The sequence below is a fragment of the Lissotriton helveticus genome, chromosome 1_1, assembly GCF_964261635.1.
Source record: "Lissotriton helveticus chromosome 1_1, aLisHel1.1, whole genome shotgun sequence".
In the NCBI taxonomy this organism is placed as follows: domain Eukaryota; kingdom Metazoa; phylum Chordata; class Amphibia; order Caudata; family Salamandridae; genus Lissotriton; species Lissotriton helveticus.
The window spans coordinates 89,311,170-89,455,348 of record NC_136057.1 but is presented as its reverse complement, the minus strand read 5'-3'; the positions used below and the strand labels follow the sequence as shown (position 1 = coordinate 89,455,348).

Below are 144,179 nucleotides of genomic sequence, written 5' to 3'. Positions count from 1 at the left end.
TCAGACCATCTGCTTCTGATCAATCAGCGCCGGGACACCCCATTGGGGTAGCTGCGCGCTTTATAAAATACACAAATAAATAATCAATTATTGTCATCCAAAAAACATTTTTAAAACATGAAGTTTAGAAATGGTTAAAGAACCCCACACAAGAAAAAAACCTTACAACACAAATGGAATCACAATAGTATTTTCACACAGACTATCTCCCAATCAGACTTCTCAAACATACTGACTAACATACCATACATAACAATTTCAGAAAAGGAAAAAATACACGAAAAAAGCACATCTGGACTTCTCAAAAATTAACTTATTGGGAACATAGTCATGATACGAAGCATCAGTCCATCCTTTTATTGTCCACAACTGTTTCTCCTTTAGATGATTTTCCTGGTGTTAGGCTCGTCAGATGTGCATGACTGGCGTTGTACATTTCGGTGAATATGTTGGTATTATCACCTTCATCAGGGCCGAAAGGAAAGAACAGAGTCCAGAAAAACAAGTGGGGGGGTCTACAGATATCTTTAAATAACGAGATGTGTTGCTAGAGTCAAGAAGATACAGTTCTGAGATGGGCAGCCGTTATATTTTTTTTCAAGTGAGACAACTGGCGGTTGATGGAGCATGTGTCCTATAATCAACTTCAGGCATACAGCAGGGCTTTATAGTTTGCCATCCCCACAGGGGATATATGAAATAACTTCCAGTTACTGTCTAGATTCAAAGGCAGATAAATCTCGCACAGGAATTCTTATAGTTTTGAGGTCAGCTTTTCGCTTAGGAATCTGTGTTGTCTTGGTCAGCGCAATGCATCTGTCTGTTGTCAGCACCAGCAATCCACCATGGCGTCCACGTCTCTCTCTGGGGTGAAAAAAATATAACGGCTGCCCATCCTCTGCGAACGGCCACAAGTCGTCGAGGAGAATAGAGCTCACTCAAGACTCAGGCACACCATCCACCAGAGGCTCTGCCCCCCCCAGAGGCGTTTCAGCCCTTCCTTCAAGAGGTGTAACGGCCCACACTTGGTCCAACAGTCCTTCACTTAAAAATGACAATGGCTACCACAAGCTTATCAGGTCTATCAAGAAGTCGACAACCCCTTCAAAAGCATTAAAGTCGCCTTAGGATACTCACAAGCCAACATAAGCGGTTCAGAAGCTCCCCTTAAAGGGGCTACAGGACCCCCTCAAGAGCCTTCCTTTGAGAGGTCAACAGCCTGTATAAGAAGCTCACTTGCCCTTAGTGTAGTGTAGTTCCTATTTCCCTTAAAGGTTCTGCGCATTGGAATAACATACATGATAGGCTTGGCATAGGACTGAGGTCAGTATGCCCCTATTATGTATATTAAACTTAATTACTGTGTACCAGCTAGCTCTGAGGCCACTAGAAACTTCTTGAAGACAAGAAGGGAATAGCTTCTGGCAACCACATAACATAAAAACCCTGATCCCTCAGGATCTTGGAAACAATATACTACTTTTCATTCAGTCACTCATCTCAGAGAAATACATAGAAGAAACAGTTGGTGTGTTTACAATAACATTTATTGCAGTTGTTATTCTAGTACTGGTTACAGGTGCTGCGACAACTGTTGGACAGTAGCAGAGAATGATGGCCAGCAGTGCAGTTAAATAAAAAGGCATTGTATAGTTCTACCATTTTTCAATAGTAATGAACACATACATGAAATACAGAATAAGATAAAGCCTATACCCCTATGATGCCTAACTAGATGTACCTAAGTGTACCCAGCAAGTGTGTAGGTCTTAGAGAGCCAAGAATCCCCCTAGGATTTAGTCTAACCCCATTACCTTAGTGGGACTTCATCCTGATCTCGATCTGGACACCCACAGATGGGTGATGGACCTCTGCCAGCTGGAGCTGTGGCATGACGCAGGTTGCAGCGCCTCCGGCATGGAAGTCTCGGTCTCCTCTTTTGCTTGGGCAAAGGGAAGTATATTTATACCGGGTAGGTGCCTTGGAATGTTGGTATTGACGTCATGCATATTTAATGACTTCTTGGAGGCTAGGGAAAATCCCAAGAGGTAAGTGTCTGTTTCTAAGAATTCATTGTGACTTTAGGTTAGTCACTGTTGGACATGGAGATGATGTATTTAGGATGGACCGTCTTCTGCACCCAGCGCACACGTCAGATAAGGGACAGCCTCTGTTTGCTCGTTATTGTAGAGGCCTAATCTAGCTGAAAGGGCCTTAAATGGGTGAAAGGGCCTGCCTGTCTCTGTGGCACGAAGGATTTGTGCCTCTGAGACAGAGCACCTATGTTAGGGCCGCAGTTTCGTATATAACATTAGGAGATGCAACAATCTCTCTAAAGAGGAAAACAGTTCCTTCTAGAGGCTTATCACCCCATCTCAAAAGGCAAACCGCCCCATGACAATAATTAGCTTTGATAACTTCCTTCCAATCTGGCTCTAGAGCTCTAGAGAAGGATATATCACAGAAACAGTGATGTTAAAAGGGCTAGAGAACACTCATCGCATGCTTGATGAAGGGGGGAGACCTGCGGGTCCTGTTTGACACAGTTCATCATGATATACTTCTGAATACGTTGAAAGCAAGGACGGGCTTCAGTGGAGTAGTAAACTGGTTCAGATTCCTACTTCTGGGACGTTCTCAACCTCTCAATCTGATGACCTTTATGTCACAAGCAGAACAAGTATCTTGTGGCATCCCGCCAGGCTTCACGATCCTGCTTGTACTGTTCAACGAGTACATTGAGACCCAGGCCTAAAGCTCCACGGAAGACACTCCACCTTCCTTAATGCTGCCTTCAGCCCATGACTTACACACATTCCAGGGGTTATGACAAAATTATACAATTGTATGGCAGCCAGCAGCAAAAAATGTAATCCAGAGAAGACAGACCTTTTACTAATCTCCTGTGTACCCATTATTAAAATTGTTCCTTATATGAGGGAATAATTAATAGAATTTAGCGACTGTCAAATCAATAAAGTTCTTGATCGACACTTCTCCATCAATGCGTCAGCGCAGGAATAAATGAGCGTATTCTCAAACTATCATCTTCACAAATTAAAGAAAACTATTTTTTTCCAGCAACCACTGTAGCAACAAGCTGTAGCCCATGCATAATTCATCTTAAGGATCGAGTCAGGCGTTGCCACCTTGGCAAGCCTGCGGTGAACACCATGCCCCCCTCAAAGCTATCTGCTTTCCATAGCCCACTTAATTACAAAAATCAATCAGATACTATTGTCCCACTTCTGAGGGATCTTCATTGGCTGCCCTCAGCAGTGCGGGTAAAGTCGAAAGTCTGCTTCTCACATTCAGATTTCTACACGCGGTCAGGTCGCGCAACCACGGTCATCTCCTGACCTATCCATGCGCATTTAGACATCCCATGAGCAAGAACCTGCTACTTTTGGAAACAGCAATTTTTCTGAACCTCCCATGCCTTATAGTAATCTTGCTCTGATGCTGCCACGATCACCTAGAACTCCCCACGATCACACCTGAAATTAGCCCTGAACATTCAGTCATACTAATTGGGTCTAAAGTCTCGCCTTTCCAAGATGTACCCGTAAAATACACAGTGACCAATTGTCTGAAAATAGCAACTGCAGGTTATAATTCACTCTGGATACTTCCTTGACAAATCGATCTTTCATGTTTCAAATTAAATTTTCCATACCTGTCTCTCCATCCTCCACTACACATCATCCCCTCCCACATCTAAGCAACAGATTGTTCTCTTCCTAACTTTTTCAGAGATAGTACCACCATGTCAGATAGCCATCAACTTGAAAAGGATTTTTTTTTAACAATTTTATTTAGCTTTTATAACAAATACAGTTGCAAAAATAGTCACAAATCTCTACAAAAGTAGGAAATCATGTAAATAACAATATATAGGAGTAAATCAATAATTGTATTATTAGGCAATCAGGTAGATAAACGCGGTATAAAGATACATCACATGTTAAGCTACTAAGAAACATACAAAAGTAATCTGAGTAAAAACTGAAAGAAGGAAAGAAAAAAATATGAAAGAGGTAGGACAAGGGGAGGAGGTGATACTACTTTAAGGAAATAACCTATGTACAACAAAATATTCAATGAAAAGGTCATTGTGTCCATTATAAACTGACCTTTATAAAACGTAAAGATGTTAGATGCTTATACATGAAAAATGCTTTGCAACACATTCTCAGACCCCGCATGGGCAATCACATACATACCAGGGGCAATCAAATACACCCCAACAGCATTCTCATACACCCTAGAGGCACTCACATACACCCCAGGGGCATTCTCATACACCCCAAAAGCAATCACATACACACCGACACTCATATACACCCAAATGGCACTCACATACACCCCAATGGCACTCACATACACCCCAAGGGCACTCATATACACCCCAAGGGCAATCACATACACATACGGAAAAAATGGTCCCCATTCATTACTATCTCTATCTTGTCCAAAGAGTTCAGGGAGCGGACCTGTCTAGCGTACCTGCGTATCCTTAGACTTTTGCCTCTTGAACAGGGGGGAGGCCAAAGCCCCATAATCCTAATGTTTCTGATTCACAGCAGTCCTAGTCAGACAACTTGCCAGCTCAGCGAGGTCTACTCGGAAGGGGAGAGGGTGGGTGAGGGTTTTGTTCAATTTTGAATGTTCCTTTATCTTTTTTTTAATTGGCATGCAAAGCCTTTTAACACACTCAGCGATACTGTGCTACGACCATTGCTATACTCAGCTGTGTATGGCAACTCTTGCATTCTTATTGAGCCTGGAAGGCCTCTATCTCTTGTAACCCATACGTGGCCGGCCCAATTTGGATTTTAGGTGACATGCTGTGTATTAACATGCCCACTTTGCGATTGCTACTTTGCTGTATTTGGCTCTGCTCCTTGGTATACATCTGAACTTCGCGGCTGGCCCGTAATGGGTTGTAGGCGGTATGCTGTGTATGTGATTTGCCCAATTGTCTGCCAATAAAAAGATTTGATCCTAAATAACATGAACAAATGAGTGATGCGAGTTTCACTTGACAGACAAACATCTCTTGCACCACTTTGTGCCCAATTTAACCCCTTCCATGCTGATGACGGCCGGGAGCCGTCATGGCACACAGTGCTCGTGTGCTGATGACGGCTCCCGGCCGTCATGACCGCACCCGCGATCGGAATGTGCCGCACAGGCGCAGAATCGCAGCCGCGCCCAAGGGGTTAAATGTTGGCGGAGAGAGATCTCCGTCGCAATGGTGACGGAGTTCTCTTCTCACCAACATTATGGCCGGCCCACCTGATTTAGATTCAGGCTGATTTGATGACGGGTGGTCAAGCCCCTCCAATGGCCCTTTTCTGGCCGTATCTCCACCCACCTAATTTAGATGGATGAACAAACAGCCGCTTTTCAATACCGGCTACCGCCAGGGAAAACATAGTGGTAAGCCGGATTGAAATGTGCTCAATGCCCCCCAAGGCGTCGGAAAGGGAGAGGGATTTTGCAGTGCAGATGACAAACATGGTTTAAACAAGGGTTGCATTTCGAGGCTGCATTTCAAGGCCGCATTTTGAGGCTGCATTTCAAGGCTGCATTTCGAGGCTGCATTTCGAGGCTGCATTTCAAGGCTGCATTTCATGGCTGCATTTCATGGTTGCATTTCGAGGCTGCATTTCAAGGCTGAATTTCAAAGCTGCATTTCATGGTTGCATTTCAAGGCTGCATTTCATGGGTGCATTTCAAAGCTGCATTTCAAGGCTGCATTTCATGGTTGCATTTCATGGCTGCATTTCATGGTTGCATTTCGAGGCTGCATTTCAAGGCTGAATTTCAAAGCTGCATTTCATGGTTGCATTTCAAGGCTGCATTTCATGGGTGCATTTCAAAGCTGCATTTCAAGGCTGCATTTCATGGCTGCATTTCATGGCTGCATTTCATGGTTGCATTTCGAGGCTGCATTTCAAGGCTGAATTTCAAGGCTGCATTTCATGGTTGCATTTCAAGGTTGCATTTCATGGTTGCATTTCGAGGCTGCATTTCAAGGCTGAATTTCAAGGCTGCATTTCATGGTTGCATTTCAAGGCTGCATTTCAAGGCTGCATTTCATGGTTGCATTTCAAGGCTGCATTTCATGGTTGCATTTCAAGGCTGCATTTCAAGGCTGCATTTCATGGCTGCATTTCATGGTTGCATTTCGAGGCTGAATTCCAAGGCTGAATTCCAAGGCTGAATTCCAAGGCTGCATTTCAAGGCTGCATTTCATGGTTGCATTTCAAGGTTGCATTTTGTGGCTGAAGAGCATCCTGTTCTTACATTACACTTTGCAATGACCACTAGCCCATTCTCAAGTGCTAACTCCCCAGGGCTCATCACCGGCACATACACAGTCGTTACTGCTGGTCATCGGTGCACCCACGCTGTTATAGATTGGAGTACACACCATCACTGCTGGTTGCCACATGCTGACTGCCCACGTTGGATAATTTCCCGGATTAATTTCAGTTTCTACAAGAAAACCCTGTGAGACTTCAAGCTATTCTAGAAATCCATTTCTACCCATCCTAATATGAACTTATTCCCCATGCTGTCCACCTCAGTCTTGTGGACATGGGAGTCAAGTGGAAGCCTCAAGGGAATCCAGCAAAAAATGATTACATGGATTTGAAGTGTACGACTGAAACAGAATCAGATATCTGGGTGTGACATACATACCTGAACAGAATCCTACAAAAACATTAAATTTTAGCCTAAATGACAAGCAAAACTATAAAAGAAATGTGGTTCTCAGCATGAACCTTGCAGGCATCCGATCCGTGTGTTCCGTGTTCTACATTGTCACCTACAGCTCATTCAAACACATATTCCAAAAAATGTAACTGTGTGGTCCAAATACCAGTTCTACAAAAAACCTTAAAAGCATCAAGCCTAAGTTCTATCCCACTGAGATTGGAGCCCACATTTTTCCTCAAGTGCTTCCCTCGAAGTGGAACAAAACGAGGCTGCATCATCCAGCACTAAGCATGCCCAACTGCAAGCACACATCCTGTCTCAACCCATCCACAAAGCAGAGAGAGCCTATTCCAACACAAGCTTTTCACTTTGGCAGAAGTTCTAACACTAAAATAAAAATGAAACTAGCAAATGAGACACCTGTCTACGCTTGAAAGCTTGTGGTATCGTGAAGGTGTCTATGAATGTGTCCCTTCATCCCTTGTGCAAGTCCATAAAGAAGTAATTATACCACAACATTTCTGACTTTCCACTACGAAGGCCACCTACATTGTCCTGTAAAAGGCTCTTTCACATCCCCCGGTCTTGGACCGCCAGGAAAAGGTAGCCCCAATTAACTTTTTTACTCCTTCCACAATTTTTCTATGTTTAGCTACTGTTCCCCCCACTTATTCTTTGTTGCCCTGCTCTAACTGCATAGATTGCAGTTTTGTCACAACTGAACTTTTCTCTGACTGCTAAAGAGAGGCCAAAAATAGGGCCTATAATGGACTGGAAGGCCAGCGTGGTCTTATAATTTAAAAAAGTTGAGTACAGCATCAATACAGAAAATAACTTTCTTATAGCGCTCAACACCACAGTTCTATACTTTAAGCACTGTAAATAGCAGGTATAATACTTTTCAATTTCTGGGCGTCTTTCTCATCACCTATATCTTAAGGAAATGCTGCTTGGGATTAGGTCCAGTTATCTGAGCTCCTAAACTCTCACAGTGCCTTGTTTTCCAAACCAGGGTTGGTTGAGTGGTGCTGGTGACCACGCCGGTGCGAGCTGTCATTTTCAGCAATATTCTTTCATTTGTGCTCTCGTTTTGAGACGGATGTTGTTCTCATGTTCCATGAAGGTTACTGAGTGCAAGATGAACACGTGCACCCTCTGGTGTAGACTCAAACTTAATGACAGATTAAACTCTTCCTACATTTACTATATGAAAATGGCTTCTAGCTGATATGTATTTGTTGGTGAATGAATAACGTTTTGACCCTGAGAAATTTCTCCCCATCCTCAGGTCTTTTATCTGCTTCTTTTTATCCCCCTGGATGTATTCTTTCATGTGCATGCATGGATGAGGAGTCTGTAGATCTCTTTCTACAGTCACTACTTGCGCTGAGTTTCTCAAGGGCGTTATTGTCTCCTGTTTGGTGTATTATTATTTTTTTTAGTTAGATTTAAGTTACTGCTGACATCTGTCCCGTGCCCGGTGCGCAGATGTGGCTTATTTACTGTGTGTACCTTTTGGTGCATCTTTAAATTATAGATTCTGGAATATGTTTTCCCACAATCTGAGCATGTGTATCGTTTCCCTACGTGTTTGTCAAGATGCCTCTTTAGTGTTGATGAGGCAGTGAAGATCTTCTCACACTCTGTACATGGGTATCGTTTCCCGCTGGGTTTTTCAGGTCGTCTCTGGATGGAGGATAAGCCACTGACGCTTTTTTCACTTTCAGCGGGTTCGGTGTTTGTGTCCTGGTGTGGGACGAGGGGTGGAGATCTAGTGACATTTGTGTCATTATTGGTATTTGGGGGTGGCTTCTCTTCTTCAATTGTCTTTTCCTGCTGATGTATTTGCAATGATGGTGGGATATTTAAAATATTTTCTTTTTCAACAGCGGGAGATAATTTCTCTTGTATTTCTGTTTTCTGATCTTTGGCTGGAAATCTTTTAAAATATTTCCCCAATTCATTAAACATTGCTGAATTATCTCCAATATATGTCCGTTGGTATTTGAGTAGCTCTGTTGGTCTGCAAAAACTTTTCCCATATTTAGCACAAATATATTCCATGGACTTCTTTTTATCCCTCGCTTTCTTCAGCTTTGGCCTGGTGTTGGCACACTGTCCACTATCAGTTGATTTATCTTGTGTGTTTGCAGCAGAGATTGGCTCGTTTTGCCTTTTGTCAAATTGTTCTGGGTCAAGAGATTGCACAGTTGTATTTTCATTGGTTTCTGAGAAAGGCACATCTGTTTCAAGTCCTTCAGGGGAGCCGCCGGGCTTCTTTGGTTTCTGTTCAGTATATACCTCCTGTGAGTTGTGAGTTTCATCCTCTAAGCTCATCCACTTACTGTGCCTATCCTTCTGATGTTCTTGTAAACTGACTGGTGGCTCAACATTACCATCGGCTTTAACTGTTCCCTTTTCGTGTTTTGGAAAGTTTGGTGGAAGATAATCTTTCTTAATCTTGATACACTGTGCGGTTGCGTCAGAACACTCTTCAGTGGCAGGTACAGCGCTGATGCTGCTGCAGGCACAGTGGTTCCAAACAACCCCACTCTCACCTCTACGAATACGAGCTGCTAACCAGAGTCGTTTCATCCTTTTCGATCCCTGGGATATGCACACGTGGAGGTCAAGGGTATAAAACCTGCTTTTACAGGAGGACTCTCAGTCGAAGGACGAGGAAGCAGAGAACGGCCAGGTCCTTGCACAAAAGTCCCTCAAGCACTGGGGAGTGGTGCTTTTACCTGCAAAGGCTGACCACCAGGATGCACCGCATGTCACTGATAAAAAGGAGGATACAAATATTTTTAATGCTGGTAACGCTCCAAGGACACATCAAAGCCAAGAGACTCAATTATTTGTCAATTCTCAGTAATCTCAGGACGCATCCTTCTCAATCGTCATAATCGAAGACATGGAAGAGAGTCTGTTATTGATAACCGCATTATACAAGTACCAAGTAACAGGTTGATGTTGGCCACCAGATTGTAACGTTAGCATTCTGGCTGTGAGTTTATTTTGTGTAGGCCAGCGAGTAAAGAGCAGTCTTTAGCTCAAATTTTCACTTACAGTGGATCACACTTGTCGGCTTGTTGTGATCCTTTTTCTCTTACTAGACTCATCAGTTTCTGAAAATGAAATGTCTATCTCTTGCTCTTCTCATGGAAATATGAAGGTTCCAGTTTTTCAAATTCTTCTCTACTTTTTATCCTCTTGTTGTATTTGCATGGGTCTGTTCTCTGTTGGGTATAAAGAGATTTGCAATTCACCATTAGGTAAGGTTTAATGCAGAACACTTTGCTGAAACAACTTATCACATAATTCAATTCACCATTCAACTTTTAAGCCCTTGAAAATGAGCATAAAAATATTTCATGCAAAACGTGTACTCCTTGTAGTCTTGAATAAAAATAAACAAACAGTTCAAAGTAATAAAAACATGTATTATTCCATGACACGCGAAGCATCACAAACAAGTCAAACTTGCATTACGGACATCTCAAATTTGTGGCAAACTGATCTTTCCGCCCACCAAAGCACAGCCCTGTATCTTATAACATGGAGACCCCCAGGCCTAGCCCTGTGTGAATGATATAATGTACTTAGACTACTCCCTTATAACCCACCCTGTATCTTAGAATGGGGAATAACTCACTATGCGGCGGCACGGCTCCTTTGTCCTGTCCTTGCCGGACGCTGCCGAGACCGGAAGCACTGCAGACGTCACGCGCGGAGCCAGGAACCGGAAGTGATGAATGCGCCCTGCATTTATCAGGAACCGGAAGCAGTTCCCGGTGTCCCGGTGTTCTAACTATATTCCCATTAAAAAATACATGCAGCCAAGACATGGGGTTTCCATGCATGCGTATAATTATGCGCATGCGTGGAAACGCGGGGGTGTAAAGACAGATGGGGTGGGTCTATTGAGTAGTAAGTAAATCTTTATTCGGTTTCAATTTACATAAAAAACCATAAAAGCATTTACACAATAGATTTAATCATTTAAGATACATTTTAACGAAGGTAAGACAGTTTTAATATATTTTCATTTAAAAGAGATACCCTTATTCTTTGATCCAAGTAATCAAACAATATCATATTAAAAATTTACTCTGTGTTTAAAAATACATTTTAAAAAGGTGCTCACAGTTTTACATATTAGTTCAGAGCTTAAAATTGCAGCCACAACATGGCAGGATGACATTTTCTGAGACCTAAAATTCTCAACAGGGGAATTAACCATAGCTTACGGTGTGCGGAGTAATATTTGCAAAACAATACGGTGTGAATCGTTGACTGTTCAGATATTTCATCACACGGGCATACCGTTAAGCTTTCTTCCCAACTGTTTCTATTAGGGAAGGCTACAACCCTGTGGAAAATATTCAGCCTGAATCTTACCAACAAAAAGCGCTCAAAATGAGACTCGACATAAGTTAAGTAAGGTTCCATTTCTAGTGTGGTCATGACTGCCAAGGAGTGTTGCACTGATGGTTTCTTAATCTCTAGGCTGGTACGCAACTCTTCCATGTGACTCAACGCCCTTATTTTTAGCTCTTTCTTCGGGATTTCAATGATCGTTTCAGAGTTGGAGTAATATTCAACCATCCCTAAATCAGTGAGAACATTTTTTACGTATCTTAGCCATTCTATTTTTTCCACATGGTCCAATTTCATACAATCTGCCATAATCTCTTTAGTAAGTGTATTTTTTGTTGACGTCCAAATACGGCGCCAAAGGAGTATGGGTTCGATCTTTGCCAGGTCCTCGATGTGAGGCATTCCCAGCTCAGCATGGCAAGCAAAAGTAGATACTCTTTTTGGGACCGCCAAAAGAAATCTCATAAAGGTATTCTCCGCTACCTGTAAGGATTTTGTGTTTTTATGTCCCCACAGGCCCGCCCCGTAAAGTGCGATGGAGTGGCATTTTGCTTTATAAATGCGGAGTAGTTCAACTGGAGGCCTTTTTCCTAATTTCTTTGTGAATGTTATAAGTGCCGCAATAGATAGCAAGAGTTGGTGTTTTCGGGCTTCTATGGCCGCTTTCCAGTTAAGCTTCTCGTCCATCATAATCCCCAAGTAAGGGTATTGGGTGGTTGATTCTAGTTTTTCGTTGTCAAGGAAAATACTCTTCCCGTGTTTCTTTGTTTGACCTGCCACCATGACATAAGTCTTTTTTATATTGATTTGGAGATCTAGATTGCCCATGAATTTTGCATACCTATTCAGTGCTTTTTGTAGCTCTCGTGGGGTGCGTGCTAAAATCACCGCATCATCTGCGTATAGGAGCGCAGGCACCAGGCGGTCTTTCACTCGGGGCAAGTCCAGGCCCCCCCTCAACATCTCTACCTCAAGACCATTAGTGTAGAGGGAGAAGAGAAAGGGGGCCAGCACACATCCCTGCCTGACACCGCGCTCCACTGTAAAGGACTCTGACAATTCACCCCGCACTCCAAAACGTACCCTAGAGGAGGCATTGGAATATAGTTCTCTGAGAAAGGTTACAAGAACTGGATCTATTCCCATATCGGACAGGACTAACCACAGTTTTGCATGAGAGACGCAGTCAAAAGCTGCAGAGAGGTCGACATAGACCATGTACAGCTTTTCCCGCTTGGCCGACACGTACTTTCCCATCATCAGGGCCAGGTTCAGGGCTTGTTCCGTTGTCCCGAAACCCTCTCGGAAGCCAAACTGGATATCCGAGAGTGTCCCGGTATCGTACGCCCAATCCTGTAGACGCTGGAGGACCACTCTGCCCAGAACTTTCCCCAGCGAATCCAGGAGTGAGATTGGGCGATAGCAGGACACCTCCTCTCTGTTTCCCTTCTTAAAAATGGGTACCAAAATTGATTGGGTCCAGGAAGTGAGCAGTCCACACTTCATTGTGGCGTCGAACACCCTTTTTATAATTGGGGCCCACAGATCTAATTTAAATTTTAAAAAGTCAACTGGCACCCCGTCCGGACCAGGGGCTTTTCCACCTTTACTCGCTTTAACTGCGTTTATCACCTCATAGAGTTCTGCTTCCAATGCAATTGGATATGGATTACCCTGAATTGCCCTGTTATTTCCCTCTGTTAAAACTGCTTCTGGAGGTTTACCAAAAAATTTTGAAAAATGGTTTACCCAGGTTGGTCCCTCGATCACAACTTCTACTTTTGGGTGGTCCTTTGTATCTGCCAAAAAGGGTGCTTTTACCACCTTCCAGAATAGTTCGCTATTTCTGCTTAGTGAGCTCTCATGGAGTTGATTCCATAAGGCTTTCTTTAATTCCTCTTTTCTCACTTTTCACGCCAACCTATATGCTTTTCTCAGGGTCCTAACCTCCTCTTGATCTCTGGTGGTTTTTGTTAAAGCTCTTTTTAAAGTTTTATGGGCTACTGAGCAGCCGTGGCTAAACCATCCTTTTTTTCGTGCCATATTCCCTTTTTGCTTTATTGTCAGGCATTCATTTACCTTTTCCAGAATCGTCTTAAAATGGACTAGAAGTTCCTCTTCTTTTACGTCAGTGTCTAAACACTTCAGTATAGCCGGGTATGCCGCAGTTACTACCTTTTTTGTTAATTCATCAGGATCTATCTTCCCCCAACCTAAAGTGTAGCCGTTATTTTTCTTTAGGTATATGTTATTCTGGGCAAGGGTGACCATTAAGGTTTGTACTAATAGTTGGCTCTGATCTATAATTAGGTCAAAGGCTAAAGCGGCATGATCACTTAATGTATTTGTTATTACTCTAAAACTCCGTCTTATTTACAAGGGTCGCTGTGGTCAGAATGTAATCAATTGTTGATTCACTACCCCTTCCAAGGTAGGTGGGGTCTAGTTTTCCACAGAGAGGTTTTATTTCATTGCGTATTACCAAGTCCAGACTGGATAAAGTTTCATTTAAAAAATCACCCACCACTGAATGGCTAAAGTGCGTTATTTGCTCGTCTGTTTCGTACCCCATACCACAGATATTACTATTATTCCTTTCACAGAGATGGTGATTAAAATCACCACCCCACACAATACTTGGGGGTTCTAGACCTTGTGTTTGTCTTATCCCTATAAGGAGTTTCTTGCGGAGGACCCCGAGTGTTTTTACTCTCTCGCTTTCTACTAAGTTGTCATACATATTTACGAGGAGAAAGACCCGCTTTCTCTGGAAAGACAGTTTCAAGATCTGATAATTGGATTCTAGGCTGAGTACGGTAGTTTCTAACCCTGGTACCGTATTCGCTATAATAGTTGTCAATCCGCCCTTTGCCCTACCGTGGGTGCTTGCAATGCCTGGGGAAAAATACGTTTTATACCCCGTCAGATGCATTTCTGTAGTAAGCCAGGTCTCCTGGAGGGCTAACACTTGATAGTCTTTAGCAAACTCTGAGAGACTGCCATCCATAATTTTTACACGGAGTCCCGCAATATTCCAGAACATAATTTGCATTTTTAGTCCTTTCCTACCAGGGTCAGATCTTTCATTCATACAACTATCATTGTTTAAGGCAGGTGTCCCCAAAACCAAGTGTCGTCCCTCATTTGTTAGAGCAGATGTGGTACTAGTTTTATTCGCCAGGATAGGATTTTCCTCCCCCCCCTCGGGTATCATGTTCGATCGAGCCAGCTGATTTTCACCTTCTAACTTAAATCTTTCTGGGGGATCTTTAAGAATGGTGTCACCCTGCAGACTGACGGATTCCGCCAGAGTGAAGTTTACTAGGGAAGGTCATCTACTGTCGAGTCAATCTACTTCCTCCAGCCCAAACAGCGTTGAGAAAGGATTAAAAGTGGGTATGTTGAATTCTGGAAATGATTGGTAGTTATTATTTTGATTCCCCCACTGTGGCTGTGAATATACTGGTTGATGAGATTGAGAAGAAAAAATTTTCTGGAAAGGTTGATAGCCTGTAGTGTAGTTCCTATCATCCCAATAGGCTCTGCGCATTGGAATAATACCTTCAATAGTATAGGCCTAGACCAGACGTTAACTAGGTCTACTACTGTCGATATTAGACTTAAAGTTTTGGGTTTGCCAGCTTAGCTCAGAGTTCACTAGAAACTTTCTCGAATAGGCAAGGAGGAGTTGAACCTCCCTGGATAGACAAGAAGGGATTTAGTTTCTGACATCCATAGAACATGACAACTTTGCTCTCCCCTAATCAAGAGTGTATCTCTAGAGTCGTGTGAACAAAAGGCAATTTATTTTACTCAGTCAGTACGTGCATTCTTAGTCTCACCAGATTGTAGAGAAAAGGAAGAGACGGGCGTGTTCAATAAAAGATGGTATTTATTGATCAGTCTCTTTTCTCATACAAGAGAAATGGATCGATATCATTGCAATACTTATGGTTAAGTAAAGTGCATACATTAAAAGCAGAAGTATAAAATAATACTGTAAAAACATTGATATGGTTTCTAAGCCATATGAAGGTTTAAAATGAATAAAATAGATACATACACATATACATTTGACTAATAGTACTCAACTGGTGTTTCTAGCTACGCCTACCCCGTGTACCTGACCTAAGCCTAATACGTGGGCGGGGATAGAAAGTTACAGTTTAAGTTAAGTTTGTTTTTGCCAAGTGACTGACTAAAGAATTCTCTGCGAGGGGTTATTCAGTTCTGTACCTGGAATCTAGGATGAATGAGGGATGGTATCTCTCGTCTCTGGTCTCGATATTCCAGGCTGCCTGCGAGGGCTACCCGGAAGCGCCGGAGCTGGATTTCTCGGCAGGAGAAAGGCAGCGTCTCGTTCTCAGCGCGTCAGGAAGGCGGGGCTGCGCCAGCGGGGTCTGCTCTGCTCTGGGCTTCGGCAAGTCTGGCTGCTCCGATCTCGTCACCACCGCGTGTGTTTCCATAGGGCAATATCGGTAATATTTATACCTTTAAGGTGCCGAGATTGACGTAAGGATGGACATAGATACGTCAATAAGGATGTCATACGACTTGGTCGTTAGCACATTCTTTTGCTGAAGTTCTCGGTGAAATCAAAACAATGGCCGCAGGGTTTTTCCCAGGTTGTCATAGGTTTGATTTGTTTTGAGAACTCTGTATGCCTTATCAGGGGCTGGAGGAATATCGCTTGTCTAATTAGATGGCAAGCATTATGACCTAATCAGATAACACGTTCCTGTGCCGTAGTGTGGCTTAATCAGATAACCTATACAGAACCTATAGGAATACATCACAAGCCTACTTCTCTCGGGTTTGGACAATATCTTTTCATTGGGTTATGTTTTAGATTTGTCATCAATTCTCGTGGATAAAAATAGCTAACATAATGTGTAGAAATATTATCTCCCCCTATGTACTCAAACCAATCACCAATGCACCTCACCGCTCTATGGTCCTTGAAGTTTATTATTATGACGTCCCCCCTCTTGTCTTTTGGTCTTGATCCCACCCAGACAGCACGCCTTACTGTTAAAATTTCCCCGTTTACATGTGCAGGAAGAGGTCTATTTAGCTTCAGCCAATAGATAGTTTTGTTTTTTAAGGCATGGTAGTTCTCTCTAACTCCCTCTGCTAATTCAGGAACCCCAGTCATAATGATTGTGTATGGGGCTGATTCCGGGGGTAAATCCACTATCCTAGGTGTTGGTCTTTTTGGGCGCTGAATTTGCTGTTCTCCCTTCTCCCTATCTGGTTTATGTCTCATGGGTGGGTCGGTCTTCGCAGGGGGGGGATTTGTTTCTGCTTGGTTGTTCTCTGCAGCCTTTTTCCCCCTGTCAATTTCAGTAGTTCCGTTTTTTACTTGAATATTTACAGGTAACTTTGGTTTTTCTTTATTAGTTATTTCTTTTGAGGATTTTGCTAATGCTTTTTTCCCCTGGGTAATGCCGAATTTTGGGGGTACGCCGCTAGTAGATGGTTGTTCTGGTAGTGGGACAGTGGGGACAATAGAATTTATCATAGAATTTTTAGGCTGTGATGTTAACAATTTCGTTAAAGCCAAGGTGTTCCCTTCTATTTGCTTACCCAACTTATCTAGATGTGTGCTTATTAATCTCGTTCTCTCTAGGAGAGGGAGCAAAAGTGACTTCACTATAACCTCTATTTTTGGGAGGAGCTCACTATCCAGATTTTTATCAGGAAGTGACCCTGTTTTGTTATTCATTGTGGGTGGGTCATTAAACTTGGGAGACCGTGTAAGTGGGGGAGTTGAATCCAAGGTGATGAACGTGCTTGGAGACGAGAGAGAAACTCGTCTCTTTCTTTTTTTTGGCTGGTTTTCTGCTTGTTCTAAGATAACCGGGGAAGAAACAGATAGTTTGGGCGAGCTGGATAATCTTGATAAATTGGATAGATTGGGGCTGACTTGAAGATTAGAGGGGGATGTCACAACATAGCTGTTAGTCCTATTATTTTCCTCGTTGTTTTCCTCATCCCTCACAGCCCCTAGGAGGGGGAGAGAAGTGATGTTAGTGGGGGGGGCGGTAACACTCAGGGAATCTAAGGCTATCACGTAAGGTGAACGTGCTTTCCCAATCAGACCTAGGGAGGAACGCTTATCAGTTAGTAAGTCCATCGATAAGCGTCTTTCTGTGTCTGCAATTTCTTTTTCTAGGACAATAGTTACCCGTTTAAAAAATTGATCTATTGTGCCTGTTACTGCGCCCTTCGATGTATTAACAGTTATGTTCCTTGTTTTTCCAGTATCTGAAGACATGGTTATGCAGGGATAACAACTTCAATATGTAGCCACAGTTGAAGGCGAACAATAACAATGTCTTATAGTTCGTCGCTCTTTACCCGCTTTTCAACAGATGGTAGTGGAAATAGGTCTCTTACTGGGAAACAAATGTTAGGGGGCTGGCCCGTCCCGTCCTATATCGACCTTTGACGGCCCGCCCTTTGCCCGGGCTATGTCCCGCGCGCGTCCCGCGATGCGTGTTACCAATTCTGCTTTTGTAAGAGGGGGTGTGGCGCTGAGAGGGGGCGCGGCTCGGCCGGGAAGAGGAACCAGCTGGAGATCTTACAGAGAATGCTGGTCTTCGCAGTACCGGTCTCCGCACCTCTCGCCTCTACAGCCACGCTGGTCCGGTTCTCTTGGCAGCAACTACAGGGTCCACAAAAGGCAGGGACCTCCACGGGCTCCGAGGATTAATAGGCAAGTCTTCACAGGTTAACTCCAAACTCGAGCGGCTCGCGCGAAGCGAGGGCCGCGAGAGGTGATATGGCAATCAGCAGGGGGTGTGGCGCTGAGAGAGGGCGCGGCTCGGCCGGGAAGAGGAACCAGCTGGAGATCTTACAGAGAATGCTGGTCCTCGCAGTCCCGGTCTCCGCACCTCTCGCATCTACAGCCTCGCTGGTCCGGTTCTCTTGGCAGCAACTACAGGATCCACAAAAGGCAGGGACCTCCACGGGCACCGAGGATTAATAGGCAAGTCTTCACAGGTTAACTCCAAACTCAAGCGGCTCCCGCGAAGCGGGGGCCGCGAGAGGTGATATGTCAATGAGCAGGGGGTGTGGCGCTGAGAGGGGGCGTGGCTCGGCCGGGAAGGGGAACCAGCAGGAGATCTTACAGAGAATGCTGGTCCTCGCAGTCCCGGTCTCCGCACCTCTCGCCTCTACAGCCACGCTGGTCCGGTTCTCTTGGCAGCAACTACAGGGTCCACAAAAGGCAGGGACCTCCACGGGCTCCGAGGATTAATAGGCAAGTCTTCACAGGTTAACTCCAAACTCGAGCGGCTCCCGCGAAGCGGGGGCCGCGAGAGGTGATATGGCAATGAGCAGGGGGTGTGGCGCTGAGAGGGGGCGCGGCTCGGCCAGGAAGAGGAACCAGCTGGAGATCTTACAGAGAATGCTGGTCCTCGCAGTCCCGGTCTCCGCACCTCTCGCCTCTACAGCCACGCTGGTCCGGTTCTCTTGGCAGCAACTACAGGGTCCACAAAAGGCAGGGACCTCCACGGGCTCCGAGGATTAATAGGCAAGTCTTCACAGGTTAACTCCAAACTCGAGCGGCTCCCGCGAAGCGGGGGCCGCGAGAGGTGATATGGCAATGAGCAGGGGGTGTGGCGCTGAGAGGGGGCGCGGCTCTGCCGGGAAGAGGAACCAGCTGGAGATCTTACAGAGAATGCTGGTCCTCGCAGTCCCGGTCTCCGCACCTCTCGCCTCTACAGCCACGCTGGTCCGGTTCTCTTGGCAGCAACTACAGGGTCCACAAAAGGCAGGGACCTCCATGGGCTCCGAGGATTAATAGGCAAGTCTTCACAGGTTACCTCCAAACTCGAGCGGCACCCCGGTGTACTGTCTATTGATAGTACACCGGACGCTGTCAGACCCGGAAGCGGTACAGGAGTCACGTGCAGAGACAGGAACCGGAAGTGATGATTGCGTCCTGCGTTAATCAGGAACCGGAAGCAGTTCCTGGTGTCCCGGGTTCTGGCCCCGCCCCCTGCAAGAAGTAGCGGCGGGAGCAGTGTCTCCTCAGACGCGTCACATCCGGTGCCTCTCCGCCGCCCTCTGCGCCGCACTGTGCGCCCTGAATGAAACCGAAACCAAGAATGGGACAGGGCGGGAGCAGAGCTGTATCTGGCACCGACCCGCCCCTCCTCGGGCCCCTGACACCCAGGGCCCCAAGGAGCCACAGCTGCTCCCCCCCAGCTCCTTGGGGCCCCTGACACCCAGGGCCCGCGGGGCCCAAGGAGCTGCAGCTGCCCCCCCCCCTGGTCCCCTGACACCCAGGGCCCCCGTGGCCCAAGGAGCAGCAGCTGCCCCCCCCTCCTCGGGCCCCTGACACCCAGGGTCCCCAGGGCCCAAAGAGCTGCAGCTGCCCCCCCGCCCTTCCTCGGGGCCCCTGACACCCAGGGCCCCCGGGGCCCAAATAGCTGCAGCTGCCCCCCCCTCCTCGGGCCCCTGACAGCCAGGGCCACCGGGGCCCAAGGAGCTGCAGCTGCCCACCCTCCTTGGGCCCCTGACACCCAGGGCCCCCGGGGGCCCAAGGAGCTGCAGCTGCCCCCGCCCCTCCTTGGGGCCCCTGACACCCAGGGCCCCCGGGGCCCAAGGAGCTGCAGCTGCCCACCCTCCTTGGGCCCCTGACACCCAGGGCCCCCGGGGGCCCAAGGAGCTGCAGCTGCCCCCCCTCCTCGGGCCCCTAACACCCAGGGCCCCCGGGGCCCAAAGAGCTGCAGCTGCCCCCCCGCCCTTCCTCGGGGCCCCTGACACCCAGGGCCCCCGGGGCCCAAATAACTGCAGCTGCCCCCCCCTCCTCGGGCCCCTGACAGCCAGGGCCACCGGGGCCCAAAGAGCTGCAGCTTCCCCCCTGCCCCATCTCAGGTCCTCTGACACCCAGGACCCCGGGGCCCAAAGAGCTGCAGCTGCCCCCCGCCCCTCCTCGGGGCCCTGACACCCAGGGCCCCGGGGCCCAAGGAGCCACAGCTGCCCCCCGCACCTCCTTGGGGCCCCTGACACCCAGGGCCCCCGGGGCCCAAGGAGCTGCAGCTGCCCACCCTCCTTGGGCCCCTGACACCCAGGGCCCCCGGGGGCCCAAGGAGCTGCAGCTGCCCCCCCTCCTCGGGCCCCTAACACCCAGGGCCCCCGGGGCCCAAAGAGCTGCAGCTGCCCCCCGCCCTTTCTCGGGGCCCCTGGCACCCAGGGCCCCCGGGGCCTAAAGAGCTGCAGCTGCCCTCCTCCCTCCTCAGGCCCCTGACAACCACGGCCCCCGGGGCCCAAAAAGCTGCAGCTGCTCCTCCCTCCTCGGGCCCCTGACAGCCAGGGCCACCGGGGCCCAAAGAGCTCTAGCTTCCCCCCCTGTCCCTCCTCGGGTCCTCTGACACCCAGGGCCCTCGGGCCCAAAGAGCTGCAGCTGCTCCTCCCTCCTCGGGCCCCTGACACCCAGGGCCCCAGGGGCCCAAAGAGCTGCAGGTGCCCCCCGCCACTCCTCGGGGCCCCTGACACCTCGGGCCCAAAGAGCTGCAGCTGCGCCCTCCCTCCTCGGGCCTCTGACACCCAGGGCCCCTGGGGCCCAATGAGCTGCAGCTGCCCCCGCCCCCCCCCCCTCCTCGGGGACCCTGACACCCAGGGCCCCCGGGGCCCAAGGAGCTGCATCTGCCCCCCCTGCTGTTGCTCTGGCCCCCAGAGAGGGTTGGTTATCAATATCGGCCGGGCAGGCTGAAATAAAGTGGCCCTCATTTGCATATTGTCTTTCCATAAAACCCTGCTGGTTAAACAAACAAGTGGGTCCACCTCTGCGCAGCCCCCCACATGAATGGACCGTCCCACCGCCCCCACATGAATGGACCACCCCCACATGAATGGACCTCCCCGCCGCCCCCACATGAATGGACCGTCCCCACATGAATGGACCGCCCCACTGCCCCCACACGAATCGACCACCCCCACATGAATGGACCGCCCCCACATGAATGGACCGCTCCATCGCCCCCAAATGAATGGACTGCCCCCAAATAAATGGACTGCCCCCACATGAACGAACCACTCCCACATGAATGGACCGCCCCCACATGAATGGACCACTCCCACATGAATGGACCGCACCCACATGAATGGACCTCCTGTGGTATATAAATAAATAATACCGGATCTATTTTTGGATGAATGAATGAATAACAGATAGCTCAATAAAATAAGAGTCAAGATTCGAGGTAGTGGGAGTTTCTGCAGGTTTATTACAGCATAAGGACAGGATCAGGACAACCTGCATAGAATGACCCAGCAGCTGCTGGGGCTTGGTCTGGGATGAGCGCGCTAACTTTTAATAACAATACATTGACTTATATACATAGCGCAAACACATAGCATTACATTGCAGTAGGCGTAGCAGTGGGTGGAGCAGAAGGCGTGACGCGTAGCAGTCGCGAAAGATAACAGTAAAAAGAGGTGTAACTGGGAGTATACTTAGACATGTGATGCAAACGTAACAGAATATGTCATGAATGGGCGGAAACATTGGAGGGGGCTACCTAAGGAGCCGGGACCTCTAACCTAATGGTGCGCGAAAACTGGCAATGACGTGTTACTAGGAGAAGCTGGGGGCTACGAACTCTGTGCTAGGAGCAGAGACTAAAGTCTGGAGGGTCGGAGCGACATGTGCCTGAACCCTATCTGGTATCTGATGTTTAGGGAACATGTTGATATAAACTGGAAGTCATGAGGGGAAAAGCTAACTTGATTCTAAGATTGGACCATACATTATTCTACATGTAGTGCGTGATGAAGAATACTAAATGACCATTAATACAGTATTTCTCTAACGTGGAGACGAGAAGGCTAGACAATGACGGAAACTATTGATGCAGTTCAGTAGCTTAGGAATGCAGAAGAGGAGGACTGAACTGATAGCTGGAACTATAACATACTTTTGGCAGACTTAGAGGCAGAGCCGGGCTGCACCGGGCACTGCGAGGCAGGAAGTAAGTGAAAGGTCGAGGATACAGGTGGGGGCTGTATCGCTCCTCAGCGAGGCTTTCAGGAGACAGGAGCTGAATCTGTGGTCCGGGCCCTGTTGAGGCCTGGAAACGGGGACTTTATAATGGAATAACGTGCACACTGAGAAACGTGGCAACATAACTTTACATAGGCCTGATATTCGTATTATTCACGAGGACTGGAAAATGACATATCAGAGGTGGACACAACTGTAATTGCGTCAGTAATCAGACATGGGGAATAACATATGCATATTGGTCATGCACACATAACATATGATGGATGAGGCGTAGGGACACAGAACATGGCAAAATTTACTTTTCCACATTCCCTCCTTGTCACTACGTTTCCATCAGGAAACATCAATTTTCATGATACCATCTATCATTTCATACAGTACCATTTGCTCGTCTCGAATTGTCTTGGAACGGGATTTAGAACGGGGCTTGGGACTAGGAATACAAGAGGTAGCACACATGCTGCAAATCGCAGGGCCACATTGTATACAGAGGCAGCAGCTAAATATGATCGCTACTGCTATACTTAGAAAGGACAGGACTTTCCATCCCCATGCGGAAATTATATTCCAGAACCAACCGGACCATGTCCAGGTGCCTGGATCTTGGTGTAACAGATGGGCAATTTTATGGAGTCTGGTTATAGCTGAATAAACAGACGGCGCGTTATTTGGAATGAAAATGCAGCAACTAGATCCGATGACTCTACAGGCCCCGCCCCTATCGGCCAGTATGACGTCAAGGACGAGACGATTTTGCAAAACGACAAATCTCATAGCAGATTGTTCTTCGGTTAGGTTACCTAGAGCAGAGGCAGTCTCATTTACTACAGCTTCAAGGGTTCTTGTTAACCTACGGATCAGTTTACTATTCTGGACAGGTCCTACAAAGAAGAAGAAACCTTTATTGAAATCTGTATACTGTTCTAGAGTAGTTTCAGTGTAATCGACAATTGGGGACTCCCTTCTATGTCTAATGTGTACTAGATGTGTGTTTCTGTGATAATCAGATGGGGCTAGGAAAACAGGTGGCAGTAGGAAGGCAATGTAACAGGTTCCCTCCCAATCGAGGGGCAGACGGACATATGCGGTCTGACCACAAATAAAATAAGAATGACGTGAAGCTTTGAAAATAGATTTCCCACTGTCACTATACTTGATAACAGTAGTACATTCACTATGACCTACGTGTATAGAACCATAACTACGGACACATAATTCGCCTTTGACTGGTAGTACTGAAATAGCAGGTAAGTCTGGAGTAGTATCAGACTGAACATTCAGGACCATGAAATTCGACGAATAGTTACCTAAATTATAAACTTCATTTTCTAGATCTAAACCTGTTCTGTGGGGGAAACCTTTCTTGTCTGGAAAACATGTACTGTTAAGAAAAGACATATCTGTTGAGGATGACGTTAACGTGGACCATGCTCCACACGAACCATTGTGTGAGAATGGATAAGGAAACAGTGGCAGAACTCCTTTCGGTGTCTGGAAAGGGGGGAGTCGACCACACACCCAACAATTAGTAGCATTGCTGGTCTGGTGTGAGTAATGTAACATACGGATAAATGAGTTGTTACGCATAGCGAGGCGGTATGAGTATTCGTGAGGAGGCAGATCACTAAACGTGTGCTCTACTGTAACATTAGCAGACATATTTACATGAGGAACTGGACAATACAGATAGAACGCATAGCTGGTGCAGGAAATCATAATGCTGATGAATAATACGAAACTCAGAAAAACGATACATCTGATTGAACTTCGACTGACTCTCTCACTATGGGGGTCTATTTTATACATGTCAGAAACAGTCTAACCGTTTCACCTAGGGGAGGACTTATACAATCAAACTGACTGACTTATTTTACTAGACCTGAGCTTTAACTTATACTCCTGCTGCGGAGTTTTCTCTACCAAGGGAGGGGTTGTGATAATGTCTTGTGCGGGACAGTCCTTTAAAACAATGTTTTGGCAGTCTTTAGAATCTTGGGAATCCTTGGAAATGTTCTTGGAGACTGGTTTTAATCCATTGAAAAGTTTTACATGAGAAAGATGGACCCACCCCTTCCTGCCTTCCAACTTGACGGCAGTACGGGTGGTCAAGAGGACCTGACGTGGCTCCTTCCAACGTGGTTCCAGCGGACTTGATCTGTCAAAATTTCTGATCATCACCAAGGAGCCTGGAACGATCTCGTGCGGTGCCACCTCGGTATTGTCTGGAAATGCGGCAGCAACCTGTGAACGACATGAGTTGAGGGCAGACATCAAGGAAGCTAGGTAATCTGTCAGCATATTACATGAAACATCGGTAATACTTCGGGGTCTAGGAGTACCCCACATGTTAGGGGGCGGCCGAATACGACCTCATACGGGGACAGACCTGATCTGGAATGTGCGACCATGCGCATATAAAACAGAGCAACTGGCAGAGCTACTAGCCAGTCCACACCTTTTTCTTTACAGACTTTAGCAATACGGATTTTCAGGGTCTGATTATGTCTCTCTACGAGACCGGCTGCTTCAGGATGGCGTACACAATGGAACTTCCACTGGTACCCTAACAAAAGGGAAACGTGCTTCATGAGTTCGGATGAGAATGGCTGGCCGTTATCAGAATATACGACTCTAGGGAGTCCATATCTAGGGAAGAATTCACGAACCAACTGCTTGGCAGTGGTCGCGGCTGTGTAATCTGGGACTGGATATGCTTCTGTCCACCTGGACAAAGCCCATACAACTACAAGGACATACTTGAAACCTCGACATCGCTCCATCTGAATATAATCCATCTGGAGGACCTCAAAAGGGTGGTCAGGAGGCTGGAAACCACCTTGTTCCACCGGGACACTTTTACCTGGATTAAACTGACAACATATCATACAGGTACGGACTTTCTGCTTGGCTGCAGCTCGTAAATGCTTGTTGAACCAAATGTTCTGGATACTGTCTAACATAGCTTTTTCTCCTAAATGGGCTGGACTATGTGTGGTATTGATAATGACTTGAACCATAGAATCGGGGAGAAACCATGTGGCTCTACCCTTCGTTAACCATCCTTGATCTGTCTGGACCCCTCCTTGTTCGGACCATTTCTTGATTTCATCGGGAGTAGCATGTAACTGGATATCTATGACATCTTGCGTAGGGTCCTTAACTGTCATGCATGTAGTCAGATCTGGAGTATGTGTCTGATTAACTGGAATGTCTGGAGTCTGTGTTGTAAGCTTGGCTGTGCGGTCTGCTAGATCGTTACCTTGGGAAATAATGTCAGTAACTTTCGTATGTGCTTTGCATTTCATGATAGCAATAGATGTCGGTAAACGTATGGCATCTAACAGGGCTTGAATAAGGAGACCATGCTGAATCTTGGTTCCATGAGAAGTCATGAAACCTCTCTCCTGCCAGAGCACTCCGAAGTCGTGTACAACTCCGAATGCATAACGTGAATCTGTGTAAACATTAACTTTCAGGTTCTTGGCATGTATACAGGCTTGTGTCAGAGCGACTAGCTCTGCTGCTTGAGCGGACAGGGTGTCAATACGGTGTGTTTCAATAACTTCGGTGTCAGTAGTCACTGCATATGCGGCGACTAGTTCTCCTGTACTAGTTCTCATACATGAACCATCCACATAAAGTGTCAGGTCAGGATCTGGTAACGGAATGTCTGTCAGGTCTTGTCTTGGTTTTGTCGTAATGTTAACTACTTCCACACAATCATGTGGGTCTGGATTTGAACTAACTGATGGTAACAGTGTAGCAGGATTCAGAACGTTGCAGCGTCTAATTTCTATGTGTGGCTGGAACAGTGTCAATTCATAACCTGTTAAACGTGCAATTGTCAAGTGCTGTGTTTGTGTTCGGTTTAAAAGAACTTCTACTGAATGTGGGACATATACTGTCAGGGAATGCCCTAAAACTATGGAATCACTTTGTCTGATAGCTAGTGCTGTGGCTGCAACTGACTTGAGGCACGCAGGCAACGCCTGGGCGACTGGATCTAATGTGCTCGAAAAATAAGCACAGGGCTTGTATTGTCCTGCTTGATCTTGTGTGAGAACAGATAATGCTGTACCTTCGCGTTCAGTAACAAAAAGTGTAAAAGGCTTACTGTAGTTCGGTGTAGCTAGAACTGGAGCTTGACATAGGGCTTTCTTTAACTCGTTGAAACTAAGTGTATGTTCAGATGTCCAAGGGAGGACAGTCGATACGGCTGCCTCCTGTGTCGTTAACTGTATCAGTGGCTTGGCTAGAAATGCATACTGGGGAATCCATTGTCTACAATAAGAAGTGAGGCCGATAAAAGCACGTACCTCCTTCTGGGTTCTGGGCTGGGGAAGACTCGCTATTAACTGGATACGGTCGGGTGTCAACTGCCTACCCCTCTTGGACAGCAAGTGTCCTAAGTATACCACTTGCTGGACACAGAATTGAAGCTTCGAAGGTGACACCTTGTGCCCCATCTCGGCTAGAAAATACAGAACTGTAAGGGATGCTCGCTCGCAAGCACGTTCAGAACGGGCAGTGATCAGTAGATCATCGACATACTGGAGCAGGGCAGTGTCAGTTGGCATGTGAATGTTGTCTAGTTGTCTCTTAAGTGCTTGACTGTAAATACTAGGGCTTTCTGTGAAACCTTGAGGAGCGCGTGTGAACATATAGCTCCTTCCGTTTAAACAAAATCCGAAAAGAAACTGGCTGTCTGGATGAATTGGAACACTAAAAAATGCATTCTTGAGGTCTATGACAGTGAAAAACATAGCTTCGGAATCAATGGCTGTTAACAGGGAAGAGATATCTGGGACAACTGGGTACTGCGGAATAATACATTTATTAAGCTCTCGTAAATCAATCACTAATCGATATACTGGGGGTGCATTTGGATCAGTACGTTTCATGACTGGAATGATCGGAGAATTGCATATATTGGAGTCAGTTTCTACAACTACTCCTTGAGCCATGAGCTCGTCAATAATTTTGGATAAGGCTGCTACAGCCTCAGGTGGCAATCTGTACTGTCTGATTCGGGGTAACACTACACCTGGTTTGAGAGTCACACGATGGGGTGTGATTTGCATGTAACCTACATCAGTTGGACCTTGCGCCCATAAATGCTGTGGAACTTTAGACAATCTTGAATCAAAATCTCGTAATACATAGTGACCCTTGAAGTCACGTAGGAACAGACGTATTCCCTCTGGGGAACAGCAAATAACTGCACCTAATTCTTTCAGTGTCTTAATGCCTAATAGGTTTTCTGGACATGACTTAGTAAGTAACAGATCAGTAGTACGGGACAATGGACCTACTTCTAGAGTGACTGGCTTAGATATCTCATTAACTATTGGCTTTCCTGAAAATCCAAGGGAAACATTTCTTGAGCCTGAGAGCGGAGCCCCTGGAACTTCGGCATGATTAATTGTGGTCCTACTTGCCCCTGTATCGATCAAAAACTTTCTATCTTTCCCTAATACTTGACTATGAACATAGGGACCTTCTTGATCTACAGGTATCTCGATGAGAGGCAAGCCTACCTCCCTCTCTAGGCTGTTTCATGAATATGACTGGTACTCTGGATACTCAGACTGTGCATACTGGTACATCTGCGATGTAACGTGCTGTGTTGCAGCAATAGGCTGCGGTGCGGAAACTGTCTGTGGTGCATTCTGTGACTGTGAAACTTGTTCTTGTCTAGGCGGACGTGGTCTTTCTTTAGTCTTACCAGTAGCTATGTTATGTTTCAGAACTGCACACTCGTTTATAAAATGACCTGGCTGTTTACAATAATTGCAGTTCCCTTTAACGGGAGCTGCAGGATGACTGGTTTGATTCGGACCCCTCTTCTGACTGTCTTGAGGAACAGATTGTGCAACTAGCACTTTCATTTTCGTGTCTTTCATACGTTTTCTTTCGTGTTCTTGCTCTTCTCTGATTCTATTCTGGTGGTACTGGAGCATCTGGAGCATCTGGGACGGGGTATTAGCTTGCCAGGTGCTTTCGACTTTCAAAACTCGATTTTTAATTTGTGGGCTTGAATTCTCGACTAATTTGGTAACGAAAAGATGAGGGTATGACTCACTACTTGTCTTGAGACCACTGTTAATACTAAAACATTTCTCGAATCTAGAATAAAAATCACTAATATCTTCATCTTGTTTCTGTTTACAGGCTGAGATTGCATCCCAGTCTTCCTTCCTCGTTGTCAATAATCTGGGTAAAACTTGAATCAATAATTCTGGTAATTCTTTACATTTATCTCCAAGACCGGTACCTGGTACTCGTGCCTTGTCTTCAGCTTCTAGAGCTGTCCAATCGATCTTTTTCTCTCCCACCTCCCATTCTTTTTCTTTTAACTTTTCATATACCCCTGCGGGTAACAGGACCTTTAACATTTTAATGATATCTGGGTAAGTGTATTCTCCCATACGGAGCATGTCTTTTAATTCTCTATGGAACCCCGCTGGATCTTTGTCATGACAGGGAATTAATTTCTTCATTTCAAGAAGTTCCATCTTTGAAATCGGAGTGTATACAAACACTCGTTGCATTACGCCACCCGCCCCTTGGACTGGGTGGACTTCTCGTAACGGATTCTGTCTGTCTATGTAGAATGGTTTACTTTCTGGGGGTGAGACATGAACAAAATGCGGGTTCAGGAACGTTCTATATTTGTGACGCTGTTCTAGGATGACACTAATTAAATCGGTACCTAGACCTCTCCATCTATACTGGAGTAACTCGTTCAGGATATCATGCAACGGACCTGGATCAGAATGTTGACCCTCATACAGAGTAATGAGGTGCTGAATCATATACATACCCACCAGTCGTTGCTCGGCTGGGGGCAGTTTCAGAAACATTTGTGCCACTATTTCGTCTGGAAAAGTGGTAGAATCAGTAATCCATCGGACTGCTGATCGGGCTAGTTCTTGTTCATGCATAGTACTTAATTCACTGTAACCGACTCGTGATTTCAGAATGTGATCGGTAGCTTGAAATACTTGTTCTAGGGAACCTTGTTCTGGTGCTGGATGATGAAAAATAGACTTGTGTTCTAGGCGTAAATGGCGATCTGGAAATCTAGATTTTCCTACATACGCTATTCTGGCGGAATTCTCGTCTTCCTCTTCAGGATCAGAGATACTTTCTTTCTCGCTTACTTGTGCTGCTTTACGCTGTTCGTGTAACCTTATTATTTCTTTACGAATTTTCTTGTACACACTCTCCATAGCACCGACGGTCTTGTGCTTACCCTCGGCTATATTATCACTCCACCTTGTCAGGATTCTCATTTCGGCGGGATCTTTAGACGGATAATCTTGTTCTCTTATTAGACAATTGATCAGGAACTTTAATATCATGAGCTGAATCTCGGCTTTCCTTTGAGACATAATCTCGCCAATACTTTCTGGATCCTCCCCTGTACGGATGAAACGATATATTCTGTCTAGATCTTCTTTCATATTCGGTAAGGTGACTAGATACTCGGTCACTCTCCTTACACGTAAGGAATATAAAACCATAGTATATTCGCCTGGAACTGGATCATAGACACATTCGTTAAGGGCTTGCCTGATTTCTGTAACAGACTTATTACTTTTAGGAGTACGCTGTGATGCTTGAGCATGTAATTCGAGTGCCGATAAACGCTTGTGTGGCGGCGGGGTTTGAGGAGTAGCTCCTCCTGCGGCCCCTAAACTGGAGTCGTCTACTGAGGCTCTACGTCCTGGCAGAGTGGGAAATGGAACTGTAGGCTGGACCGGGGGTACCGTAACAGGTACTCCGGTGTCTGGAGGAGCGGGAAGTGCCTGATTTACAGGGACTAGCGGAGCGCGAACAGGATTTGCATATTCTGGGACTGTGTCGTCCAGATAGGACGAAATAAAAATATCAGCTGCGGTCGGTTTGTGACGTAGCTTGGTCGGAATTAATGGTGGCGGGAAATTACTGGGTGCCTCTGGGGTCGCTTTTGGCAAACCTTCGGCAAGGAGAGGATACATACCCTTAATGAGGGCATGCCTCTGTCTGTCTGACTGTTCGGCTTTGACTTGTTCACCTATCTCGATTAATTCTCTTTCTTGGGCTCGTTCCTGGGATTCTCTACTTAACTCTGACTTTCTGACTTCCTTTTCCGTTCTTCTGTGCGCTTCTTTACGCCATAACTCGATGGCATCTTTCTGTGACTGTCTGGCTTTCTTTTTCCATAATGCTTCTTCTACTCGCATGATACATTCGGCATCCCATGTACCCGATACGGGCCATCTATACTTTTCTTCTAACTGTTTGGTATACTCTACCCATAAATCTAGATACATTATGGCGCTTATGCCATGTTTCTGATACATAAAATGACCTGGACTGTCCCTAGGCGGGACAGGAACTGCTTCCTCTAACAGACCCTTTCTAGTTTTTAACTGACGTAATCTTGAAAAGAGCGGCATTGTAAACTTGAATCGGAACACAATACAATACACGAAGAACAATAATAATTGGGAAAACAATTCAGGCATACCACGACATTGGAATTACATTAAACAATATCATAACATAACAGTTCGAACAGAATACTACCTGAAAATACTGAAAACAGAAACAGAACAGATTTTCTCGAGAACGGAACAGACTAGAGTTACTGGATGCACTGCTGTAACAGTACGGAACATACCGGTCCCAAAAAGGGACGCATCAAGACCCGTATCCACCTAGGTGAACACTTCGTTTGTGAGTCTGGGCACCACCAACCCACGGACCAGGAGTCAATTTAGATTGGTCCTGTCTAGATACTACCCCAGCAATGGTACTCACCGGGCAGCACGGAACGGAAAGCCTCGGACGGGACTGGACTGCTACGACGACGAACTTCGGACTTCGGACTTCAGTTACGGGTGGGCCTCCGGATACCTCGAACCTTGGACTCTCGGCTTGGGCTCTGGTCGGGACTCGCCGCGTTCCTCCACCGTCTCGTTCGGATGCTGGACCGCCTCCTCCGTCTCCTCCGTGGGCCTGAGGGATACTTGAAGCAGAAATATCTGCACGTGGCCGGTATGGTTCCGTCACGGCTGCAGAGGGTCAGGGGGTCGGCGTGGCTTCACCGACGCGTGGGGAAAGGGCAAGTCCCTATTCGGGCGCCATTATGTGGTATATAAATAAATAATACCGGATCTATTTTTGGATGAATGAATGAATAACAGATAGCTCAATAAAATAAGAGTCAAGATTCGAGGTAGTGGGAGTTTCTGCAGGTTTATTACAGCATAAGGACAGGATCAGGACAACCTGCATAGAATGACCCAGCAGCTGCTGGGGCTTGGTCTGGGATGAGCGCGCTAACTTTTAATAACAATACATTGACTTATATACATAGCGCAAACACATAGCATTACATTGCAGTAGGCGTAGCAGTGGGTGGAGCAGAAGGCGTGACGCGTAGCAGTCGCGAAAGATAACAGTAAAAAGAGGTGTAACTGGGAGTATACTTAGACATGTGATGCAAATGTAACAGAATATGTCATGAATGGGCGGAAACATTGGAGGGGGCTACCTAAGGAGCCGGGACCTCTAACCTAATGGTGCGCGAAAACTGGCAATGACGTGTTACTAGGAGAAGCTGGGGGCTACGAACTCTGTGCTAGGAGCAGAGACTAAAGTCTGGAGGGTCGGAGCGACATGTGCCTGAACCCTATCTGGTATCTGATGTTTAGGGAACATGTTGATATAAACTGGAAGTCATGAGGGGAAAAGCTAACTTGATTCTAAGATTGGACCATACATTATTCTACATGTAGTGCGTGATGAAGAATACTAAATGACCATTAATACAGTATTTCTCTAACGTGGAGACGAGAAGGCTAGACAATGACGGAAACTATTGATGCAGTTCAGTAGCTTAGGAATGCAGAAGAGGAGGACTGAACTGATAGCTGGAACTATAACATACTTTTGGCAGACTTAGAGGCAGAGCCGGGCTGCACCGGGCACTGCGAGGCAGGAAGTAAGTGAAAGGTCGAGGATACAGGTGGGGGCTGTATCGCTCCTCAGCGAGGCTTTCAGGAGACAGGAGCTGAATCTGTGGTCCGGGCCCTGTTGAGGCCTGGAAACGGGGACTTTATAATGGAATAACGTGCACACTGAGAAACGTGGCAACATAACTTTACATAGGCCTGATATTCGTATTATTCACGAGGACTGGAAAATGACATATCAGAGGTGGACACAACTGTAATTGCGTCAGTAATCAGACATGGGGAATAACATATGCATATTGGTCATGCACACATAACATATGATGGATGAGGCGTAGGGACACAGAACATGGCAAAATTTACTTTTCCACACTCCCCCACATGAATGGACTGCCCCCACATGAATGGACCGCCCCACCGCCCCCACATGAATGGACCGCCCCCACATGAATGGACCACCCCCACATGAATGGACCGCCTCACCGCCTCCCACATGAATGGACCGCCCCCACATGAATGAACGACCCCCACATGAATGGGCCGCCCCCACACATCAATGGACTGCCCCCACATGAATGGACCTCCCCCACATGAATGGACCGCCCCACCGCCCCCACATGAGGGGGCCCCCGCCTTAGTGCCACCTGAGGGCACACGATACAGCCTAGTGCTGAGGGACCCCCTCTGGGTCCGCGCGCCCTGCGTCATTTCCGGGCACGGGTGGGCGGGAGATAGGTAGAAGTACCTCGCCCGCCCACGTGGCATCCTTTTTTGCCTGCTACCCTTCACGCCGTTTGGTCGTGCAGTTGGTGATCCTGGAGCTCTTCGTTGCGGTGAGTCCTCATCAATTTACCATGGACCTCCCCCTATTTAACGCGGTCATGGGTGAGATTGTGGGTTCGGATCCCGACCTGGTAGTATATAGAATTTTACCCAGGTTAGACCTGCACTTTGCTATTTACAGCTGCTAAAACACAAATGCACTTTATTTGTAATCAGCTTTTTAAAATTAGCCCTAAAATTTAGAAACAGTATGGAGGGTTAAAATGCCTAGAATTTCTGTAAATCTTTGCACTAGATCAAATGTGTTTATATTTCTGGATAAGAGGATTTTAGATATTTGGTTTCTATGATGATGTTTTTATCAAATTGTGCTTTTATGGTTGTTTTGTGCAAATAACCGAATAAAGATTTTTCTGATTCTACTTCTATTAGTATATACAGCAATAATTTAATGTTACCAGTCCGGTGCGATTGCTCATGTCTTGCTACGGGTGATTTTGGGTGTGCAGTTTCAGTGTTGAGTCACTGTGACCTAGTGGTTAAGGTCTCTGACTCTTACTATAGAAGTTAAGCGGTCAAATCCTGTTTTCAAAGGTGTGGTCCCGGAGTTAAAAACTATAGCCCCTGTTGCGAGTCGGAGGACTTCGCCACCCGCTTTGTCAATGCTCCTTGCCGCACTCTATGGGTTTAGGCAGCGTTGGTGTATCAGGAGGGAGTCCGGGGCCCGTTGGGGAAATCTTTTTTGGTATCTTTGCGGCTCCCCCCACCCTCTTGGTTTGAGGCTGAAGGCTTCGGTCTCTGGGCCCGTGAGGCATGAATCGGGTTTTGGTGGCGGTGAAGGCTGAGGCAGGGTCTTGACGGGGCAGTGTGTTGTGTGCTCCTGTGGGCCTGCTCATGATCCTCGGCTAGCCCTGATGCACTGCGGGGAGAGACGGGTTGAAGCCTCCCCCCTTTCCGGGATGTGTCAGTAATTGAGGCGTGTGTTCACTGCCTCGGAACCCAGCGTTTCGGCGAACTGGATTGGTAACGGATGTCATGTCACCTACATTTTGAAAACAACGGAGCGTTGACAGGCGGGATGCTGTGCATTGGCAGGATGGGCCACCCCGGCCAGGAGGTAGATCTGGAGGCCTGTTGGAAACGCGCCTCAGATGGGGGCTACCATGTTGGTGGGCTCTCTGGTGAAGTTTGTGCCTGACGCTGTGTGTATGAGCAGCTCACTTTCCGCATGGGAGTTATGGCTCCGAGGCGGTGTTGTTGGGCAGTGGTCAGGTGGTGGCGTGTTCATGGAGCGCAGTGTTTTCGGTGGCGTGCATGCTTGCCCAGCTCCGGCGGAAGCAGATGTGCTCAGTGCGAGTTAGCCTGGGTTTTCCACGGATGGCTCCAGCTGACTGGATTCACAGGAGGGTTCAAGTGTCAGGGAAATATGGTTTTACCTCTTTCCATAGGTATATGGCAGAGGACTGGCAGGCATGATGGGCACTCTGAAAGGGTACCCTTTAAGTAGTTAGTGAAACTTGTGAGGGAGAGGATGTGGCACAATGGCCAGAAGTGCCAATTTTGGAGCCGGGGAGTCTGGTTCAATCCTCAGTGCCGGCTCAACATCCGTGAGGGTGAGAAGCGCAGCCTATCTCCCCGTGCCTATTTACAGCACCTATATATTGCAGGAGTGACGGATTAGGCGAGCTGCAAAAATTCGGGTATTAGAGGTAACGGATTCCTCATGTAAGCCAATGAACAGTTAGGCACACTTGCTTATTTGGTATCGCATTTATATGCAGCCCACTGCAGCCTCAACAAGGTTTTATCAAATGGTGCAGGGGACTGTTTCTCTCTTACACGATTGTTGGTGGAAGGGCCAGGATACATGGATATCCACCATTACAATATGGCTTGCTGGATTGGTTAGCAGTCTGGGCGTCTTTGTTCACTAAATTGGTTTCGCCCATAGTTTGGGAAGCGCTTTCAGCTTAGGCGCTGTGACTCCAGAAGTGACTTTCGATTGGCTTGTAGTGCTGGCAGTGTGGTGTTGGTATATTAGTCTGGTTGTATGTGCTCCCCTTTACCCATTAACCCCTTCCATGCTGATGACGGCCCCTGGCCGTCATACATCACGGTGCTCGTGTGCTGATGACGGCTGGGGGCCGTCATAAACCCGCCAACTCTTTTAAAGTGCCGCACAGCAGCAAAATCGGCGCAGCATGCAAGGAGTTAAGTGCCTCTTTCTGACGGTCAGCACTATGCACCTGCCACATAATCTTTCAAATCCAGCATGAATTGCAGATTGAAATTAAATGAAGTCATAGATGTTATAGCTCAATTAGATCAACAGTTACTAAAACGCAACAACATGGGCTCACATGCAGTGGAAGGTCCTTTGCAAAAGTCACTGGTAATCTTTTGTTCCCTTATCCAGTATTTATTTAGTTGTTAAACAGGTACTAAGGTGGGGATATCTTTAGTAGTATTTCCATGCCTGAAAGTATGAAGTGACGAAGTAATAGTGTCCCAAGTTGTGCAACATTATGCAGCTTAAAAGGCTTTCATGCGCAGAGTTTAGTCAGCACCTATTACAATAAAAACTACCCGCTCCAGAGGCACGCGATGATCAGGGGAAAGAAAGAGGGTAGATTGCAAGAAGGCTTAAACCGAGGATATTTAGGAGCTAATGTCCAGGGGAATAATCCCCTTTTGCTTAAATCTACAATGTGAGAAAGTCACCCCTGGACTTTCAAAAAGTGCTGCAATGAACTACTAATGGTAAACTACAGCATCAACTTTACCTGTGCTAAATTTGACCAGGTGGTTTCCGGTGCTCGGCAACATCACTTAATTTTCAACACCGGCGATGGTGACAGTTCACCACAAGTTGGCGCTGTCTCTCTATTTTAGAGATGACCACAACAGGCAATTATTAATTCAATAAACATTAAAATTACTATGGCCTGCCGCCCAAGCCATTCTTATAGCAGTGGAGGCCTGGAATAGTCTGAATTGTCACACTTGCACAAGTGTTATGGTTAGTGGCTGTGATTTTACTAGGATTGGCAGCAGGGCAGGAGCAATGTGGGGTGCAAACTGAAGTGGCCTCCTGACGTGAGCCTGGCTATAATTTTCTACAAATGAAGCACTTAGCGTTTGAAATCTGTAAGGTCATTGGGCACAGCTGGGCCGCTGTTAGGTCAACGATATTTGGGCGTGTCCTTTCCTGCTCAGGTCTCAAAAGAGGTGGGTAGTCACATGGGCAGTGCTCCTTGCTGTAATCAGCGCACAAATCTAATGCGTGTTTAATGAAGGCACGGCATAGCACAAGACCGGCAAAATTACTTACATCCGCCAGTTACCTTGAATATACCTGCACGCCCATTTCTCACACTTCCGGGACATCCCCAAGGTCCTGCCCCACAAGATGAGTGCTACCCTTTCTTACGGTAGGTTGGACCCTTAGTGCCACATGAGGGCACACGATACAGCCTAGAACTGAGGGACCCCCACTGGGTCTGCGCGCCCCGCTTCATTTCCATGGGAAGGGAAAATTGGCAAAAGGAGGAACAAATATATACAAATTTTCACAATAGATGACAATAAATTCTTCTATGGGTCTTTGTGGCAAAAGTCCACTGTACAATTATTCAAATGTTTTCAAATATCATCACACACACAGGAGGATAAGATTACACATTTCTATTTATTGTAATCCAGTCAAAGTATACTTATCTCATTTCTTTTATCTATATATCACAAAACACAAGCAAAAAAACCTCTCAAGGCAAATATATGCACTATACACAGCAAATTAACATACCTATATACAACAAATATACACAGTGAGACAACATATACACGTTGTACAGCAGAACATATAACAAAAAAGGGGGATATATTTTATATATATATCTTTGTTGAGTACTTCCTATCTTTCACCCTATAGAACAGTACTACAAGAGTGTCCTCCTATTAAATCTAGGTGGTACACTAGGAGGTAGTCAGACACAACGGTTCCAAGCCAAAAACCTCAAGGAACCTAAATCTTCACATGTGTCCAGTGGTGTATCTTTCACAAATTAATTGAAAACAAAAAGACTCCTCCAATTGGAAAGTGTTGACGCGGTCGTGTTTCGGCCTTCCAACAAATCAGGCCTCTTCAGGACAGGACGACAAAAGAAGGGGGGGAAAACTTCAATTCCACGGCGGCAAAGCCGCCCGAAATGTACAAAAACGCCAACTGTTTCTTGTATATATCCGCTCTGGTACTCTTAAGGGCGAATCTCGAGGTCGTAAATAATCCTATGGTCTCGAATGTTCGAGTGTCGGCAGTCCTTAGTTCTGCTACAACAAGTCGCCATAAAGGTCAAGTCAAATTACTTACATCCGCCAGTAACCTTCAATATACCTGCACGCCCATTTCTCACACTTCCGGGACATCCCCATGGTCCTGCACCACAAGATGAGTGCTACCCTTTCTTACGGTAGGTTGGACCCTTAGTGCCACATGAGGGCACACGATACAGCCTAGAGCTGAGGGACCTCCACTGGGTCAGCGCGCCCGCTTCATTTCCAGGCACAGGTGGGAGGGGAGATAGGTTTAAGTACCTCTCCCGCCTACCTGGCGTCTTCTTTTGGCCGATACCCTTCACGCCGTTTCTCTCCCTACCGCTTAACTGGCATACATTCAGGGGTTGGGAGAGGCGTTTAACTTGTTATTTTGTGTTACAGGGCGAACCAAAGGCTGAAAGGTACACAGGGGTACCCTCTTCAGGAGCACAAGGGTGCAAATGCTAAATATCCCCAGGAAGTCCCTGTGGTGGACCATGGAGGAGCGATGGCCCCCTGCTAGTCCTATGGAGGAGTGTGGTTCAATGGTTAGAGCGGTAGACCCTGATGCAGAGTTGTGGCCCGGGACCAGGGTTCAATTCCTGCCTTGGCGGGTCTTGGGATCAATTTCCTCAGACCTGACAATTCTCGCCTCGGTGCCTAGTCTAATCATGGGCCCCACGCTGCAAATCTGGGCAATAGCTTGATTGACCTCCACACCGGCCCTAACAGCGCTAGGATGCCTGGCTTCACCCTGGGGGTGCCCAGGAATGGACACTTCACAGGGAAAGCCAGGAAGGGTTCCACAGCGGTATGAGTAATAGCGCCAGGAAACCGCTTGGTGGCAGTGCGCTCTACAAATACCTTGACATTTACATTTCCATTTACATGGGTGGTTGTAAACCTGAGCAACAAGGGGTTGCCTGGAAAGCTCCGTCCCCTCAGGGGGAATGAGTGGAGGGGTGGACGGGCAGTACACCGGTGGGAGGGGGTCCCCCTCCCACAAAATTGGTAAGCGCTGATTGGCTAGGGCCACAGGGCAATTTGGTTCATCAGGTGGGCAGGCGGCAAAGGGGCTGCCTGCCCTTGGATCGCCCGTAAGCTAACCCACCATGTTGGCATCTTTTGGTATGCACATAAACCTGCAGCAATTTTCTCCACGAAAAAAGATGTCTTGTCTGTTTATTTCATCAGGAGTTTTCTGTATGTGTGATGGGGAATGTGTTGCCAATATCGGCACTATGATTTGGGGGCAGCTCGGCCCCATGTAATAAAAGGTCCTAAGGGAGAGGCAAAGAGCTTTAAAGAAGACTTTCCCTCAAGAGAAAGCCTGTGCCGTTGACGGCGGAAATGCCCTTCTGTGTGGACCAGAAGTATTGCGATAAAGCCAAGTTCTGAATTAGCGGTACCTACGCATTAAATCCTTGGCAACCGAGGTACTCTAGTCTCAGCATTAATGGAGCTTGGAAGATACGTTATTGAGAGGCAAAAGGCCGTAAAAAGGATATTTGGTCTGCAAATTGAACATGAGGGAATTGTCCGACTAGACGCCAAGACTGTTCACCCAGCTTGTTGTGCCACCAGCTCTGTGACCAGACTTCTAAGTTCTTTCAAACTTCAGAAGAGGAGGCCTTCTACCTGGTGAGTGTTTCATTTAAGGCATTATGATCATCCGAGACGTTTCCAGATTGCAGGTGTAAAACCAAGCAACGAAGTGAACAGAAATCCAACAATATCAGAAATGACACCCTTTTGAGCAATGAGAAGCTGCAAAGGGATCTTGAAAATGCTGCAAAACTCTTGAAATTGGTTTCTAAGAATGACTGTTGCATAATTGCAAGATGTGACCTCACGGCACTATGAGTACATAAGTTAGACACTCACAGTGCCAAATAGGGCTCAGTTCTGATTTCTCTGGTTACACACACCCACACACTCAATCCGCAGTAATTGCCTTAAGCAACTGAGTTCTCATAAGGGAAACATATAAGAAAAAAAGAATGATTTTCCCATCAATTTAGCCTGATAACAGGGCGGGAGACAAGGCTCTCAGGGTCTTTAACATGCTGCTAGTAAGTAAGTTGTCAACTCAATCGACCTGTCTGGTAACGACGATGGTATGGTTGTCAGCCACAGCGGCTGGGTCACCTCAATGCCCTTGAAAGGCTGTTCCAATGCCCTTGAAAGGCTGTTCCATTCACCTGGGTTGGACACAGGGCACTGCAGCCCCTACTGTCACTACACATGTATGGGCAAGAGAAGGGTTCAAGTGTTTGCAGACCCCATGCCGGGTGAAATGTTCTAGGGGGAAGACTGCTGAGGCTAGTGTTGCCACCTGACCAGTTTTCTACCAGCCCCAATGGTACCGCCTGGTACTAAAATAAGAAACATCACCGAAAGTTGGTATTTTTACCCATTATCTGTACATACTTCAAACAGCAAATAGAAATAGAAAGCACTTTTAACTGTCCTCTGGTGCTTAGATAACAATATTCTGATTAACAAGCATTAACAATGCAACAGGTCTCGCATTTACGCGAGTTAGAGCTATTGGCATTTTAAATGACAATGCCTTTTATTTATGTTTTGGTAAATAAAACGCATTGTCATTTACAATGCCAATAGCTTAAACTCGCAGTAAATGCAAGACCGATTGCATTGCAAATGCTTGTTCAATATGGCGTCCCAGTTCTTGCCAGCTCTCTTAACCAATGCTCATTTGCACTAACAGCTTCCGTACAATTGGAGAAAAAGCTCTAACTGCTGCTTTCTTACAAGTGTACGTAAAATGTGTTGAACATTACTTTTTCCCGCTGAGAAAAAAAGATGGCTATTGACTGGAAAGTATGTCTGTCAAACATTTTCAGAACGTTCACATTGTGTACTGTAAGCTGTCATTCCAATTTAACTAGAGATTAATAAAGTTTAAACATTTTCATTAAACTGTAAGTAAAGATGCCCCATCTCCTGGTCTAAGATGGAGGCAAACCGTGACTATACATATAGCAGAAGAAACCATTCTCGTTCATTAAAGGGAGGAGACCACTCAAGGTTTAAACAAGATTTACTCTTCTTGCTGATGTTTAATAACCATCTCCCCAAAATCACGTCTACTGAGTGCCTATTGAATGGTACAGTATTTTCAGTGGTTTCAGATTGCAGTGGAGGCGTGAATGCAACGTCCACATGTGCACTGAGCAAAGTCCTTTGCAAAATCTCCCTAGGATTTGAAGCAGAGGATTTCTAAACGATCTTCAAGGGAGAACTGGGGACCAAACAAGGGCGGACCCAATGATTTTCCATGTTATTCAAGGGTATACAACAATAAACAGAGGCCAATTGTTTTGTATAGTGTGCTCCCACAAGCCAAAATGTCCCATACCTTTCTATTGAATGTCTTGTTCCAGCTTGGATTTCAGCCATTTTTTAATCTCACAGAGGCTACTTTTCGCCATTTGCACAACAAGAGGCTTTTAGACGTTACATAGCCTCATTTGCACCTACCCCTTAGCACCGCACTGCCTCGATCTCATCCTTAGACACTAAGTCCCGACAACAACCAAAGCCTCTGTCTCTCTCATAAGAATAGAGAACCCTGGAAATTACACGTCAGTCTCACGTGCATCCAATATCCAGGCGCCTACGCCCTACTGGCTAGTACTGGTCCCCTTACAAATGCCAGAGTCTCAAATTATCAGTCAGAACTGGTATGCCTGGATATTATGCAGCCTCAATCACATGTACATGAATCAAAATTCCTGGACATTCCGCTGCATAATGGGACTCGGGACATTCCACCGGCTTAATCTCAACTGCTAGGAATCGAGCCCACCCCCCTCTGTACGTTCCAGGCCCTAAATCCAACCTGTAAGAATTTGGGTAAAGCCTGTGATGTTTACCTGTGGATAATCCCCTCTTAACACTTTAGAAAGGCCAATTCGTAGGCTTTTGGACGTCAAGGCTGGTTTGATAAGCACACAAGTTACAGGAATATTCACCCCTGGTGGCCTTAAGCATGAAAGGGAAGACCAGTCGTCTGGGGCTTTGTTCTTCTTGGTGTTACATAATCAGAGCGTGCCATGTCAAATCCTGATGACGATACAACTAAGGAGACTTGGATGAGGTATTATTCCCTGGCTGAGGATAATGAGCAGTACATCTGTACAGTAGTGCAGCTGCCATGCCAGTGCGTCCCCCAAGCCTGCAAAGCTAAGGTCTGATTCAGATATTGGTGATTGTATAGGGACCTCCGAAAAAAATGCCTTTACCATTTCGTTTTGGAGGATTACATTTTACTACCGTTATCTCTACCAAGACCCAGTACTGTAGAAACACCATTACCTAATTTCCTGGGTGCAAGCCTGTGACAAAATGTTGAGAGAGAAAGTGATCTCACCTTAGAGGAAATGCCCTTGTAACTCGAATCAGACTCGACCTTCAGTATTAAAGCCTCACTCCCACCCCACTACCTTCCCTTCGATGACAGAATATGGTGGTTATAAATGTATCATTTACATGACAATGCGACCATTTCTCATTTACATATTTCTTGAAATCATCCTCATTGAACTATGATTTCTGACATTTTAGCTTGAACCGGTTTCCCAAAGTAACTTCCCAGGCTCGGATTTTGAGAGTACTGGCAATGCCTGGAGACTTTCTGAACACCTACGTAACGCAAATATCAAAATCCACAGGAGGATTTGGGAACGGTTTTCAAAAGTATAGTTTTTTGTTTTTTGAATAAATAAAAAATATCGAAAAGAAAACCGTATTGGCTCCACCTGCTTCTCTGGAGGCATGCACGTGGCATCCTCCTTGGAGGTCAATCCCACAGCCATAACTGTGCAAACACTTCACATATCTAGGAAATAGCAAATGTACACAGCACATACACAGGCTGCGTTAGAGGCCGACACTAGAGTCCCTGAAACCCGAGCAGACCAGGCCCTCCAGGGATGGCGACGGTTAACCACCGAAGCAAGTGCTGGTCCCAATCCGGGTTGTAATGGATTCAAATTGCAACTGGCGCTGGAATTCCTTTGTTCGCCTCGATTATGGTCAATTAAATTCACTAACCCTAAACATGGCGCACACTCCACTGAGAACAGCAGTGGACAGCGAGGCCTGGCACGCAAATATAACCCGAAACAGAGGTCTGACACGCAAAACTAACACTCAAACATGCCACACACGCCACCTAGACCAGCAATGCACGGCGAGAGCGAGGCCTGACACGCAAAACTAACCCTCAATACACACACCACCTAGAACAGCAATGCACAGCGAGAGCGAGGCCTGACACGCAAAACGGATATCCGGGCGGGAGAAAGGAGAGGCGTGACACGCACGATCTGCCTGGAAGGGGACAGAGAAGCAAACAACAGAGCGGGCTGCGGAGTCTGGATACAGGGAGGAAAGACGAGAGCTGGAGCCGGAGGTGAGAGGGACGGAGGGGCACACAGGGAGGAAAGACGAGAGCTTGAGCCGGAGGTGAGAGGGATGGAGGGGGATACAGGGAGGAAAGACGAGAGCTTGAGCCAGAGGTGGGAGGGAAGGAGGGGACACAGGGAGGAAAGACGAGAGCTTGAGCCGGAGGTGAGAGGGACGGAGGGGATACAGGGAGGAAAGACGAGAGCTGGAGCCAGAGGTGGGAGGGATGGAGGGGACACAGGGAGGAAAGACCAGAGCTGTAGCCGGAGGAGAGAGTGATGGAGGGGACACAGGGAGGAAAGACGAGAGCTTGAGCCGGAGGTGGGAGGGATGGAGGGGACACAGGGAGGAAAGACGAGAGCTGGAGCCGGAGGTGAGAGGGACAGAGGGGGATACAGGGAGGAAAGACGAGAGCTGGAGCCGGAGGAGAGAGTGATGGAGGGGACACAGGGAGGAAAGACGAGAGCTTGAGCCGGAGGTGGGAGGGATGGAGGGGACACAGGGAGGAAAGACGAGAGCTGGAGCCGGAGGTGAGAGGGACAGAGGGGGATACAGGGAGGAAAGACGAGAGCTTGAGCCGGAGGTGAGAGGGATGGAGGGTACACCGGGAGGAAAGACGAGAGCTTGAGCCGGAGGTGAGAGGGACAGAGGTGACACAGGGAGGAAAGACAAGAGCTTGAGCCAGAGGTGAGAGGGACGGAGGGTACACAGGGAGGAAAGACGAGAGCTGGAGCCGGAGGTGAGAGGGATGGAGGGGGACACATGGAGGAAAGACGAGAGCTGGAGCCGGAGGTGAGAGGGATGGAGGGGGACACAGGGAGGAAAGACGAGAGCTTGAGCCGGAGGTGAGAGGGACGGAGGGGGACACAGGGAGGAAAGACGAGAGCTGGAGCCAGAGGAGAGAGGGACGGAGGGGGACACAGGGAGGAAAGAGGAGAGCTGGAGCCGGAGGAGATGTGGAAAAGTAAATTTGCCATGTTCTGTGTCCCTACGTGTTCCCCATCTTATGTCATATGTGCATGATCAATATGCATATGTATTCCCTTATGATCGATTAAAGACACAATTACAGTTGTGTCCATCTCTAGTATGCCAGTCCCCAGTTCTCGTGAAAGCTACGAGTATTAGGCCTATGTAAAGTTACGTTGCCACGTTTCACAGTGTGCACGTTATTCCAGTAAAAGTCCCCGTTTCTAGGCCTCAAAAGGGCCCGGACACCAGATTCAGCTCCTGTCTCCTGAACCCTCACTGAGGAGCGATACAGCCCCCACCTGTATTCCTGACCCTTCACTTACTTCCTGCCTCACAGTGCCCGGCTCAGCCTGGCTCTGCCCACGAGTCTGCCAAGAATATGTTATGATTCTAGTTATCAGTCCAGCCCTCCTTCTCTGCATTCCTAAGCTACTGAATCGCATCAATAGTTTCCGTCATCGTCTAGCCTTTAGGTCTCCATGTAAGAGAAATACTGTATTAATGGTCATTTAATATTCTTCAACACGCACTACATGTAGAATAATGCATGCACCAGTCTTAGAATCTGTTAGCCTTTACCCTGATAACTTTTGGATTCTATCAACATGTCCTCTAAACATTAGATACTAGATAGTGTTTAGGTACATGTCGCCCTGACTCTCCAGACTTCAGTCTCTGCTCCTAGTGCAGAAGTCGTAGCCCCCAGCTTCTCCTAGTAACACGTCATTGTTAGTTTGCGCGCACCATTAGGTTAGAGGTCCCGGCTCCTTAGGTAGCCCCCTCCATGTTTCCGCCCCATTTATGACATATTCTGTTACGTTTACATCACATGTCTATGTATACGCCTCCTGTTACACCTACTTTCACCCTTATCTTTCGCGACTGCTATTGACCACACCCACTGCTCCGCCTATCATATGTATTGTAATGCCACTGTTTTAGTATATATGCTTGTGCACTGTTATTAAATGTTATTCCCTTACGCCGATCCCCGATTCCGATCCTGCCCCTGGCAGCGCTGCCATCCCATTCCTGTGCAGGTTGTCCTGTTCCTGTCCTTTATGCTGTATTAAAACCTGCAAACTCCTACTACCTCGAATCTTGACTCTTATTTTATTGAGCTATCTGTTATTACTATGTCCAGTCAAAAATAGATCCGGTATTATTTATTTATATACCACAGAGAGAGTGATGGAGGGGACACAGGGAGGAAAGACGAGAGCTGGAGCCAGAGGTGGGAGGGATGGAGGGGACACAGGGAGGAAAGACGAGAGCTGGAGCCGGAGGTGAGAGGGACAGAGGGGGATACAGGGAGGAAAGACGAGAGCTTGAGCCGGAGGTGAGAGGGACGGAGGGGGATACAGGGAGGAAAGACGAGAGCTGGAGCCAGAGGAGAGAGGGACGGAGGGGGACACAGGGAGGAAAGAGGAGAGCTGGAGCAGGAGGAGAGAGTGATGGAGGGGACACAGGGAGGAAAGACGAGAGCTGGAGCCAGAGGTGGGAGGGATGGAGGGGACACAGGGAGGAAAGACGAGAGCTGGAGCCGGAGGTGAGAGGGACAGAGGGGGATACAGGGAGGAAAGACGAGAGCTTGAGCCGGAGGTGAGAGGGACGGAGGGGGACACAGGGAGGAAAGACGAGAGCTGGAGCCGGAGGTGAGAGGGATGGAGGGGACACAGGGAGGAAAGACCAGAGCTGGAGCCAGAAGTGAGAGGGTTGGAGGGGACACAGGGAGGAAAGACGAGAGCTGGAGCCAGAGGTGGGAGGGATGGAGGGGGATACAGGGAGGAAAGAGGAGAGCTGGAGCCAGAGGGGGCTGCGGAGTCTGGACACAGGGGGGAAAGACGAGAGCTGGAGCCAGAGGTGAGGGGGACACAGGGAGGAAAGACGAGAGCTGGAGCCGGAGGTGAGAGGGATGGAGGGGGACACAGGGAGGAAAGACGAGAGCTGGAGCCGGAGGTGAGAGGGATGGAGGGTACACCGGGAGGAAAGACGAGAGCTTGAGCCGGAGGTGAGAGGGACAGAGGTGACACAGGGAGGAAAGACAAGAGCTTGAGCCAGAGGTGAGAGGGACGGAGGGTACACAGGGAGGAAAGACGAGAGCTGGAGCCGGAGGTGAGAGGGATGGAGGGGGACACAGGGAGGAAAGACGAGAGCTTGAGCCGGAGGTGAGAGGGACGGAGGGGGACACAGGGAGGAAAGACGAGAGCTGGAGCCAGAGGAGAGAGGGACGGAGGGGGACACAGGGAGGAAAGAGGAGAGCTGGAGCCGGAGGAGAGAGTGATGGAGGGGACACAGTGAGGAAAGACGAGAGCTGGAGCCAGAGGTGGGAGGGATGGAGGGGACACAGGGAGGAAAGACGAGAGCTGGAGCCGGAGGTGAGAGGGACAGAGGGGGATACAGGGAGGAAAGACGAGAGCTTGAGCCGGAGGTGAGAGGGACGGAGGGGGATACAGGGAGGAAAGACGAGAGCTGGAGCCAGAGGAGAGAGGGACGGAGGGGGACACAGGGAGGAAAGAGGAGAGCTGGAGCAGGAGGAGAGAGTGATGGAGGGGACAAAGGGAGGAAAGACGAGAGCTGGAGCCAGAGGTGGGAGGGATGGAGGGGACACAGGGAGGAAAGACGAGAGCTGGAGCCGGAGGTGAGAGGGACAGAGGGGGATACAGGGAGGAAAGACGAGAGCTTGAGCCGGAGGTGAGAGGGACGGAGGGGGACACAGGGAGGAAAGACGAGAGCTGGAGCCGGAGGTGAGAGGGATGGAGGGGACACAGGGAGGAAAGACCAGAGCTGGAGCCAGAGGTGAGAGGGTTGGAGGGGACACAGGGAGGAAAGACGAGAGCTGGAGCCAGAGGTGGGAGGGATGGAGGGGGATACAGGGAGGAAAGAGGAGAGCTGGAGGTGAGAGGGACGGAGGGGGACACAGGGAGGAAAGACGAGAGCTGGAGCCAGAGGTGGGAGGGATGGAGGGGGATACAGGGAGGAAAGAGGAGAGCTGGAGGTGAGAGGGACAGAGGGGGATACAGGGAGGAAAGACGAGAGCTTGAGCCGGAGGTGAGAGGGACGGAGGGGGACACAGGGAGGAAAGACGAGAGCTGGAGCCGGAGGTGAGAGGGATGGAGGGGACACAGGGAGGAAAGACCAGAGCTGGAGCCAGAGGTGAGATGGTTGGAGGGGACACAGGGAGGAAAGACGAGAGCTGGAGCCAGAGGTGGGAGGGATGGAGGGGGATACAGGTAGGAAAGAGGAGAGCTGGAGGTGAGAGGGACGGAGGGGGACACAGGGAGGAAAGACGAGAGCTGGAGCCGGAGGTGAGAGGGACGGGGGGGGATACAGGAGGGGTGGAGGGGACACAGGGAGGAAAGACGAGAGCTGGAGCCGGAGGAGAGAGGGACGGAAGGAGATACAGGGGGGAAAGACGAGAGCTGGAGCCGGAGGTGAGAGGGATGGAGGGGGAAACAGGGAGGAAAGACGAGAGCTTGAGCCAGAGGTGAGAGCGATGGAGGGGGACACAGGGAGGAAAGACGAGAGCTTGAGCCGGAGGTGAGAGGGACGGAGGGGGACACAGGGAGGAAAGACGAGAGCTGGAGCCGGAGGTGAGAGGGATGGAGGGGGATACAGGGAGGAAAGACGAGAACTGGAGCCGGAGGTGAGAGGGACGGAGGGAGATACAGGAGGGGTGGAGGGGGACACAGGGAGGAAAGACGAGAGCTTGAGCCGGAGGTGAGAGGGACGGAGGGGGATACAGGGGGGAAAGACGAGAGCTGGAGCCGGAGGTGAGAGGGATGGAGGGGGATACAGGGAGGAAAGACGAGAGCTGGAGCCGGAGGTGAGAGGGATGGAGGGGGACACAGGGAGGAAAGACGAGAGCTGGAGCCGGAGGTGAGAGGGACGGAGGGGGATACAGGGAGGAAAGACGAGAGCTGGAGCCGGAGGTGAGAGGGATGGAGGGGGATACAGGGAGGAAAGACCGGAGCCGGAGGTGAGAGGGATGGAGGGGGACACAGGGAGGAAAGACGAGAGCTGGAGCCGAAGGTGAGAGGGATGAAGGGGGATACAGGGAGGAAAGACGAGAGCTGGAGGTGAGAGGGACGGAGGGGGACACAGGGAGGAAAGACGAGAGCTGGAGGTGAGAGGGACGGAGGGGTACACAGGGAGGAAAGACGAGAGCTTGAGCCGGAGGTGAGAGGGATGGAGGGGACACAGGGAGGAAAGACGAGAGCTTGAGCCGGAGGTGAGAGGGGTGGAGGGGACACAGGGAGGAAAGACGAGAGCTGGACCCGGAGGTGAGAGGGACGGAGGGGGACACAGGGAGGAAAGACGAGAGCTGGAGCTGGAGGTGAGAGGGATGGAGGGGATACAGGGAGGAAAGACGAGAGCTTGAGCCGGAGGTGAGAGGGACAGAGGGGGACACAGGTAGGAAAGACGAGAGCTGGAGCTGGAGGTGAGAGGGATGGAGGGGATACAGGGAGGAAAGATGAGAGCTGGAGGTGAAAGGGACGGAGGGGGATACAGGGAGGAAAGACGAGAGCTTAAGCTGGAGGTGAGAGGGACGGAGGGGGATACAGGGAGGAAAGACGTGAGCTTGAGCTGGAGGTGAGAGGGACGGAGGGGGACACAGGGAGCAAAGACGAGAGCTGGAGCCGGAGGTGAGAGGGACGGAGGGGGACACAGGGAAGAAAGACGAGAGCTGGAGCTGGACGTGAGAGGGATGGAGGGGATACAGGGAGGAAAGACGAGAGCTTGAGCCGGAGGTGAGAGGGACGGAGGGAGGAAAGACGAGAGCTTGAGCCGGAGGTGAGAGGGGCCGGGGGATACAGGGAGGAAAGACGAGAGCTGGAGCCGGAGTTGAGAGGGATGGAGGGGATACAGGGAGGAAAGACAAGAGCTTGAGCCCGAGGTGAAAGGGATGGAGGGGACACAGGGAGGAAAGACGAGAGCTGGAGCCGGAGGTGAGAGGGACGGAGGGGGATACAGGGAGGAAAGATAGATAGCTGGAGCCGGAGGTGAGAGGGACGGAGGGGATACAGGGAGGAAAGACGAGAGCTTGAGCCTGAGGTGAGAGGGACGGAGGGGGACACAGGGAGGAAAGACGAGAGCTTGAGCCGGAGGTGAGAGGGACGGAGGGGGATACAGGGAGGAAAGACAGATAGCTTGAGCCGGAGGTGAGAGGGACGGAGGGACACGGGGAGGAAAGACTGAGAGCTTGAGCCGGAGGTGAGAGGGACGGAGGGACACAGGGAGGAAAGACGGAGAGCTGGAGCCGGAGGTGAGGGGGACGGAGGGACACAGGGAGGAAAGACGAGAGCTGGAGCCGGAGGTGAGGGGGACACAGGGAGGAAAGACGAGAGCTGGAGCCGGAGGTGAGAGGGATGGGAGGGGACACAGGGAGGAAAGACGAGAGCTGGAGCCGGAGGTGAGAGGGATGGAGGGTACACCGGGAGGAAAGACGAGAGCTTGAGCCGGAGGTGAGAGGGACAGAGGTGACACAGGGAGGAAAGACAAGAGCTTGAGCCAGAGGTGAGAGGGACGGAGGGTACACAGGGAGGAAAGACGAGAGCTGGAGCCGGAGGTGAGAGGGATGGAGGGGGACACAGGGAGGAAAGACGAGAGCTTGAGCCGGAGGTGAGAGGGACGGAGGGGGACACAGGGAGGAAAGACGAGAGCTGGAGCCAGAGGAGAGAGGGACGGAGGGGGACACAGGGAGGAAAGAGGAGAGCTGGAGCCGGAGGAGAGAGTGATGGAGGGGACACAGGGAGGAAAGACGAGAGCTGGAGCCAGAGGTGGGAGGGATGGAGGGGACACAGGGAGGAAAGACGAGAGCTGGAGCCGGAGGTGAGAGGGACAGAGGGGGATACAGGGAGGAAAGACGAGAGCTTGAGCCGGAGGTGAGAGGGACGGAGGGGGATACAGGGAGGAAAGACGAGAGCTGGAGCCAGAGGAGAGAGGGACGGAGGGGGACACAGGGAGGAAAGAGGAGAGCTGGAGCAGGAGGAGAGAGTGATGGAGGGGACAAAGGGAGGAAAGACGAGAGCTGGAGCCAGAGGTGGGAGGGATGGAGGGGACACAGGGAGGAAAGACGAGAGCTGGAGCCGGAGGTGAGAGGGACAGAGGGGGATACAGGGAGGAAAGACGAGAGCTTGAGCCGGAGGTGAGAGGGACGGAGGGGGACACAGGGAGGAAAGACGAGAGCTGGAGCCGGAGGTGAGAGGGATGGAGGGGACACAGGGAGGAAAGACCAGAGCTGGAGCCAGAGGTGAGAGGGTTGGAGGGGACACAGGGAGGAAAGACGAGAGCTGGAGCCAGAGGTGGGAGGGATGGAGGGGGATACAGAGAGGAAAGAGGAGAGCTGGAGGTGAGAGGGACGGAGGGGGACACAGGGAGGAAAGACGAGAGCTGGAGCCAGAGGTGGGAGGGATGGAGGGGGATACAGGGAGGAAAGAGGAGAGCTGGAGGTGAGAGGGACAGAGGGGGATACAGGGAGGAAAGACGAGAGCTTGAGCCGGAGGTGAGAGGGACGGAGGGGGACACAGGGAGGAAAGACGAGAGCTGGAGCCGGAGGTGAGAGGGATGGAGGGGACACAGGGAGGAAAGACCAGAGCTGGAGCCAGAGGTGAGATGGTTGGAGGGGACACAGGGAGGAAAGACCAGAGCTGGAGCCAGAGGTGGGAGGGATGGAGGGGGATACAGGGAGGAAAGAGGAGAGCTGGAGGTGAGAGGGACGGAGGGGGAAACAGGGAGGAAAGACGAGAGCTGGAGCCAGAGGTGGGAGGGATGGAGGGGGATACAGGTAGGAAAGAGGAGAGCTGGAGGTGAGAGGGACGGAGGGGGACACAGGGAGGAAAGACGAGAGCTGGAGCCGGAGGTGAGAGGGACGGGGGGGGATACAGGAGGGGTGGAGGGGACACAGGGAGGAAAGACGAGAGCTGGAGCCGGAGGAGAGAGGGACGGAAGGAGATACAGGGGGGAAAGACGAGAGCTGGAGCCGGAGGTGAGAGGGATGGAGGGGGAAACAGGGAGGAAAGACGAGAGCTTGAGCCAGAGGTGAGAGCGATGGAGGGGGACACAGGGAGGAAAGACGAGAGCTTGAGCCGGAGGTGAGAGGGACGGAGGGGGACACAGGGAGGAAAGACGAGAGCTGGAGCCGGAGGTGAGAGGGATGGAGGGGGATACAGGGAGGAAAGACGAGAACTGGAGCCGGAGGTGAGAGGGACGGAGGGGGATACAGGAGGGGTGGAGGGGGACACAGGGAGGAAAGACGAGAGCTTGAGCCGGAGGTGAGAGGGACGGAGGGGGATACAGGGGGGAAAGACGAGAGCTGGAGCCGGAGGTGAGAGGGATGGAGGGGGATACAGGGAGGAAAGACGAGAGCCGGAGGTGAGAGGGATGGAGGGGGACACAGGGAGGAAAGACGAGAGCTGGAGCCGGAGGTGAGAGGGACGGAGGGGGATACAGGGAGGAAAGACGAGAGCTGGAGCCGGAGGTGAGAGGGATGGAGGGGGATACAGGGAGGAAAGACCGGAGCCGGAGGTGAGAGGGATGGAGGGGGACACAGGGAGGAAAGACGAGAGCTGGAGCCGGAGGTGAGAGGGATGAAGGGGGATACAGGGAGGAAAGACGAGAGCTGGAGGTGAGAGGGACGGAGGGGGACACAGGGAGGAAAGACGAGAGCTGGAGGTGAGAGGGACGGAGGGGGACACAGGGAGGAAAGACGAGCGCTTGAGCCGGAGGTGAGAGGGATGGAGGGGACACAGGGAGGAAAGACGAGAGCTTGAGCCGGAGGTGAGAGGGGTGGAGGGGACACAGGGAGGAAAGACGAGAGCTGGACCCGGAGGTGAGAGGGACGGAGGGGACACAGGGAGGAAAGACGAGAGCTTGAGTCGGAGGTGAGAGGGACGGAGGGGGACACAGGGAGGAAAGACGAGAGCTGGAGCTGGAGGTGAGAGGGATGGAGGGGATACAGGGAGGAAAGACGAGAGCTTGAGCCGGAGGTGAGAGGGACAGAGGGGGACACAGGTAGGAAAGACGAGAGCTGGAGCTGGAGGTGAGAGGGATGGAGGGGATACAGGGAGGAAAGATGAGAGCTGGAGGTGAGAGGGACGGAGGGGGATACAGGGAGGAAAGACGAGAGCTTAAGCTGGAGGTGAGAGGGACGGAGGGGGATACAGGGAGGAAAGACGTGAGCTTGAGCTGGAGGTGAGAGTGACGGAGGGGGACACAGGGAGCAAAGACGAGAGCTGGAGCCGGAGGTGAGAGGGACGGAGGGGGACACAGGGAAGAAAGACGAGAGCTGGAGCTGGACGTGAGAGGGATGGAGGGGATACAGGGAGGAAAGACGAGAGCTTGAGCCCGAGGTGAGAGGGACGGAGGGAGGAAAGACGAGAGCTTGAGCCGGAGGTGAGAGGGGCCGGGGGATACAGGGAGGAAAGACGAGAGCTGGAGCCGGAGTTGAGAGGGATGGAGGGGATACAGGGAGGAAAGACGAGAGCTTGAGCCCGAGGTGAGAGGGGCGGAGGGACACAGGGAGGAAAGACGAGAGCTTGAGCCCGAGGTGAGAGGGACGGAGGGGGATACAGGGAGAAAAGACAGATAGCTGGAGCTGGAGGTGAGAGGGACGAAGGGGATACATTGAGGAAAGACGAGAGCTTGAGCCCGAGGTGAGAGGGATGGAGGGGACACAGGGAGGAAAGACGAGAGCTGGAGCCGGAGGTGAGAGGGACGGAGGGGGATACAGGGAGGAAAGACAGATAGCTGGAGCCGGAGGTGAGAGGGACGGAGGGGATACAGGGAGGAAAGACGAGAGCTTGAGCCTGAGGTGAGAGGGACGGAGGGGGACACAGGGAGGAAAGACGAGAGCTTGAGCCGGAGGTGAGAGGGACGGAGGGGGATACAGGGAGGAAAGACAGATAGCTTGAGCCGGAGGTGAGAGGGACGGAGGGACACGGGGAGGAAAGACGGAGAGCTTGAGCCGGAGGTGAGAGGGACGGAGGGACACAGGGAGGAAAGACGGAGAGCTGGAGCCGGAGGTGAGGGGGACGGAGGGACACAGGGAGGAAAGACGAGAGCTGGAGCCGGAGGTGAGAGGGATGGAGGGGGACACATGGAGGAAAGACGAGAGCTGGAGCCGGAGGTGAGAGGGATGGAGGGGGACACAGGGAGGAAAGACGAGAGCTTGAGCCGGAGGTGAGAGGGACGGAGGGGGACACAGGGAGGAAAGACGAGAGCTGGAGCCAGAGGAGAGAGGGACGGAGGGGGACACAGGGAGGAAAGAGGAGAGCTGGAGCCGGAGGAGAGAGTGATGGAGGGGACACAGGGAGGAAAGACGGAGAGCTTGAGCCGGAGGTGAGAGGGACGGAGGGACACAGGGAGGAAAGACGGAGAGCTGGAGCAGCAGGTGAGAGGGACGGAGGGACACAGGGAGGAAAGACGGAGAGCTGGAGCCGGAGGTGAGAGGGAGGGAGGGACACAGGGAGGAAAGACGGAGAGCTGGAGCCAGAGGTGAGAGGGACGGAGGGACACAGGGAGGAAAGACGGCGAGCTGGAGCCAGAGGTGAGAGGGATGGAGGCGGACACAGGGGGGAAAGAGGAGAGCTTGAGCCGGAGGTGAGAGGGACGGAGGGGGATACAGGGAGGAAAGACGAGAGCTTGAGCCGGAGGTGAGAGGGACGGAGGGACACAGGGAGGAATGACGGAGAGCTGGAGCCGGAGGTGAGGGGGACGGAGGGACACAGGGAGGAAAGACGGAGAGCTGGAGCCGGAGGTGAGAGGTACGGAGGGACACAGGGAGGAAAGACGGAGAGCTGGAGCAGCAGGTGAGAGGGACGGAGGGACACAGGGAGGAAAGACGGAGAGCTGGAGCCGGAGGTGAGAGGGAGGGAGGGACACAGGGAGGAAAGACGGAGAGCTGGAGCCAGAGGTGAGAGGGACGGAGGGACACAGGGAGGAAAGACGGCGAGCTGGAGCCAGAGGTGAGAGGGATGGAGGCGGACACAGGGGGGAAAGAGGAGAGCTTGAGCCGGAGGTGAGAGGGACGGAGGGACACAGGGAGGAATGACGGAGAGCTGGAGCCGGAGGTGAGGGGGACGGAGGGACACAGGGAGGAAAGACGGAGAGCTGGAGCCGGAGGTGAGAGGTACGGAGGGACACAGGGAGGAAAGACGGAGAGCTGGAGCAGCAGGTGAGAGGGACGGAGGGACACAGGGAGGAAAGACGGAGAGCTGGAGCCGGAGGTGAGAGGGAGGGAGGGACACAGGGAGGAAAGACGGAGAGCTGGAGCCAGAGGTGAGAGGGACGGAGGGACACAGGGAGGAAAGACGGCGAGCTGGAGCCAGAGGTGAGAGGGATGGAGGCGGACACAGGGGGGAAAGAGGAGAGCTTGAGCCGGAGGTGAGAGGGACGGAGGGGGATACAGGGAGGAAAGACGAGAGCTTGAGCCGGAGGTGAAAGGGATGGAGGGGGACACAGGGAGGAAAGACGAGAGCTTGAGCCGGAGGTGAGAGGGATGGAGGGATACAGGTAGGAAAGACGAGAGCTTGAGCCGGAGGAGAGAGGGACGGAGGGGGAGACAGGGAGGAAAGACGGAGAGCTCGAGCCGGAGGTGAGAGGGATGGAGGGATACAAGGAGGTAAGACGAGAGCTTGAGTCAGAGGTGAGAGGGACGGAAGGGATACAGGGAGGAAAGACGAGAGCTTGAGCCGGAGGTGAGAGGGACGGAGGGGGATACAGGGAGGAAAGACGAGAGCTTGAGCTGGAGGTGAGAGGGACGGAGGGGGACACAGGGAGGAAAGACGAGAGCTGGAGGTGAGAGGGACGGAGGGGGACACAGGGAGGAAAGACGAGAGCTGGAGCCGGAGGTGAGAGGGATGGAGAGGGATACAGGGAGGAAAGACGAGAACTTGAGCCGGAGGTGAGAGGGATGGAGGGGGACACAGGGAGGAAAGACGAGAGCTTGAGCCGGAGGTGAGAGGGACAGAGGGGATACAGGGAGGAAAGACGAGAGCTGGAGCCAGAGGTGAGAGGGACGGAGGGGGATACAGGGAGGAAAGACGAGAGCTGGAGCCGGAGGTGAGAGGGACGGAGGGACACAGGGAGGAAAGACGAGAACTGGAGCCGGAGGTGAGAGCAATAGAGGGGGACACAGGGAGGAAAGACGAGAGCTGGAGCCAGAGGTGAGAGGGACAGAGGGGGACACAGGGAGGAAAGAGGAGAGCTTGAGCCGGAGGTGAGAGGGACAGAGGGGGATACAGGGAGGAAAGACGAGAGCTTGAGCCGGAGGTGAGAAGGATGGAGGGGGATACAGGGAGGAAAGACGAGAGCTTGAGCCAGAGGTGAGAGGGATGGAGGGGGATACAGGGAGGAAAGACGAGAGCTTGAGCCGGAGGTGAGAGGGATACAGGGAGGAAAGACGAGAGCTTGAGCCGGAGGTGAGAGGGACGGCGGGAGATACAGGGAGGAAAGGCGAGAGCTTGAGCCGGAGGTGAGTGGGACGGAGGGGGATTCATGGAGGAAAGACGAGAGCTGGAGCCGGAGGTGAGAGGGACGGAGGGGGATACAGGGAGGAAAGACGAGAGCTTGAGCCAGAGGTGAGAGGGACGGAGGGGGATACAGGGAGGAAATACGAGAGCTTGAGCCGGAGGTGAGAGGGACGGAGGGGGATACAGGGAGGAAAGACAAGAGCTTGAGCCGGAGGTGAGAGGGACGGAGGGGGACACAGGGAGGAAAGACGAGAGCTTGAGCCGGAGGTGAGAGGGACGGAGGGGGACACAGGGAGGAAAGACGAGAGCTTGAGCCCGAGGTGAGAGGGACGGGGGGATAAAGGTAGGAAAGACGAAAGCTTGAGCCGGAGGTGAGAGGGATGGAGGGATATGAATAGATCATTTAAAGGAGAGAAGGGTCAAGATTAGCCGAGGTGTGGACGGCTGGTGAAACAAGGGAGGGGGCTGTTGGGAGGGGAGGTTGAAGTGCATACATGCCATGAATAGACGTCTCAAATTGCATTTTCTACAATGGAAGTCAATGGGGAATTTACATTCTCCCGATTTTTTTTTTTTTTATTTAAAATCTCCCACGTCCCTGTCCTAAAATGTTGGCATGTATGGAAGTGTGTGACGAGAAAAGTGGGGATGGAGGAGAGAATGGAGCCTGAAGGTGTTTGGGAAACAGGCATTAAAATGCACAGTGAGAGAGGTGGTGCTTTTCAGCACAAAGTGTCCGATAAAGACACGCACGTGCGCGCCCCTGCTCATGCCCGAGCCAATACTCCATCACTCCACAAAATATTTATTTTATGCGTTTTTATACAGCGCGAACTTTACCCGAAGGTGTCGGAGCGCTGCACAAAAGGAGCAGAACTGATTCATGAGGAGAAGATTACAAGTCAGCATGTTACAAAAGCAAACGGTACGTTACATGTGGCAATAGTGACAATTGCGAGCAAACAAAATACAAGAGGTAGCAAACGATACATTACAAGAGGAAAAAAAGTCATGTGTGTATGTTTCAAAAGCGTACAAAGTACCAGTAGAGGTATAATACTGCACTAAATGGCAGATACTCAAAACACAAGAACAATTGATACGTTACATGAGGCAATGGTGGCAAATGTGCATGTATCGAAAGCAAACAAAATACGAGAGGTAGCAAACGAAACATTACACGAGGAAAAGTGACATGTGCATGTTACAAAAGAGTAGACGATACAAGTAGAAGTATAATACTGCAATAAATGGTTGGCACTCATACCACAAGAACACACTGGGAAGACACTTCTATAGTTATGTAGAACAGAATTTCCTTTAATGGAAGGTCTTCCTTCCGATAATAGAGAGGGCGTGAATTACATTTGGAAGTGTCTTTGAAGGAGGAGAGCTTTGAGGTCAGATTTGAATGCCTGGGAAGAGGTGGTGGTCCAGAGCTGAGGCGGAAGTGAGTTCCAGATTCTCACCGCGTTGCCTGAAAAGGATTGGGCCATCAACCTTTCCTTCTTGAAAGTGGGAGGTTCAAGCAATAGATTTTCCGCATTACGTGATGGTCTAGAGCCTCCAGAGAGTTTCAGTTTATTCGCCAGGTAGCGAGGAGAGGAGTGCAATGCTTTGTGGAGGAGAGCAGTTGTGGAGTAGACAGCGCAGCTCTGTCGAGACTGTTTTGGTGACGGGGGCACTTGGGCGATGAGGGGTGATAGGGATATTGTACTTATACGAGGGTGCTCGGGAGGTTTTAGGAGGATGAGTGGTTCTGACAGAGGAGATGGTTGGAATAGTGTAGATTTTAGGGCTACTTGGAGATGAAAGTGGAAGAAGGGTGGCGTTTGAGGGCTTGTGTGAGTTAGCAGTGTTTGCAGACAACAGGTTATGCTTGGCTATTATGGGGGCGAGGTGCATCTTGTGGGAAGGTGAGTGTTTTCCAAAAGAATTGAGGTGTACGGAAAAGTGGAAATCTTGGAGCTTAGAAGTGAAATGGGTGAAGATACCTGAACTAATGTGCAGTCCGGGAAGTGAGGCGATTAGGGACAGGTTGTTACTTCCGAGCAGGAGAAGATGGGGGCACAGATTCCAGTAGTTGAGAAAGCTTTACTGCTTGGGAGTCTCTATGATTCCGTTAGTATTATGATCGGCCCTTTACCTAGGTAATCACATAATATACAGGGCCAACTGGACCACTATCAGAACCATCACAGAGCGAACTTAGTAAGAGTAAAACAGATCATAAACATACAACCAGTAACCACTGGTAATCATTGTACCTAGCATCAGCCTGTAACAAAAACCACATTAGGCGCCAAACGGATTGTATGCCCATAATCTTAACAGTCTAACATTAGACCCTAACCTCCTGGGTATCACTAACATTAGGGGCATAAAGCACAGGGTGGAACATAATCTCACTAGCATGAACCATAATATGCAAGATAATCTCATAATCATAAAAAACACTTTTAGAGGTAACTAGGACTGGGTGCATAGACCATACTACATGAAATACATTTTCTGGCACCACATAATCACATTAGGGCCTGGCGCCCAACAAACCTCCCAGCTCCTGACCTCCCAGTCCCCCTGGCCCATCACTAACATTAGGGGCATAAAGCACAGGGTGGAACATAATCTCACTAGCATGAACCATAATATGCAAGATAGTCTCATAATCATAAAATCTACATTTAGAGGTAACCAGGACGGGGTGTGTAAATCATACTACATGAAATACATTTCCTGGCACCACATAATCACATTAGGGCCTGGCGCCCAACAAACCTCCCAGTCCCCCTGGCCAACTGGCAATCTCAAATGGGCTCCGTGGATGGTCACTGTCAGTTGAACTTTGCTGGGGGGAAGCAAAGGAGACAGTAGGAGAGTAGTTACTCAGGCACCGCGATGCGCTGGCTCCCCAGTGAGCCATTCCAACGGGGGAAACCTTCGGCAGGCCCACCAAGGTGTCTCCTCCAGGCCTCGTCATTAGGCTTCTGCGCACAGTTCCTCCTGCGCAGCTGTGTGAGTCCACGGGGGGATGTGAGGGGAAGATGGCTCCCTTCTCTCTCTACAGGGCCCCCTTTACTGATCCCAGGGGTCCCTCTCACCTCAGTCTGTCGTCTCCTGGTGTCTATGCTGTCTGCAGGCATCTGTGCCCCTGCAACGCCCTCTGAAGAGGCTCCAGCGTTTACAGAGGTTTTAGACGGTGCAGGTTTACTCGGGAGGGGGGCCAAGCCACCGCTCCCAGACCTAGACTATGGCACTCAGATCTCCGTGCCTGCTGCCAGGCACCAACGCAGCCAGGCCCTCACCAGCGGCTGCCGGCGCCGGGCGCCTGCCCCTCGGTCGGCGGAGCTCTGCTTCTTGGCACCCCAAGTCACTCGCAGGCCTCGGCGCCCATGCAGCACTTTCCTCAGGATCTTCGCTACTCCCAGGGTTTCAATGGTGGCGCTCTACCTAGGGGGGCCAAACCACAGTCTGTGGTACAATAGATCACCTACAGCTCAAGCACGGTTTAGGCTCGACCTAAAGATTAAAGAGCAGAAAAGTGGTTGCAAATGTATCTATACGATTTTGTTTGAAGCCCTATTTAGTATTATACCCGGACCTTTCAGACTCTTAAAACAACAACTACTGCTCGGTATTTTTCTTGTGGGAAAGGGTCAGTCCTACCTGAGGTGAGAGCATGAAAAGCACAGCGGAGCAGGGCTCGAGTCGAGGTACCACGAGGGTGGACGGCTTCCCCCCCACTTATTTTACCAGGAGCTCGATTTACTGGAGCAAATGGAGCCACACATTCCCTCTTTGGCCTCTCTGAGGCGAGATTGTAGCTCATTCAGAACACTGCTCACTCGCTGGCTTCTCTGATGCAATCGCATCTAAGGGGTGAGCGATGGGAGGCAATGAATCTGATGGTGTAAGCGACCTTTCGTGATGACACTTCCTGTCGTTACGTCAGCGTTCCCCCCCGCCCCCACTTCTTTGTTTAGGACTTGTACCCTGCAGCAGAGTCATAGTGGGCTATGCGCAAGCCTGCAGGATTGGGGTGGAGAGGCACCAGAGGCTAGCGCTGAGCTGTCTCCTGCTGCCATAGGTCCTGAAAGTGAGATAAGGAGGCAAAGTGGTTAAATGAAAGAAGAGTGACTTGAGCTTGCTTGAAAAACCCTGGCCTTGTGCACCTGCAGAGACCAACGTGTGCACATATCTAGTCATCAATGAAAAGTGTGTACGGGGCTGTAGGCGGCCGGGCTCGGCTTGATTCAAGCAATGTAAAGACAGACACCTTTGTTTAACACGGCACGCTCTGCCCAGCACAGCACCTCTTTAATCAATCATAGGGCAGTTTCGTTGAGCACGCCTCGTTGCTTTTTTTGCAGCAGCAATCAAGGGTGAGACCCTGTACGCGGCCTATGTGTGTCTTAAAACATCCATATCTGTGACATCTAAAAATCCAGGCATTTCCCACCACAAAATGCTTGTTTGCGTGTATTCACTCCTTGAGACTGGATGTGAAGGTTCTTCAAGTGGCCAGCAGAGTGCGCGCCTCGCCTGCTGAGATAAATCCACCGAGCACATTTATGAATGGATAAGGGTTTCCTATTCCAGGTCAGCGGTGGCAGAGACCGCACCAGCAATGGATGCTGACATTACTTCCTGCTTCTCCATCTGTGTCCAGTCTGCTACAGAGGAGGAAGGAAGCCATGTCGGTCTGTGCAGTTATCTTCATCTTCAGACCCTCGCAGAGCCCCCCCCCCCCTCCCATCCACCAGACTCTAAATCTGCACCTGCCCCACCACAGCCCTAGGAGGATGAGAGAGCCTGGAAATGTCTGCACAGGCTTTTGACTGTTGGTAGATATAGATTGAATAATCCCGCCAGGAGCCGGGCTCTTCTATCCAGAGACCTGTGGGGGGCTTTCCGTCCAGTCCTGGGGGTGTGTGTGGTGATCATTTGTGTTAAAGAAGGGATCTGTGCACGATGCACTGCATCTTAACGAACTGTGAGAAAGTGTGCACTCTGCACTGCATTTTACTGCACTATGGAGAAATCTGTGCATGCTGCACTACATCTTACTGCACTGTGAGAAATCTGTGCGCTGCATCTTACTCCACTATTAGGAATCTGTACACTCTGCACTGCATCGTAATGCACTGTGAGAAATCTGTGCACACTGCACTTCACTGCACTATGATGAATCTGAATCAATGCAATGCATCTATCTTTACTGAGGAATCTGTGCCACTGCACTGCATCTTACTGCACTGTAAAAAATCTGTTCACATTGCACTGCATCTTAGCGCTCTATGAGAAATCTGTGAACACTCTTTGCTCGGCTCTCGCTGTTAATTTGTTGACTTAACCACCTGTACCCCTATGTCAAAAGCATGTCCCCCAGGCAGTTGAACGTCAAGGCTTCCCTGCTGCCCATGCCCCTTTTCCCCTTTTTTCATATCTTAGTCTAGTTAAAACCTCAGTCACTGCAATAGTTTCCTGTGGCATAGGTTGGCTTATACCTTTTGTATCACACATACCAATCTTCATAAATTCTGTTGGAGATGGCTATTTCTAGGGTGCTTCACTTCAACTTTCTTTTGCTTTTGCCCCTCCAGGTTTTCTGTTGATCTATGTACTAGCCTAAGGACTTTGATAGTTTTTAGGTCTCGCCTGAGCCAGCATGCATGCGCTGCTCTGCGAGGCTTCTAGTAAGGACTTTAAATTCTGACCTCACGCTCCTGCATGTGGTCGGAGTTTAAATTCACATACTATTGGCCTTTGCGTGTGTCTTTCTAAGAAAGACAGCACGCAATTGGCCAAAGGCGGGTGCATGTTCCGCCTTCTCTCTCCGCTGGCCTAGGGAGCTCGGGAGTGAGCAGCAGCGCAGCCAGGTTCCAGCTGCATACCTCGCATTCCTTTCGCGTCCGCGCTTGTTTTTTTTGTGTCTCCCATTTCCTGCTGGAGTCACAATCGCAAGGCGCAGGAGTGTGGGCTGATGGAAAAAAAAATCATCTCTGGAAGGAAGTGAATTGCTGAGGTCATGCTCCGGTTTCAGAAATTCCGATCAAGCATGAGTAAAACGATTTTTTTTTAAAACACGGAACAGCGCAGTGGCAACAGCTCCACAATATTAACCAGTTTCATTTTATTCGCTGTTTAGAGGCATTTATCTGTATAATATTCCTACTGGTGGAGTGTAATTTTCCTCAAAGTTTACTCTGACAATGAATAGGTTGTTTGCGCAGCAATTCTGTCCAGCTGAGTGCGAGAAAGGCACATTATAAATTGAGATCCTAGCCCGAAAGAATGTTTATCCAGAAGGATGGGTCTGCACATGCACCGGGCCTGTGATTTAATACAAAGCTATGCAGCACAGCATTGCAAGAGGCTGTAATTGGAGATTGTAAAACCTTTTGTATGGATTTTCTTTAAAGCAACTGCCTTCTTTACTCAAAAGATATCTGTGTAGCTTGTCAGAAATAATAATATAGGCCGGATCATATTTACCACAGAAAACTTTGGCATACTGGGTGCAGAGAATGTACTGTATACATGCCCCTCATAGCTGGTTATCTAAGGCAGCAAATGATTCTCTTCCTACTCCAGCAGGAGGACAAACATGGGGTAGAGAGGTCTTCCTCTTTACTGCCCCTTGGGCTCTTTGTGGTTTAGCGGCGAGAGAATAAAGACGGAACAGCAATCGCGCCATCTGGCGACCAACACGAAGTCAGACGCGAATGCACAAGCACCTAGTCCCACAATCTGGAAAAAGCCAAATTTACAGGCATGGACAAGCCCCTCATTTGAGAATTTGGATTTCAAAACTGGTATAATCCTAGTTATGGTGCAACTTGGCTAATCTTAGTTTACTCCACTACTGTGCAGGGATTAGATTTATCAACATCAACCGGGATAGTGTAACGGCCTGTGCACGGGCCCCATTTTGGTCTTCAGTCAATGTAACATTTAGTGACAGCCGGGCGTTGCCACCCACTAAAATAAGAACCCTTGGTAGCATCTTTCGTAATTCTCGGGGCTGAGAGGGGGTGACTCCCTGTGACTGGCAAGACCACTGTATTCTTTCAAAGGGGTGTGGCATATTTAATTAGGTCACTTAAAATTGAAAGGTTAAAATCTGTGTTTAGAAGAGTGGCCACATACACTCCCTCTTTCTGTTATTGCATCCAGATTTACAGCACAACCACTGGCATTACACCTAAAGAAAGCCGGAACTCCTGGTGGTCCACGACTGGTTCACTGGGGGCTGGTCTGACCCGGCCTATCCACTCAAGCTGAGTGAGCTGGGACTACCTAAAATTCAAGCTATGATGTACGGGGGCCCATTCAATCCCAACTACCTGATGTGACATGTTCTGTATTACTGGCCTAGCGGGCCTCGCTGCGTCACACTGGCTGGACGCGTAGGTTGACCTTATGTACACCCCTCTGGCATGGGGCTTGGCTCTGGGAGGTTAGTGGGCTGCAAGGGTTTCAATCTTGGGACCTCATTGGCATTTCACAGCTAGGGTACGTTTGGGCTAAAGACCATATGCTTTCCTTCCAGGAGCTTCAAACCTGCAGCTGCGTCACACCCTCCAAACGCACATGACACAAGGCTCCCAGAGTATAGCCCTACCAAGGCACAGACAATGCTGGGGGACCTAGGCTAGGGGGGCATCTCCCGTATATACCATTCCTTAGTCAACAATACCCCCACCTCCCTGGATAAATTGAGGGACCAATGGGTAGAATGGGTAGGCCCCCTCGATGAGGTGGACTGGCGCGACGCCCTCATGGCGTCCAGGACTGTCCTGGCCTCCGCCAAACTTAAGCTGATCCAGCTTTATTACTTACATGCTACTTACCTCACTCCCCTGCCCCTTCACTGAGCGGGCTTGTACCCGGACAAGTCAAGTACGAGATGTAATCATGCTCCGGCTGATTTTTTCCATATGGTTTGGTCCTGTCCCAGCCTGGAGCGATTTTGGGGGGCCATTGAGGAGGAGCTCACGTAGGTCTTGGGATGGGGGGGTCCCCCATGATCCACGTCATTCACTACTGGGGATCACGGACGGGCTGGACGGGTCCAGAAATGATGAGATATTTTGTAATACAACTATGATTGTGGCCAAGCGTGACATAGCGGTGGCATGGAAAAGTCCTGACCCGCCTGACCTTGGGAGGTGGAGAAGGGGGGTGGTTTGGTGCGTAGGTGGAGAGAGGGTGTCCCAAAAAATACCGACAGGTGTGGGGGAAATGGTTGGGTACTGTGGAGTGTTCTGATTCACTTGCCTCCTTAGTTTTGCCTGTGTATGTCTTATGGGGTTTAAAATTGTGGGATGCTATCTTTTCAAGAATGTAATTGATCTACGGTCTTCTGTGCTTTTGCTGATTTTTTGTTTTTTGTGTTGTAAAACAATACATTTGGTTATAAAAAAAACAAGCATTTGCAATGCAATAGGTCTCGCATTAGGAAAGTTTGAGCTATTGGTATTTTAAATGACACATTTTTTATTTATGTGTTGGTTTTGACTTGTATTTGAACTTGACTCATAGTGATTGGTGTGCACTACAACCATATCGCAGACCATTACGTACCACATACTGCTTATTTTTGGCGTATTTTTGATCTTACCAGTTTGAACTTGATACTTCATCATGCCGGAATCAAGAACATCATCTGTTGCATCCCAGGAAATTGCCTTTGAGGAGGATAGATTGGAAGCCTGCAAAGTTAGGGAATTGAAATCAATTTGCAAAAACCCAAAAGTCCAAGTCAGAAGCCTCACTAGGAAGCACAGGCTACAAAAGGCGCTGAGGGCCTGGGTGGCAGCCAAACATGCCAGCAAGCAGTCTGGTGATCTCAGTGGAGAGGCGAAGGAGCCTATTCCTAGGGTGGATGTGATTTTGGGAGGGTGGAACCCTCCAGGCCAGGCAGCTGTGGCCTGTCCCCAGAAGAGATGGAGGACAGGCGGAAAGCAAGGAGAGTTGCAGTAGAACTGGAGAAGCTTAAGTTAGCCATGGAAGAGAAAAGGATGATGCTAGATCACGTGATCAGGATAAAGGAGCTGAATTAGTGGAGTAGAGCCAGCTCCGATGGTGGCAGCAACCCGTCAAAACAGGCAGACAGAATTCTGCACATCGCTAAGAATGTAGCAAGTAAGTCAAGAAGGGGGATGACATACAAAGGTGGTTTCAGGGGTATGAGTCAGCAATCCACATGAATGGGGCCCCCTGAGGAGAATTGGGGAGCAGGATTGTGGCCTTTCTTCCCAGAAGAAGCAAGGGATACTTTAATAGCTTTGGGTAAGGGGTATTACCGCACCTATTCAGACATGAAGGACGCCCTTCTCACTAAGTATGGGCTTACTCCTGAATAGCACAGGGATCAGATCAGGTCCAGTAAGAAGTCTGATTCCAACACTTGGTTGTAATGTGTGGATGTGTTTTGCTGGTCACTGGATGGCTGGGTGAAGGGCTGTAATGTGACAGATTTTTAGTGGCTCTACAATTTGATTGCATGGGAGCACTAGTCTAGTCTGTGTTTTGTGCCAGCTCATAGTTGATAGTAAGCTGACGGACCCCAGGAACCTTGCTATGGAGGCGGACCTCTGGGTGAGTACCAGGGTCCACAATAAAGCGTTTGGGGGAGACTCAGCCAAAGTTGGGCAGGGTCCCAAGCAGAAAAGTGGGGGGTACAAGGATAAATCACAGGAGTTCTCTAAAGGGTCCCAAAATAGCACCCAGGGTAAAGAGTCCCATCCCCCCTGGAGATAAGAAGCAAGGGGTCTCATCAGGAAAGCCTGCTGAGACAGGTCCACAAAAGTGTTTCGCCTGTGACCAGGTGGGCCACATGAAGAGGTACCCCAAGTGTTCATAGGGGGCTCAGCCATCTACTGGTGGGCAGTCCAAGGTGTTGGCTGGTGTAGTACTTGGGGAGAGGTACCCACAGTAGGGTGGGGACCCTGCAGAATTTACCCTTGTCTCACTAGGGGACAGTGAGATGGTCCCAGGACACCAGGTGCCCCCTAACACAAAGAAATACAGCACCTGGGTGACCATCAATGGGAAAAGGGTACAGGCTTTCGGAGGTACAGGAGCCAGTGTGACATCAGTCCGGTGTCACCTGGTCTCTGAGAAGCAGGTGGTCCTAGGGGCATTCCACCAAGTAAGTGCAGTGGACAATTCAGAGCGCCAGTGTCTGGTGGCACAGGTTCCCTTCGAGTGTGGAGGGGTCTCAGGTGCCTTGAGGGTGGTTGTGAGCCCTTCCATGCCTGTAGATTGTCAGCTAGGTAACAACCGGGAGCAGTCCTTGCAGAAGGATGTTGAGCTCAGGTCTCACTTGGAGATGCTTGGGTTGCCAGAGTGGGCATGCATGTCCACTCGGTCAATGGCGGCCAGAGAGGGTGGTCAAGAGGACTCTGAGCCTGAAACAGTGGCCCAAGTCCCTGCCAAGAGAAAGGTCAAACGGCGCGGGAAACGGACCCTAAAGTTCCCATGGACCGGGAGGAGGCGAACCTTGAAGGGGATGCCCCGGTGTCTACAGGGGAGCAAGTAGCTGAACTGGGGGACATCTCTGAGCTGACCCGCAGGCAGCAAGAAGGGGGTCCCACCAGGGAGGAATTCTGCAAGGAGCAGAAAGAGTACCCTTCTGTGGTAAATAAATAAATAATACCCTATTTTTGACTAGACATATATCATAACAGATAGCTCAATAAATAAGAGTCAAGATTCGAGGTAGTAGGAGTTTTGCAGGTTTAATACAGCATAAGGACAGGAACAGGACAACCTGCATAGGAATAGGATGACAGGGCCCAGCAGCTGCTGGGGCTGGATCTGGGATGAGCGCGCTCACTTTTAATAACATTACATGAGCATATATACATAACGCAAACACATAGCATTACATTGCAGTAGGCGTAGCAGTGGGTGGAGCAGAAGGCGTGACGCGTAGCAGTCGCGAAAGATAAGAGTAAAAAGAAGGTGTAACTCAGACATGTGATGCAAACGTAACAGAATATGTCATGAATGGGCGGAAACATAGGAGGGGGCTACCTAAGGAGCCGGGGCCTCTAACCTAATGGTGCGCGCAAACTGGCAATGACGTGTTACGAGGAGAAGCTGGGGGCTATGAACTCTGTGCTAGGAGCAGAGACTAAAGTCTGGAGGGTCGGAGCGACATGTACCTAAACCCTATCTAGTATCTGATGTTTAGGGAACATGTTGATATAAACTAGAAGTCATGAGGGGAAAAGCTAATTGACTCTAAGACTAGAGCATGCATTTATTCTACATGTAGTGCGTGATGAAGAATATTAAATGACCATTAAATACAGTATTTCTCTTAATATGGAGCCGCATAGGCTAGACAATGACGGAAACTATTGATGCAGTTCAGTAGCTTAGGAATGCAGAGAAGGAGGACTGAACTGATAGCTGGAATCACAACATAGTCTTGGCAGACTCAGAGGCAGAGCCAAGCTGCACCGGGCACTGCGAGGCAGGAAGTAAGTGAAAGGTCGAGGATACAGGTGGGGGCTGGATCACTCCTCAGCGAGGCTCAGGAGACAGGAGCTGAAGCTGAATCTGATGTCCGGGCCCTGTTGAGGCCTGGAAACGGGGACTTTATAATGAAGTAACGTACATACTGAGAAACGTGGCAACGTAACTTTACATAGGCCTGATACTCATATTACTCATGAGGACTGGAAACTGGCATACTAGAGGAGGACACAACTATAATTGCGTCTTGAATCGGACATGGGGAATAACATATGCATATTTATCATGCACACATAACATATGATGGATGACACGTAGGGACACAGAACATGACAAAATTTACTTTTCCACATTCCCTCCTTGTCACTACGTTTCCATCAGGAAACATCAATATTCATGATACCATCTATCATTTCATACAGTACCATTTGTTCATCTCGAATTGTCTTGGAACGAGATTTAGAACGGGGCTTGGGACTAGGAATACAAGAGGTAGCACACATGCCGCAAATCGCAGGGCCACATTGTATACAGAGGCAGCAGCTGAATATGATCGCTACTGCGATACCTAGAAAGGACAGGACTTTCCATCCCCAGGCGGAAATTATATTCCAGAACCAACCGGACCATGTCCAGGTGCCTGGATCTTGGTGTAATAGATGGGCAATTTTATGAAGTCTGGTTATAGCTGAATAAACAGATGGCGCGTTATTTGGAATGAAAATGCAGCAACTGGATCCGAGGACTCTACAGGCCCCGCCCCTATCGGCCAGTATGACGTCAAGGACGAGACGATTCTGGAGCACGACAATTCTCATAAAGGATTGCTCTTCGGTTAAGTTACCTAGAGCGGAGGCAGTCTCATCTACTACAGCTTCAAGGGTTCTTGTTAACCTACGAATTAGCTTACTATTTACAACTGTGCCTAAATAAGGGAAAACACCTTTATCAATATCAATGAATTGCTCTGCAGCAGTTTCAGTATAATCGACAATCGGGAGGTTTCTCTTGTGTCTAGTATGTACTAGGAAGGAATTCCTATGGTAGTCAGGTGGGGCTAGGAAAACAGGTGGCAGTAGGAAGGCAATGTAACAGGTTCCCTCCCAATCGAGGGGCAGACGAACATATGCAGTTTGACCACAAACAAAATAAGAATGACGTGAAGCTTTAAAAATAGATTTCCCACTGTCACTATACTGGATAATAGTAGTACAATCACTATGTCCTACGTGTACAGAACCATAATTACGGACACATAATTCGCCTTTGACTGGTAGTACTGAAATAGCAGGTGAGTCTGGAGTAGTATCAGACTGAACATTCAGGACCATGAAATTCGAAGAATAGTTACCTAAATTATACACTTCATTTTCTAGATCTAAACCTGTTCTGTGGGGGAAACCTTGCTTGTCTGGGAAACATGTGCTGTTAAGAAAAGACATATCTGTTGAGGATGACGTTAACGTGGACCATGCTCCACACGAACCATTATGGGAAAAAGGATAAGGAAAGAGTGGCAGAACTCCCTTCGATGTCTGGAAAGGGGGGAGTCGACCACACACCCAACAATTAGTGGCATTGCTGGTCTGGTGTGAATAATGCAACATGCGGATAAATGTATTGTTACGCATAGCGAGGCGGTATGAATATTCGTGAGGAGGCAGATCACTAAACGTGTGCTCTACTGTAACATTAGAATGCTTATTTACATGAGGAACTGGAAAACACAGGAAAAATGCGTAACTAGTGCAGGAAATCATTATGCTGATGAATAATATGAAACTTAGAAAAACGATACATCGGTTTGAGTTTTGACTAACTCTCTCACTATGGGGGTCTATTTTATACATGTCAGAAACAGTCTAACCGTTTCACCTAGGGGAGGACTTAGACAATCAAACTGACTGACTTATTTTACTAGACCGGAGTTTTTGCTTATACTCCTGCTGCGGAGTTTTCTCTAACAGGGGAGTGGTTGTGTCAATGTCATTTGCGGGACAGTCCTTAGGAACAATGTTTTGACAAGTCTTGATATCCTGGGAAATGTTCTTAGAGACCGGTTTTAATCCGTAGAATTTCTTGACGTGCGAAAGATGCACCCAGCCGCGGCGTCCTTCCAATTTCACGGCTGTACGGGTGGTGAGGAGGACCTGACGGGGCTCCTTCCAACGTGGCTCCAGCGGACTTGATCTGTCAAAGTTCCGGACGAGCACCATCGAACCTGGAACGATCTCATGCGGTGCCACCTCGGTATTGTCTGGAAATGCGGCGGCAACCTGTGAACGACATGAGTTGAGGGCAGACATCAAGGAAGCTAGGTAATCTGTCAGCATATTACATGAAACATCAGTAATACTTCGGGGTCTAGGAGTACCCCACATGTTAGGGGGGCGGCCGAAAACGACCTCATACGGGGACAGACCTGATCTGGAATGTGCGACCATGCGCATATAAAACAAAGCGACTGGCAGAGCTACTAGCCAGTCCACACCCTTATCTTTACATATTTTGGCAATTCGAATTTTCAGAGTCTGATTATGTCTCTCGACTAGACCGGCTGCTTCAGGATGGCGTACACAATGAAACTTCCACTGGTACCCTAACAACAGGGAAACGTGCTTCATCAGTTCAGATGAGAATGGCTGACCGTTATCAGAATATACGACTCTAGGGAGTCCATATCGAGGGAAGAACTCACGAACCAACTGCTTGGCAGTGGTCGCGGCTGTGTAATCTGGGACTGGATATGCTTCTGTCCACCTGGACAAAGCGCATACAACTACAAGGACATACTTGAAACCTCGACATCGCTCCATCTGAATATAATCCATCTGGAGGACTTCAAAAGGGTGGTCAGGAGGCTGGAAACCACCTTGTTCCACCGGGACACTTTTACCTGGATTAAACTGACAACATATCATACAGGTACGGACTTTCTGCTTAGCTGCAGCTCGTAAATGCTTGTTGAACCAAATGTTCTGGATACTGTCTAACATTGCTTTTTCTCCTAAATGTGCTGGACTATGTGCGGTATTAATGATGACTTGAACCATAGAGTCGGGGAGAAACCATGCGGTCCTACCCTTTGTTAACCATCCCTGATCTGTCTGGACCCCTCCTTGTTCAGACCACTTCTTGGTTTCATCGGGAGTAGCATGTAACTGGATATCTATGACATCTTGAGTAGGGTCCTTAACTGTCATACATGTAGTCAGATCTGGAGTGTGTGTCATGTTAACTGGACTGTCTGGAGTCTGTGCTGTAAGCTTGGCTGTGCGATCTGCTAGATCATTACCTTGAGAAATAATGTCAGTAACTTTCGTATGTGCTTTGCATTTCATAATAGCAATGGATGTCGGTAAATGTATGGCATCTAACAGAGCTTGGATAAGGATACCATGCTGAATCTTGGTTCCATGAGAAGTCATGAAACCTCTCTCCTGCCAGAGCACTCCGAAGTCGTGTACAACTCCAAATGCGTAGCGTGAATCTGTGTAAACATTAACTTTCAGGTTCTTGGCGTGTATGCAGGCTTGTGTCAGAGCAACTAGCTCTGCTGCTTGAGCGGACAGGGTATCAATGCGGTGTGTTTCAATAACTTCAGTGTCAGTAGTCACTGCATACGCGGCTACTAGTTCTCCTGTACTAGTTCTCATACATGAACCATCCACATAAAGTGTCAGGTCAGGATCTGGTAACGGAATGTCTGTCAGATCTTGTCTTGGCTTTGTCGTAATGTTGACTACTTCCACACAGTCATGTGTGGCAGAATTTGAACTAGCTGATGGTAACAGTGTAGCAGGATTCAGGACGTTGCAGCGCCTAATATCTATGTGTGGTTGGAACAGTGTCAATTCATAACCTGTTAAACGTGCAATTGTCAAGTGTTGTGTTTGTGTTCGGTTTAAAAGAACTTCCACAGAATGTGGAACTTGTACTGTCAGGGAGTGTCCTAAAACTATGGAATCACTTTGCCTAATAGCTAGTGCTGTGGCTGCAACTGACTTGAGGCACGCAGGCAACGCCTGGGCGACTGGATCTAATGTGCTCGAAAAATAAGCACAGGGCTTGTTTTGTCCTGCTTGATCTTGTGTAAGAACAGATAATGCTGTACCTTCACGTTCTGTGACGAAAAGTGTAAAAGGCTTACTGTAGTTCGGTGTGGCTAGAACTGGAGCTTGGCATAAAGCTTCCTTTAACTCATTGAAACTTAGTGTATGTTCAGATGTCCAAGGGAGGACAGTCGATGCGGCTGCCTCCTGTGTCGTTAACTGTATCAGTGGCTTGGCTAGAAATGCATACTGAGGAATCCATTGTCTACAATAAGAAGTAAGGCCGATAAAGGCACGTACCTCCTTCTGGGTCTTGGGCTGAGGAAGACTCGCTATTAACTGGATACGGTCTGGTGTCAACTGCCTACCCCTCTTGGACAGTAAGTGTCCTAAGTAGACCACTTGCTGGACACAGAATTGAAGCTTAGAAGGGGACACCTTGTGCCCCATCTCGGCTAGGAAATACAAGACTGTAAGGGATGCCCGCTCGCAAGCACGTTCAGAACGGGCTGTGATCAGTAGATCATCGACATACTGGAGCAGGGCAGTGTCAGTTGGCATGTGAATGTTGTCTAGTTGTCTCTTGAGTGCTTGACTGTAAATACTAGGGCTTTCTGTGAAACCTTGAGGAGCTCGTGTAAACATATAGCTCCTTCCATTTAAACAAAATCCGAAAAGAAACTGGCTGTCTGGATGAATTGGAACACTAAAAAATGCATTCTTGAGGTCGATTACAGTGAAGAACGTGGCTTCGGAATCAATAGCAGTTAACAGGGAAGAGATATCTGGGACAACTGGGTACTGAGGAATAATACATTTGTTAAGTTCTCGTAAATCAATCACTAATCGATATACTGGGGGTGCATTTGGATCAGTACGTTTCATGACTGGAATGATCGGAGAATTACATACATTGGAGTCAGTTTCTACAACTACTCCTTGAGCCATGAGCTCGTCAATAATTTTGGATAAGGCTGTTACAGCCTCAGGTGGCAATCTATACTGTCTGATTCGTGGTAACACTACACCTGGTTTGAGAGTCACACGATGGGGTGTGATTTGCATGTAACCTACATCAGTTGGACCTTGCGCCCATAAATGCTGCGGAACTTTAGACAGTCTGGGATCAAAATCTCGTAATACATAGTGACCCTTGAAGTCACGTAGGAACAATCGTATTCCCTCCGGGGAACAACATATAACTGCACCTAACTCTTTCAGTGTTTTAATGCCTAATAGGTTTTCTGGACATGACTTAGTAAGTAACAGATCAGTAGTACGGGACAATGGACCTACTTCTAGAGTGACTGGCTTTGAAATCTCATTAACGATAGGCTTTCCTGAAAATCCAAGGGAAACATTTCTTGAGCCTGAGAGCGGAGCCCCTGGAACTTCGGCATGACTAATTGTGGTCCTACTTGCCCCTGTATCAATCAAAAACTTTCTGTCTTTCCCTAATACTTGACTGTGAACATAGGGACCTTCTTGATCTACAGGTATCTCGATGAGAGGCAAGCCTACCTCCCTCTCTAGGCTGTTTCATGAATATGGCTGGTACTCTGGATACTCAGACTGTGCATACTGGTACATCTGCGATGTGACATGCTGTGTTGCAGCAATAGGCTGCGGTGCTGTAACTGTCTGTGGTGCATTCTGTGACTGAGGAGTCTGTGAAACTTGTTCTTGTCTAGGCGGACGTGGTCTTTCTTTAGTCTTACCAGTGGCTATGTTATGTTTCAGAACCGTACACTCGTTTATAAAATGACCTGGTTGTTTACAATAATTGCAGTTCCCTTTAACGGGTGCTGCAGGATGACTGGCTTGATTCGGACCCCTCTTCTGACTGTCTTGAGGAACAGATTGTGCAACTAGCACTTTCATTTTCGTGTCTTTCATACGTTTTCTCTCGTGTTCTTGTTCTTCCCTGATTCTATTCTGGTGATACTGGAGCATCTGGAGCATCTGGGACGGAGTATTTGCTTGCCAGGTGCTTTCGACTTTCAAAACTCGGTTTTTAATTTGTGGGCTTGAATTCTCGACTAATTTAGTAACAAAAAGGTGAGGGTATGACTCACTACTTGTCTTGAGACCACTGTTGATACTAAAGCACTTTTCAAACCTAGAATAAAAATCACTAATATCTTCATCTTGTTTCTGTTTACAGGCTGAGATTGCATCCCAGTCTTCCTTTTTCGTTGTTAATAATCTGGGTAAAACTTGAATCAATAATTCTGGTAATTCTTTACATTTATCTCCAAGACCAGTACCTGGTACACGTGACTTGTCTTCAGCTTCTAGAACTGCCCAATCTATCTTTTTCTCTCCCACCTCCCATTCTTTTTCTTTAAGCTTTTCATATACCCCTGCGGGCAACAGAACCTTTAACATTTTAATTATATCCGGGTATGTGTATTCTCCCATACGGAGCATGTCTTTTAATTCTCTATGGAACCCTGCTGGATCTTTATCATGACAGGGAATTAATTTCTTCATTTCGAGGAGTTCCATCTTTGTGATCGGAGTGTATACAAACACTCGTTGCATTTCGCCACCCGCCCCTCTGACTGGGTGGACTTCTCGTAACGGATTCTGTCTGTCTATGTAGAATGATTTACTTTCCGGGGGTGAGACATGAACAAAATGTGGGTTCAAGAATGTTCTATATTTATGACGCTGTTCTAAAATGACACTAATTAAATCGGTACCTAGACCTCTCCATCTATACTGGAGTAACTTGTTCAGGATTTCGTGTAACGGACCTGGATCAGAGTGCTGACCCTCATACAGAGTAATGAGGTGCTGAATCATATACATACCCACCAGTCGCTGCTCGGCTGGGGGCATTTTCAGAAACATTTGTGCCACTATTTCGTCTGGAAAAGTGGTAGAATCAGTAATCCATCTGACTGCTGATCGGACTAGTTCCTGTTCATGCATAGTACTTAACTTACTATAACCGATTCGTGATTTCAGAATGTGATCGGTAGCTTGAAATACTTGTTCTAGGGAACCTTGTTCTGGTGCTGAATGATGGAAAATAGACTTGGGTTCTAGACGTAAATGGCGATCTGGAAATCTAGGTTTTCCTACATACGCTATTCTGGCAGTATTCTCGTCGTCTTCCTCTTCAGGATCAGAGATACTTTCTTTCTCGCTTACTTGTGCTGCTTTACGCTGTTCGTGTATCTTTATTATCTCTCTACGGATTTTCTTGTACATACTTTCCATGGCACTAATGGTATTGTGCTTACCCTCGGCTATATTATCACTCCACTTTGTCAGGGTTTTCATTTCGGCCGGATCTTTAGACGGGTAATCTTGTTCTCTTATTAGACAGTTAATTAAAAACTTTAATATCATACGCTGGATCTCAGCTTTCCTTTGAGACATGGCATCACTAATACTTTCTGGATCATCCCCTGTACGGATGAAACGATATATTCTGTCTAGATCTTCTTTCATATTCGGCAGGGTGACTAGATACTCGGTCACCCTCCTTACGCGTACTGAATATAAAACCATATTAAACTCGCCTGGAACTGGGTCATAAACACATTCACCAAGGGTTTGCCTGATCTCTGCAACAGACTTATTACTTTTAGGAGTACGCTGTGATGCTTGAGCATGTAATTCGAGTGCTGATAAACGCTTGTATGGCGGCGGGGTTTGAGGAGGACCTCCTCCTGCGGCCCCTAGACTAGAATCGTCGACTGATATTCTTCGTGGCGGAGCGGGAAATTGAAATGCTGGCTGGACCGGGGGTACCGTAGCAGGTACTGCATGGGGTGCCCCGGTGTCTGGAGGAGCAGGATGTGCCTGATTTACAGGGACTGGCGGAGCGCGAACAGGATCTGCATATTCAGGGACTGTGTCGTCCAGATAGGACGAAATAAAAATATCAGCTGCGGTCGGTTTGTGACGTAGCTTGGTCGGAACTAGTGGTGGCGGGAAATTACTGGATGCCTCTGGGGTCGCTTTTGGCAAGCCCTCGGCAAGAAGAGGATACATACCCTTAATGAGGGCATTCCTCTGTCTGTCTGATTGCTCAGTTCTAACTCGTTCACCTATCTCGATTAATTCTCTTTCTTGGGCTCGTTCTTGGGATTCTCTACTTAGTTCTGACTTTCTGATTTCTTTTTCGGTTCTTTTATGAGCTTCTTTGCGCCATAACTCGATGGCATCTTTCTGCGACTGTCTGGCTTTCTTTTTCCATAATGCCTCCTCTACTCGCATGATGCATTCGGCATCCCATGTACCCGATACGGGCCATCTATACTTTTCTTCTAACTGTTTGGTATATTCTACCCATAAATCTAGATACAATATGGCGCTTATGCCATGTTTCTGATACATAAAGTGACCTGGACTGTCCCTGGGCGGGACGGGAACTGCTGCTTCCAGCAGACCCTTTCTAGTTTTTAACTGACGTAATTTTGAAAATATGGGCATGACTGAACTGTAATCTAGACACAATACAATACACAATAAACACGATACTTATTTCCCATTCATACCACGACATTAGAATACATGAAAAACATTTAAAATAACAGTTCGGACAGAATACTACCTGGAAATACTGAGAACAGAACACGTGAATTTTCTCGAGAACAGAAACTGACTAGAACAGAAACTAGATGCACTGCTGAAACAGTACGAAACTTACCGGTCTCTTAAAGAGACACGTCAGGACCCGTATCCACCGAAGTGGACACTTCGTTTGTGGGACTGTGTACCACCAACCCACAGACCAGAGTCAATTAAATTGACCCTGTCTAGATACCACCCCAGTAACGGTACTCACCGGGCAGCAAGAACGGAAGGCCTCGGACTGGACTGGACTGCTACGACGACGAACTTCGGACTTCAGTTACGGGTGGACCTCCGGATACCTCGGACCTTGGACTCTTGGCTTGGGCTCTGGTCGGGACTCGCCGCGTTCCTCCACCGTCTCGTCTGGATGCTGGACCGCCTCCTCCGTCTCCTCCGTGGGCCTGAGGGATACTTGAGCAGAAATATCTGCCACTGCGCAGAAGAGTTCCGTCACGACTGCAGAGGGTCAGGGGGTCGGCGTGGCTTCACCGACGCGTGGGGAAAGGGCAAGTCCCTATTCGGGCGCCATTATGTGGTAAATAAATAAATAATACCTTATTTTTGACTAGACATATATCATAACAGATAGCTCAATAAATAAGAGTCAAGATTCGAGGTAGTAGGAGTTTTGCAGGTTTAATACAGCATAAGGACAGGAACAGGACAACCTGCATAGGAATAGGATGACAGGGCCCAGCAGCTGCTGGGGCTGGATCTGGGATGAGCGCGCTCACTTTTAATAACATTACATGAGCATATATACATAACGCAAACACATAGCATTACATTGCAGTAGGCGTAGCAGTGGGTGGAGCAGAAGGCGTGACGCGTAGCAGTCGCGAAAGATAAGAGTAAAAAGAAGGTGTAACTCAGACATGTGATGCAAACGTAACAGAATATGTCATGAATGGGCGGAAACATAGGAGGGGGCTACCTAAGGAGCCGGGGCCTCTAACCTAATGGTGCGCGCAAACTGGCAATGACGTGTTACGAGGAGAAGCTGGGGGCTATGAACTCTGTGCTAGGAGCAGAGACTAAAGTCTGGAGGGTCGGAGCGACATGTACCTAAACCCTATCTAGTTCTTGCGGTGTGCCACAGGGCTCTGCCCTCAGCCCTCTGTTTTTTAACATCCATCTTGCCCCACTGGCCGGCGTGGTGGAGTCCTACGGAGTCAGGGTGGTCTCCTATGCTGATGATACCCAGCTAGTGTTTTCTTTCAGAGACCACTCTGACTCCGCGTTCTCCAACTTCCGCCTGTGCCTCAACAACATCAGTGGTTGGATGTCTGAAAACCATCTTAGACTCAATGCAGACAAAACAGAGGTGCTGTTTTTTAACCAGAAAAACTCCATCCCCTCCTCCTGGTGGTGGCCCGCGGCACTTGATCCCGCCCCCTCTCCCGTCCACTCGGCCCGCAACCTGGGCTTCCAGTTTGACGACTCCCTTTCATGCAAGACTCAGATTAAAAAAGTGACCTCTGCCTGCTTCCTGAAGTTGCGCATGATTAGAAAAATACTCCCCTATCTCCCTCTGGACTCCCGCCGTACAGTTACCCATGCCCTCATCACGTCCCACCTGGATTATGCTAATAGCCTCTATGCTGGTGCTTCCCAATACCTGATTGACCGGCTGCAGATTGTGCAGAATGCGGCGGCCAGACTGATTGGCAATATTCCCTATCGTCAATCAGTTGCCGCATATCGTAAGGAACTGCACTGGCTACCTGTGGCCAGCCGTATCCAGTTTAAGATCCTCACTCTGACTCACCGAGCCATCAACGATCGCGGTCCTAACTACTTGAAAAAACGTGTTTCAATATCCCGTTCCATCAGATCTCTGAGATCCAATGACCTATGCCTTCTGATCTCTCCCCGTTTCAGACTATACAGAATGGGTGGCAGAGGGTTCAGCGTCATTGCGGCAAAACTATGGAACGCGCTGCCAGTCGATCTTAGATTCTGTCCCTCCGAACCCATCTTCCGGGCCAGACTCAAAACTTGGCTCTTCTCTGGACTCTGATTTACTACGCTACTTCCCCTTCTTGCTCCTCTCCTCTCCTCTGGAGGTTCAGGTTCTAGCGCCGGGACACCCCTTCGGGGATAGCTGTGCGCTCTACAAACTACATAAAATAAATAAAAATAGGGAACATGTTGATATAAACTAGAAGTCATGAGGGGAAAAGCTAATTGACTCTAAGACTAGAGCATGCATTTATTCTACATGTAGTGCGTGATGAAGAATATTAAATGACCATTAAATACAGTATTTCTCTTAATATGGAGCCGCATAGGCTAGACAATGACGGAAACTATTGATGCAGTTCAGTAGCTTAGGAATGCAGAGAAGGAGGACTGAACTGATAGCTGGAATCACAACATAGTCTTGGCAGACTCAGAGGCAGAGCCAAGCTGCACCGGGCACTGCGAGGCAGGAAGTAAGTGAAAGGTCGAGGATACAGGTGGGGGCTGGATCACTCCTCAGCGAGGCTCAGGAGACAGGAGCTGAAGCTGAATCTGATGTCCGGGCCCTGTTGAGGCCTGGAAACGGGGACTTTATAATGAAGTAACGTACATACTGAGAAACGTGGCAACGTAACTTTACATAGGCCTGATACTCATATTACTCATGAGGACTGGAAACTGGCATACTAGAGGAGGACACAACTATAATTGCGTCTTGAATCGGACATGGGGAATAACATATGCATATTTATCATGCACACATAACATATGATGGATGACACGTAGGGACACAGAACATGACAAAATTTACTTTTCCACACTTCTCTAGAGGTTCTGCAGCGGCAGGCTGCAGACCAGGCAGCTGGTGATCAGTCCGGATCACATTGGATCTACTGGGAGAATGATCTCCTGTATAGTGAGCTTAAGGTTGCTGAGCCTGGGTCGGCTTGTGTGCTGGTGGTACCCCAGCATTTTAGGACCTTCCTACTGGGTCTGGCTCATGACTTGCCTTTGGCAGGACATTTGGGGCAGGACAAGATCTTTGATAGGCTTGTCACCCACTTCTTCTGGCCCCAAATGTGTAGGCAGTCAGATGAACATTGCAGGTCTTGCTAAACTTGCCAGGCAAGTGGTATGAGTAGGAGGACGGTCAAAGCTCCTCCCCAACCTTTTCCAGTTGTTGGGACACCCTTTGAGAGGGTAGGGATGGAATCGGTCAGCAGAGGTGGAGATTTCTAAAGGGGTGCCACAGGGCTCATGTTTGAGCCCAACACTTTTTAACATCTATGTGGCACCCCTGGCAAGAGTGATGCGAAAATTTGGTTTCATCCCCGTATCTTACGCGGATGATACGCAGCTCCTCTTCCCTTTTGAAACTCTCACCGCTGAGATAAAGAACTCCTTCTCCGCTGGTATGAAGGCCGTTGCACAGTGGATGTCCACTAACTATCTACAGTGCAACGTTAGCAAAACAGAAGTTATGCTATTTGGCGAAGCCAAGCTTCTATGGGCTCCGGACTGGTGGCCTTCCGATCTTGGTGTGGTCCCAGAACCCAAACTGGTCGTGAAAAACCTGGGGATCCGCCTCGATCAGGAACTGTCTTTAAAGCAACATACCAACCTTGTCGCAGGTTCGTGTTTTCATGTCATCAGCATGTTGCGAAAAAATTTTCCTTTGTTGCCAGACACGTTTAGGAAGACATTAGTGCAAACCCTTGTTCTGAGTCGTATCGACTACTGTAATGGCCTGCTCCTATCTGCCAACGAGGGAGTATTGGCCAGACTTCAGGTAGTCCAGAACACAGCGGCGCGCCTAGTCCTGAATGCCCCTCCAAGAACAGCATCCAAACCTCTCCTACATCAACTTCATTGGCTCTCCATACGACAAAGAATAAAATTTAAAATTTGTTGTATAATACACAAAAACATAAATGGACAAGGTCCTACCTATCTGCAACAGAAATTCATCCCCTACATCCCGTCTAGGCCACTCAGATCCAGCACAAGTCATCTACTGGTGGTACCTCGTGTCAAAAGAATCAGACACGGAGGCAGAGCACTGTCCGTAGCAGGGCCAAAACTATGGAATCGACTTCCCCTAACTCTCAGACTCTGTACATCTCATTTACAATTCAGAAAACTCCTTAAAACTGTTCTATTTAAAAATGAGATTTAATCCATATCAGTATTCTCATCTGCATTGTTTAAACTGGCCCAAAAGCGCAGAGATACTCCAGCTGGAGTCGATTCAAGCGCTATATAAGCTTGTAAATAAATAAATAAATAAATAAATAAATGGACATTGTGGAGCCACTGGATCCCAAGACAGCCATTGGCAACAGGTACATCCTGGTCTTGGTGGACCAAGCCACCCGGTGGCAATCCCTCCCAGGACAAGGACGGCGCCAGTGGTGGGCCAGGCGTTAATGGGGATCTTTTCCCAACTGGGGTTCCCCTGAGAGGTGGTTTCTGACAAAGGGACCAACTTCAAATCCAAGTATATGACATCCCTGTGGAAGGAGTGTGGTGTAACCTACATGTTCATTACCCCTTACCACCCACAAGGTAACGGTCTGGTGGAGAGATTCAACCAGACCTTAAAGGGCATGATTAAGGGTCTAACAAAACCCATGAGGCGTAAGTGGGACGTCTTCTTGCCCTGCCTTCTCTTTGCATACAGGGAGGTACCACAGAAGTCTCTTGGGTTCAGCCCTTTTAAACTTCTGTATGGTCACACTGTGAGAGGACATCTGAGTTTGGTGAAGAAAGGCTGGGAGGCAGAAACCAAACTGCCTGCTTCAGAAAACTCACTCACTCAGGCGAACCTAGAAGCAAGCCAGGAAGAAATGTAGAAGTGTTATGACCAGAATGCCACTCTGATTAATTTTCATCCTGGACAAAAAGTGTGGCTCAGGGCCCCAGTGGAACCTTGTGCCTTACAAGACACGTGAACTGGGCTGTTTGAGGTGGTGGAGCACAAAAGTTATGTCACCTACCTGGTGGAATTTTGGGCTCCAAGGAACCCTTTGAGTGTCCTCCACGTAAACCACCTCAAGCCCTAATTCGAGAGGTTTGAAGTGAGCATGCTCTTGGCGACAGATGATTGGGTGGAAGAGGAGAGTGAGCCTCTCCCTGACCTCCTGTCTACCAAGGAAGGCGATGGGTCAGTGGAAGGTGTGATCCTCTTCCCCTACACTGACCATAGAGCAGCAAAGCAACTGTCACCAGTTGTTAGGACAGTTTGCCCCACTGTTCTTCCTGACCCCAGGTGTTAGTCACTGGTGTACCCACGACAAGAATTACATGTTGACTGAACAGTAGTGAGGAAGGGGTCAAGAGGGGAAAATGGTGGCCGGAAGCTGAACGGCAGCGGACGAGCTCCTTAGACGCGCATGTACTACTGGACTCCTCTATGGAATGCAGCAAGCGTCTTAGAGCAGCCGGATGATTCTTCAAAATATATTTGGGTGACGGTGTGATAATTAACACTGTGGTTTTAAGTTAACACTACAACTTTAATAGAATCTTAGGATGTCACTAGTTATGTCACTCCATGTTAACATAGGAATGTTCTAATATGAGTCAGTTGATGTCTGCTGGCATTGTATGTGGATGGGATCTTTATTCCTGGATTAAACTTCACTTAAAATCATCTTCCTGCATCTTGGATTTATTTATGGAGATACTTCACTGGCGTAGTCGGCTTGGAACCTATTCAAGAATCATCTGGAACAGATCTCAACACAAATCTTCGTGAGGAGAAGGTTTATCCCTGACAACTTTTGTCAACCCTCACTTAACTGCCTAGCACTCCTTATGATTACATCGACCAAGATCAAGAACTCTTAACATTTTCAATTAACTTGTGAGTAACATTTTACTTCAACTTATTCAGCGTGCTCTCCGCTCTTATTTAAACCTCGTTATCTGCTCATGTACTTTCATATGCGCAAGGCTTTAATTTCACTCTGATAACCTCACGCTTGCAGCCATTCTCCTGCATTTCTTTAATTAATCGTTCCCAGGCGCGAGCAGTCAAGTGTAAAACAGCCTAATTAATAGCTTTAGCCAAGCGCGAGCAGTCCAGCGTCAAGCATCTAATTGAAAATAAAAGCGTCAAGCACCTAATTGAAAATAAACATTCTCATGCGCGAAGAGCCGAAGCCTAGCGCGTGCAACCCAGTCTGAAGCACTCAATTGAAAACAAACATTGTCTTACGCGAAGATACGAAGCAAAGCGCATGCAGCCTAGTGTAGCACCTGAACGAAGACCCGAAGCCAAGCGCGTGCAGCCAAGCGTAGCACCTGAATCAAAAATAAACATTCGCATGTGCGAGCGCGAGGAGCTGTCTGTAGAGGAACGTGAAGCAGCTGCCTTTGAGCGTTAGTCTCGCGCTATATCTCGTGTCTTGCCTGAAGAAATATCTGTTCGCGTCTCTAACAAAGACAAACACGGAACTCTGTCACATTGACTCGCGCTGATCACAACGCAAGTTTGAACGCGAGCAACCGGAAATTAACAATTGTTATTAAATAAGCCCTTGCTTGCCAGTCTGTGCAGTCTGTCATGTTACTCGCACATTAACATGCAATTTCCTGAAACAAGTGCCTTCAATTAACACTGCCTGTTCCATAAATACAAGTAAACACTAAAATTATACTTGTATGAGAAAAAACTTCTTCAACACCAGGATTTTGGATCTTACCTTTTCTTCATTTCTATTTTTAACCAACTCCATTTGAGAGGAAGGAAAGATTTCTGCATGTCACCTCAATCAAACCCTTTCAGCTGAATTTTAAAGAACGAATTTGATTGGATTTTAAACTTTGCATTTGATTGGTTCTTACTCATTCTCGTATGAGCATTTTGATTGGCTGTTATATTTTTTCCTATATTTTCTCACAAGTCCATAGTATTCCTCAACATTTAGGAAAATGCAAAATGTTACAGCTGCACCATTTTTTAGGTCGAGCAGACGTACGCTCAATGTCTGAGCATTGAGGTGTCTGCTTCAGACCTAATGCTGCCCGTCTGTAGTTTTGAGGACACCAATCTGACACGCGCTTTTGTAGTTTTCACCGAGTGAGCGCGCGTCAGCGCCGCGCATGCGCAGTGTAACTTGCTCACACACAGGCAGCCCCCACCCCTCCCACCCCAACCCCGGGACACATGCACACGCAGGCAGGAAGGCCCACATACACACAGACACGCACCCACACACACACGCACGCACGCACACATACAGAGACACCACCACCACCACCCCCCCCCCCGCACGCGCGCGCACACTCATCTTAGGCATCTAGGTGGCGAGTTAAGCTGAGTTTCATATATTATGGCAATGTTTAATTTAGAACGTTCTCTAAAGGGAGTTTGATAGTTAAAAACCAGATGGTACTTTAACATAACACATGGACTGGAGGAGAGAGTAAAGTTACCTAGTGAGGTGTATCCTGAATGTGCGAGTTTAGAATTGTCACTGATTTTGCAGGGTGCAATTTAAAATGTATATTTAGGATCATTGTCTGCTTGGGAACTTGAAAGTGGTCCTAAAGACTAGAAAATTACTGCACAAATTGAAACGTTTCAAAATTGAAAGGTTTCAAAACTGTCTGCTGTGTTTTAGAACAGTTTTTGAAACATTTGACAACAGGAGAATGGAGATTTGATGACTGAACTCTTTGATTTAATGGTAAAACCCTTCTTTTCTGCAAGTCATATTGATGACCCCCCAGTTACTATTAGTTCCAACCCTTCGTCAAAACAGTTAGTAGGGTCCTTTTTTTTTTTTATACTTCTGGGTATTTCTCTTAAATGTGTTGTTGGTCACTTCTGTCTCCCACTGAGTTGATTTCAATTCTCGCCCACTGTTTCCACGTTTTGCAGAGGCTAAAAGGGGTGCAAATAATGTTTGTATATTGTCACTTTTTAGGTCGAGCGTCAGCAAAAGACCTATTGTTGGCCGTATTTGGGAATGTAGACACGAGAGGGGCACGAGCACAGATTTGACCTCATGGGCGCGCACTGCGCCGTGCCCCTCTCGTGCCTCATATTCCCATGCGCAAACACACTTACACAGCCACACTCACGCATGCGCACATACACAGCCACACGCATACACAGGCACACACACACTGCACACACACACGCACCCCCCCCCGTCGCCGCCGCACCTACACACACACACTAGCTCACCTACACACACAGAGACCCCCACATACACACCAGCGCACCTACACGCACGCACACATACAGAGACCCCCGCCACCGCACACATACACAGACACACAAGTGCACCCCCCTCCCCCCTACAACTAAGCCCCACTTACCGCCATTCTGGACTTCTACAGCCTCCGCGGGGCTCTCCCTCGGGCATGGGAGCCCTGCTCACAGGCACTCCGTGGGCGCGTGCGCGGGACTTCCGAAGACGGAAGTCCCGCCCAAAGGAACTGGCTCTTCTGTACGGCACTGACGCTTCGGATACGGGAATTATGGCTGTGAATGAGGCTGCTTTAACCTGCGTACGCTTCGGAAACGGGAGCGCCTGCGAGCAAGGAAGCCTGCTCTTCTCAAGCCGCCCTCTTCTTTTCTGTGAACAAAACTCACGGGCACAGAGTCCATGGACTCAGTTTTCCCCAGAAGACGTTTTGCCCCTGTTGTGCAAATGTTGTGACCCGCGGTCTGTATTCTGTAGCCACGAGGGTCTCAGTTTATAATTCCGGACATGCTTGGTGTCTTGTTTTTTTTGCTGTCCTGCTCCCGGCTACTTGTTCGCTATCCATTTTATTTTCACGGCTGTCAAAACCCAAATCCACTGAGTCCCGGTCACGTTCCTGGGGCTTCATTCTTGCGGCCGCGGAGGTCAGCGAGGCTGCTGGAGTGCTCGAGCTGACTGAGAAACCCTAACCAAGTGAGCCGCCCCATGCAGCCTGCAGTGCATTGCTGTGTCAGTGTTCCCCCGACCAGCCTTTGGAGCGGCAGGGCATCTGGCGTGCCTCGGTGAGTACCCCGGAGAGCGGTGTGGGTGAAGGAGGGCTTGGTGGGTTATTCAGGGCAGCAGGGGGATGCAGGGTGAAGCTATGGATCTGTTGTGCAGTGTTTGGGCTATTGCAGTGCTGGGATCGCAGTAAATTAATCTAACTCCTGTCGTTGTATGTTACTGCAAAGAAAAATCATTATTTGGTGTGTAATCTGCAGATTTTAACAACGAAAATTGTTTCTAACTCAAACACTGCAACAGGTCCTGCGGTGCAGTGCAAGGCTTTTGTGTGGTTGATCTCTTTCCTTTGCTTACTGCTGTTTTTAGGTAATAAACTTGTATTAATGAGGTAAAAAGTTTTGCTTAGACCGTGTTAATCAGTGTAAAAAACGACAAAGTAAAGAAATTATACTGTCACGAAATGTAGTGCTTTACACGGTGTAATTTGCTTTTTTTTGCCTCACAATTTTGCCATCTCTGCTGCGTAATTTGCGCTTCCCCTATTAGTAATTCCAGACACAGTTAGAAGAGCCGACAAGTTGCCTTCTCAGTCACTCCGCCATGCTGCTGTCAGTCATCCTTTTAACGCTTGTGCTGTCATTGTTGTTTAACCTTGTGGTGTTGCTGGGCTGATGCGAACAGGTTGTATCATTCTAATCCCTATCAGTACCACGCACTCCGACTACATGGCTTCTGTTCTTCAGTCTTGTTTTCTCATTCTGTCAGTTTTATGCTAATTTTCTCCATATTTCTTACTCTTGTCCTCTTTCTCGTGCGCTTTCCTTTTCCCTGTGTATCTCTTCCGCTCCCTCCGTTTCGCTCTCTACTGTCCCCTTTTTCGGACTATTTCATTCTTTCTACATTTTTGTTTTAACTTTATTCCTCGTTTTGTCTGACTTTCTCTCCCTCCCCTCCTGTTTCCAGCAGTTTTAATATTTAATTAAACACAACACCAATAGTTGTCTTTAGTCTCAACTCTGACCAATTTTTACCGAACCGGTGACTTGCATGCATTAGTCGCGAAGGACGACGCAATGCCCTCTTCCCAGTGCCTAGAACCTGTAACATAGACTACATCTCTTCCCTCTTCAACCTACATCTTATTGCCGTGGCGCGCCTTTATTTTCATTGCAACCTACTCCTTTCAGTCTGTATTTTTTGTGATAAGGCCACCAGAATTTCTAATTGCCTCAATAGCTAGTCTGCCCCTGCTCACTTTTACGGAGCTTTACTGTCGCCTACGATGATGATTACAGAACGCATGTTGAAAGTGTGTCTCAGCCTTTGCTTATTTCAGCACTTGGCAACAAAATCCTAAAGCCTGAAAGTGAAAGCAAGTGGCTTCGGCACATAAGCTCTCCACAACATCACTCAGCGCCACCCCACATCAATCTGTGCATTCAACAACAACTGATTCAAATATGTTCTCTCAATGTTTCAAGCTTCATTACAAATGTCACAAAAAAGATGTTAATATTTCACTGCTGTTCTAGGATTTTCGTCCCAATAAAATACACTAATCATAATCTTCAGAAAAGTTATTTACAAAAGTTTAAGCTATTATAAATTACAATACCTTTTATTTAAGTATTAATTATTAAAAAATGTTAAGTCATTGTTATTTGTAATATCAATACATCTAAGACGTAAATACAACACATATTGCATAACAAATGCTATAGGTGTCACATTTGCGAAAGTTAAAACTATTGGCATTGTAAATGACAAAGCCATTAATTTCACTATTTTCAAAACCAACACATAAATAAAATTGTCATTTACAATACAAATAGCTCAAACTTTCCTAATGCGAGACCTATTGCATTGCAAATGCTTGTTCTATCTTGTCCTGGTGAACCTCCAATCAGATGGAAAAAATGGAAAGTAGTTTTTGAACGCTATGCTAAAGTTTGTGGGACTAATCTTAGTGCTGAGAGAAAATGCTCTTTATTACTTCATTGTTTGGGATCTGAAGGCCAGGATATTTTTGATGATTTGCCTGACCTTCCTCCTGCAAAAGCTAATGGCTTAAATGAATATGAAATTAGCATAAAAAAATTGGACTTACACTTCTTACCCAAAGTTAGTACTATTCTTGAAAGGTACCAATTCACCAAATGCATGCAAAATGATGAAGAAACTATTGAATCCTATGTAACTCGTTTAAGAAAACTTGCATCTTCTTGCAAATTTGGGGGTTTAATTGATGAACGTATTCGTGATCAATTTATGTTTGGTTGTGGAATAGAAAAAGTTCGAGATGAATTGTGGCTAAAAGATGAGCCTTCACTTGATGAAGTTGTATCTGTTGCCAAGCGTATAGAGCATTCTCTTAAATGTGTGGCTATAATAAAAAAGAATACTGAAAAAGAGAATAAAGTTCAAATAGTAAGGTCTAAAAGTGATAAATATGTTAAGGATCCTGCCAAGCCAGATTCTAAAAAGAGTGGATATGAACTTAAAATGTTTTAGATTTAGCAAACCTGGTTATCTGGCCAATGATAAGAAATGTCCTGCCCTCAAACAAACCTGTTCTAAATGCAAATTGAAAGGTCATGTCACTGCTTTATGCAAAACAAAAATTAGATCTAAAGTGAAAGAGGTAGAAATTTTTGAGAGGACTTCTTCAGGATCTGATTGTGATATTGAGGTAGTTCAAACCATTGGTGATGGTGGGGAAATCCCGCATAAAAGACCTGATCCTATTGATGAAATATCAGTTGAGGGCAAAAAGACCAAAGTATTGTTTGACTCCGGTGCAAAAATTTGTTATAAACAGCATATATCCATCTTTTAGATCTACCTTTAGCCGGGCCTTTTATGAAATCATTCAGATCAACATCGTCAGTCAGTTTAGATAAATGCTGTTTAACTGACGTTAAGGTGGAATGTTTGAGCCAATTCTGACATAATTTGCCTACAGAATAGGTAGTTTTGCAGGGTGAATCTTTCTGGATTCACTATGCTGTGCATATTCCGCAATCTGGTGGTTGAGTCCGGAATCGTAGTCTTTTTTTTCTCTTTTATTTTTGTTTTTTCGTAGCCCAGGTGGGCATCGACGTCCCACCATTTGGTGTACCTTCGGTGACGTCAGCATGCTTCCGGCGGAAGCTACCACCCATGGGCGCCATCTTCAGATTCTTTTTTCCGCCGTTGGGTCTGGATCGTCACGTGAAGCTCCAGAATTTTTGGAGGAAAAAAGGAGGAAATACAGCAACTCTTCGACAGTAAAGACCTGGGAAGATCGGGAGAAGAGGACCATCAGAGAAGAGACGACGAAGAAAGGGAAGAACATCAAGATCTTCGACGTCCTTGGAGGAATGCGCACACAGGGGGCCCCCTGAGCGCAGGGATGTACAAGACACCCTTTAAATTCTGCAAAAACTGCCACCACAAGTTCGCGCAGAAGGACCAGCACCCGGTCTGCAACCTCTGCTTGCCAATCGACCACGAGAGCAGAGACTGCAACGCCTGCTCCGTCTTCAAGCCGAAGGCATTCCGAGTTCGAGAGAGACAGAGGACAGCTCACCACACGATGCAGGGCAAGGGACAGGCACCGACGCTTTACAAACTGGGCCTCTCCACCGACGACGAGGACAACATCGCCGAAGGTCCAGATGACTTCACGGTCGCATAGACCGATAAGAAAACGCCTGACAAGGTAGGAGAGTCTACGACCCCGAAAAACCCCACACGGACTCGAAAGCCAGAGGCAGACTCTCGAAAGTCAGAGCCCAGAGCCTCGAAAGGAGCACCGGCGCCGAAAACTTCGACGACGGAAGCTGCATCCTCCGAAAGAGAGCCCAGCGGATCCTTCGAGAAGGACTCCCGGAGGCCGAAGACCAGCAAAAAGCAAAGGTCGCTGAAGCGAGCCCCCGAAAAAAGGGCCTTCGTCTTCGAAAGAAAAGGAGCCGAAGAAAGTATCGACGTCGACGAAGTCGTCGAAAAGAGCAGCCGAAACGCTCGACGGCGAGCAGGCCGCAGAGATGCAGAGAAAGAAAAGAAGGCTCGAGGCTGAAATGGAGAGCATCCTTCAGAGAAAGAAGGACTTCGATGAAAAGATGAGAAGTTACAGGATCCCCTCGAAGCCGGCAATGGCCGTCGCTGAGGTACAGGAGCACGAGGAGTTCGACGTCGAAGAGACGCCGAAAACTCCGGAACCCTCGGAAGATGAAGAGGGAGAAGACCTCTACTACACAGAGGGGGATTACGGGGAGCAGCAGTCAAGCTACGGCTCAGGTTCCTCGACGGCCCAAGACCAGGAATGGCAGGACATCGAAGCCGAAAACCCGGAGGAGGCTGTGGAGACATACCCCTCGAGGCCTTCGCCACCGGATGACATTGGGGCATACAATGAGGTGGTTAGAAAGGCGGCGGAAGCTTATGGAGTTAAGCTGGAAGAGGAGAGGCCAAAAGCAGATTTCCTGCTGGAAACATTGCTACCCACACAGACAAGAAGCCAGTTCTTGCCCATGCTAAAGAGAATCACAGACCAGGGGAAGGAAGCCTTCAAGGATCCGGCCACATGCAGATCAGTAACGCCGAGGACGGAGAAGAAATACAAATTCTCCTCCCAGGACCCACCTTACATTAAGGGATCTGTCACAGCAGATTCAATAATCGCTGCAACGGCCAGAAAAAGGGCAAATGTCCCGACAACATCTGGACCTCCACCTGACAAGGAAAGCAGGAGGATGGATCTAACTGGCAGGAAAATAGAGAGGAACGCCGCAACGCACTGGCGGATGGCGAACTCCAACGCCCTCCTGAATAGACATCAATACCAGCATTGGGATGAGATGGGCCAATTGCTCAAGCACCTCCCGGAACAATACCGTGAGAGGGCATCACACCTCGTGGAAGGGGGAAAAAGCATCGCCAACTCGTGCCTGAAGACAGCCTTGGATGGGGCAGAAACATCCAGCAGGCTGATGGCTATAGGCATCACAGAAAGAAGGCAAGCCTGGCTCAGGATCTCAGGCTTCAAGGCGGAGGTTCAGAACAACATCCTGAACACACCCTTCAACGGTGAAACACTATTCGGAGCCCCAGTTGATGAAAAGCTCACCCAACTTAAGAAGGACAACGAGACAGCAAGGTCCATGGGGGCCCTGCAATTCAGGGGGATGAGAAGGGGCACTCCTACACGGAGGCCTAACGGCCGAGGTGGAAACCAGCAAGGGCAATCAAACCAGGCGTTCCACCAGGGACAGCAGAGTGACAACCAGAGTCACCAGAGCCAGCAGAGGCAAAACTGGAACTACCAGAGCAGGTGCCAGTCCTTTCGGTCAAGAGAAAATGGACGGGGCCAGAGAAGAAGAGGAGGTGAACAACCCCCCTCAAAGTGACTTCACACGGAAAAAGGTGCTCTCCCACCCGAACCCTCCGGGGGAGGAGCACAGGAAAACAAAAAGGAGAGGGCTACACGGACAAGACACAAAGGAACATGTGACGCCAGTAGGAGGAAGATTGAGGTTTTTTCTCCACGAGTGGAGAAAAATAACAGACAAGTGGATACTCAACGTTATGCAGTTCGGATACTGCATAGAGTTGGAAAAGAGACCACCAAACAGAAAGCCAAAGAAAAGAGAGCACTCGGGAAGAGAGCTGTGATTACTCCAAGAGGAAGCTCAAGAACTCCTCCTCAAAGCGGCCATCGAACGGGTTCCGTTCAAAGAACAAAACAAGGGAGTGTACTCAAACTACTTCCTGGTGCCAAAAGTGGACGAAAGTCTAAGACCCATCCTGGACCTACGGTTCCTAAACAAATACGTAAAGACTCAAAAATTCAAAATGACGTCCCTACAAGAGGTCATCCCACAGATAAAGGCCGGGGACTTCTTGTCCACCATAGACCTCAAAGATGCGTACCTGCACATTCCCATGAACAGGCAGCACAAGCACATGCTAAGATTCACAGTGAACAAGGATCACTACCAATTCACGACCCTGGCATTCGGCCTAAAGTCCGCACCAAGGGTGTTCACCAAATGCCTCGCGGCAGTGGCCGTACATCTAAGAAGAAAGGCGATTCACGTGTACCCCTACCTCGACTACTGGCACGTAAAGGCAAGCTCTTACAGGACATGCAAAGATCATGCAGAACAGGTCACAAGAACGCTAATAGGCCTGGGTTTCTCCATACACTGGGGAAAATGCTCAATGGAACCGGAGCAAGTGAAGATCTTCCTGGGAGCTTAGATCCACACCGTCCAATGCAGGGTGTTACCCAGTGCGAAGAGAACACTCAGCCTACTGAGGGAGAAACGTCACTACCAGAAGGGACGAGCTCTGACAGTGAGGACTGTGAGCAAGATCTTGGGGATGATGGCGTCATGCATACACCTGGTCCCCAATGTACGCCTACAGATCAGACCACTCCAAGAGTGGCTGGAACAGCAATGGTCACAAGCTACAGGAAGTTGGGAGGATCTAGTGGTTGTGACGCACAGAGTGCAGGAAGAAATAAGGTGGTGGAACAGGGAAAGAATAACAGTAGGGAAACCTCTAACACCACCGGACCCAACAGTGACCATCACCACAGACGCATCCCAGAAGGGATGGGGCGCACACATGAACAAGCTCAGAGTGAGGGGTCTGTGGAACCCTACAGATGCAGTCAGACACATCAATTACCTGGAATTGAAAACAGTGTTGCTAGCACTCAAGGCATTTCAGAAACACCTGTACAACCAGAAGGTGCTAATACAAACAGACAACACCACAACGATGTTTTACATAAACAGGGGGGAACTCAGTCATTCCCTCTGTCAAGCTTGGCACAGAAATCTGGAGATGGGCTATACAACTAAAAATAGACCTGCTAGCCATTCACCTGCCAGGGAAGGACAATGTGGAAGCGGATTGGCTCAGCAGGCAGACTTCAGCGTCCCACGAGTGGGAACTCAATATTCAATAAACAGAGAGACTATTCAGGAGGTGGGGCACACCAACAATAGACCTGTTTGCAACACACCGGAATGCAAAATGCCAATACTTTGCATCCAGGCAACCAGAGTGTGGAAAAGTAAATTTTGCCATGTTCTGTGTCCCTACGTGTTCCCCATCCTATGTTATATGTGCATGATTAATATGCATATGTATTCCCTTATGATCGATTAAAGACGCAATTCTAGTTGTGTCCAACTCTAGTATGTCAGTTTCCAGTTCTCGTGAAAGCTACGAGTATTAGGCCTATGTAAACTTATGTTGCCACGTTTCACAGTGTGCACGTTAATTCAGAGTAAAAGTCCCCGTTTCTAGGCCTCAAAAGGGCCCGGACACCAGATTCAGCTCCTGTCTCCTGAACCCTCTCCGAGGAGCGATACAGCCCCCACCTGCATCCCTGACCCTTCACTTACTTCCTGCCTCACAGTGCCCGGCTCGGCCTGGCTCTGCCTGCCAGTCTGCCAAGAGTATGTTATGATTCTAGTTATCAGTCCAGCTCTCCTTCTCTGCATTCCTAAGCTACTGAATCGCATCAATAGTTTCAGTCATAGTCTAGCCTTTATGTCTCCATGTAAGAGAAATACTGTATTAATGGTCATCGAATATTCCTCGACACGCACTACATGTAGAATAATGCATGCACCAGTCTTAGAGTCTGTTAGCCTTTACCCTGATAAATTTTGGATTCTATCAACATGTTCTCTAAACATCAGATACTAGATAGTGTTTAGGTACATGTCGCTCTGACACTCCAGACTTTAGTCTCCTCTTCTAGCGCAGAAGTCATAGCCCCCAGCTCCTCCTGGTAACACGTCATTGCCAGTTTGCGCGCACCACTAGGTCAGAGGTCCCGGCTCCTCAGGTAGCCCCCTCCATGTTTCCGCCCCATTTATGACATATTCTGTTACGTTTACATCACATGTCTATGTATACGCCCTGTACCCGCCTCTTGTTACACCTACTTTCTGCCTTATCTTTCGCAACTGCTACGAACCCCTCCCACTGCTACGCCTACTGTATTGACTGTAATGCAATTGTTTTAGTATATATATGTTATGCACTGTTAATTAAAGCTAGCGCTCATCCCATTCCTGCCCCCTGGCAGCTGCCGTGCCATCCTTTTCCCGTGCAGGTTGTCCTATTCCTGTCCTTTATGCTTTATTAAAACCTGCAAAACTCAAGATACCTCGAATCCTGACTCTTATTTATTGAGCTATCTGTTTATTGATTATTCCGAAAAATAGAACAGGTATTTAATTATTTATTTACCACATAATGGCGCCCGAATAGGGACTTGCCCTTTCCCCACGCGCCGGCGAAGCCACGCAAGCCCCCTGACCCTCTGCAGCCGTGACGGAACCATACCGTGCACGTGCAGATATTTCTGCTTCAAGTATCCCTCAGGCCCACGGAGGAGACGGAGGTTGCGGTCCAGCATCCAGACGAGGCGGTGTGGAACGCGGCGAGTCCCGACCAGAGCCCAAGCCGAGAGTTCAAGGTCCGAGGTATCCGGAGGCCCACCCGTAACTGAAGTCCGAAGTTCGTAGTCCGTCGTCGTAGCAGTCCAGTCCAGTCCGAGGCCTTCCGTTCTTGCTGCCCGGTGAGTACCGTTGCTGGGGTAGTATCTAGACAGAGTCAATTCATTTGTCTCTGGTCCGTGGGTTTGGGTACGCAGATCCAACACGAAGTGTCCACCTAGGTGGATGCGGGTCCTGACGTGTCTCTTTATGGGACCGGTATGTTTCGTACTGTTTCAGCAGTGCATCTAGTAATTCTAGTAAGTTCCGTTCTCGAGAAATTCATGTGTTTCTGTTCTCAGTATTTCAGGTAATGTTTCTGTCCGAACTGTTATTTTAATGTCATTTAATGTGTATTCAATGTCGTGGTATGAGTGATTTGTTTTTTCAGTCATTGCTGTGTTTATCGTGTATTGTATTGTGTTCAGTATTCCAGCCTAAAGAATGCCTTTATTCTCTAAATTACGTCAGTTAAAGACCAGAAAAGGGCTGCTCGAGGAAGCAGTCCCTGTCCCTCCTAGGGACAGTCCAGGACATTTTATGTATCACAAGCATGGCTTAAGCGCCATAATATATCTAGACTTATGGTCAGATTACACTAAAGATCTCGAAGAGAAATATAGATGGCCTGTATCAGGCACATGGGATGCCGAGTGCATCATGCGAGTAGAAGAAGCATTATGGAAAAAGAAAGCCAGACAGTCCCAGAAAGATGCCATCGAGTTATGGCGCAAAGAATCTCATAAAAGAACCTAAAAAGAATTCAGAAAAGCAGAGTTAAGTAGAGAATCCTCAGAAAGAGCCCAAGAAAGGGAATTAATCGAAATAGGTGAACGAGTTAAAACCGAACAGTCAGACAGACAGAGGAATGCCCTTATTAAGGGTATGTACCCTCTTCTTGCCGAGGGCTTGCCAAAAGCAACCCCGGAGGCATCCAGTAATTTTCCGCCATCATTAGTTCCGACCAAGCTACGTCATAAACCGACCGCAGCTGATATTTTTCTCTCGTCCTATTTGGACGACACAGTCCCAGAGTATGCAAATTCTGTTCCGCCTGCTCCTGTAAATAATGTAATTCCTGCTCCTCCAGTCACCGGGGCACCCGTTACAGCACCTGTTACGGTACCCCCGGTCCAGCCCACAGTACAAGTACCCGCTACCTCAGTCACTCTCCCAGCCCGTACAGTACACACTGACGATTCCAGTCTAGGGGCCGCGGGGGGAGATACTCCTCGTACCCCGCCCCAACACAAACGTGTGACACTACTTGAGTTACATGAACGTGCGTTACAGCGTACGCCTAAATCTCAGTCCGTTGCAGATATTAAGCGAGCTCTTACCGAATGCCGTTATGATTCAGTCCCAGGCGATGATAATATGGTCATATATTCATTGCGTGTGAGACGGGTGACCGAGTATTTGGACACCCTACCGAATATGAAAGAAGATCTAGACAGAATATATCGTTTCATTCGTACAGGAACAGACCCAGAAAGTATTGGCGAAGCCATGTCTCAAAGGAAAGCTGAGACCCAGCTCATGCTTTTAAAGTTTCTAATTAATTGTTTAATAAGGGAACAAGATTATCCGACTAAAGATCCGACCGAAATGAGAGTTCTGACAAAATGGAGTGATCATATAGCTGAGGGAAGACACAAGACACTCAGTAGTATAGAGAGTATGTACAAGAAAATTCGTAAGGAAATAATAAGGTTACACGAGAAACGCAAAGCAGCACAAGTAAGCGAGAAAGAAGACGACTCTCCTACCGAAGAGGTAGACGACGAGAATCCTTCCAGAATAGCGTATGTAGGTAGAACTAGACTTCCCGACCGTCATTCACGTCTAGAACACAAGAAAGTTTTCCCTTCTCTAGCACCAGAACAGGGTTCCCTAGAACAAGTATTCCAGACTACAGATAAAATCCTGGAATCACGAATAGGTTATAGTGAGCTCAGTACAATGCATGAACAAGAACTAGCCCGATCAGCAGTCCGGTGGACTACTGATTCTACCACTTTTCCAGACGAAATAGTGGCACAAACGTTTCTGAAACTGCCCCCAGCCGAGCAGCGGCTGGTGGGTATGTATATGATCCAGCACCTCATCACTCTGTATGAGGGTCAACATTCAGATCCAGGTCCGTTACATGATGTTCTGAACGAGTTACTACAGTACAGATGGAAAGGTCTAGGTACCGATTTAATTAGTATCATTCTAGAACAGCGCCACAAATACCGAACGTTTCTGAATCCGCATTTTGTTCACGTCTCACCCCCAGAAAGTAAAGCCTTTTACATAGATAGACAGCACCCGTTACGAGAAGTACACCCAGTTAGAGGAACGGGTGGTGATCTAGAACGAGTATTTGTTTACACCCCTATTACAAAGATGGAACTCTTAGAGATGAAAAAGTTAATTCCCTGTCACGATAAAGATCCAGCAGGGTTCCACCGTGAATTAAAAGACATGCTCCGTATGGGAGAATACACGTATCCTGATATCATTAAAATGTTAAAGGTCCTGTTGCCTGCGGGCATATATGAAAAACTCAAAGAAAAAGAATGGGAGGTGGGAGAGAAAAAGATAGATTGGACAGCTCTAGAAGCTGAAGATAATATACGAGTACCAGGTACCGGTCTAGGAGACAAATGTAAAGAATTGCCCGAACTGTTAATACAAGTTTTGCCAAGATTACTAGCCACGAAAAAGGAAGACTGGGATGCAATCTCAGCCTGTAAACAGAAACCAGACGAAGATACTAGTGATTTTTATTCTAGATTTGAAAAATGTTTTATTATTAACAGTGGTTTGAAGACAAGTAGCGAGTCATACCCTCATCTTTTTGTCACTAAACTAGTCGAGAATTCAAGTCCACAAGTTAAAAATAGAGTTCTGAAAGTCGAAAGTACCTGGCAAGCTAATACTCCGTCACAAATGCTTCAGATGCTCCAGTATCACCAGAATAGAATCAGGGAAGAGCAAGAACACGAAAGGAGACGTATGAAAGACACGAAAATGAAAGTATTAGTTGCACAATCTGTTCCCCAAGACAGTCAGAAGAGGGGTCCGAATCAAGCCAGTCATCCTGCAGTTCCTGTTAAAGGGACCTGCAATTATTGTAAACAGCCAGGCCATTTTATAAACGAGTGTGCAGTTCTGAAACACAACATAGCTACCGGTAAGACTAAAGAAAGACCACGTCCGCTGAGACAAGAACAAGTTTTACCGGCTTCTCAGTCACCACAGAATGCACAACAGACAGTTACAGTACCGCAGCCTATCGCTGCAACACAGCATGTTACACAGCAGATGTACCAGTATGCACAGTCCGAGTATCCAGATTACCAGCAGTATTCATGAAACAGCCTAGAGAGGGAGGTAGGCTTGCCTCTCATCGAGATACCTGTAGATCAAGAGGGTCCCTATGTTCACAGTCAAGTATTAGGGAAAGACAGAAAGTTTCTGATTGATACAGGGGCAAGTAGGACTACTATCAGTCATGACGAGGTTCCAGGGGCTCCGCTCTCAGGCTCAAGAAATGTTTCCCTTGGATTTTCAGGAAAGCCAATTGTTAACGAGATTTCGAAACCAGTTTCTCTAGAAGTAGGTCCATTGTCCCGAACTACTGATTTGTTACTTACGAAGTCATGTCCAGAAAATGTGTTAGGCATCAAGACATTGAAAGAATTAGGTGCAGTTATTTGCTGCTCCCCAGAAGGAATCCGATTGTTTTTAAGAGACTTTAAAGGTCACTATGTATTACGAGATTTTGATCCAAGATTACTGAATGTCCCGCAGCATCTATGGGCACAAGGTCCAACTGATGTAGGTTTTATGCAAATCACACCCCATCGTGTGACTCTCAAGCCAGGTGTAGTGTTACCACGAATCAGACAGTACAAATTACCACCTGAGGCTGTAGCAGCCTTATCCAAAATTATTGACGAGCTCATTGTTCAAGGAGTGGTTGTAGAAACTGACTCCAATGTATGTAATTCTCCTATCATTCCAGTCATGAAACGCACTGATCCAAATGCACCTCCAGTATATCGATTAGTGATTGACCTTCGAGAACTTAATAAATGTATCATTCCCCAGTACCCAGTAGTCCCAGATATTTCTTCCCTATTGACAGCCATTGATTCTGAAGCCACGTTTTTCACTGTCATAGACCTCAAGAATGCATTTTTCAGTGTTCCAATTCATCCAGACAGCCAGTTCCTTTTCGGATTCTGTTTAAATGGAAGGAGCTATAAATTCACACGAGCTCCTCAAGGTTTCACAGAAAGTCCTAGTATTTACAGTCAAGCACTCAAGAGACAACTAGACAACATTCACATGCCAACAGACACTGCCCTGCTCCAGTATGTCGATGATCTACTGATCACAGCCCGTTCTGAACGTGACTGCGAGCGAGCGTCACTTACAGTCCTGTATTTTCTAGCCGAGATGGGGCACAAGGTGTCCCCTTCGAAGCTTCAATTCTGTGTCCAGCAAGTGATCTATTTAGGCCACTTACTGTCCAAGAGGGGTAGGCAGTTGACACCTGACCGTATCCAGTTAATAGCGAGTCTACCTCAGCCCAAGACCCAGAAAGAGGTACGAGCTTTTATCGGCCTCACTTCCTATTGCAGACAATGGATTCCTCAGTATGCATTTCTAGCCAAGCCACTGATACAGTTTACGACACAGGAGGCAGCCGTATCGACTGTCCTCCCTTGGACATCCGAACATACACTTGCTTTTAATGAATTAAAGAAAGCCTTATGCCAAGCTCCTGTTCTAGCTACACCGAACTACAGTAAGCCTTTTACACTTTTTGTCACAGAACGTGAAGGTACAGCATTATCTGTTCTCACACAAAATCAAGCAGGACAATACAAGCCTTGTGCTTATTTTTCGAGCACACTAGATCCAGTAGCCCAGGCTCTGCCTGCGTGCCTCAAGTCAGTTGCAGCCACAGCACTAGCTATCAGACAAAGTGATTCCATAGTATTAGGTCATTCCCTGACAGTACAAGTTCCACACTCCGTGGAAGTCCTTTTAAACCGAACACAGACTCAGCACTTGACAATTGCACGTTTAACAGGTTATGAACTGACACTGTTCCAGCCACACATAGAAATCAGACGCTGCAACGTTCTGAATCCTGCTACACTGTTACCGTCAGTTACTTCAAATCCTGCCACACATGACTGTGTGGAAGTAGTTAACACCATGATAAAGCCGAGACAAGACTTGACAGACATTCCATTACCTGATCCCGACCTGACACTTTATGTGGATGGTTCATGTATGAGAACAAGTACAGGAGAACTAGTAGCCGCGTATGCAGTGACTACTGACACAGAAGTTATAGAGACACACCGTATTGACACCCTGTCCGCTCAAGCAGCAGAGCTAGTCGCTCTGACCCAAGCCTGCATACGTGCCAAGAACCTGAAAGTTAACATATACACAGATTCACGTTATGCATTCGGAGTCGTACACGACTTTGGAGTGCTCTGGCAAGAAAGAGGTTTTATGACTTCTCATGGAACCAAGATTCAGCATGGTCTTCTTATTCAAGCTCTGTTAGATGCAATACATTTACCGACAGCTATCGCTATCATGAAGTGCAAAGCACATACGAAAGTCACTGACATTATTTCCCAAGGTAATGATCTAGCAGACCGAACAGCCAAGCTCACAGCTCAGACTCCAGACATTCCAGTTAATACGACACTGACACACATTCCAGATCAAACTATTTGTATGACAGTTAAGGACCCTACACAAGATGTCATAGATATCCAGTCACATGCTACTCCCGATGAAATCAAGAAATGGTCCGAACAAGGAGGGGTCCAGACAGATCAGGGATGGTTGACGAAGGGAAAAGCCACATGGTTTCTCCCCGACTCAATGGTTCAAGTCATTATTAATACCGCACATAGTCCTGCACATTTAGGAGAAAAAGCCATGTTAGACAGTATCCAGAACATTTGGTTCAACAAGCATTTACGAGCTGCAGCCAAGCAGAAAGTCCGTACCTGTATGATATGTTGCCAGTTTAATCCAGGTAAAAGTGTCCCGGTGGAACAAGGTGGATTCCAGCCTCCTGACCACCCTTTTGAAGTCCTCCAGATGGATTATATCCAGATGGAGCGATGTCGAGGTTTCAAGTATGTCCTCGTAGTTGTATGCGCTTTGTCCAGGTGGACAGAGGCATATCCAGTTCCAGATTACACAGCTGCGACCACTGCCAAGCAGTTGGTTCGTGAATTCTTTCCCCGCTATGGACTCCCTAGGGTCGTGTATTCAGACAACGGCCAGCCATTCTCATCTGAGTTAATGAAACATGTGTCCCTTCTGTTAGGGTACCAGTGGAAGTTCCATTGTGTGCGCCATCCTGAAGCAGCCGGTCTCGTAGAGAGACATAACCAGACATTAAAAATCCGAATTTCCAAAGTTTGTAGAGAGAAAGGTGTAGACTGGCTAGTAGCCCTGCCAGTCGCCTTATTTTATATGCGCATGGTTGCACATTCCAGATCAGGTCTGTCCCCTTATGAGGTCGTATTCGGCCGCCCCCCAAATATGTGGGGTACACCTAGACCCCGAAGTATTACAGATGTTTCCAGTAATATGCTGACAGATTACCTAGCTTCCTTGATGTCTGCCCTACACTCTTGTCGTTCACAGGTTGCCGCCACATTTCCAGACAATACCGAAGTGAAACCGCATGAGGTCGTTCCAGGAAACCTTGTCCTTGTAAGGAACTTTGATCGTTCAATTCCGCTGGAACCCCGTTGGAAGGAGCCACGACTAGTCCTTCTGACCACCCGCACGGCCGTGAAGTTGGAAGGCCGCAAGGGGTGGGTCCACCTGTCCCACGTCAAGAAATTCCATGGATGTCGTATAAAAACATTTGCCAAGAACATTTCTAAGGACTGCCTAAAAATTGACTTTGAATCCAAGCCTCCCCTGTTAGAGGAAACTCCGCAGCAGGAGTATTAAAAGAAACTCAGGTCTAGTAAAATAAGTCAGCCAGTTTAATTGTCTAAGTCCCCCTCGGGTGAAGCGGTTAGACAGGTTTCTGACATGTATGAGATAGACCCCCATAGTGAGAGAGTTAGTCAAAACTCAATCAGATGTATCGTTATTCTATGTTTTCTTATATTTTTGAGTTTAATGGTTACCTGCACAAGTTATGCATTACATTTATGTTTTCCAATTTCTCATGTAAATAAGTTTTCTAATGCTACAGTAGAGCACACATTTAGTGATCTGCCTCCTCACGAGCTATCCTATCGTCTTGCTATGCGTAATAACACGTTTATTAGAATGTTACACTATTCACACCAGACCAGCAATGCCACTAATTGTTGGGTGTGTGGTCGACTCCCCCCTTTCCAGACACCGAAGGGAGTTCTGCCACTCTTTCCTTATCCGTTTTCACATAATGGTTCGTGTGGAGCATGGTCCACGTTAACGTCATCCTCCAATGATATGTCCCTTCTGAATAGTACATGTTTTCCAGACAAGCAAGGTCTCTCCCATAGAACAGGGTCAGATCTAGAAAATGAAGTATATGATTTAGGTAATTATTCCTCGAATTTTATGGTCCTGAATGTTCAGTCCGATACAACTCCAGATTTGCCTGCTATTTCAGTACTACCAGTCAAAGGCGAATTATGTGTCAGAAAGAATGGTTCCGCACATGTAGGACATAGTGATTGTACTACTATTGTCAAGTATAGTGACAGTGGGAAATCTATTTTCAAAGCCTCACGTCATTCTTATTTTCTTTGTGGCCAGACCGCATATGTTCGTCTGCCCCTTGATTGGGATGGAACCTGTTATATTGCCTTCCTACTGCCACCAGTTTTTCTAGCCCCATCCGATTATCATAGAAACACACATCTAGTACACATTAGACCTAGAAGGGAGATCGAGTCCCCAATTGTCGATCAAACTGAAACTACTCTAGAACAGTATACAGACTTCAATAAAGGTTTCTTCTTCTTTATAGGACCTATCCAGAATAGTAAGTTAATACGTAGGTTAACCAGAACCCTTGAAGCAGTAGTGAATGAGACTACTTCTGCTCTAGGTAACTTAACCGAAGAGCAATCTGCTATGCGTTTTGTCGTGCTCCAAAATCGTCTCGTTCTTGACGTCATACTGGCCGATAGAGGAGGAGCATGTAGAGTCATCGGATCTAGTTGCTGCATTTTCATTCCTAATAACGCGCCGTCTGTTTATTCAGCTATAACCAGACTTCATAAAATTGCCCATCAGTTACACCAGAATCCAGGCACCTGGACATGGTCCGGTTGGCTCTGGAGTATAATTTCTGCCTGGGGATGGAAAGTATTGTCATTCCTAGGTATAGCAGTAATGATCATTTTCAGTTGCTGCCTCTGTTTACAATGTGGCCCTGCGATTTGCGGCATTTGTGCTACATCCTGTATTCCTAGTCTTAGTCCTAATCCTAAGTCCCGTTCCAAGCCAATTCGAGACGAGCAAATGATACTGTATGAAATGATAGATGGTATCATGAATATTGATGTTTCCTGATGGAAACGTAGTGACAAGGAGGGAATGTGGAAAAGTAAATTTTGCCATGTTCTGTGTCCCTACGTGTTCCCCATCCTATGTTATATGTGCATGATTAATATGCATATGTATTCCCTTATGATCGATTAAAGACGCAGTTCTAGTTGTGTCCAACTCTAGTATGTCAGTTTCCAGTTCTCGTGAAAGCTACGAGTATTAGGCCTATGTAAACTTATGTTGCCACGTTTCACAGTGTGCACGTTAATTCAGAGTAAAAGTCCCCGTTTCTAGGCCTCAAAAGGGCCCGGACACCAGATTCAGCTCCTGTCTCCTGAACCCTCTCCGAGGAGCGATACAGCCCCCACCTGCATCCCTGACCCTTCACTTACTTCCTGCCTCACAGTGCCCGGCTCGGCCTGGCTCTGCCTGCCAGTCTGCCAAGAGTATGTTATGATTCTAGTTATCAGTCCAGCTCTCCTTCTCTGCAGTCCTAAGCTACTGAATCGCATCAATAGTTTCAGTCATAGTCTAGCCTTTATGTCTCCATGTAAGAGAAATACTGTATTAATGGTCATCGAATATTCCTCGACACGCACTACATGTAGAATAATGCATGCACCAGTCTTAGAGTCTGTTAGCCTTTACCCTGATAACTTTTGGATTCTATCAACATGTTCTCTAAACATCAGATACTAGATAGTGTTTAAGTACATGTCGCTCTGACACTCCAGACTTTAGTCTCCTCTTCTAGCGCAGAAGTCATAGCCCCCAGCTCCTCCTGGTAACACGTCATTGCCAGTTTGCGCGCACCACTAGGTCAGAGGTCCCGGCTCCTCAGGTAGCCCCCTCCATGTTTCCGCCCCATTTATGACATATTCTGTTACGTTTACATCACATGTCTATGTATACGCCCTGTACCCGCCTCTTGTTACACCTACTTTCTGCCTTATCTTTCGCGACTGCTACGAACCCCGCCCACTGCTACGCCTACTGTATTGACTGTAATGCAATTGTTTTAGTATATATATGTTATGCACTGTTAATTAAAGCTAGCGCTCATCCCATTCCTGCCCCCTGGCAGCTGCCGTGCCATCCTTTTCCCGTGCAGGTTGTCCTATTCCTGTCCTTTATGCTTTATTAAAACCTGCAAAACTCAAGATACCTCGAATCCTGACTCTTATTTATTGAGCTATCTGTTTATTGATTATTCCGAAAAATAGAACAGGTATTTAATTATTTATTTACCACAAGAGGCACTATCACAGGGGAATGCCCTATGGATAAGCTGGTCAAAAACATTTGCCTACGCTTTTCCCCCGATACCACTGATCCCCAGGGTGCTCAACAAATGCATGACGACCAACATGACGCTCATCCTGGTGGCACCACAATGGGCCAGGCAGACGTGGTATTCTCAGATAATGGAGATGGCGCAGGGCCCACCCCACAAGTTCGCAAAAAGAAGAGACCTACTCTCCATGGAAAACGGGGAAGTTCTACACCCAGAGCCGGAGAGCCTCAACCTCTCAGCCTGGCTCCTGAGGACTTAGAGTTCGCACATCTAAAACTACCAGAGAGCACCCTGCGGGTGCTGCGGGAGGCAAGAAGGCCCAGCACACGCAAGTGCTATGGGGAAAAATGGAAAAGATTCACTCAATGGTGTTGCAAGAAAGAACTCCATAGAAAACTGACCAGGGAATCTATGGTGCTAAGGTACCTCACGCACCTAATTAAAGCTAAGCTAAGCTCATCCTCGCTGAGGGTGCACCTGGCAGCGATTGTGGCATACAAAAGAGGAGAAACAGGGAGAAGCTTCTTTACATCCCAAGTCGTAAAAAGATTCCTGGAGGGGGCAAAAAGGATAGCGCCACCAAGGAGAATGCCGCCACCGCCCTGGAACCTAAATGTGGTACTGACGGAGCTCATGAAAGCACCTTTCGAACCCATCCACAAAGCATCACTGCAATTGCTAACAATGAAAACGCCATTTCTAGTAGCTATCACCTCGCTACGAAGGGTGAGCGAACTGCAGGCACTCACACTGCAGGAACCCTACATCCAGATACACAGTGACAGGGTCGTGATGAGAACAGACCCACACTTCATGCCAAAGGTGGTGTCAAGGTTCCACATGAATCAGAGTATTCAGATCCCCTAGCTTCTTCCAAAACCCCACTACAAGCGCTGAGAGGTCGCTACACACTCTAGACGCAAGAAGGGCTGTGATGCACTACATTGAAAGGACACAGGAAAACAAAACAGTTCTTTGTATCCTTCGCAAACAGTTACATGGGCAAACCAGTGACTAAAAGCACCATAGCCCGATGGATCGCACAGACAATACAATTCTGCCACAAACAAGCGGGCCAGGAACTAACAGGAGGGGCGCAGGCCCACTCCACCAGGAAGAAAGGAGCAACAATTGCCTTTCTGGCCAACACACCAATTCAGGACATATGCCTGGCGGCAACATGGGCTTCAGTGCACACATTCACTAAGCACTATTGCGTGGATGTACAAATGAACAAAGAAGCACAAGTAGGACAAAAGGTGCTTCAACATATATTCAACAACCAACGCTCATCTTCCACCCAACCGCCACAAAAGTAACACAACTGCTACAAAATCTATGCACAGCATAGTGAATCCAGAAAGATTCACGCTGCAAAACGAATAGTTTCTTACCTGTCGATGTAGTTTTGCAGCTTGAAGATCTTTCTGGATTCACTAGCGAACCCACCCACCTCCGCCAGAAAGATGAGGCTGGATAAGAAGGTGGAAACACATAGAGAAGAAAGCAAGTTCAAGCAAAAAGACGTGAAAAGAATTACGTTGAAAAAAGGATTAACTAACATAGCCATGGATTCACTACAGACACAGAAAAAGAAAAAAGAGACAGAAAAAAGAATCCGAAGATGGCGCCCAAGGGTGGTAGCTTCCGCCGGAAGCATGCCGACGTCACCGAAGGTACACCAAATGGTGGGACGTCGACGCCCACCTGGGCTACGAAAAAAAAAGAGAGAAAAAAGACTACGATTCCGGACCCACTCACCAGATTGCGGAATATGCACAGCATAGTGAATCCAGAAAGATCTTCAAGCTGCAAAACTACACCGACAGGTAAGAAACTATTCGTTACAGAATGGTCACTTTCAAAACAGGGATCCACCCTGACCTGTGTAAAGCCATGGGCCAAACCCAGAAAACAATGTTGGTACGAGTCAGCACTTCTGTGCCAGAGCAACCAGCCATTGGGATCCAAACTGGATATGTTAAAAGAAGAATTTAGCAACAGAGTTTGCAACTCCCTGATCGAAAATGTTGTAGTATTACCCCAACCTGAATATTCTTCTAAATCAGGGAAAGAAGGAGCATTTAATTTTTTGGTGGTAGCCAATCCAAGGCATGTGGTCTGTGAAATTGTAGAATTCAAAAACAACATATGATTCGGGATGAGACATGCACGGTGCAAAGCCTCAGTGCCTTGCACCTGACAACTTTTAGAACCCCCAAACAGATTTAAGGTCAACTGTTTCCTTCCACAACTCGTAGCCACCAACAGCTAGCTGGTCTAGAAAGGACTTCGAGTACAATAATTTAGTATCGGTAAGTCTAACATTGGATATGGACTTTTCGGTCTTTTTAAAATAAAATGCTTTGGGATTGGACTGATTAAAACCAGTAAAATAAGTGTACTTTTTCAAAAAGGCACTAGAACTGCTTTGTATAGGAGCTGGACAATGTTCCCATTGTGTGTAATTCACATTGCTCTTCCTGGTATTAGTTTTATGTAGGTAGTGATTGCCAAAATGTTGGTAACAAAATAAATCACCGTAATTAGCAGATTCTAAATACAAATCTTCAGCATCGAAAGGATGCATAATATTTCAAATCGGAAAACAATGCTTCTACGGCCTGAACATCCCAATCATCAGAACGTATATTTTTTGTAACTACAACCCCCATGTTAACTCTAAGCACATTAGGGACATTTCTTGTTTTCGATCTTCTCCCGAACCAATTCTCTAACTTGGGGTAGCCAGCCAACTACCGGGATCTGCAACGCATCATCAGAGGTGGAGGGCAAGTGTTCCTTTGCAGGACTGTCTCTCGTCTCTTGTAGAGTCTGTAAAACATTGCAATGTTCATCTACGTCAAACGAGGCCGCAACAGCCGGCAAGTCTAGACCGTCAAGGTCCGGTACATACATCTTGATACCAAAGAGCATTTCGTACGGGGTCCCCCTACCCAGAGACCTTCTAGGGAGGTTATTAAGTGCACGCTGCACGCCATTGAGGTGGGCCAGCCAGTTTCTGCCAGTGCCTATAACTCGTGCTGTCAAAGATTGCTTTAAGTCACGGCTCATTCGTTCCACAACACTATTACCCTCAGGTCTCTATGGAGACGAAAACTTGACTTGGACCCCCAACGAAGCCATGGCATCCTTATACGACTTAGAGGCGAAAGCAGGACCCTGATCCGAATGGAAGGTACCACAGGCAAAAATTCCTACAAAGACACGCTAATCTCTTATGACAGTCCGTGAATCAGCGCTGCGGTGAGGCCATACCCACACAAAGCGTGTGCATGAATCAACTGCTACTAAGATAAACCTATACGCAGTATCAGAAGAAAAAAGGACCGGAGTGATCTAAATAAACACAACCAAGTGGTTTATTAGAAATGAACAATTGTGTCTGGGGCAGACGTGCAGCAGTTGAAGGCTTAATCTGCTGGCAAATGTCACATTGAAGGACATAATCACGCGTCTGTTTGTACAGTCCCCGCCACCAGAAACGCTGTTGTAACTGAGCCACAGTGGCTGAAAGGCCCGCATGCTCAGACGCAACCCCTTCATGGGCCGCTGTGAGCATTGTGTGCCTGCGATCCGCGTTGGGAATTGTGAGAAGTTGGCCTGATAGGTGATGTTTCCAATTCTGGAACCACCTGTTATCAGACCAAACAATCCCTTATGGTGTCTGGTTGTAAGTCAACCTTATTAGACAAGCTATCCTAGAGGTAGCATGGACTAAGCAGCCTAAAGGCTTAAGTTAAGAGGTCGTGTTAAGCGAGCTGTTTTACCACATACAATCCTGTAATATAAAATGAAAGGACACCACACAAGTATATATTATAAAAATATATGTATTTATTACTAAAAAAACAATCCCCAGTATTCTTTATGAATAAAGGGGCACAAGCGTTAAATCAAAAGCACAGTTTAAACATACAAAGTTGCACAATTATGGATGAGGGCGGGGAGCCACTCAAACCATATACTAAACAAGTGGTATAAGAGATACCAATCGAACAGTGGTTAGGCCTAGGGCCTAGGGAATTGCTGGGAGCAGTCAGGACAAGCAGTGCTGAAGTCGGGAAAAGCCCGCGGGATTCGGGTGCAGTGCAGAAAGCGCACGCATGCACCAATGTTAACCAATGGTGCGTAAAGTTATAAAGTTAAAGTTTAAGGACACTTCCGCTGAACCTAGAGGAACAAAACTTAAGACACAGACCCTAGAGATGTGTACCAGTGTGGGAACACCGGCGGAGCAAAGTTACCTCACCCACAGGAAGCGGATGCACAGGGTCGAAGTTGAGTCGGGTTTCGTCACGCAGGCTCTTGGTGCTTGAAGCTGAAAGGGCTGCAGGCGGGGTGAAAGAGAAGTGTCCGGTGGAGTCCAAGGGTGGACTCAAGTCGAAAAGTACCTGAAAGCAGAGGGGACAGAGTCTGGGTCATTCAGCAGTGACCAGGGTGGAACCAGGACGGAACCAGGCAATGTCGGGCGCAATCAGGTGGTCGTCGAGGAGCTTCTCTCCGCTGTCACGTGGGCTCTGGGGCATCTGCGACGTCCAGGAGCGGGTCACGATCTGTCCCACGCAGGCTCTCGCCGTCGGCGCTGTCGGCTTCAAGATTGGAGCAAACAACACTTGGCAAAAGCAATCCACGCGGAACCGGGAGATTGCTTCTCACTCAAACCAGGAGGGTCAGAGTGGGGGCTCCTTTTCAGGGGAGCTGGTGCAGATCTGGAGCAACCAGATTCACAGGTCGAATTTCAAAGTTCGTTGGCACAGGGGCCACTAGCCGGCTGGCAAGTGACCGGGCCAACGCGTTGAGCCAAATGGAGCAGAAGGGCCCCACGCAGCACTCGTCAAGTGTGGAGGGCTGAACTTCGGTGCAAGAGTGGCTCAGGGTTGGGGCTTCTCAAACCCCGGTGTACAGCTTCGAGGGTCACTCGTGGGCTGCACGGTCAGCGTCTCGTGGTCAATTCAAGATGGCGTGTCCCACGCTTCCGGTCGCCTCCACGGGTCTCAGCTCTGCAGGGACTGTGGATCGGGCTGTTGGAAGGCAGGCAAGCTTGATCTCGTCGATCTCTGTTGCTTGAGTTCCGGCGGGAACTGCGACAAAGCAGACGTCGATGGCTGGATGGTGCCTGTGTGCACAGGGTGGTCACTCCTTGACCACAAGGGAGATTCTTCGGGCTTCTACGTCGAGTAGGATGTCGAAGGGTCCAGAGTTTCGTTTCTTATGTTTCATCAGGATAATCTGAAGTGTCTTGGCACTGCTCCCACTCTTATTCAAATCTGGGGGGCTGGATTACCTGCTAGGTCCCCTCCTATGGGTGGGACCCAGGAAGGGGGTGGATACACCCCTTTCCTTTGATCCAGGCCACCCTGGCACGAGGGCTGGAGTGCCCCAGAACCGGTTTGGCCGGATTATGCAAGGGGCAGCCTTGTGCGCCCCAAGCAGTGTCTGGTTTCTTTCAAACCTCCCTGCTACAATCCACTATCTCCTGTCTGGAGGGTGGTAACACCCCCCTGCGACAGGAAACCCTTTGTCCAGGCCCCATTTGGCTGAGTTTCGGTCAGCTGCAGGGGGTCAGACTCTTGTCTGTGGCAGAGGCATCCATTTTGTGGATCTAAGGCCTTTTTAGAAATTAACCGCATTTAAGTAAAGTAACATGTCTTACCCCTCTAGAGGGGTGGAATGCTATCCCCGTCGCCAGAACTGGCGAGGGGATAGTATTCCAAATCGTATGACACCTTACACGACATGTTTTGATAAAGCCAGGGGTGGCAAAAGATATGCTGCAGCCCCTGGTAGGGCTTGGTGGCCCCTATGCCCTGGGCACCTATAGTGCATTATACAGGGGCTGACAAGGAGTCCATTTCCAATTGTGGTATGTGCCTATAGCACATGTATTATTAATTTAGTGAGAGAACAGCAGGCTGGGGGTCTGATCAGCAGGCCCACAGCCTCAGTAGTCGAAAACCAGTGAAGCAAAAAGCAAAAATTTGGGGTGACCATAGGATAGCAGACCCTACTCTCCTACACAACCCCCCCCCCCCAAACGCAGGGACATTAAACTAACCGTGACCAGATAAGTCTTCATGTTCTAAGTGGAAGTACCTGGAGAGACCATCTGCATTACCATGGTCAGTCCCTGGGCGGTGCTCCACTGTAAAGTCCATCCCCTGTAGGGAAATGGACCACCTGAGCAGTTTGGGATTTTCACCCTTCATCTGATTGAGCCACAAGAGGGGCTTATGGTCTGTCTGAACTAGGAAGTGAGTTCCAAACAAGTAGGACCTCAACTTCTTCAGGGCCCAAACCACAGCAAAGGCCTCCCTCTCAATGGCTGACCAACGTTTCTCTCTAGGGGTCAGCCTTCTGCTAATAAAAGCAATGGGCTGGTCTTGACCATCTTGATTAAGTTGTGAGAGCACAGCTCCCACCCCCAACTCAGAAGCATCTGTCTGTACAATGAACTGTTTGGAGTAGTCAGGACTCTTCAGGATAGGTGCAGAGCACATGGCCTTCTTCAGGTCATCAAATGCCTTTTGACAGCTAACTGTCCACTGAACCTTTTTTGGCATCTTCTTGGATGTCAAGTCATTTAATGGTGTCACTATAGACCCATAGTTCTTCACAAACTTTCTGTAATACCCAGTCAGGCCCAAGAAGGCTCTGACTTGTGTCTGGGTAACTGGAGGAGCCCAGTCCTGTATGGTCTGGATTTTGCTCTCCAGTGGTTGAACTTGACCTCCACCTACTAGGTGGCCCAAGTATACAACCTTACTCTGCCCTATCTGGCACTTGGTGGCCTTGATAGTCAGGCCTGCCTTTTGCAGGGCCTCCAAAACTTTCTTCAGGTGGATCAGGTGATCCTCCCAGGTGGAGCTAAAGACAGCAATATCGTCTAGATACGCTGCACAAAAGTCATCCAACCCAGCAAGGACTTGGTTCACCAACCTTTGGAAAGTGGCAGGTGCATTCTTCAAACCAAAGGGCATTACCACAAACTGATAATGTCCACTAGGGGTAGAGAATGCTGTTTTGGCTTTTGACTCCTCAGCTAGTCTGATTTGCCAGTAGCCAGCTGTCAAATCAAATGTGCTCAGAAACTTGGCAGAAGCCAATCTGTCAATGAGCTCATCTGCTCTTGGAATGGGGTGAGCATCTGTCCTAGTGACAGCATTGAGACCCCTGTAGTCCACGCAAAATCTCATTTCTCTCTTTCCATCTTGGGTATGAGGTTTTGGCACAAGGACTACTGGGCTGGCCCATGGGCTCTCTGATGGCTCAATCACTCCAAGCTCCAACATCTTTTGCACCTCAGCCTTGATGCAATCCCTGACATGGTCAGGTTGCCTGTAGATCTTATTCTTCACAGGCAGACTGTCACCAGTGTCCACCACATGGGTACACCAGTTAGTCTGGCTGGGTGTGAGTGAAAACAAATGCCTGTGGGTTTGCAAAACTTGTCTGCAGTCCATCTGTTGCTGGTCAGTGAGGCTGCCCGCCAAGGCTACTCCATCAACTGAACCATCATCAGGGTTCTGGGAAAGCAGGTCTGGGAGAGGGTCACTCTCTTCCTCCTGATCCCCATCTGTGGCCATGAGCAAGCTCATGTCCTCCCTGTCCACAAATGCTTTCAAACGGTTCACATGGATCACCCTGTGAGGGCTCCTCGGGGTTCCAAAGTCAACCAAGTAGGTGACTTCTCCCTTTTTCTCAATGATAGGATAGGGTCCACTCCATTTGTCCTGGAGTGCTGCTGGGGCCACTGGCTCCAGTACCCACACCTTCTGTCCTGGTTGGAACTCTACCAGTACAGCCTTTTGGTCATGCCAAGCTTTTTGTAATTCTTGGCTGGCCTCCAGGTTTTTGGATGCTCTCTTCATGTATTCAGCCATCCTGGAGCGGAGACCAAGTACATAGTCCACTATGTCTAGCTTAGGCTTTTTGAGAGGTAACTCCCATCCTTCCTTCACCAAACACAATGGACCCCTCACAGGGTGGCCAAACAAAAGTTCAAAAGGGCTGTAGCCAACCCCCTTCTGTGGGACCTCTCTGTAAGCAAAGAGCAGGCAAGGTAAAAGAATGTCCCATTTCCGCCTGAGCTTCTCTGGTAATCCTTTTATCATGCCTTTTAGGGCCTTGACATTTTCTGACATGTGAGGCCAGTGAAAGTGTGAGACAAGCCTGTCCCACGTCTTGTTCTGGCCTAAGTGTCCTGCAAGGGGAATATCATGGGCCAAGGTAAGGAGGAAGCCCCTAAACTTCAGAGGTATAACCAACCTCCTGGCTGTACCAGGCTTGGGGTCTCTAGCCTCTGAGTAAAGGAGTCCATCATCCCAATACACAGTATGGGTACCTTGGGCATCCCCAGCAGCCTCAGCAGCAGCCTGCTGTCTGAGGGGTTGAAGGGAAGGGCAATCTAATTGAGCCTGCCTCAGGTCTGCCCTTGAGGGTCCCCCTGTCCCCAGAAACTCAACCTGGTCAGGTTCAAGTTCCTCAGAGACAGTCTCCTCTTGGACTGCAGAATCAGTTTCCTCTGAAACTTGATCCTCAACCTGGGGCAAGGGGGAAGGCTCAGCCTTTCCTCTCTTGCTCCTTCTCTTGGGTTGTGGTTGGTCTATTGTTCCAAGATCCACCACTGGTTCAGGAAGGCACTTCTTAGCCTGAGACCTTGTCACTGCAAGGACATGAGCTGAAATCCCTAGCATTCCTGCATGAGTCCTGTACTCCACTTCTGACCAAACTGAGCTTTCAAGATCATTGCCTAACAGACAGTCTACTGGGAGGTCTGCACTCACAACAACTTTCTTTAGGCCATCTACCCCTCCCCAGGAGAAGTTCACAACTGCCACACTATGGGAAGTAGTGGAGTTGCTGGCGTTGGTCACTAGGTAACTTTCACCTAGTACAATCTGTCCAGGGTCCACAAAGTCAGGTGTCACCATTGTGACACTGGCACATGTGTCCCTGTAGGCCTGAGCCAGTTTCTCATTAATTAAAGGCGTCTGCCTATATTTGCCCAGGTTACTGGGGCTGACTGTAGTGGACAAAGTTAAGTCCACATCATATAGGAGAACTGCCTGAGTAGGGATTCTGACTAGGCCAGATCCTACTTCAGTACCCAGGGTTAACCCTACTACACCCTTTGGCTGTGTTCCACCACTGCTGACTGTACTAGGGGGTGCAGTTGCTTTAGGAGCTGCAGTGGTGGGGACTGGATTTGTCTTGATGCATTCACTGCCCCAGTGTGAAACTGATTTGCAGTTATTACACCAAGGCTTCTTTGGGCCATTATTCTTCTTTTTCTTGTTTCCATTTTGGGAACCACCCTCCTTATTATTAGTTTGGGGGCCTGAAGACTTCTGGTCTTTTTCTTTATCTTTCTGATTTCCACCCTTCTGGTCTGTTTTCTTCTGGTCACCACCTTGGTTCTGGGGTTTCTGCTTAATCCTTGTTCTGACCCATTTGTCTGCCTTCTTTCCCAATTCTTGGGGAGAGGTCAGATCAGAGTCAATAAGGTATTGATGCAACAGCTGGTTTGTACAGTTATTAAGGATCTGTTCTCTCATGATAAGATTGTACAATCCTGTATAGTCTGAAACTTTACTTCCCTGCAACCAACCCTCCAGAGCCTTAGTGGCACAATCTACGAAATCAGTCCAGTCTTGAGTCTGTGCTTTTTGGGTGTCTCTGAACAACAACCTGTATTGCTCAGTGGTTAGGCCAAACCCTTCAATAAGAGCACTCTTCAAGACAGAGTAGTTTTTGGCATCCTCAGGTCTAACTGTGAGGAGCCTGTCCCTCCCTTTCTCAGAAAAGGAGTACCATAAAATTGCAGCCCACTGATCCTGAGGAACCTGCTGTACCATGCAGGCTCTCTCAAGAGCAGTCATCCATTTGTGGATGTCATCCCCTTCCTTGTAGGGGGCTACAATTTTTGTCAGGTTTCTATTATCATAGCTCCTGTCTTTTTCTCTAGGAATGTTGCTGCCACCAGTGGCATCTAAGCCACACAATTTCCGCTCTCTTGCCAAGGCAAGTCTAGCTTGAGCCAAGGCTACCTCCTCCCTCTCTATTTGGAGTTTGACAGCCCTCATTCTGGCCCGATGCTCTATCTTCTGAGAGGCAGTCATACCTCTCTGAGATTCTCTTGAGGCACTAGAAATATGAGAGTCCCCTGAGGGAGATCTCACTCTTCTGTTGCCTGGGAGAATGATATGGGGGGATCTGGGGAGGTGCTGGCCCTCTCCATTTCCCAGTAGGTCTAAGTTGGCCTGGTTAAGCCTGGCAACTAGGACATGGCTACCCCTCTGATCCTGTTTTTCTGGGTCCTCTACATCTCAGTCCTCCTCCTCCTCCTCTTCCTCCTCTTCTTCTCCCTCCTCTGGAGTGGTATCAGTTACAGGGGGGTTTACTCCATCTCCTGACTCTAAGGGAACTTCATTCGCCTTCTCTAAGTCATCCTGTTCTAGAATGGCTATCAGGATAGGACAGGTGGGACTTCTGCCCCTTTTTAACCCTCTTGAGATGCACAAGGCAATCAAGTCCTTTCGGGTTAATTTGTCATAGCTGGAAGTTGCCTGGGTAAGGTCAACTGTCACAGGAGCAGACCCTGAGGCTTTTCCTGTGTCAGACATGACTCTAGTGTGGTGTAAGTGATGCACCTACCTACACTAAGTGTTTCCCTACTGTACCTTGCTAGTGAGTTGTAGTCAGGGTGTGCTAATCCCTTTAATCTACAACTACTAAGTTCAGTAGAACTTAATATGCTAAGCTTTTGATTTATATGTACCTAGAGGTACTTGATGTGATCTTTCAATTTGATAAAAGATTGCAATGGTAAAACAACAGCAAGCTCAAATCCGCACCGCTGCTCACCAATGTGAGAAGTTGGCCTGATAGGTGATGTTTCCAATTCTGGAACCACCTGTTATCAGACCAAACAATCCCTTATGGTGTCTGGTTGTAAGTCAACCTTATTAGACAAGCTATCCTAGGGGTAGCATTGACTAAGCAGCCTAAAGGCTTAACTTAAGAGGTCGTGTTAAGCGAGCTGTTTTACCACATACAATCCTGTAATATCAAATGAAAGGACACCACACAAGTATATATTATAAAAATATATGTATTTATTACTAAAAAAACAATCCCCAGTATTCTTTATGAATAAAGGGGCACAAGCGTTAAATCAAAAGCACAGTTTAAACATACAAAGTTGCACAATTATGGATGAGGGCGGGGGGCCACTCAAACCATATACTAAACAAGTGGTATAAGAGATACCAATCGAACAGTGGTTAGGCCTAGGGCCTAGGGAATCGCTGGGAGCAGTCAGGACAAGCAGTGCTGAAGTCGGGAAAAGCCTGCGGGATTCGGGTGCAGTGCAGAAAGCGCACGCATGCACCAATGTTAACCAATGGTGCGTAAAGTTATAAAGTTAAAGTTTAAGGACACTTCCGCTGAACCTAGAGGAACAAAACTTAAGACACAGACCCTAGAGATGTGTACCCGTGTGGGAACACCGGCGGAGCAAAGTTACCTCACCCACAGGAAGCGGGTGCACAGGGTCGAAGTTGAGTCGGGTTTCGTCACGCAGGCTCTTGGTGCTTGAAGCTGAAAGGGCTGCAGGCGGGGTGAAAGAGAAGTGTCCGGTGGAGTCCAAGGGTGGACTCAAGTCGAAAAGTACCTGAAAGCAGAGGGGACAGAGTCTGGGTCACTCAGCAGTGACCAGGGTGGAACCAGGACGGAACCAGGCAATGTCGGGCGCAATCAGGTGGTCGTCGAGGAGCTTCTCTCCGCTGTCACGTGGGCTCTGGGGCATCTGCGACGTCCAGGAGTGGGTCACGATCTGTCCCACGCAGGCTCTCGCCGTCGGCGCTGTCGGCTTCAAGATTGGAGCAAACAACACTTGGCAAAAGCAATCCACGCGGAACCGGGAGATTGCTTCTCACTCGAACCAGGAGGGTCAGAGTGGGGGCTCCTTTTCAGGGGAGCTGGTGCAGATCTGGAGCAACCAGATTCACAGGTCGAATTTCAAAGTTCGTCGGCACAGGGGCCACTAGCCGGCTGGCAAGTGACCGGGCCAACGCGTTGAGCCAAATGGAGCAGAAGGGCCCCACGCAGCACTCGTCGAGTGTGGAGGGCTGAACTTCGGTGCAAGAGTGGCTCAGGGTTGGGGCTTCTCAAACCCCGGTGTACAGCTTCGAGGGTCACTCGTGGGCTGCACGGTCAGCGTCTCGTGGTCAATTCAAGATGGCGTGCCCCACGCTTCCGGTCGCCTCCACGGGTCTCAGCTCTGCAGGGACTGTGGATCGGGCTGTTGGAAGGCAGGCAAGCTTGATCTCGTCGATCTCTGTCGCTCGAGTTCCGGCGGGAACTGCGACAAAGCAGACGTCGATGGCTGGATGGTGCCTGTTTGCCTCGGGTGGTCACTCCTTGACCACAAGGGAGATTCTTCGGGCTTCTACGTCGAGTAGGATGTCGAAGGGTCCAGAGTTTCGTTTCTTATGTTTCATCAGGATAATCTGAAGTGTCTTGGCACTGCTCCCACTCTTATTCGAATCTGGGGGGCTGGATTACCTGCTAGGTCCCCTCCTATGGGTGGGACCCAGGAAGGGGGTGGATACACCCCTTTCCTTTGATCCAGGCCGCCCTGGCACGAGGGCTGGAGTGCCCCAGAACCGGTTTGGCCGGATTATGCAAGGGGCAGCCTTGTGCGCCCCAAGCAGTGTCTGGTTTCTTTCAAACCTCCCTGCTACAATCCACTATCTCCTGTCTGGAGGGTGGTAACACCCCCCTGCGACAGGAAACCCTTTGTCCAGGCCCCATTTGGCTGAGTTTCGGTCAGATGCAGGGGGTCAGACTCTTGTCTGTGGCAGAGGCATCCATTTTGTGGATCTAAGGCCTTTTTAGAAATTAACCGCATTTAAGTAAAGTAACATGTCTTACCCCTCTAGAGGGGTGGAATGCTATCCCCGTCGCCAGAACTGGCGAGGGGATAGTATTCCAAATCGTATGACACCTTACACGACATGTTTTGATAAAGCCAAACCAAAGTTGCTATATAACCGCGAGGATTATAAGGCACTTAAGAGTATATGGTATGGCCTTATCCTGAAACAGCTTAGGGAGTTGTTCCCGACGGCTGCAGACAGGCTCAGCTCATGCTAGAGCTCCATCTCACATTAAACCATGCACTCTGCCTCCAGGATTGATGAGGCTTTCCATAGGAGTGGCTCACAGGTTTATATGTGTCCAGATATAGGTTTAGATATAGGTATACCATATCTAAGTAAGGGGTGAGTGCACCACCTTACCCCAGCTGAGTGATCAGCCAGTTGTGTCAATTTAAGAACCAGCCAGGGGTGGCAAAAGATATGCTGCAGCCCCTGGTAGGCCTTGGTGGCCCCTATGCCCTGGGCACCTATAGTGCATTATACAGGGGCTGACAAGGAGTCCATTTCCAATTGTGGTATGTGCCTATAGCACATGTATTATTAATTTAGTGAGAGAACAGCAGGCTGGGGGTCTGATCAGCAGGCCCACAGCCTCAGTAGTCGAAAACCAGTGAAGCAAAAAGCAAAAATTTGGGGTGACCATAGGATAGCAGACCCTACTCTCCTACAGGAATCAATCTCTCTCCAACATCAGGTATTTTCACGTAAGGAGCCTTCTTGGGACTTAAGTGGTATGAATACTTCGAAGGGAACCCCTTAGGATATTTACCTCCTCTCTCAGTTGCAGCAACAGCTGCCAAGATATCATCATCAATCTTACTTTTGGAACATGTAACTGCTGCAACCAAATATGTCGATACTGCTGATTTTGCTGCCTCATCGGCAAGCGAATTGCCAACAGCGTGGACTCCCACGCGCTGATGACCAAGAGTATGAATTACAAACACGAGTGGCAACTGCTCCTTAAGCTCAGCCACTCGGATCCAGATCATTTTATGTTTTATTGTGCTACCCTTGGAATCACGAAAATCATTCTGAAGGCAAAAGCACAGGTTTTCATTGTAAGACTGGACACAGTAATACGAATCACTTACAATACGAGTCGTCACACTAGGATCAGCGTACTCCAAAGCAAGCATCAGAGCACGAAACTCTGCCAATTATGCGGTGCAGTGCCGTAGAGTCTGCGTGTGCACAACTCTGAACTTGAACTCATCATTCACCATGGCACCTACCACAATGGCGCAAGCGGAAACATATGCGTGCTTAGACCCATGCGCAACCTGCGCTGAACCATCAGTGTATATGATGCAAAGGAAATCCTCCAGAGGCCGCATAGCCAAATTTTCAGGATGAACGAATTCATATTGCAAAAACTCCTGCGACTGTAAGGAGGCATCAAATATAAAGGTGACATCCGGAGATGTCAATGATGCTGCCCATTGTATCCACCGAGGGTGCAAAGATTTAGAATTTGGTACACTAGCTTTCGTAACTGCCTCTAACGCAGGAAACGGGGTAACAACCGACATGCGTTTTCTCTACGACAGAGCATGTTCTTTAAGAATCACCATCTGCACTGCTGTCAAAACTTTCTCCACAGTGGAAAATTGCATTTCAGCCGAAGTGTACAAGTGTGACTTGTAAGCAATAGGTACTGTGTCCCCTTCGTTAAAAGTCAGGTATGTGAAACCCACCGCCACAGGGATGATTTTTATCACCAGGTTGGTGTGGTTATCACGAGTCAGTAAGAATTTAGATTCCAGCAGATCAGCCTGCAAAGATTGCAAAATAGCTTGAGTGTTCTGGCATCCAGCATGATTTGGTAAAAGTAGGCTGTATCAAAGCATAGAAAGGCTTGATACGCTGGGAACATTAAGGAATGTATGTTCGCCCGAAATTCAAAGATCCCAGCAAAGTCTGTAATTTTTTCTGAGTTGTTGGAGCGCGCAGTTGTGCCCATTCCTCCAAGAAGTGAGGAGCCAATCCTCGTCCTTCATTGTTGAGCTCGTAGCCCAGGAACAACACTGTGTACTCTGCAATGTGAGACTTTGCAAAGTTGGATTTGTAGCCGAAGTCTGCAAAACTACAAATTATGCAGTCAACGCGACACAGATGCACCCAAAGTTCATCGTCTGTGAGATAAATGTCATCCACATACAAACACGCATCTGGGTCTACTCTCTCCAAGAGAGAGACTATGCGGGCAGCAAATACGCCTGGACTATTCTTATAGCCCATTGGTAAACGTTTGAACTGTTTTTGTTCGCCGCCGCATGTAAAACTGGTCCCTTGGGAACTTAGACCATCCAAATAGTGGGCATAAAAACCGTTGGATATGTCAAGCGTGGTTTTAAACCGCTTACGCACAATACTATCCACTAAGGCAGAGCGGTGTGTATTCTGTACTGCACAGGTACGGCAATACTAGTTTAAATGCCGGTAATCCAATACCAAACGATACGATCCGTCAGGCTTCGTCACAGTAAAAAGAGTTATTCATCGGTGACACACATGTTTCAATCACTCCCTGATATTCCAATTGTTCAAGGATTTCCGCAACGGAAGCCTTCGCTTCGTGTCCAATGGGATATTGAGGTTGAGGCTGTGGCATAGACCGTAAAGGAATCTCGTGGTGTGGGGAAAATGTATCCCAACCACATTGTGTACTGTACAAAGCTGGCGCAAGGGCTTTAGCCCACTCTTCTGCAAAATTCAGCGCATGATCCTTCGAGACAGTGTGCACGAAACTAGGAAGGGAGATGGTAGAGAAATAGACTGGTGCAGACAAACAGACAAAGTCAGACTCCTTTGCCACCCGCCAGAATCATCACTTTCAATAACCTGAAAATCTGCCGGAAACTCCTGCATGCTCCAACCTCATCCCCCTCACCTATTCTTAGCAGAAGCACCAGATTCTGAGCTGTGCCCTGCTGTTGCAGAGGAGCACGGTAGAGTCTGTAGAAGCGCAGGGATCCCTAGTCTCTCAGGGCGGGCACCTAAACCTTCCGGGTGCCTTCACACTCAGGATAAATGAATACATTTTGTTCTGTGCTTTAGTCGCTCCTCTGTGAGCAATGTCCGGTAGATGGAGCTCTGTGTTAATAAACACATTCAGAGAGGTGGTTGTGTACAAACAAACAGCCACAATACCGTACATTTTGAACATTTTGAACTTGTCGTTAAATACCGGCTTATAGAGTACCTCATTGGCTGATCATTCCATGGCACTACCAAAATTACATTTGGAAACATTTGCTCAACTGTAAAACACTCCCTAATATGGGTCATTTAACAACTTGGGGCTTTGGGGTTAGGTAACCTACTTAGGATGCTATGTAAAAGATTAAATACAAAAATGAATGCAATCAAACTAATCAACCAGCACTGTGAAAACTGACACGCATTCTGGCATTTTGTATAAATAATGTCGATTTTTCTCAGAGATGCGAGTAAAGTAATCTTAATGATATCTGCACACTTTTAAGTAATGGCACCGGGCTAACTTTGACAACTAGGCAATGAATACATTTTCATGTACCCTCAAAACCCCCCTGCCCCAATCCCCTTGGCAAACCTCATTGCCTCCAAGTGTTTGGGGGATAACCAAGACGCAGAAGAGTGAGTCAAATAGTCTAGAAAATGAAAGAGAAGCCGGGAAACGGATTCACATGCTCCGATCGCGTTGGTTAGTCTGTAAACACTACTTTTATTAATGAGATTCTCATTAGTAAAGCACCACGGTGTACATGTGTGGCGACACTTCACCCATGAGGTACTTGCCAAGCATTTGTTGACACAATCCACACCTTGGGTCTTTTTCAATATATTTATTACGAAGTGCAGGACCTTTCGAAGGGATTTTGCACACTACATACATTCACTCTAAAAATAAAACGTGTAGGTAAAAAATAATTGCCATCCACAACGTCAATAGCTTTGCATTGCAAATGCTTGTTAATATTTACATCAGACCTCTGGCAGAGGTAGTGAAATATTTTGGAATATCTCACTAGTTTTGTATGTTGATGACACTCAGCTAATTATTTCCCTGTCGGCAGAGTCGACTGGCTTTTGTGTCAAGTCTAAAAACTGTGTATCCACATTGACCAAATGTATGCACGACAACTGTTTAAAACTTAACTAAAAAAACAGAGCTCTAAGGAGCAACCAGCCTAGCTGCCTGGATGCAACTTTACATTCCCTTCAGAACGCTACGCTCCATCCAATCTAAACCTGGCCCATATCCCTCGTCACAGGAGAGCCAGAACGAAAGTTTCTCATTCCATGTCTTAGCTCCGACCCGATGAAATTCTATGCCTCCTAACCTTAGAATGATTCAAATCACTTACTGTTCCGGAAACAGTGAAGGACCCGGCTCTTCTCCATCTATGCTGACGATTTTGTCCCTCTGCCGCTGTGTTTCTTAGGATCCTTTTATGTCCCTTGCTGATATTTTGTGACACCCGGACCCTCACCTTCCCCTCAGGGCAGGCAGCCTTCATGTGTTGTGCTTTCTAAGGCTCGGCTCCCCTCTTGTAAAGGGTCAAAGTGGTAACACCCTTGCAGCAAGTGCCTTTATCAGCCGCAGGATTAAGATACAGTGCACCCCAATTCCCAGCTCAGTAAAAGCCTGAAACAGACCCAAAATGGAGCATGTACCTACATGTTCGCCTCCCCTGTTTGTACCTCATATGTAGCTACCTGTGCACTTCCTCTGTTTTTATGTCCCCTGCGAGCTTCTCTAAAGATGCTTTTGATACTTCTACGCTATCATGGCATTTGTCTATTAGTTCATTACCTGATGTCTGCTGTGTTCATTGTGTCACTCCCCTGCTTTAGCTGTCAATGAACCCTGCTGAGCGAGTATGCAGCCATAAGGGAGCTGAATGTAAGAAATATCCAGAGGTGTAAGTGCTGCACTCCCCCTCAAGCAATGGACATCTTGTCTTACTCTGCCAATGCTCCATCCACTGACCGAGGAGCATGCTGTAACCAAACGGAAGACATTTAGTCAGATACCCCGGTAAAGGCAGAAAAAGATAAAAAGCAGACACGTACTGGCAGCAGAGATATCGCAGGTATACTATTAGTTGTGATGGAATCACTGTAATAAATGGTGCAATCTTCCAACAAGTGCTTTAACCATCCCTAGGAATGTGGCAAAAATAACTTAACAAACAGAAAAGTAAAGACAGGAGTTAGAACTTCAGCTCCTCCAGTGTAAACTGCGAAGTACTGTCAAGAAGAGTGTGAATGGAGCTACATTTGTTATATACTTCCTGAAGCATTACGTTTATTATATACTTCCTGGAGCATTAGCTTTATTATATACTTCCTGAAGCGTTACGTTTATTATATACTTCCTGGAACATTAGCTTTATTATATACTTCCTGGAGCGTTAGTTTTGTTATATACTTCCAGAAGTGTTACATTTATTATAAACTTCATGAAGAGTTTTCTTTGTCATTTAGTCTTGAAAGGGTTACTGTTGTCATACACTTCCTGAAACTGAAGTGACAGCAGCACATCCCGATCCATCTCTTTTTACACAAAACCTTCTTGTTTAAATGAAATCTTAGCCATGTGCGTCTTTGTAAAGCTGTACTTCTAGCAAGTGGGCGCTCCATGTGTGCTCTTTCTGTACTAAGTTACTCTGTGAACACTGAAAAATCACTTCCTTTTCTGAATTAAGTAAGATTTACATGTTCAGTAGAACATTTAGTTAAGTATCTGTGTATGGTGAAATATCTCTTGGTAACTTTCATAAATGGTCATGACGAGATGTATTTTACAACTAGTTAAATATTGTGTATTCACATACTCTTACATTTCCATTTAGTGATTTTAAATCTCTTTACATCCAATAGGAAACCAGCCTTGAATGCACAAATGATCGTGAATAATGACAGTAATCGTGCAAATCTGAAAAAAGTGGTAAAAAAAATGAGCTCCAATATTCAGGAAAAGATCTGCACAGTCAGAGACTGAGAAACCTCAACATAAACTGATAAACTGAGTTGTGCACCTCCACGCAACAGGACTAAGAAATGACCTCTAGAAAATTAAGGCAACAACACTAACAAACCACTTCCTGTATTAACAGGCCTCCACCACCAGCTTTGATAATGTGTTCGGTATGAGGTGGATACAGCATTGCTCTGCTTCCTGTGATGATGCCAGACCACCATTGAGCACGCTAGGTATATTGAAAACTCTTCCAGGCCAAACCACAGGAGCAAGAGAAAAGCCCAAGGGAGTGGAGCCAGACAACTAAGGGCAAAGGAAAGAGGGTCTCTGAGACTGTCCCAATTTGCTTCGACCAGAAGGAAGACTAATCCTCACTCATAAACATGCAAAACCATTCCTCAATCTAAAGACATAACCACCTACAAAGAAGCTTTACTTTCCACAATTATAATATGTGTAGTTGGTGAGTCTTGTATTTAATTGTGAAATCTGAAATCAACCATCCAAAATACCACACACATACAAGGAATGTGAGAGTAACACAAGTGCTTTATCAACCATGTTAGCTCCTCGGGAAACCCAGTCATGGGATGCAGATAATTATAAACCTGACCCAGAGACATTAACCAAGAAAGAGAAATCATTCACAAGCAGCAAGAGCTTTGGTTTGTCATCACTACTAAAGCGCCATCAGCAAACACACACAGGAGAAGCAACGTGCAATTGCAATGAATGTGTGAAGAACTTTAGTCAGTTAGCACTCCTAAAAGATCATCAGCGAGCACACGCAGGAGAAAAACCATACCATTGCACTGAATGTGTGAAGAGCTTCCGTCTGTCATCACAACTCCAAAGACATCAGCGAACACACACAGGGGAAAAACCATACCATTGCACTGACTGTGTGAAGAGCTTCAGTCAGTTACCAAACCTCAAAAGACATCAGCGAACACACACAGGGGAAAAACCGTACCATTGCACTGAATGTGTGAAGAGCTTCAGTCTGTTAGCACACCTCCAAATACATCAGCGAACACACACTGGGGAAAAACCATACCATTGCAATGAATGTGGAAGTATTTTTTGTGATTCCTCAACTCTCAGGACTCATCTGCGAACACACACAGGAGAAAAACCATACCATTGCAGTGAATGTGTGAAGAGCTTCAGTCGGTTATCAACCCTCAAAATACATCTGCGAACACACACAGGGGAAAAACCATATCATTGCACTGAATGTGTGAAGAGCTTCAGTCAGTTTTCAAACTTCACAATACATCAGCTAACACACACAGAAGAAAAACCATAGCATTGCAGAGAATGTGTGAAGCGCTTTAGTGGGTCATCAGACATACAAAAACATATTCGAACACACACTGGGGAAAAACCATACCATTGCAATGAATGTGGAAGCAGTTTTAGTGATTCCTCAAATCTCAGAAATCATCAGCGAACACACATAGGGGAAACGCCATTACAGTGCCAGGAATATATGAAGAGCTTTAGTATGTTATCAATTCTGCGGAGACATCAGTGAACACACACTAGATCGTAGCATTCTGAATGACCTGTAAGGTGCTTTTATGTTGCTGTAGCTGCCAAATACACAGTGTTCTCATAGACCAGCCTTGCCCAGAGGAAGGAGTTCTTCGATATAATATGTACATCAGAAGAAAGGCTACATCTTCAGTAGCCAAAGATAGTAGAAACAAATGCTTTCCACCGAGTTCATTTTAACAAAGTGGAGTCCGGGAAGTTCTTCCTGCTGCCGACCATCATCATCATCATCATCACCACGACCACCACCCAACCACACTGCCAGTCAGGAACAGGAACGAGACTGCTCTTCAGTACACCCATCCTTATACACAACACACTACAGGGATTTGCTTCAGGGTCAAACTCACTTTCCTTACACGTTATCAACCACAAGTTCAAAACTGAACAAATTATATTTAGGAACAAGTGGTTTGTATGGCCATCAGTGGCATAATACATTTGAAACCCAATACTTTATAAATCTGTATGAATGATACATAACCAAACATCCAAACACCACCCATGTATGGACATCCAAGAGCCTTTAAAAACCACACTACAGACGTGTGTACCAGGATCAAACTCAATTTACTTTAACATTAACATGAACTAAATTATGATACAGCAGAAACAATCATGAGGCTATGAAATGTACACAATGATGACTAGATTTTACATATTAATATGAAATGTATGTTTTTAGATATGTAATAAAACAACAAATGTATTTGAATTCATGGTATTTGACTGCTGATTGTATAGGAGATCTTAAATGTGATTTATTCCCTAAATTTTAAAGATAATTTGTGATGTCAGCAAGGAGCCTAGTTTATTTGGCAATAGAGAGGTCAAGTCTCAATAGTGTGACTGCTTTCAGCTGGGATTCTGGTGCAGGTGGAATCAGAGTGGACTTTTCTCGCCAGTGTGCCTTCTCTCAGAGTGAGAGGCGGTTCTTTGCTTGAGATGGTACTACCTCTCCTTCTGTGTTAATGAAGAGAGAAGTGCTACCTGTAATACTGAGATCTGGGCTTCACTCCTGTTTTGGTAACATAATTCAGTTCTACCCAATCCATACCTGATTTGTTTAGGAAAGCTAAAAACATGTCTGTATCCTGGCACTACTCTGGTTAATAATCCATGAAAATACCACAGAAGGTTGAGCACTTGAAAGCAGTGTGCAACACCAGGGATTGAAACATGAATTTGTCAAATACAAAAAGTACTTTTTTTTAAAGTTCTTATATAGCTCTGCTATATCTAATACTGTCTGATGGGTTTTCTTCGAGAGCCCTTTCTCCTTCGAAGAAGTTTTCCATCAACAGACCCCGTGGGAATTCCTATGAAAGGCTGACAATCTCTCCAACTATAAAGAGGACCGGTGGGAGGACCGTTGTTGTGGCTGGTATAATGTTTTGTTGCATTTTTGTTAGAGTGCCCTGTCCACCATATCCTGAATCCAGCCCGTCTTTCTTTAGTGATTTTTCTATTTTGGGTTACATTTGAAGACTGTTCCTTTCCTTTATAGTTTGACAAGTGGTCCATGGTCTGCCAGAGGAGCAGGCGTAACAGCTTCCAATACCCCGTTGGACAACTGTGCACCATATTTAGCGATCTCCACCAATCTGGCTATCCCTGTGTCTTCAGAGGAGCAACAGCAGCTCCTCCAAAAGCACCTAAAGTGTGCTAAGTGCCATATTTCACACTGGTGACCAACAGACATTTTTGTTTTACTCCTAAAGTGAGAGTTTGATTTTGCTTTTTGTAAAATCAATAATGATGTACTTGATACACTGAGAACTTTCTACAAGGAAGTCTGGGTCATTTTTTCCTAGTTTTTTTCTGTTTCAGACAGTTAGTCTTTACATAATGTTCCTGAAGAAAAGCAAGTAGGTCAGAATGCCTACCATAAGTAGGACGAATGGTCTGATGTACGTACACCTACTGCCCCAGCATTGTTATGAGGGTTCTTGAGGTTCTGACCTCAGTTCAAACAGAGGGGAATAGTGACAGATTCTTCTCACCAACTTCCAAAATTCTCCAATTTTTTTTTTATAATCCATTCTTCCTTAGAAACCTTGGTTTGAAGTTTGCAACTTTGTGTCTGATGTTGTGTAAAACCAGTGTGCCTTTCTCCAAGTCTGTACAGTGCATCAAATGTTGTATAAAAGCAGTGTGCCACCCTCGGTGGCTGTGCTGTTGAATCAGATTATGCGTAGAAGTAGTGTGCAGCCTTCTTCTGCTGCATAAAGACGTATGTAAAACCATTGTGTCTCTATAAGCTTGCTGCCGACTGCAAGCGTCATAGTGTCCACCTTCTACCATGGATTCTCTCTGTTTGTCGCCATCATTATGAGACGCAGGAGCTGCATACAGAGGTGCTGGAGCATTCTCTAATAATGTGTTATTAAAATGTTACAGGTCACAATGACAAGTTAAATTAAATGCTGTGGCTCTGTCGCTATTGTGGCAATTATCTTAAGCTACCTAGCGTCTTCATGTACATCTTGCAGAATAGTGAACACACGTAGATTGACCATTCTATGCACCTCACTTTGTTGATGGGAAACCTGTGGGGGAGTATCCCTTAATTTGACTATTAAAAAAGGAATAAGGATAAGTAAACCTCCTTTGTCGAATTATCAAATGTTATAATATAGTAACATAGTCTTTATTGGGTTAAAAGCCTGTCCTGAGAATCCCGATCTCTCTCTGATATGTCTATTAGCAAAAATGACCATGATTTTGTGTTTCAGACCGCAATCTTATGTATGTTTCAGCTAGGCAGTGTTCTCCTAGAATTCTGTTCTCAATCTCCTGCTGTACAAAACATTTTTAACAGCAGTGGATTATCCTGCCTTACCTGAGTGGCCAAGTCTCTGTGTAGCTAGATGTCTTAAAGAATAGGAAGCTTGAACATCTGTCTCAGAACGCTTGATCCTCAAATCCTTATTTACTATAGGAAACTTCATTGTCCTGTATCCTCTGCTCCTGTTTCCAGATGGGTTACGTGGTCCATGAAACAATCTAGAATTGATAGAACCTGTTTCATGGGGTCATTCCTCTAGGTCTGCCATGGCTTCCTAAGCGTTTGCAATAACAGAACATTCTGAGAGCTGCTAATTGCTTTCAGTTTCCACTTTCAAAACTTTCCATTACAAACCAATTGTTCATGCTTCTTCTGTTAATAACCAGCTTTAAAATAGCACAATGATAGTCTCCAGTCTTGCAAAATCCAGGTGTTCCCAGTATCAATGATGGAAAGTCCTAATTTCATTAAATACACTTAGGGCCCGATGTAGGTAAGTGTAATTTACCGACTCTAAAATACCGGATTTTACCGATTCGATATTTTAGAATCGGTAAATGCTATGTAGATAAAAAATCAGTATTTTTTACCGATTCTGTAAAATTCGGTATCTGTCATTCGGAATTTACCGAATCGATAAATACCGAATCAGAAAGCAAGTAAAACTGAAACTGAATCAGGCAGCCAATCAGGTGCTACCACCCTCCCCCTCCCTACCAGGAAGTGGCTACACAGGCAGCTGCAAGTAATTAGAAGGTTCTGGAGAGGCAGTTGGAGCTGAGCTGAGTGCAGGAGCCACAGAAAGAGTTTTGCACTTTTAAATTGTGAAAATTGCAAGCAGCAGTGAAAAGGAGCAGCCAGAGAGGAAGAGGAAACTAAAATTAAGCTCCATGGAGCTACAGGTCCTTGTGGAGGAGGTGGTGAAGGAACACCAGATTTTATTTGGCAAGCTGTCCCTGACTGTGCCTGAATCTGCCAAGAGAAAGATTTGGCTGCACATTCAAACAAAGGTTAATGCTGTTGGAGTGACTCCAGGAGACATAGAGGACCTGAAGAAGAGGTGGTATGACCTCAGGAGCCTGACCAAGAAAAAAACTTTCTGAAATCCACAAACAGGCAAAAAAAACTGGAGGAGGGAAGAACCGTGCACCCCCCCCCTGACTGACCTTGAGGAGCTGGTGGGGGTCCACCATTGAACCTGAGAGCGTCTGTGGACTGGGAGATGCAGACAGCTCAGCCAGAGCTGCAACCAAAAAAGGTAAGATGCATGCACAGCAATCACCCCCACCCCATCAGCCTTCCCTTTTCCCCATGTGCCATACTTAACCCCAGTCCAGTAGAGGTTGCACTATACAGGAGCAATGCATCATGGGACATGTAGTCAGTAAATGAAAGACCATGTCATTCAGCACAGCAAGTAAAAAGTCAGGCAAATCATGTCAGACATGATGAAGCGCAGGCAACATGTAAAGTGTTTAAGTGTGAAAAATGTAATTGTAGCGGTTGTGAGGCAGTAGCACTGAGCTAATGTTCGTTTATATGTCCACACGCGAGTCATCTCGCAAGCACACCAGGGAGACGGAAGGCACGGCACCAGAGAGGGATGACAGCCAGGATCCAGGACCAAGTGCAGGGAATGTCATAGAGAACACAGGTGCACCAACTACACAGCCACCATCCCAAGACACAGACATGGCTCCACAAATGCATGCGTCCCCAGAACGTTCTGGATCCCCTCTGCTACTGTCTTCACCTGAACTGCCTGCATTACTGCCTCTGACACAAAAGAGCAGGAGGCATGTAGTTGCCCCACTAGTTCAAATGGAGTTATCAGCAGGTGACGTGGAGGGGGATGACACACAAACCATGACAGGTGAAGGTAGCCCTGCACCACGGCAGTCCACTGCAGAGGTTGCCCGTACTGGTCACAGACGCCGCAGGCACAGAGAAAGCATTGTACCAGCACATGTTGAGGGGCCCAGTGTCTTCTGTGGCATTGAGGGGAGCATGGTCATAATCCAGAGGATGCAGGGGAAGGCCATCCTGTCTGTGCAACGGCAGATGAGGACTCTAAACACACATATGGAAGGAATAGGACAAGGCATTAGACAACTTGTAGATGTGAACAAAGAGATGACACAATCGGTGCAGCATCTGTGCACCAAACTCGACCAGGACATGGCAGCTAGGCGCAAGGAGAGGCAGCGTGCGCAGCAGCAAAATAAAGCTATTAACCGCCTGGCCACAGCCACTTCCCTGCTATGCAGAAGATGCATTAACATGCAGGATGGACTCACACACAACAGCAATGAGGTGTCTAGGGGCATTGATAGTTTGACAAGTGCTGTAGAGGTGCTGATTATTTCTCAGACAGCACAAACTGCTGCTCTGGATGCACAAGAAAGTGAGGAAAGCACCAGTAGAAGCAGCATGGCAAGCCCCCATGTCGTAGAGACACGGTGGAGCAGCAGGCGCCATGGTGAGCCATCAGCCCAAACGCACAGTGAAGAGAGCCAGCCACTTACATCGGCACTGGTAGGCGTGGGCGTAAATGACTTGTTCAGTTAATGGGGAAATGACCCAGGACTACCACTATTGCCTGGATGACGTTTGTGTTACACATTTGTGCTTTTGACCACCTGCGTAGTGACAAACATTAAACTACTTTGGGTGCATACTCCACCTGTCTGTGTTTCTTTACTTACTTAAAAGTAGTTGCGTGTGATCTCCCGTCTGTGTCTGCCATCTGTTGGTGTTGCAACTCCAGCTGTGTTGGGTTCAGGTAGTGCTTGTTCGTCATCGTGGTCCTCATAATCAGATAATTCCACCTCGGTGCCCTTCTTCATGACAAGGTTGTGCAACATTGCACAGGTTGCAATCATCTTGCAGCAGATGACTGTTGTATATTGGCGTGCCCCTCCATCTGCTTTTCCACAGCCCAAAGGTGCGCTCCACAATGTTCCTGGTAGATTTGTGTGCCCTGTTGTATCTCCTCTGGCTGGGGGTTGAACGGTTGAGGTAGGGAGTAAGGATGAAAGACCGGACCCCATATGCACTATCCCCTTTTTTTAAAAGGAAAAAACTTTACTCACATGCACACATACACATACATCTGCAATATGTATCAAGGGAGTGTCACACAGTGTTTTACCTAGCAGGTATCCTTCGCCAAATTCCCCCGCTATCAGGCGTGTGTAGATCCCACTGTTTTGAAAGATGTATGAGTCATGGGTACTTCCAGGAAACTTGGCAACTATGTCCGTGAAGATGTACTTTGCATCACAGATTACCTGTACATTTATGGTGTGGGTAGACTTTCTGTTCCTATAAATGTACTCTGTGGCAGCAGGTGGACATATTGGTATGTGGGTGCCATCAATACAGCCAATGACGTTGGGGAAATGTGCCATTTGATAAAACTCTGTCTTAGTCCTCAGCAGTTCTGCGTGCGTTACAGGGAAGTTGATGTAATAATGCATTCTCTGCATCATAGTCTCTAAAGATTTCCCCAAAAAGCTCTGGGACAACCCACCTACCGCAGCAACCACACTCTGGTAACTCCCAGAGGCAAGCAGGTGTAGGCTACACAGCACCTGCATATGGGGTGGGATGGCGTGCGCCCTTGGGGTTGGGTGCTTCAAAATTGGGTGGAGGTCCCTGATCAGCTCCAAGATGGTGTCGGGGTATAAATACCGAATTTCAGGCAAATTCGGTATTTTAGAGTTTACCTACATCTCAATAGTCATTTTTACCATTTCTGATTTTCCGAATCGGTAAAATTACTGATTCGGTAAAATTACCGATTCGGTAAATTTATCGATTCGGTAATTTTTCCGATTCGGAAACATTTCCGATTCGGTAACTTTACCGATTCGGTAAATTTACCGATTCGGACGATTTTGGGGCCCCTACATCTCAATCACCAAATACCAGTCGGTAACAGCCGAAATTCTGTATTTTCGGCCATTACCGACCGGTATTTGGTTACGTACATCTGGCCCTTAATTCTGACATCAACTCACCATGCCATTGATAGGAAATTGGTAAGGACTTAGGTTACAACTATAAAACAGCCTGAAGCGCTGCGCCATTGTACAGTATAACACGAGCATAACTTAAAATACAAATATTGATGCTGCTAGTATAATATGCGAGAAAGTACAATTGAAGAACAATTTCACATATGCTAATGATGCAGCACAGTGGACTTAGGTCCACTTTGGGAAGCAGATCATATGTTCACAAGCACAAAGAATCGGCCCCAGTGTCTTCCACCCGCATCCATACAAGGTGCACGCAGCCAGTTCGGCATTATCCCTCAGCTGTAAATAATGTCTGAAAAGGGAAACAAAAAAGACAGACTGAAAGTCTAGTGTAATGTGAAATAGTTAATTTGTTTTCGCCAGTTGTGAAAGGAAACCAGGACAAGCTAGTTAAGTGCTTGAAGCCTTGCAGTAAAGATTGTAATCTCTTCGTTCCCAGCATCTGTGAGATGCAAATGAACAAACAGCGTGATGCTAAGGGCCTTAAAAACAAGGATATTGTGCTGCATAACTAAACACTTATAAGGTCCCAAAGGCGAGACCTATTGGCTATGCCAATGCTTGTTTTGTCTGTAGGCGAGACCTAAACATTTAGGATATTTGTGCATCCTGCCTCCTGCATATTCAGGCGGGGGCTCTTCAGTACCAAAGTAACCTATGCATCAGCCCCATCACAGAGCCTGTGTTCAGTTGTGTAGCGCATACGTCCCCATATTGCTCTATGTGTATGAATGTTGTACTGCTGTTTCTGAATTATGCTTTTGACGTCATTGTTCTTTCTTTCTGAGGCACTAAAACCAGTTCTACAAAACACTGTCAACCTTGTATTTCATAAACCAGTTCTACAAAACACTGTCAACCTTGTATTTTATAAACGGTTGTGGTGCAATTGTGACGTTGTTTTCAATGTTACCGCTGAACATACAATGCAGTATCGATACAACTGCGATCAGCTGCATCCCATGGTCAATTGGTTCATATGTGACCTGTGACGATTACATCAGTGTCTGATCCGAGGTGCCCGGAATTTCCATCCGTGTACAGCAGGTTCTATTAGATTGGAAATAGTTTTGACGTAGTACTTTATATGGCTTATGCACAATACATACTATACTGTGTTCTTACCTCACGCTCTTCCTTCCACACCTGTGATTAGAAGTCTGCATGGAAGGCTGCAGCTGTCTTTAAGAGACTAGTTATTAAAAAGTCCTGTCATAATCTCCTCTGACTCTGTTTATCAACATGGGCCTTTAACTTCAAGGCGTGGACAATGTTTGAATAGTGTTTGTATAACTTGAAAATGTGCATTTGTGTTTCAAGAAGTTGTCATAAAAATAAAAATACAAAGAAAGTAAACAGAGGCCTGTGCACGTAGAGTTTGAAGGGCAGCCTGTTCCATATCATTTCCGATTGTTTGCGGGACTCACTTAAAGAAACAGGATGTATGAGTGTATGAAATGTGTAGATTATGGTGATTGCTTCAATTGTCCCAGACTTTCTTCCGTGGATTGTTTGTCGTACAGACTGTGAAGCAAACGTGAATTAGACCGTTTAATGTTTTTTATCTCCACCTTCTTTTTCACACCCAATGTGCACACTTACATCGGCCATTTTTGGCATGAAGTGTAGGTGCTTAAATTGTGGAGGAAAAATCATGGAAAATATGCGAGAATAGCCACAAACTTTACTGAGTGCTTGCTATTGTCCAATGGCAATCGCATCCCACTCCATAAGGAAAATGCTTAAATGTAATGATGCAGAACATTTGGTCAATTTCATGGTTATGATACCTCATTGCCTGTAACTTTACTCAATAAGTACGTTTAGGAGTTAGGTAACGTGACACGAGCAGGAAGACTTATCCCGGAGGCAATGTAAGTTAAGTATTTGCGCACGCACCCACCAGCAACAACATTCCAGGCCCCCCACAAAAGGAACTCCACACAAGGTTAGATGTAAAAATAGCCTTTGTATTATACGAAACACATTAGATAAGAAACACACACTTTACACTGTGCCATAGGCACGTGCAGAATTTACAGGGGATTATGTACATGGGACAGGGCCACGTGGGCCACTGTCAGGAATAAGCACTTTTAGCACTAGCACTTGGTAGAATTAGCACTTTGTAGGAATAATGCTTAGCACATATAATAACTGTAGCACCAAAAGACAAATGTAGCACACAACCACTAACCACTGGCAAAAGGTTAAGTACAACCTACGCAATCCTAAACACTTTAGGCAAATATCACGCAGGGAACCATGAACTCCCTAGTAGAACCTATACTAGGTAAAACAACCTCCTGAGCATAAACATATGTCTAGAGGTATCAGAACAGGGTGCGCAAAACATTCTACAAACTGTGCATTTCCTAGCACCCTAAGAAGCACATAAATCACATTTAGCACAGAAATCACATTAAAGTCCAGGTTGCGCCACTGCGCCAAAACCTAAACGTAGCAGCTGCACTACTTGCTGGGCAGCTGAGGACAAGAACAGGGCCTAAACGCTGCAGCTGGCACTAAGTGCTGCACAGCTGGTGAAGGCCAAAGTGAGGGTGAAGGAGTGCCACTCACTCCTGAGTCCAAAGTACATGTCCGTAGGAAGGAAAACCTAAACGGTGCAGCTGCCCACTACTTGCTGGGCAGCTGGGATCTCACAACTGCGACACGGGCCCTCCCTAGCCCTTCAGAATAAAACTGCGCCAACTGTTGGAGCCCTCTGGCTCTAGAAATACATGTTGCGCATACGATGGAGCCCTCTAGGCTCTGAAATCTGCTATGCCCCTTGGAGCACTCTGGCTCCTAAACTAATTATGCGCAATCCAGAAAAAGAACTGGCCCCCAACGGTGGAGCCCTCTGGCTCTATGACAACGGGGGCCCTCAGGGGCAAGAACACGGGCCCCTCTGGCTCTCGGGACCCACACTGGGGCTTTTGGGATCATTGGGGCCATCGTTGGAGCCACGCATGGCTCTGGGGGATGGGCCCCGGGGACCCCAAGGGGCCCTTGAAACTACCAAAGAGCCATTTGTGGAGCGGCCCTCTGCCATCTGGGGCTGCTCTGAAGAAAGGCATCACTCTGGCGCCTGGGGAGCACATGTGGCCTTCCACCAATCCCCCCCCCCCCCTGCCCCAGCCGTCTCAACTTACCGGCTCTCGGCGCGGGGGGAGGTTCTCTTCATCGGGCGGCGGGGCAGGCACCGGCAATGTGCCTCGAGCCCCTCCGCTACTCTGGAACCCTCGGTGACGCCTGCGGGGCTCTCCCTAGCTTCTGGGAGCCCCGCCTTTGCAAAGGCGCCATGCCTTACCCGGTCCTCTTTCCTCATGGGCCGGGACTTTGTGTAGAGTCCTCGAGGCTCCGGGGAGCTTTTCCTTCGCGGGCAGCATCCTCGGTATCCCTCTCCCTATGGGAGACTTGCAAAGTGGGCATAGCTTCCCCCAGGGAGGGGGGAAGCGGAAGTGAGTCAATCCAGGCCCCGCCAACAGTCAGGCGGGCGCGGGCCTGACTTCCGGTTTTGCCGCGGCGGCAGCTTCTCGTGTCGGGGGCTATAATGAGGGGTAGGCTCCCTCGGTAGAAAAAATAAATAGCGTGGTGGGCAAGTACGGTGATAACCACAAAAATAAGCGGGTGGCACCCGTGCTTAGTTAAATCTAAATACGGGCAAAACGCAGGGTGGGCAACAGCAAGGTGCACAAGGGCAGGAGCACTTCCCCTAGAGGGAATACAATAGCGCTCTGCCTACAAATGCAGAATAAAGCGCTCGCCAGGCAATGGGGGGCACAGAGACCACCAGGCCCCCAAGGAATGACCCCCAGGAAAGAAAAGGGCCCAGCAACAGGCAGGACATCACAGGACAAGGCTTCCAGGGCCAGGAAGAAGGGTCCACAAGAAGTCCATCAGCAATCCAGGGGCTGGGCAGGGCCCAGGGAGGCAAGCCTTCCCCTGGGACCCAGCAGCAGCACACCCCTGGTAGATTCTAGTCAGGAAAACAATAACATTGAACATGAGGAAACAGCCTCATTTTATACACAAAATCCCTTTGTCTCTAGGGTGCAGGGTGGGGGAAAACCAGACGCAGCTGGTTCTGGAGCATTTTGTTTTGCTCAGCCCCTCTTCCCATTCACAGGACAGGCTAGGGTCATCAGTCACACCACAGGAGGCGGAGCCAGCATTGTGGAGGGCAACCCCAGCCCTATTCAGGTCCCAGGTGCAGCCCCTCCCTGCCATCAACATGCAGATCTCCCCATTCACCACCGGGGCAGACCCATCCTGACTCCTGGAGCCAGGATCACCAGCCAGCTCCAGCCAATCACAAGCCAGAAAGTCAATTCACATTTACTGCATAGGCAGGCCAACTTCTAGAAGTGGCACTTCCACACTAGAACCATTAAAGCCGCACACATCATCGCGCAGCATTTAATCATACGAGTCCGCACATACCAAACTCAACCTTGCACTCCCCACGCATCAGGAATTACCATGGACACACATATCCCCCATGCATTCCTATGGGAGGGCAGGCCAATCTCACACACGCACTCAGAGAGCGCACGCACTTTACACTGCGCCCAAGTGCTAAAGTGCGCAAAGACCAGAAATCACTATAATGATATAACATTAAAAGGCAGAAAGTTCAGGGGTGAACCTTCCAGAAAGGCCAAATCCAACATGTTATGTTATGTAAAAGAATTTATAAAGCGCGCATACACCCAACGGTTTCTTGGCGCTATTCGGCAAAGAAGAGACAGAAACGATAAATGGATAAATGGGCAGAGGGGAAAAGGCCAAAGAGAAGCCTAATTGTGACCCTTGAGAAACAAGTGAGTCTTCAGGAGGGACCAGAACTGTCTGCCACCGCACCCTAGTACAGCGCCTCGGCAACATCGGAATCCAGGACAAGGCACTGGAATGGATCACCTCCTTCCTCGACGGAAGAACACAGAGAGTCCGCCTACCACCGTACAAGTCAGAAGCCACCAAAGTCATCTGCGGCGTCCCTCAAGGATCCTCACTGAGCCCCACCCTCTTCAACGTCTACATGAGCCCCCTCGCGGCCATCGCACGCCAACACAACCTCAACATAATCTCCTACGCCGACGACACCCAGCTGATCCTCTCCCTGACCAACGACCCCGCCACCGCCAGAGCCAACCTGCACGAAGGGATGAGAGAGGTAGCCGAATGGATGACGACCAGCCGCCTGAAACTGAACTCGGACAAGACGGAGGTCCTCATCCTGGGCTCCTCGCCCTCCGCCTGGGACGACTCCTGGTGGCCCCCCGCCCTGGGCACCGCACCCAAACCAACGGACCACGCACGCAACCTGGGCTTCATCCTGGACTCCTCCCTCTCCATGACCAGACAAGTAAACGCCGTCTCCTCGTCTTGCTTCAACATCCTGCGCATGCTACGTAAGATCTTCCGGTGGATCCCCACCGAGACGAGGAAGACGGTCACCCAGGCCCTCGTCACCAGCCGACTGGACTACGGCAACGCCCTCTACGCCGGAACCACCGCCAAGCTCCAGAAGAGACTCCAGCGGATCCAGAACGCCTCGGCCAGACTCATCCTCGACATCCCCCGACGCAGCCACATCTCCGGACACCTGAGAGATCTGCATTGGCTCCCGGTCAACAAGAGAATCACCTTCCGTCTCCTCACCTACGCGCACAAAGCCCTACACGACCAAGGCCCGAGCTACCTCAACAACCGGATCAACTTCTACACTCCCAAGCGCCTCCTCAGATCAACCAGCCACGCCCTCGCCGCCGTCCCCCGCATCCGAAGAGCGACAACAGGAGGAAGGTCCTTCTCCTACCTGGCCGCCAAGACCTGGAACTCACTCCCAACCGACCTGCGCCTGACCCAAGACCACCTCTCCTTCAGGAAGAAGCTCAAGACCTGGCTGTTCGAGCAGTAGCGGCACCCCCCCCCCACCCAGCGCCTTGAGACCCTACGGGTGAGTAGTGCGCTCTATAAATGACCTGATTGATTGATTGATTGAGTATAGGAAGAAGTAAGCCTAAATTCCAGCGGGAGCAAGTTCCAAAAGGAAGGAGCAAGGAACGAGAACCGAAGCCCACCATGTTTCTTGCGTTTGAAGGTGGGAGTTTTAAGCAGAGCAAGATGGGATGATCGGAGGTTACGGTAAGGGACATAGTGACAGAGGGAGGAAGAGATGAAGGCTGGGCCGAGGCCATCCAGATCCTGTTTGACCAAGAAGAACCTCTGATCGATGAGAAGGACCTGGAAGAAGCTGTGAGGAGGAGTACTGTCCCTGACCTGGGGGACTGGCCTGCAGTGGGTGCCTTGCTGAGAAAGGAGAGAAAAAGGACTGAAAGAGACTTTTGCTACTTGTGCTTCAAACAATCTCCAAGGACTTGTGGGTGATGTTGCCCCCTGAACGGAGTCCCAGGATTATTGGACTCCTCCTGCCTTCGCTGACAAATCTGCTGAACGTTGCCCTTCCTTATCACTGAAGCCGCGATCCCTAATGTGCCTCGTCCCCTCCTTTGCCATGACGCTTATGCCTGGCCGCCCCGCACCATGTGAGCCCACTCTGCTTTGAGCCGTTCCTTGCACCATACCGCTGGGCCGTCCGCACTCTGCCTCACTCTTCCCCCCTTTTCGAGCCTCACTGCTCGCCTCGCCGCCCCCACCGCTGGAAGCCGAACGGAGTGCCTCATGAAGCCAATGACGGCCCGTACGCACGAAGCGTACCAGCTGCCTCGCATCGCACTCGTGATTAAGGGTGGGCGTAGTTCGCGAAGTAGCGCTATGCGAAGCTTCGTGAAGTGCACTTCGCACTATGCGAACTTCACGTAGCACTACGCGAACTGCGTAGTAGCATGCTCCCACTGTGCAAGATGCATTTTCAATGATTGCACAGTGCAAACAAGCATCCGGGACTGTGCAATCATTGAAAACTGCATCTTGCACAGTGCGAGCTGTAGTTTTCTGCCGCTCGAGTAGATTTTTACTCGAGCGGCAGTTTTCTCAACGTCAACTGGTAGTTTCTCATCAAGAGCGGTCACGAGCATGCATGACCACTCGCAATGAGAAACCTGACCTTCCCGCATTGAGAGTCTCGCCGGGATGTCATTTTGCTTGCTCGCGGTCGTGAACAGGATGTTGAGGACCGGGAACAAGCAAAAAATGACCGCAGCACTACGCTACGCTGCGCTACGCATGTTCGCATTGTGCTACGTGCAGCTCGTGTAGTGCGAAGTTGCACAAACTTCGCGAACTACGCGAGCGTAGCGTAGTGCTTTGCCCAGGGTTACTTGTTATCACCGGGGCTGCGCCGCACTAAGAGAGCCTGGCCGTACGCCTCGTACTGGCTGCCTCGTGCTGCGCCTGCCCACATTGAATCAGCAGCTACGAACCGAAGGTACAGCTCGAACGCCGTGAACACCGGAGGCAACCCGCATCGACCGCCCCGCTCCTCGAGGCCCCCCTGCTCTACGCCTCGCACCGAGACGCCTACCAGAGCCAGAGGCAGGGCCCGCCACGCAGAGGAGCCACCAGTATCTTTGTGTTGCCTGCGTGGCCCGGACGCCGCATTCGAACTGGACTCCTCATCGCAGAAAAGGTACTGTCACTCAATGCGTACCACAGGGTGTACGCCACGGAGTCCGCAACGCTGGTTTAATACCTTTTTGACATTGTTTTTCAACGGTAAGAGTCAGACAAGAGTGCGCAACGCGCACAGGAGCCAAGAATTACGCATTTTTAACAGAATCCTCATTTTATTGCTAAATAGTATTGTGGCCTCATTTTACAAACGTTATTTGAGTCTTGTGCTAAGCCTTATATAAAGATACTTATTTTTTTATACAAAACTAGACTGGTGTCCATTTGTGGTGTGTCATTGAATTACTGTATGTGGTCATAAATGCTTAATCCAAAACGCTCTGAAGTTTAGCCTTGTCTGCTCGCGCCACGCAACCTTGAGGGCGAGCATGGGTTATTTTAAAGAGTAAGTCCCTTGCCCAGACTAGAGGAGAGGGTCCCTGCTTATCACAAGTACTCACCTGTGCCAACCAGAGACCCCCAAATCTAACATGCAGAATGTCAGGTGTGCACGTCACCTTGGGGTAAACGTACATAAAGAGATTTAAGTTGTGCGTATCACCGTGGAGGACACGCCGACATGAGACCTTGGCCACCAAGAGGATATGGAGTGCTAGATAGACTGCCAAATGTCAAAAGAAACATGGAAAAACTTGATGCGGCAGAGTAAGTGAGTGCCTCAACCGGAGGGAACATAGGCAAAAGAACAAGATGGCTGGAACAGTCTGGTGAGAAGAGAAAAAGTGGAGGCTTGGAAGTATAGGCAAACTGCAGAAAAGTCAGAGGCAGCCGTGAAAAAGACAAAACCCTTGAAACACCAAGCGAGGAAAGCTTACTTGTTACAACAAAGGTTGCTGGTACCAATGCTTGTTCAACTCACCACAGCTTTCAAGAGGTGCCTCCTGGAGACGACAGACTGAGGCAAAGCAAACATGCAGGTGACCACCAAAGCCCTAGAGAAAGGAACGGTGCTGAAAAGGCTAGTGCGCCGGCAGCCATCATGCTGTGACGCAGCTATGCTGAAAACTGGTGCGTCATTGGTGTGGAGAACGCCACAGGGCTCTTGACAGAAATACGATTTTGAGAGGCTGGTGTGCCGGCAGCCATCCTGCTGTGACGCAGCTGAGCTGGAAAAGCTGGTGCGTCGCTGGAATGGAGAACCCCACAGGGCTCTTCACAGTAGTACGGTTCTGAGGGGCTGGTGTCCCACCAGACACTTCGACGGATGTTGATTCGCACGCTAGGATGTCCTGGAAAACAGCAGAAGTAGTACACTCCTGAAGAAACACTCTCCGGTCGGCCAACCAAATCGGACATCGGGATAGGAGGAACAGCGAAAACAGGGTCCTCAACAAAGGCTATCCGCGTGGAATGGTGACAGCGCCTCAGAGAAAACGGACACGCTTGAGGTACCCGCTAACGCCAACACAGCAGGGCTAGGAACGATCAGCAGAGCAGCTTCCTTCAGGCAACCCCACGGCCTTGAGGCAACAGTAGGCGCAGGCAACCCGGATGCTCAGTAAGGTATCACAGATAGGAGAATATCGGAGAATCCACCGGGATGAGAAAAAATCTCAAAGGGAGACGCTGAGACTTCTTCACAGCTTGAGAGAACCTTCTCTGAATTCAACCAAATGGAACTGAGGAATCAGCAAGTCTCTGGTACACCTTCAGTGAGACCTCCGCTCCATCAGAAAGGGAGAAAATTCCTCATAGCTTAAGAGAACGCTTCTCTGGAATCAATACATCAGAACTGAAGAATCATTGAAGAATCATCAAGTTGAACCAGCAGGAAGGAGAGAGTAAAGAAAGGGGAGACGACAGGAATGGCCTCCTTCGCCAATTCGTCGGCAGTGTTGAAATTAAAGATGAGACTAAGTTCAAGCACCTTTATTCTGTCATCCACTCTCCGTAACTGACCACATGTCCAACATTCCAAAGAGAACTCTAGGGGAACGTTCCAAAAGGTAGGAGGAGGTGGGGAGAGGGGGAAGATACCAAAAGGGGCAGGGAGGAAAGAAACAACAGCGAGGAAGGAGCCAGGGATAAAAGGAGAGAGATTACAACAATTACATCATGCCTTCATTGTGACACCACAAACACCTTCGTTACAAGTTTGTACATTCGATTTTGTGCGGAAACTGGAGTTTCTGATCTAAGGGATGTTGCAAAAAAAGTAACATTACTTCACTCACTGGGCTTCTCATGGACACCTTTGGTCAGGTAAAACCTTGTGGAACTTGTCCATGGAAAACAGCTCTGTACTTGGGAAAAGCCTGACAAAATCAGGGCAGAAAGGGGGATATCAGCTATAATTCTTCAGTGTTTAGAGGAAAATGCCTCGCAGTGCAATATTCCACATCATAGAATGTTCAAAGCCTACAGTATCGTGGATTGAAGTTATGGAATTTCTGATGCGGTGCCAGGACAGATCATCATGGGATCAGCATCAAGGTGCAAGAGCACGGCTGTCACATGTCCATGCACATTATAGCATTAGCCAGTCAGCGAACCATCACACATTCACAAGGTTCTCCCAGTCAACTGCTCCACCCAAGAAGAGGATGGACAGGTCCGGACCGTTCAACTGATCACATGAAGGGGAAGGTAGAATGGGATGGTGCCTGGGGGATGGAATGATATATGGACTGTGCGTTACTGCTACATGGAACACACAAAGCCACCTCGTTAATATTAATGAGCTCTTTTCAGCTCCAGTATGTAAGTATATACCGAGAAAAGACCAGTGTATTCATATTTAATTACACATGTGTTCCCTTGATTATAATAATCACATTTTAATTTAACTCATGAATGGCTTTTGTTATAATGAAGCTATGAATACGGCCCATAGGAAATAGAAGAATATTAATTTACATCATATAGGAGAACGTTTGCAGCAGAAGAGTATGGAGGGTACTAGGAGAGACCATATGCGCAGGGGGATGACTGTGGACACATTTGACGGTAATACAAGAAAACTAAGGTAGAAAAACGGTAATGAGCCCCCCTGAAAGATTGGCAAGGGGCGATTTACGACCAAAAGCGACATTTAAAATATGAAAGTGATGGAACAGAAGTATTTTTATGAATGGAAAAAAAAAGTGAGGATTGGCCATCAAGAACGGAAGGTGTAGGAGAAAGTACCCTGAGTTCATTGAAAATCTCGCTTCTAAGTTGTTCTAATATATAGAAGGAACGCATTCAAGATTTTTGTACAGATATTTTAGAGCAATGGTTCTTAATCTTTTGGCTTCTGTGATTCACTGTGGGTCCGAAGCTGTAACACAATAGGCAGCGATCTGTAACTGTTCTCAGCGTGTCCCAGACTTTATTGTGTATCAATGGGCAGCGTGTCGTAACAGGTCTCAGTATGTCCCGAGAGGTAACATGAATCAATGGGCAGCGAACTGTAACAGGTCTCAGTGGGTTCCAAGAGGTAACATGAATCAATGGGCAGCGAGCTGTAACAGGTCTCAGTATGTCCCGAGAGGTAACATGAATCAATGGGCAGCGAACTGTAACAGGTCTCAGTGGGTTCCAAGAGGTAACATGAATCAATGGGCAGTGAACTGTAACAGGTCTCAGTGGGTTCCAAGAGGTAACATGAATCAATGGGCAGCGAGCTGTAACAGGTCTCAGTATGTCCCGAGAGGTAACATGAATCAATGGGCAGTGAACTGTAACAGGTCTCAGTGGGTTCCAAGAGGTAACATGAATCAATGGGCAGCGAGCTGTAACAGGTCTCAGTATGTCCCGAGAGGTAACATGAATCAATGGGCAGTGAACTGTAACAGGTCTCAGTGGGTTCCAAGAGGTAACATGAATCAATGGGCAGCGAGCTGTAACAGGTCTCAGTATGTCCCGAGAGGTAACATGAATCAATGGGCAGCGAACTGTAACAGGTCTCAGTGGGTTCCAAGAGGTAACATGAATCAATGGGCAGTGAACTGTAACAGGTCTCAGTGGGTTCCAAGAGGTAACATGAATCAATGGGCAGTGAACTGTAACAGGTCTCAGTGGGTTCCAAGAGGTAACATGAATCAATGGGCAGTGAACTGTAACAGGTCTCAGTGGGTTCCAAGAGGTAACATGAATCAATGGGCAGTGAACTGTAACAGGTCTCAGTGGGTTCCAAGAGGTAACATGAATCAATGGGCAGTGAACTGTAACAGGTCTCAGTGGGTTCCAAGAGGTAACATGAATCAATGGGCAGTGAACTGTAACAGGTCTCAGTGGGTTCCAAGAGGTAACATGAATCAATGGGCAGTGAACTGTAACAGGTCTCAGTATGTCCCGAGAGGTAACATGAATCAATGGGCAGTGAACTGTAACAGGTCTCAGTATGTCCCGAGAGGTAACATGAATCAATGGGCAGTGAACTGTAACAGGTCTCAGTGGGTTCCAAGAGGTAACATAACATGAGTATTTGTAAAACGCATTTTCACCCAGAGGTATCTTGGCACTGAAGAACAAATGTTTATTGTTAGCCATCTCAATGGTACTCATTTTATCGACCTCAGATGGATGAAAGGCTGAGTGGACCCACCAGGCTTTGAACCTGTGACCATGACGTCCAACACAGGACCCTGAGGTGGATGCAATAGTCCACTGAGCCACCAGACCCAGCTTTCTGGTAACATGAATCAATGAGAAGCAGGCTGTAACAGGTCACAGGGGGTCCCAAGCTGTAACATCTATCAGTGGGCAGCGATCTGCAGCAGGCTGGAGTGGGTCCCAAGATGTAACATGTATCAATGGGCAGCGAGCTGCAGCAGGCCGGAGTGGGCCCGAGCTGTAACATGTATCAGTGGGCAGCGAGCTGTAACAGGCCGGAGTGGGCCCGAGCTGTATCATGTATCTATCAATGGGCAGTGAGTTGTGGCAGGCCTCAGTGGGTCCGAAGCTTTAATATGAATCAAATGGGCAGCAATCTGTAACAGGTTGCAGTAGGTCCCAAGCTGTAATTGCCGTTATTAGGCCCCGAGCCCGTGACACACTCAAAGGCCTCATTGGCCCCAAGCAGCTCTGGGCATCAATCAGCCCCAAGTAGTAACAGACATTAATGTGATTCCAGCTGTAATCAGCATCAATAGGTCTCAAGGTGTAACAGGTAACAATTGCCTTCATTCTATAATATGCATCAATGATCCACAAGCTCTAACAGGCATTAATGGCCTCCAAGCTAGAATAGGCATTAATGGCCCCCAAGCTAGAATAGGCATTAATGGACCCCAAGCTAGAATAGGCATCAGTGGATCTCAAGATGAGCGTCACAGTAGGCCATGTGCCTGGGTACCAGTTGCTTGGTAAAATTACTGATCCCAGCTGGTTATGGCACCCCTGCAACATGCAATGACGAGCTTGTGTTTCCAGAATGGAGAAAGATGACGTAGTCACGAAATTACCAGGCACTTTACTGCAAATGGATATCTATAATTCCATGGACATTTTTTCTCCCATTTATCACCTTAATTGACTACGTAGGCAATTTGATACCTTGGGGGAGGCATTAGGGTTGTGGGTAGGGGTGTAGCTCCACGGTTTACTGCCCAGGCCTCTTTTTACGGTTACAGGACTTGTAGTGCCGAGAAGCTCCTCCCAGAGATTGTCACCTCTATGGACAGGTGCGGGACTTTCAAATTTTTTTTGATCTTATGAAAGCGGAACCTTTCTTTCCGTGTCTTTATGCTGCTCCCCTTTTGAGCACAGGATCTTTCCTAGCTACTTTTGCCCACTTTCTTTTTCCTGATTCCTGAACTCAGAGACACATGAAATGTTTCGCCAGGGTAATAATGCACCTTGACAGCTGGAGCAGGCACTACACATGCCCCACCAGCAGGGCGCGTGTATCCTGCAGGCCTCCAGGCTATCACTCCAGGGGCAGCAGTCACTGAATGTACCAGGAAAGAGGGAACGTTTCTCACACCAAAATCACCCACAATGCACCATTAAACTGTATATCATCATGGAGGTCATTTAAGGGTCGAAGCTGCGACCCATGGCTTGCCCTTTGCTACCCCTGGCACTGCCGTTGCGACCCCTGGCCTCTGAGGTGGCAAATTCAGTGCCAGGAACACAGGGACAGCTTGGGCTCCACTCTTTATTTTCTGTCAATTCTTTATCACACTAATGTGTAAGTATGAGTGTGTGAATGAAAGTGGGTGTCAAAGGGCGTGTAATGTCACTTCCGCTACCCCTGGCAGTTTGGTGAATTGACGTCCATGTATATCTGTTGTTGCTTGGTAGCAGTTTGTGTTACGCCTGCAAGGTATTTTGTGTGTGTAGCTTAAGGTGTGCTTCTGTGGTGAATGACTTGTACATGGGGAGGGGAAATACAAACCAAAAACATCACTAAAGACAGAATAAAAAATATATAAAATTGCACTTACCTGCTCCGACGGCTGCCCACGTGCTCCCGATCCTCTTCTTTCTGACGTCAGAAACTGCTGCACACTGGGCAGGTTCCCAGATGCCAATCCCAGGGCTATTCTCTGCTGGGAATACTATTTCCTGGTTCGGCCCCCAGACAGGAACTGGGAGTCTGTGTTGGTTCTCCATCTGGCTGTACAACACAGCTAAGGGTTGGAGAAAGGCTACCTGTGCATGACGGTCTGGCCCACGCCTTCCCCCATCCTCCTGGGGCTGCAGCGTCACTATGGATGGCCCAATGCCCTATCACATCATCCTTGTGCATTTTGTAAAAACTAAAATCGAGAACAAATAAAACATCTTGGGAATTGCACCCAAAAAAAAAATCAAGTAAGAAATAAAAGAATGGCAGAGTAAGATGAGAAACAAAACAGCAGTGAATAAAGTGAGGAAAAGAAAAGACATGA

The 144,179-nt window shown here is 48.0% G+C and overlaps 2 protein-coding genes across 3 annotated transcripts; one reads left to right on the top strand and one right to left on the bottom strand.

Annotated features, from left to right (window-relative positions):
• Positions 1-3,854: 3,854 nt before the first annotated feature.
• LOC144754396 (uncharacterized) lies at positions 3,855-42,306 on the bottom strand. The gene is made up of 2 exons (XM_078642163.1): positions 42,084-42,306; positions 3,855-9,968 (listed from the first exon to the last, which is right to left on the bottom strand). The coding sequence occupies exon 2, from the start codon at positions 9,322-9,324 to the stop codon at positions 8,134-8,136; it is 1,191 nt and encodes a 396-aa protein (XP_078498289.1). The 5' UTR covers positions 9,325-9,968; positions 42,084-42,306; the 3' UTR covers positions 3,855-8,133.
• Positions 42,307-54,410: 12,104 nt separating this feature from the next.
• LOC144754545 (uncharacterized) lies at positions 54,411-123,646 on the top strand. 2 transcript variants are annotated; one of them, XM_078642517.1, is made up of 2 exons: positions 54,411-54,443; positions 121,275-123,646. In XM_078642517.1, the coding sequence occupies exon 2, from the start codon at positions 121,934-121,936 to the stop codon at positions 122,681-122,683; it is 750 nt and encodes a 249-aa protein (XP_078498643.1). In that variant the 5' UTR covers positions 54,411-54,443; positions 121,275-121,933; the 3' UTR covers positions 122,684-123,646. The 2 variants fall into 2 exon arrangements, with proteins under 2 accessions (XP_078498643.1, XP_078498735.1); XM_078642609.1 differs by lacking the exon at positions 54,411-54,443 and adding an exon at positions 55,875-55,989.
• Positions 123,647-144,179: the final 20,533 nt, after the last annotated feature.

What these genes read in the sequence shown, in the direction of transcription:
- LOC144754396 (XM_078642163.1), bottom strand. Translation starts at nt 9,324, where the DNA reads ATGAAACGACTCTGGTTAGCAGCTCGTATTCGTAGAGGTGAGAGTGGG.
- LOC144754545 (XM_078642517.1), top strand. Translation starts at nt 121,934, where the DNA reads ATGTTAGCTCCTCGGGAAACCCAGTCATGGGATGCAGATAATTATAAA.